Source organism: Panthera leo, chromosome F2 (genome assembly GCF_018350215.1).
Source record: "Panthera leo isolate Ple1 chromosome F2, P.leo_Ple1_pat1.1, whole genome shotgun sequence".
Lineage (NCBI taxonomy): Eukaryota > Metazoa > Chordata > Mammalia > Carnivora > Felidae > Panthera > Panthera leo.
This window is the reverse complement of record NC_056695.1, coordinates 30,059,064-30,201,296: the sequence shown is the minus strand read 5'-3', so window position 1 is coordinate 30,201,296 and position 142,233 is coordinate 30,059,064. Positions and strand designations below refer to the sequence as shown.

The 142,233-nt window shown below is 38.4% G+C and overlaps 4 protein-coding genes across 9 annotated transcripts; all 4 read left to right on the top strand.

Moving 5' to 3' along the window:
* The first annotated feature begins 66,728 nt into the window (after positions 1–66,728).
* On the top strand, positions 66,729–73,432 carry FABP12 (fatty acid binding protein 12). Of its 6 annotated transcripts, none has more exons than XM_042923711.1 (6): positions 66,729–66,829; positions 68,208–68,361; positions 69,093–69,176; positions 70,565–70,737; positions 71,580–71,681; positions 73,288–73,432. In XM_042923711.1, exons 3-6 carry the CDS (start codon positions 69,104–69,106, stop codon positions 73,360–73,362), a joined length of 423 nt encoding a protein of 140 aa, XP_042779645.1. In that variant the 5' UTR covers positions 66,729–66,829; positions 68,208–68,361; positions 69,093–69,103; the 3' UTR covers positions 73,363–73,432. The 6 variants fall into 6 exon arrangements, with proteins under 6 accessions (XP_042779645.1, XP_042779641.1, XP_042779644.1 ...); XM_042923707.1 differs by having other exon boundaries at positions 68,208–68,372; XM_042923710.1 differs by having other exon boundaries at positions 68,208–68,374; positions 69,103–69,176.
* A 22,300-nt stretch (positions 73,433–95,732) lies between these two features.
* LOC122211224 (10 kDa heat shock protein, mitochondrial) lies at positions 95,733–96,041 on the top strand. The gene has a single exon (XM_042924365.1). The coding sequence runs from the start codon at positions 95,733–95,735 to the stop codon at positions 96,039–96,041; it is 309 nt and encodes a 102-aa protein (XP_042780299.1).
* Positions 96,042–117,145: 21,104 nt separating this feature from the next.
* FABP4 (fatty acid binding protein 4) lies at positions 117,146–121,466 on the top strand. The gene is made up of 4 exons (XM_042923668.1): positions 117,146–117,271; positions 119,725–119,897; positions 120,682–120,783; positions 121,239–121,466. The coding sequence occupies exons 1-4, from the start codon at positions 117,199–117,201 to the stop codon at positions 121,287–121,289; spliced, it is 399 nt and encodes a 132-aa protein (XP_042779602.1). The 5' UTR covers positions 117,146–117,198; the 3' UTR covers positions 121,290–121,466.
* Positions 121,467–133,878: 12,412 nt separating this feature from the next.
* Positions 133,879–137,130, top strand: LOC122211088 (fatty acid-binding protein 9-like). The gene is made up of 4 exons (XM_042924173.1): positions 133,879–133,951; positions 136,173–136,345; positions 136,817–136,918; positions 137,080–137,130. The coding sequence occupies exons 1-4, from the start codon at positions 133,879–133,881 to the stop codon at positions 137,128–137,130; spliced, it is 399 nt and encodes a 132-aa protein (XP_042780107.1).
* Positions 137,131–142,233: the final 5,103 nt, after the last annotated feature.

The following is a 142,233-nucleotide window of genomic DNA, read 5'->3' as shown; positions in this document are numbered from 1 at the left end:
AAATCTAAGAGGAAATCAAAAGATACATGGAGACAAATAAAAATAAAAACAGTCCAGGGGTGCCTGGGTGGGTCAGTAGGTTAAGCGTCCAACTTCGGCTCAGGTCATGATCTGTGCATGGTTCATGAGTTCAAACTCTACCTCAGAGCCTGGAGCCTGCTTCCGATTCTGTGTCTCCCTCTCTCTCTGCCCCTCCCTTGTTTGTGCATTCTCTCTCTCAAAGAAATAAATAAGCATTTTAAAAAAGTAATTAATTAATTAATTTAAAAACTTACAAAAAGTCCAAAGTATTTGGGAGACAGAGAAACAGTTGTAAAAGGGAAACTTATAGTGATACAGGCCTACCTCATGAAACAAGAAAAATCTCAAATAAACAAACCAAGGAGAGAAATAATAAGGATCAGAGCAGAAATAAATGAAATAAAGAATAAAAAACTAGGTCAATGAAACCAAGAGTTGGTTCTTTGGAAAGACAAACAAAATTGATAAATCTTTAGCCAGACCAAGAAAAAAAGGGATAGGACACAAATAAGTAAAATCAGAAATGAGAGGAGAAGTAACAACCAACACAACAAAATACAAAGGATTATGAGACTGATGTATAATTTTATGTTAACAAGTTGGGCAACCTAGAAAATAGAAACATGCAATCTTCCAAAACTGGGAAAAAACAGAAAATCTGAACAAGCCAATTACTAGTAATGAAATCAAATCAGTAATCAAAAAACTGCAAACAAACAAAAGTCCAAGACCAATTGGGAGGGAAGAGTGGAGCAGGAGGACCCTAAGCTCACCCTGTTCCAGAGAGCAATCCAAAGACTGGAAGAACAAACTTCACAAATAAATGTAGAGAAGGAACCACATTGGAGAGGTGGTGACTGGGAGCTGCCTGCAGGAGGGAGGGAGCTGTGGGCATGGAGAGGGGAAAGCACCAGGGAGCCCATACAGGGAAAACAAATCTCCAAGATGTCTGGCCTTGAAACCAGAGGGGCTGAATTCTGGGAGTTTGTGTAATCAGCAGGACTTAGAGCCTGGAGCTTTAAAAGTCAGCTGACTTGATAGTGGGAGAGCCAAGAGGGCAAGTGATAACTGGGTCACCACTCTTAAAGAGACAATAGCCCACAGAGAGGTAACATAGAATCAACAGTTTGCACAATGCCTGGGACAAATGGGAGGGATATCTGTTTATAAGGATTTTGGAACATGTTGAGGGACTTCTTCAGGAACAAAGAAGCTGGTAAGTGCCATTTTATTCCCCCACACCCCCAGCATAAACACAGAACCACCTGCAGGAGGCAACCCTCTACAGACACTTGCTACTTAATCTGTTAGCAGTGTATCCCACCCATGAGTTCTCCCAAGGACTTGCCCACTCTAAACCGGCTGGCCTTGACCCTAGGCTCAGTGCAAAAAAAATTTTTTTAACACCAAGCACATCTCACATAGCCACTCCCTCCATGCTCCATGCTCCTGGTGGCCATTGCAATCTGGAGCATCTGGCCTAGGACTAGCAGCTCAGCACAAATTTTGCTAACATGGCCAGCCCACCCCTGAGCCCTTCTGCAGTCTCCTGCCTCAGAACCAGCCTGCTTGGGTCTTACTAACATCGGAAAGAGCAAGCATGGCCCACAACAGGCAGAGAGTCAGTGCAGAAGTCTACACTGAATAGAAAAGAGACTCCTACACCAAGATGCAGGCAACACACATAGGAGATTCCCCTGAAGTGTCAGGTTCTGGTGAACAGGGGACCCTGCATTGTAGGACTCTACAGAACCTCTTCTCCATAAAGCCACTACTCTCAAGAGCAGAAGATATAGCCTGACTTTCCTAACACAAAGAAACAGACACAAAAAGGAATACAAAATGAGAGAGAGAAATATATCCTAAATGAAAGAACATGACAAAAATCAAAAATCAGATCTAAGCAAAACAGAAATAAGTAGAATGCTTAATAGAGAATTTAAAGTTATGATCATAAAGATTCTCACTGGACGTCAGAGGAGAGTGGACATCAATGAGGCCCTTGACAAAGAGATAAAAAAAAAAGAGAGAGAGATAGAGATGAAGAACTCAATAATTGAAACTAAAAGTACAATAGATGAAATAAACAGTAGGCTACAGAAAGCAGAGGAACATTATCAGTGACCTGACCTGGAGGATAGAGTAATGGAGAACACTCAAGCTGAACAGATGAGAGACAAATAAATACTGAATAATGAGAAAAGACTTAGAGAACTCAGTGACTCCATCAGGCATAACATTCACATTATAGGGATCCCAGAAGAAGAGAGAAAGAGGGGCAGAAAATATATTTGAAGAAATAATAGCTGAAAATGTCCTAAATCTGGGGAGGGAAACAGAGATCAAGATTCAGATGGCACAGAGATCGCTAAACAAATTCAACTAACAGAAGTCCACACCAAGATACATGGTAATTAAAATGGCAATAATAATAATAATAATGATGATGATGATAATGATGATGATAAGGAAGAATTTTAAAGGTTGCCAGAGACAAAAAGACAGTTACATACTAAGGAAATCCCAAAGGCTATCAGCTGATTTTTTCAGCAGAAACTTTGCAGGTCAGAAGGGAGTGACAATATATTCATAGTGCTAAAAAGGTAAAATCTGCAGCCAAGAATACTCTATTCAACAAAGCTATCATCCAGAATAGAAGGGGAGATAGAGTTTCTCAGACAAACAAAAACTAAAAGGAATTCATGACCACTAAACCAGCCCTACAAGAATTAGAGGAGTCTTTGTGTGGAAAGACCATAGGTGAGATTATAAAAAGTAAAAGGCACAAAAGCATATAAAAACATTTCTGTAAAGATCAGTCAAGGGATTCATAAAATAAAAGGATATAAAACAGGATACCAAATATCTGAAACATTGAGGGGAGAGGAGTTAAAGAAGAAGTTCAAAAGTAAACAACCATGAGCTTAATATAGACTGCTATTCACAGAAGATGTTAATAAGCCCAATGGTAACCATGAGTCCAGAAACTGTAATAATATAAAAAATAAACAAATAAATAAAAAGAGTAAGGAATCCAAGGGTATGACTAAAGAAAACCAACAAACTATGAAGGAGAAAGAGAGGAAAGGATCAGAAAGAAACTACAAAAACAACCACAAAAGGGGTTAAACTGGGTAACTCAGTCAGTTAAGCATCCAATTTTGGCTCAGGTCATGAACTCACCACTAGTGGGTTCAAGCCCTGTGTTGGGTTCTGTGCTGACAGCTCAGAAACTGAGCCTGCTTCAGATTCTGTGTCTCCCTCTCCCTCTGTATCTCCCCTGCTCACTTACTCTCTCTCAAAAATAAATAAAAATATTTTTAAAAACCCACAAAAGAAGTAAAAAAACAAGGCAAATGCATATCTATCAATAATTACTTTGAATGTAAATGGACTAAATTCTCCAATCAAAAGACATAGCATGACAGAATTGATGGCTGCCTTCAAGAGACTCATTTCAGATCTAAAGATAACTTGCAGATTGTAAGTGAGGGAATGAGAAGTATTTATCATGCAAATGGATGTGAAAAGAAAGCAGGAGTAGCAATACTTACACTGGACAAAATAGACTTTAAAACAAAGTCTGTAAAAAAAGACAAAGACACTATATAATAATAGAGGGAACAGACTGACAAGAATATAAAACAATTGTAAATATTTATGCATCCAACATGGAAGCACCCAAACACATAAAACAGTTAATAACAAACATAAAGAAACTAATCACTAGTAATAGAATAATAGTAGGGAAATTTAACCGCTCCCCCTCCCAATTACATCAACGGACAGATCATCCAAACAGAAAATCAGCAGTAAGGAAAGAGTGGCTTTGAATGGCACACTGGACCAGATAGAGTTAACAGATAAATTCAGAACATTCGATCCTAAAACAGCAGAATACACATTCTTTTCAAGTGTACATAAAACATTCTCCAGAATAAATCACTTATTAGGCCACATAACAAGCCTCAATAAATTAAAAAAGATAGAAGCCATACCATGCATCTTTTCTGACCACAATGCTATGAAACTACAAATCAACCACAGAAAACAAAAACAAAGACAAAAAAACAAAAAAAAAAATCTGGAAGAAGCACAAATCTATGGAGATTAAGTAATAGGCTACTAAACACTAAGTGGGTCAACCAAGAAATCAAAGAAGAAATTAAAAGTACATGGGAACAAACAAAAATGAAAACACAATAGTCCAAAACCTTTGGCATGTAGCAAAAGCTGTTCTATGAGGGAAGTTTATAGCAATAGAGTCCTACATCAAGAAGCAAGAAAAATCTCAAACAACCTAAGCTTAGACCTAAAGGAGCTAGAAAAACAACAAACAAAACCCCAAACAAGCAGAAGGAAAGAAATAATAAATATTAGAACAGAAATAAATTATATAGAAACAAAGAAACAAACAAAAACCAACCCAATAGATCAATGAAACCAGGAAATGGTTCTTTGAAAGGTCACAAAATTGATGCACATTTAGCCAGACTCAGAGAGAGAGAGAGAGAGAGAGAGAGAGAAAGGACCCTTTCAAGATCAAATCAAATCACAAATCACAAATGAAAAGGGATAAATAACAACCAACACCACAGAAATACAAGTAATTGTAAAAGAATATTATGAAAAACTATGTGCCAAAAAATTGGGCAATATAGAAGAAATGGATAAATTCCTAGAAACATATAACCTACCAAAACTGATGCAGGAAGAAATAGGAAATAAGAGCAAACTGATTACCAGCAAGGAGACTGAATCAGCAATCAACAGACTCCCAAGAAACAAAAGTCCAGGACCAGACAACTTCATAGGCAGAAGCTACCAAACATTTAAAAACGAGTTAATACCTATTCTTCTCAAAATATTCCAAAAAACAGAAGAGGAACAAAGACTTCTGAATTCATTCTGTGAGGCCGGTATCACCCTGATACCAAAACCAGATAAAGACACTACAAAAAAAGATCTACAGGCAAATATTTCTGATAATCATAGATGCAAAAATCCTCAACAAACTACTAAGAAATTGAATTCAGCTATACATTAAAAAAAATTGTTCTCCATGATCAAGTGGGATTTATTTCCAGGATGCAAGTGTGGTCAATATTCACAAATCAATCAATGTGATACATAACATCAATAAGAGAAAAAATAAAAACCATATCACCACTTTGCTTTTGTCAAAGTATAGCATCAAAATAAAAGCCCTCAACAAAGTAGGTGTAGGGGGAACATACCTCAACACGATAAAAGTCATATTATGTAAAATTCACAGTTCATACTCCATTAGAAAAACAGATCTTTCCCCCTAAGGTCAGGAACAAGACCAAGATGTTCACTCTCGCCACTTTTAACCAACATAGTACTAGAAATCCTAGCCACAGCAATCAGACCACAACAACAACAGATCCAAATTGCTAAGAAAGAAGTAAGACTTTCACTATTTGCAGATAACATGATACCATATATAGAAAGCCCTAATTACTCCACCAAAAAAAAAAAAAAATACTATAACTGATAAATGAACTCAGTAAAGTCACAGGATACAAAATCAATATGCAGAAATCTGTTGTATTTCTATACACCAATAATGAAGCAGCAGAAAGAGAAATTGAGAAAACAATCCCATTTACAACTACACCAAAAATACTAAGATACCTAGGAATAAACTTAACCCAAGAGGTGAAAGACCTGTACTCTGAAAACTATAAAATATTGATAAAAGAAATTGAAGATGACACACACAAATGGAAAGACTTTCCATTCTGATGGATTGGAAGCATATTGTTAAAATGTTTATACTATGTAAAGCAATCTACACATTTAACACAATTTATAAAAATATCAATAGCTTTTTTTTTGCAGAACTAGAACAAACAATCCTGAAATTTGTATGTAACCACAAAAGACCCCAATAAGCCAAAAACAATTTTGAAAAAGCAAAGCAAAGCTGGAAGTATCACAATTCCAGACTTCAAGTTATATTACAAAGCTGTAGTAATCAAAACAGTATGGTACTAGCATAAGGAAGACCTATAAATCAATGGAACAGAACAAAAACTCAGAAATAAACCCACAATTATATGGTCAATTAAACTCTGACAAAGCAAGAAAGAATATTCAATGGGAAAAAGACAAAATGGTGCTGGGAAAACTGGTCAGCTACATGCAAAAGAATGAATCTGGACCACTTTCTTACACCATACACAAAAATAAATGCAAAATGGATTAAAGACCTAAATGTGAGACCTGAACCATAAAAATCCTAGAAATGAGCATGGGCAACAATATCTCTGATATTGACAGTAGCGACATTTTTCTAGATACATCTCTTGAGGCAAGGGGTATAAAAGTAAAAATTAACCATTGGGACTACACCAAAATAAAAAGCTTCTGCTCAGCAAAGGAAACAAATCAACAAAAATAAAACACAACTACAATTGGAAGAAGATATTTGTAAATGACATATGCAATAAAGGATTAGTATCCAAAATATATAAAGAACTGATGTAACTCCACACCCCAAAACCAGTTAAGAAATGGGCAGAAGACACAAAGAGACATTTCTCCAAAGACAACATACAGATGGCCAGCAGGAACATGAAAAGATGCTCAATATCATTAGAGAACTGCAAATAAAAACTATAATGAAGTATCACCTCACACCTGTCAGAAAGATTAAAGTAAAAAACACAAGAAACAACAAATATTGGTGAGGATATGGAGAAAAAAGAACCCTTAACACTGTAGGTGGGAATGCAAACCAATGTAGCCACTGTGGAAAACAGTATGGAAGTTCCTCAAAAGGTTAAAAATAGAACTACCCTGTGATCCAGTAATCACACTACTGGGTATCTAACCAAAATATACAAAAACAATAATTCAAAGTGATATATGTACTCCTATGTTTATAGAAGCATTATTTACATTAGCCAAATTATGGCAACAGCCCACAGGTCCATTGACAGACAAAAGGATAAAGAAGATTTGGGGTGTGTGTGTGTGTGTGTGTGTGTGTGTGTGTGTGTACAGACATATACACACACACAAGAGAATATTATTCAGTCATAAAAAATAAAATCTTACCAATTGCAACAATGTGGATGAAGCTAGAGGGTATGATGCTAAGTGAAATAAATCAGAGAGACAAGTACCATATGATTTCACTCATATGTGGAATTTAAGAAACAAAACAAATGAGCAAAGGAAAAAAAGAAAGGAGGGGAGATAGAAATGAAGAAACAGAATCCTAACTATAGAGAACACATTGATGGTTAACAGAGGGGAGGTTGGTGGGAAGATTGGTACAGTAGGTGATGGGAATTAAGGAGGCCACTTGTAATGAGCACTGAGTGATGTATGGAATTGTTGAATTTCTATATTGTACACTTGAAACTAATATAACACTGTATGTTAACTATACAGGAATTTAAAACAACAATAACAAAATTCCAACAAAAAGAGTGTAGGACCAGATGGAGTCATAGGTGAATTGTACCAAACATTTAAAGAAGAGTTAATACCAGTTACCTATTATTCTCAATCTAGTCCAAAAAAATTGAAGGAAAGCTTCCAGATTCATTTTTATGAAGCTAGCATTATCCTGATACCAAAATCAGACAAAGATTAGAAAAAAAGAAAACTACAGGTCAGTATCTCTGATGAACATAGATGTAAAAATCCTCAACAAAATATTAGCAAGCTGCATTCAACAGCACATTAAAAGGATCATTCACCATGATCAGTTGGGATTTATTCCAGGGATGCAAGGATGGTGTAATATTTGCAAATCAATCAACATGACATACCACATCAACAAAATGAAGAATAAAAATTAAATGATCGTTCCAAGAGATGCAGAAAAAGCATGTGACAAATTTCAACTCAGTGAACCCACTCAGTGAAGTGGGTTTACAGGGAATATACCTCAACATAATAAAGGCCACATATGAAAAACCCACAGCTAACATCATACTCAATGGTAAAATACTAGAGATTTTCCTCTAAGAGCAGGAACAAGACAAGAATGCCCACTCTCACAACTTTGCTTCAACATACTACTAAGAATCCTAGCTGCAACAATCATACAAGATAAAGGAATAAAAGGCATCAAAATTGGTAAAGAGGAAGTAAAACTGTCACTGCTTTCAGATGCCATGATACTATACATAGAACACTGTAAAGACTGCACCAAAAATACTATTAGAATGGGCAAATGAATTCAGTAAACTCACAGGATACAAAATTAATACACAGAAATCTGTTTCATTTTTTTTAAAGTTTATGTATTTATTTTGAGAGAGAAAGCATGCAAGTAGAGGAGGGGCAGAGAGAGAGAGGGAGAGAAAGAATCTCAAGCAGGCTCAGTGATTTCAGTGCAGAGCCCAACCCAGGACTCAATCCCACAAATTGTGAGATCATGATCTGAGCTGAAATCAGGAGTCAGATGCTTAACCAACTGAGCTACCCAGCTGCCCCAGAAGTCTATTTCATGTTGGTACACTAATAATTAGCAGAAAGAGAAATTAAGAAAAGAATTCCACTTACAGTTGTGCCAAAAAGAATACAATACCTAGGAATAAACTTAATCAAAGAGGTGAAAAAAGATCTCGGGAAACTGTAAAACACTGATGAAAGAGATTCAAGACAACAAAAACAAAATGGGAAGATATTCCATGCTCATGGATTGGAATAATTAATATTATTCAAATGTCCGTACTACCCAAGACAATCTACAGATTCAATGCAATCCCTATCAAAACACCAACAGCCTTTTCCATGGAACTAGAACAAATAATTGTAAAATTTGTATGGAACCAAAAAAGAGCCCACATAACCCAAGTATTCTTGAGAAAGAAGAACAAATCTGGAGATATCACAATCCCAGATTTCAACATATATCACAAAGTTGTAATCAAAACAGTATGGCACTGGCACAAAAATAAACACATAGATCAATGGAAAAGAACAGAGAACCCATAAAGAAACCCATACTTATATGGGCAATTAATCTACAACAACTCAGGCAAGAATATACAATAGGGAAAAAGACAGTATCTTCAATAAACAGTGTTGGGAAAATTGGATAGCTACATTAAAAACAATGAAACTGGACCACTTTCTTATACCATATGCAAGAATAAACTCAAAATAGATTAAAGATCTAAATGTGACACATGAAGCCATAAAATTCCTAGAGGAAAACATAGGCGATAATTTCTTAAACATTGTCCCTAGCAACATTTTTCTAGATATGTATCGTAAGGCAAGGCAAACAAAAGCAAAAATAAACTACTGGCACTATATCAAAATAAGCGTTTTTGTACATCAAAGGAAACCATCAATGAAGTGAAAAGGCAACCTATTGAATGGGAGAAGATATTCACAAATGATATCACTGATAAGGGGTTAATACCTAAAATATGTAAAGAATATATAAAACTCCACACCAAACAAACAAAAAAACAACAACAAATAATCTGATTAAATATGGACAGAGGACCTGAATAGACATTTTTCCCAAGAAGACATATAGGTGTTCAAGCAACACATGAAAAGATACTTGACATCACTAATAATCAGGAAAATACAAATCAAAACCACAATGAGATATCAGCTTATAGAATCAAAAAGACAAGAAATAACAAGTGTTGGTGAGGATGTGAAGAAAAAGGAACCTTCATGCACTGTTGATGGGAATGTAAATTAATGCAACCACCGATGAAAACAGTATGAAGTTTCCTCAAAAAATTAAAAATAGAATTACCATGTGATCCAGTAATTCCACTACTGGCTAATTACCTAAAGAAAACAAAAACACAAATTTGAAATGATATATACACCCCCATGTTTATTGTGACATTACTTACAATAGCCAAGATATGAAAGCAACCTAAGTATCTATTGATAGATGAATGGATAAAGAAGATATGGTACATATAGAAATGGAATATCACACAGACATAAAAAGGATGAGATCCTGCCATTTGTAACAACACGGATGGACCTAGTTTGTATTATGCCAAGTGAAATAAGTCAGACAAAGAAAGACAAATTCTATATGATTTCACTTGTACGTGGAATGTAAAAAACAAAATGAATGAATGAATAAAACGTTGACACATACTCATAAACGTGGAGAACTGATTGTTGCAGGGGTGAGGAGTGGGGGAATGGGTAAAATAGGCAGACAGAGGTGGGAAATACAGGTTTGCAGTTACGAATGAATAAGTCATGGGAATAAAATGTACAGCATAGGGAATATAGTAAATGGTATTTTAACAGTGTTACATGGTGACATATGGTGGCTACTCTTGTGGTGAGCATAGCATAATGTGTAGACTTGTTGAATCACTATGTTGTATACCTGAAACTAAGGTAATGTTGTGTATCAACTATACTTCAATGAAAAAGGAAAAATATAATTGCAGAATAGACAAATAATTTGAACACAGACTCCACAGGAGTATATATGCAAAATATAAGCCCATGTAAAAATGCTCAATATCGCATTATCCAAGAAATTCAAATTAAAATAATAATATACCACTACACACACAAGAATGACTAGAACAAAACAAAACCCAGCGACATCCAAAAGAAACCAAATAAACCCTCAGTGATACCGAGAGTTGATAAGGATGTGAAGCAATTGGCCGCCAATATCATTCCAATAGTTTTGCCCTTAAAATTTTTTTTTAATGTTTGTTCATTTTTTTGAGAGACATAGAGCACAAACAGGGGAGGGGCAGAAAGAGAGGGAGACACAGAATCCGAAGCAGACTCCAGGATCTGAGTTTTCAGCACGAAGCCCAATGCAGGGCTCGAATTCACGATCCGTGAGATCATGACCTGAGCTGAAGTTGGACGCCCAACCCACTGAGCCTTCCAGGCGCCCCTTTGCCTTTTTGCAGTTGGCAGTGATGTCCTAATTTACAGAAGCTGAATCTTTCCTGCCTTTAACTTGACTTCTCTGCAATTCTTTCCCCTTGCTTGTTGCGTGTTTTTAAAATCACACTTAAAATTCTCTCCGCTGTGCACTTCTCGGCACTTTGCTGACTTCTCTGCCTGTGGCAATGATGCTGCTCTATAGCGTGTCATCCGTGGTCCGCTCTCCTGTCAAGTCACTGAGGAAACACATGCATGCTCAGGACTTCAACTCTCACACCTATTCTACTGGTTCCCCGATCTTGATCCAAGGCCCACAGTTCCCTTCTGAGTACTCACCCTGATTCTCTGGTTACTTACTGGACATTTCCTTCTGAATGTCTTCTCCTTTTACCAGCTCAACATGCGTCTAACCAAACAAATTAATTTCTGCTCAGAATTTTCTCCTACTCTCCTGTAATGTATGCATTTCCTCCCCACTCCCACCTCCTTTCACTTTCAAGTTAGAACCTGTTACATTTGATGTTTCCTTTACCCTAGCCCCTAATACCCAATTTATCCTAGCCAAAGTTTTTCATAACGTGGTCCCACCTAATATTCCCATCCAATACCAAGCCAAATAAACTATTGCTCTTTACTGGAATCCTCTGAGTCTTTTCAGATATTTCTTCTTCCCCAAGTCATCTATACTAATAATAGATCTTTTTTTTTTTCTGATTGTAAAGATAACTCTAAGTCACAGTGATTTCCTATTCTTTACAAACTACTGCCAGTGCCTAGCACTTCACTACTGTCACAACATCTGTAGAGATGTGGTTCTGCTCCTGATTAAGTTAGGAAATGATATCTGACCCAAGCAAGACAAATGAAACGGGTTAGGGAAATGACCATTTTGAACCCAATGACAGAGACTGGGAATGACTGAGAATAATTTACTATGCTATAAAGCACTTTACATTTTCTTTTTGAGAGAGAGAGAACACAGAGTGTGAGCAGGGGAGGGGCAGAGAGTGAGGGAGACAGAGAATCCGAAGCAGGTTCCAGGCTCTGAGCTGTCAGCACAGAGCCTGATGGGGCTCGAACTCATGAACCGGGAGATCATGACCTGAGCTGAAGTTGGACGCTTAACTGACTGAGCCACCCAGGTGCCCCATATGCCCTACAGCACTTTAGATAAGCACCAAAGAAGTCATGTGCTCCTCGGGGTATGGCTGAGCTGGGCATCAGCATTCAATCCCACAAGTCTTCCAGTTTAAGAGGAATAGAAATGTGCCGTATATAATATGTTCTAATTTCTAATATGCCATATGTTATATGTTCATATCCCTTAGGTTGTTTATTCCCTTAAATAACTCACAAACTATTTTCCTTTACAGTAATACATAATAATAAAATTACTATTAATATGTAACATTTGTTTTGAATACTCTGTACTAGGCAGTATGCTAAACACTTGACATTTATGATATTTAATCCTCACAATAACCCAAGGACGGTTGTTACCCTCATTTTACTGAGGCACATAGATGTTACTTCATTAGCCTAATTTCCCTGCTCAAGGTTACATAATAACTAAGCACTGACACTCATGTAGTGATGGAGCTGGAATCACAGTCTTTTTTTTTTTTTGAGAGAGAGGGCACAAGTGAGTGAGGGCAGACTGAGAGAGAGGAGAGAGAGAATCCCATGAGGGGCTCAGAGAGAGAGAGAAGGAAGGAGAGGGGGAGAGAGAGACAGAAGGTGGGGGGGGGGGGGGAGAGAGAGAGAGAGAGAGAGAGAGAGAGAGAGAGAGAAAGTGGGGCTCACCTGCATTTAATCAAAGCAGGGTTCTAGCTCACGAATCATGAGATCATGACCTGAGCCGAAGTCAGATGCTCAATGACTGAGCCACCCAGGTGTCCTGGAGCCCATAGTTTTAACCCATTACCTGGTCGTCCTTACCCTGGCTGCATACTAGAATAATGTGGGAGTTTTTAAATATGCCATTGCTGGGTCCCACTTGAGTGAATCTGATTTTCTAGGTCTGCAGTGTGGCTTACCCACCTGTACTTTTTAAAAGTTTCCCAGGTGATGACATTGGGTAGACAGAACTGAGAACCGTTAGTTACACACTACTGTTTCCCACAAGTAACTGCTATCTTACCAGTTGCCTATTCTTGCATTCACCCAGCCACTCCCTCACCTCCACAAACCTCAGAGGGTCTCATGGTATAATTTGATGTCTTAACATGGTGAGCCTGACTTGAAAATTACTGTACCAGCTTTTTTATTTCCATAAATCAACACTAGATGGCAGACTATACATAGGAAATCATGTTAAGCATTGTCATTTCAGAAACATTTTATTTTTCCTTTGAATAACCTCATTAGCCAATATTCCAGTTTAACAATATAGTATTAAAGCCAGGGTAATTTTTCCATAAATTGACTTAGTCTGTATTATGGGTCAACTCGTATTACTTTTTTTTTAAATGTTTATTTCTGAGAGAAATAAACAGGGGAGGGGCGGAGAGAATGGAGGAACAGAGGATCTGAAGCAGGCTCCATGCTGACAGCGGAGAGCCTGATGTGGGCTTGAACCCACGAATCGTGAGATCATGACCTGAGCTGAAGTCAGATGCTCAACCCACTGAGCCACCCAGTTGCCCCTCAACTCATATTACTTTAAGCAGAGCCATGAATACCCTGTATATACTACGGCCTGGACTTGGTCCTCTTCCAACTCTAGCTGTAAAAGGGGTTTATTAATCATAAACATATAGAAAGTGATATATTTTTCCTTTGTTGTTTTACTTGAGAACACTTTTCCACTAATAGATTTCAATGTCCCTGTCAAATAATTGTCCCATTGATAGAAACATTTACAAATATCCTGCTTACCTTTCTTAGGGATCTTGTTACATCTCCAACCTGCAAGGCAGGGGGCACTTAGTTCTATATGCCCATTTTCCCTTCTCCTTAGAGACTCTGTTTGCTTGGATATTGGAACTACAGATGTGGGGTCTGTGAGGCACAATATAAGAGGAGCATATTAACATGATCATTTATTTAGGATCTCACAACCAGCAAAGTATCTTCACCTTCCTGACCTCAAAGGTGTCCAGCCACCTCCAAGTTAGCATACCCGGGGCAGCCAAGATAGGGCACACCTGTGTTGGACTCTTTCAAGGTACAATGGGATTCTCCATTCTAAATTTTTTTCACTACCTTAGATTTCAAGTGTGAAACAATTCATATCCTTCCTCTGACCCTATGCATGATGAAAGATAGGACTGGAGAGATTTAGTTTAAGCAATCTTTCTAAATGCAAACAAATGATCACCAGCTCAATGGCTCTCCAGTTCTCCTGGGATACAGTCTAGATTCCTTAATATGGATTATAAGGTTATTTAAGATCTGCACCTCCCCCCTCCTTATCTCCCAGGTTTTTTACTCCCAATCGTACATACACTATGTGCAGCTTCAGCAACATACTTTCTTCTGTTTCATGAATGTTCACAATGAGCTGGGAGGTTTTTGGATGAACATCCTCTCCCATCTTCCATTTTGAACTCCATCCCAACCCATGCTTAACCTACCTTTACATGTTTAATTTCTACCTACACATTAGGTCTCAGCTTACATGTAATTTCCTCCACCAAGCCTTCCCTGACCACCGAGGTATAGTTTTGTTTCCTCTCTTTTCTGCATTTCCTCCTTCAGACTATTTGCCACACTATGTTATAATCACCTCTTTTCACTTCTGTAAAGATAAGACTGCAAACATCATGGAGGCAGTCTTGGCTACTCTTGTATTCTTACCATCTAGCTCAGTGCTTGGCAAGTACCAAGCTCTCTATAGGTATTTAATGAACAAATGAGTGAGGTCTCAATATCTAATAGCAGCCTTCTTCAGTCATTTTGTACCCAAGGCTTGACAGCAGTAATTTTATGCACACCTGCAAGTAATGAATTGTCTAAAACCAGCCCAAACTGTCCCTTTCCTAGAAAACCAAAAGGGCATCTCAACCAATTCTTGATTTGTTTAAAAAAAGAGAACGTCTATGAAATGCCACAAGGTCTTGCAGATTCACTTCAGATTCAAGGCGGCAAGATGGGAGACAGGAAAAACAGTACAATTTAAGTCTCTTTTGCAACACAATTGAAATGAAGGAACCTTTACAAGATCATGAAAAGTTCGTGTGTATCAAGAACGTCACCACCATGAGAACTTTCAGTGATTTCGGGTCACTAAAAACAAACTTCGGTCTGCCCATAATAAGGATGAGCTCACTTCTTTCCATCCCCACCCCCTCCCTACCCCTGCCTTTTGCCTCCCCCCCTCTACTACAATTTAAGCTGGGAACAATACAATTCCCCAAGAATAAATTTAAGAGAAGAGTAGCTAGACTACATCTCTTCAAACTCATATTCTAGGTTGTAGATAAATCTCCGTGCTTGCTTGCATACTTTGCTTGCATACTTTGCTGACAGATTTCCTAAGAACTTGTTCGTTTTTGGCTTGCATACTTTGCTGACAGATTTCCTAAGAACTTGTTCATTTTTAGCTCCTTGTAAAGATAATGGGATTGAGTAGATTTAAAATCCTTTTAGTTCCTATCGTGGGTCAAGCCAAACTAACAAAAATCAAGTTCCTGGAGAACATCATTATGCTTCTTGTTCCCTCTTTATCAACTCTCAACATAATTACTTTCACATAACTGTGGATGACAAAACCTATTTTGAAGGTTATTATAAGCATCAACCTGAGGGCCTCTGAAACTCATCTTGAATCTCTGTAAGAATGTTCCTTGGATTTCACAAGGTCTCCTTTGTCACTCCCTAGAAGAAAGTCCTGGAGATCTTAATATCAAGAATAATTGTTCTTGTCCTGAGAAGTTGGTTTCCTTTTATCCGAGAGAGCAAAAGAACACATTAAAATTATAACTCTCAGGATCTCACCCCAGATCTACAGAATTTGAAATTCTATTGGTGGGGCCCAGGTGATTATAGTTTTATAAGCTCATTAGGTGATTCAGATGCACATACACATTTGGGAATCTCATAGATGAGAATTATGTAATTGACTAGGTTTCTCCTCAAATTAGGCCACTGGAATGCTTAGAATGCAAATTTATGGCTGACAGGTAGCAGCAGGTATATGGATCATTTTTTTATACTTTTTAATTATTTTCCTGTCTCCCTATGCTTGCATCTTTGGTTTAATTTCTTCTTTCACCTCACTTCCAATTTAAATTCTTGTTATAGTACATAACCACATAAGCCATCTTAAATTCCTTTTGGAACATGTCAAGAAATAGGCAGAGAGCCAGACAAATATGTAAATAATTATGACACTCAGCTTCTGTAGAGAAAAAAATATTCTTGGCAATTGGTACAGAATAAGCACCCTTGGCTGACCTGAAGAAAGCCTCGTGTGTGTGTGTGTGTGTGTGTGTGTGTGTGCGTGTGTGTGAGCACACACACATGCTCACTCATGTTCCAGGAAAGGGGAGAGGCGGCCATACATGTGAATTAGAGAACCATTGTCTTTCTGCTTATCAGTGAATGATTTTTACATTCCTCTTTCAAAAAGCAATTGTACTTCTTTGATGCTCTTCATTAAACTTGTGGTACATGTACCAGCTAGAGAATTCATGTCTGAAACAGTACTGTGGATGGATGTTAAATGAGACTACCCTTCTGTCTGTTGTGCCCTTTTTTGCTTAGCCCCCAATTTTTTCCATCTTAATCCCTGTCTTATCTTCCTTTACTTCTAACTAATCCCCAACAAAGGCATAAATTTATAGGAGCTTTAGAGAGCGATTCCCAGAATTACTGGAAGGGAAAGGGACCCATAGGTCGTTTTGATATGTTTCAATGAGGGGAAATCACTCTCTGCCCTTCTTTCTAAAACCACCAGCCTTTGAGAATCACTGCAAGTGGGGCTAAGCCTGGGAATTCTATCACATGGCTAACAGTCTGCTTTATTTATCTGAATGACTGATCATGTGTCTGTGGCTGGGAGAACCAGATATTCATCTCCCGTTTTAGTCTCCTCAGTCATTCCCAGGAGGAAGCTCTGGGACAACCAGCTAAATGACCTCGGGGAGCCTTTGGGTTAATGTAGACTGACGCCAGTTCTCTGGCTTGAGGCTGTTAGACTTCAATGCATTTGCTGGGTTTTTACTTTTTGGATATCTACTTATCATACAGCTCCAACTGTTCTGAAACATTAAGTGATGGTTAGGCTTCACCATACCAAGATGAGCTTTATAATAATTGGGTAAGAATTGGGTCACTTTGGTCCTGCCAAAAACCCCAGAATCTGATAAATCTGATTGGGAGTTGTTCATCGGTGCTCTGTAGGTCAACACAATGCTTGTCAAACTGCTACTAAATTTTGAGATAAGTATTAAACAAAAGGATCCACCTAAAGGCAAGATCCTTCAATACAACCAGCATTCTGAGAACCTATTTTGTATAATGTATGGGCTAGACATTGCAGGGATCTGCAGACAAGAAGGCTGATAGAATTAATAACAAGAGCCAGCATTTAGTGAGCATCTGGCAGTTAATACACTCACGTTAATTTAATTAGAAAAGTTGACCATTACTCACTTATTACCGCAAGAGAACTAAGTCCAGAATGGATAAGAAACTTGCCCAAAGCCACTTATATAGGGTGTTAGAGTTAGGATCCAAAGCTGCTGCTTTTCCCTAACTAGGGCACCACCTGCAGCATGGAAGTGTGTGTGTGGGTGTTGGTGTGGTGGGGGTGTTGGTGTGGTGGGGGTGTTGATGTGGTGGGGGTGTGTATGGGTGTGTGGATGTATGGGGTGTGTGGGTTGTGGAGGTGGGCATAGGAATGAGGGTGGGTGTGGGGGGTGGGTATAGGTGTGAGGGTGAGTGTGGGAGTGTGTGTTGGGGTGTGTGTGGGTGTGGAGGTGGGTGTGGGGGTGTGTAATAAGATATGTAAATCAATAACCACAATACCAGGAAGAAGAAAATAAGGGAAGTATGATGGGAGAAACACCAACAATGTGCTAAAAAGAGATGGAGGGAAAGATCTTCAGGAGGAATTGGAAACTGGCTTTGGAATTGAGTTGAAGGCCTTAAGAAATGGATGGAGTTGGGGAAGAAGGAACTGAGACTGGCATACCATGAGGAAGAAACAGTGTAAGGAAACTCCTGGAGATGAGAGGACCAGTCGCTTTAGGAGAGGGGGAGATCCCCAGTTTGGTGGGCATTCAGGGTAGGTCCAAGGGCCCATGGTGGAGAGCTCTGGTGGTGCAGCTGGGCCGGGGAGCGTCTCTCTAATTCGTTAATGGGCTACTCATGGTTGTTGGGCGGCAGATTGACCGCAGTTGTGCCTAAAACGAATGGGCAGGATGCCTACAGGAATGGTATTTGAAAAGCATGGAGGCCAACTAAAAGAACTTCAAAGAAGTCCTAAGAAGAGTGAGAGCAACTTGACTGTGGGCAGCAGGAATTCATGGAGGGGGGGCAGATCCAAAACCCATACTCAGGGCTTCAGCAATGATTAGAAAAAGCAGGAGCAGATCTGGGGATAAGTTCAGTTTGGGATATGTTGAGCTTCAAGCAAGAGCAGGAAATTCAGGTAGAGATGCCCAGAGGGCAGCTGGAATCACCACCTACAGTTAGGAAAGGGAGGTTTAGTAAAATGTGAGAGAATTTTGCATAGAGGTTTATAGGAGGAGTTTTGTACTAAAGGAGAAGACAGGACCGCAGAAAGGCAGAAGGAAGAGATTGGAGATAATAGGTGGTGGTTATTAACTGTAAACACAATGTGACTGGGGAGAAAAAAATATGGGTGCAACAAAGGAAGAGCTGTGATGAATTAACTGGCAAACTTGCCTTTACAGAACTAACTCCCCATACACAAAAGACTTAAGGAGGGAAGAACCATCCCTACGATCTTAATAAAAGTTGGATGACAGGCAAGGCCTCCTAGTTTGTGATATTCAGGATTCCCTTGGGTTGTTTTTTGTTGTTGTTTAAGATCGGCCAGCCTGAAATAACTTTTCAGTTTTCTCCTTTTGGTTTGTTTCATTTCCTATGTCTTGGGTAATAGGAACAGATACCAGCAATTCCTCTTTAAAGTAGAAACCTAAAAGGTAGGCTGAGAGAGATCTACCCCACAAGCTATTCCCGCATCTACTAATTTTTCCTGCTCGCCCTAGCGCGCTGGAAGGTGATCCCTGCTTCATTACCAAGGAATTACCTGGGCATTGCTGCAACTGAGCAAACATTTATTCAAGCCAGAAGCACTTCAAATGGCAAGATTACTCTTTCAATATTCACCATCCTGCCCTAGGCAACGCAGGCCAGAAGGCTGCTAATTACTTTCAAACTCAGAAAGAAAGGTTAATAGATTTTAATGATCGCTATCGTGCTCTTAAGTCACTTGGCAAGTGGCGAATAATGGTGTAGGGCATACCACGACTGAGGGAATAACTACTATAAAATAAATAACTAATACCATGCAAATTGATCTGTTCATACATGCATAGGTTGTACTCACCGCAGTAGGAGTAGCTCCTGAAAGGGCGGCACCAGCACCTCTCTCCACGCTCTGGTCTTTACCGCAAAGCATCAATGGCTCTTAAATGGGGAATCCACCTGGCCCAGAGTTGATTTGGCTTCTTGCTGTCTCCTCTGGCTGTAAAATTTAGGAGAAGAGGCAAATGAAGATCTGTTTGAAGATTTTAAATCTTCTAAAGAATCAGATCCGGTTCATTTTAGACTCCGTTATCTTCACCTCCTCTTTAAAAAACCTGGCGGTGACATCTAACTCCAAAATAATTCAAATGAGCCAACCAGTAAGGGGTTGCTGTCTGCATTTTGGATACGCATGGAAGTTAGAGTTTCTCGATTAGAGAAAGGGCTTTGGAGTCAATTAGTCCTGAGTTCAGTTTTCAACTCAATGATTACCATTAAGCCACTTAACCAAATTACTCTGGAAAAGAGCTGTGGCAGGCTTTAGGCTCTGGGTTACGGTGATGAACAAGCAGACACAGTCCCTGCTCTTATGGAGCATACCTGTTAGTTGGAGGAGATAGGCAATTAAAAAAAAATGCTGTAATGAACATCAAAACAGGGCCACGAGGTTCAGAGTTCCTGTGGGGTCTTGTCGGGGAAGGTGTTGGAAGTGTTGCTTACTTTTCTCTCTCTATGTGTGATCTTGGGCAAATTTCTTTGCCTCTCAGCTTCCTCGTAGGGCTGTTGGGATGATTCGGTTAAATAATAATTACAAATCCCTAAGTACTAATCTGGCATGTGGGAAACACACAATGAACACTATCTGATACTATTTTAAGCTCCCAGTGCCAGTATTTTGAATCATTTTCTTCACTCACTGCTGCATCCCCAGTGCCTAGAGTTGTGCCTGACACATGGCAGACATTTAATAAATGTCTGTTGGCTGAATAACTTTAATGAGGAAGATAATCATGATGGGGAAAAAAAAAAGACAACAGTGGAGATAAGAGTAAACAACAAAAAGTTTCTTAGACTACTTGATGGAGCCCTGGTAACTTGGGTGCAACAAAGTAGAGCTTTTAAGGGAGAAACTAAGCCCCAAAACAGAGTGCTCAAAAATTGAAACGGTAATTAACCCTCAAATGAAGGAATCAAATACTGTCTTCTCTCTCTTTATCCACTAGGGGGAGTATACTCCTTACCGCAAGTCAGCCTTTCTCAAGCTTTGTAAAATAAGGAGTTAATGGGACAATAACTAGAACCTGAGGCTGCAGCTTGTAGGTTTAAATTTAAGCAGATAGTTGAAAGAAAGAAAGAAAGAAAGGAAAGAGAGAAAGGGAAAAGAAAGAAAGAAAGGAAGAAAGAAAGAAAAAAGGGTCTCAGATAAAATCAAGTGGTAGGCAAAACTATTGATTAACATGTGATTCGGCTACTCTTTCAATCTTTGTAAGAGAAGAATAAGAATTAAAGAAAACCATTATTTCATTAACTGTAAAAGAACAAGCCCTATTATGAAGGGTGCATATCTGCTCATTTCTTAATCTTTGGGTACTCAAAGCAAGATGTTCTAAAAATTATGGAAATATCATTACTTGATTATCTTAGAAATCTAAGTTTGCCAATATTGATTTTTTGAACATTTCTAAAATATTTTATTTTTGAGTGATCCGTATACCCAAAACGCACAATCCCAAGATCAAGAGTTGCACGTGTAACCGAATGAGCCAGTCAGGCAAGCCTTCACATATTTTCTTGCATGCTTGATCCAGATCATTTGTGAATTACAATATTTTGCTTTTCATTAAAGCTGCTATCTCTTATTCATGGATGGAGCTTATAAACCACTATAAAACCTGTGTTGAACATATGTTGAAATGATGAGGCAAGAAGCATAAATAGAGCGGTAATCTCTAACAGAGCCTGGTAATCCTCTAAGCTCGAGCGGCTGTCGGCAAATGTGGCCTCTGCACACCGCACAGGTAAATCCAAGGTTCCTTCCACGATGACAATGATGTGACTTCCTGGAACTCTCAGGTATGACACACTACTACTTAAATGAAAATCATTTTTATCATAATAAGAACAATTTTAGAAATGCCTTTATTTTATTATGTATGTATAAATAACAATGTTGCGTGTTTTTCATGTCAGTTACAATTTCAGTGACTTAAAGCTATGAACGAAAGTCATTCTATGCTTCAAATTTCAAACTCAAGGAGGCACCTGTGTTAGAGCCAGCTCCCTCCCCTAAGGTTAACTAGAGAGACACCTGTCAGGACTGACTCTCTCACCAAGGCGTATGATGCTGCTCAGAGGGGAGAAGGCAGCCTGTCTTAGGAAGTGCAGTTTGCAGAGAGTCAGATGCTTTGCTCCCCAAAACCCAGAGAAGCACAGATGCCAAGAGCATCCTCATAAGGCTTGGCCTCGCCTGAAAGAAAATGGACACTTTTCTCCTTAATTAGATGTCTGCTTTGTCAGGGACTTGTTGATCTGTCTCATTCTCTTGAAGCAGTGGGAAAGTTAACTGGAGTGAACCTGGCGTCACAGGGATTGCCAGGTAAGGAGGGGAGTCAGGGCTATTTGGGGTTTCTGGGAGGTAAGGACGATGGATCCCACTGGTCCTGCCTGGAGATGGCTGCAGAGGGAAGATGAGATTCAGACCTATAGAGTTGCCTGGAAACAAAGCAAGAGTAGCTAAGAGGTGTAGGCAAAGGAAAGCCACATGAATGTGCTAGCAAGGGGTCAGCAGTGGAGGTGGCCAAACTTAAGGAGCAATGCCCAGGAAAGCTTCAAAGGCTTGAGCCTGGCTGGAGCAGGGCAGGTTGGAGCTATCGTCCACCCTTAATGGCAATAATCGTGGTGAGCAACTACGGTCAACCAGGGAGACACCTGTAACCTCACCCAGTTAAGTAAGATGTTTATTCTTGTCATAACACTGAGGACCTAGCAGCTAAAAGAGAGAAAAGTGAAAGTTTTGTAGAGAGCAAACCATGCTCCCTCCCCCAAAGGAAACCACAGGAACCATATAGTTGGATCTAGTCAAGTCTGGGGCCATTGGAGAAAGCTTTGAACTAAATATGCAGTTTAATTTTAAAAAATGAACAGAAAAGAGTCTTTAAAAGATGAAACAAGACTTCTGTGATAACCAAAATTTATTGGAAGTTATCACCTGTGGTCAGTAATCATGAAGGGACTCAATATCCATTAAGAAAGGGAAGTTCCAACCCCGTACTCATGGAGACAGCTACTAGAAGAAATTAAAACCACTTATGTTCAAACCCTCAAATTTTTTTCTTAAAACTATCTACTTTAAACAAATTTTAGGGGGAAAAAGGGAAGATGGTATTCACTCCAGTTCAGTCAGGAATCGAGTATTGGCGTTCTAAGGCACATACCTGGTTTCTTGTGTACCCGACCTTAGTGCCTCCCATTATTACTCTGTCAATTGCACTTTGTTGGGTTCTTGTGAGTCATGGTGGCTTAGAGGTCTGAGTGAATCTCCCTTCACATTCTAGTCCATCCACTGATAAGATAAATGTGCTCTTCTCAAATCCTTCTTTTCCAATCTAAGTCAGCTGACCTATCTAAAATCCAGATCTTAGCCACTTGCTGTAACACCTGGGTGAATGATGTAACCTCGTTTTCTCATTGACAAAAGCCAGGGGTGACTCTATGAGCCTTCTGACCCTTCTCCTTAGTAAGGAAGAGACTTCTAGGATGCATTATCCCGAGACATAGAGCAAGGTGGAATTGAAAAAAAAGTTTAAAAGGTGTTTAAGTGGACTCATGGCTAACAGATGAGACTATAAAGAGTAATGTAGACAGAAAGAGATGAGAAGCATAGGCGAGAATCTGGTTTTGGGAGTGAGCATGTTTCAGGACACTTTGAGGAGAGACAGATTGTAATTAAGTTAAAGGGAGGAAGGCAATTAGGTAATGAGGGCTAAGGGCTTTACAATGTGAGATTTTATAACTATATTTGAAAAAATTCCCCTGGGCTCTGAGAAAAGAAAGCATATAGGGAGGCTCAGGAGAGAGAGAAATAGTTTATGAGCTTGGGAACTAAGGAACAAAATGAGGATGATAGTTTAGGAGTGACACAGGAAGAGCATTCACATAGTTTGATAAAATTAGCATCCAAACTGGCGGGTGAAGAGAGGATCTCCCGAAAACAGCCGGAAACACAATAACCTCAACAACTGCTATAGCAATTTAAGGGTTACAAACCATTCTAATATGGTCCTCAAACTGACCTCAACAGGGCAACCACAGAGGGAGTCAGAGGCCAGGGTTAGGGGCAGGTCTCTGAAACTTGGTTCATATGTCCAATGAAGAGGATGTTAAAACTGATAGGCTGAGCTTGCAAAAGTCAATTTTCCTTCCGTCTCCTAAAACCCTTCGTAATCTTAACTACAATACATATAGGATAAGGAAAAAGAATTAAAAACATAAAACTCACCCCCAAACTCAAGTGCTGTGTTAGGGTTAAGCACTAAGTGTTTCAAGGTTATTAATAGGAAACAACCAACAGAGATTTCCAGGGGGGTGGTGGTGTGGATAATAAGCTAAAAGCAAACACAGATATCTTTATGCATATTGAGAAGGCTATATTGGTAGAATATACATGACACAACTCATTGCCATTCTTTTGCAACATTCATCTTTATATCAAACCATGAGGAGCATGTTTTTTGGGTGCTCTTAGGGAACGTACTCAGTCATCTTTGTCAGTGTTATTCTAGTCCCAGCTGTGATTCACTGGTTTGTTTATATCTGAATCCTGACTATGTGTGTGGGGCTTTGTAGGTGTAGACAAATTTGTATTAGATAATAATATGTATCCCTTTCCTGTGGCTGCTATAGCAAATTCCCACAAACTGGGTGATTTAGAGCGATAGGAATTTGTTTTCTCAGTTCTGGAAGCCAGAGTCTGAAATCAATGTCACTGGACAAACATTACAATGTCAGCACCGTATGTTCCTTCTGGCAGGTCTGGGGGAGAACCCCTTCCTTGCCCCTTCCAGCTTCTGTTGGAATTCTGGTGGCTTCTGCTGTGCTCATCCACTTGTGGCCCCGTGACTCTAATTTTTATTTTCACAGCACCTTCCTCTGTATGTGTATGTGAACATCTCCTGTTTCCTCTCTCTTACAAGGACCCTTGTGACAGCATGTAGCACTCCCTCTGTTAATCCAGGGTATTCTCCTGTCTCAATATCCTGAATCACATCTGTAAAGTGTGTGTGCGCGTGTGTGTGTGCATGTATGTGCATGTGTGTGCACGTGTGTGCACATGTGGGTGGAGATAAATATCTTTTGCTATTCAGTTAGTGTTCAGCTGAGTCTCCTTAACGGTCTAGATGTCCTTCTCAGAAGTGGAGAAGTATGGCCATCAGGTGTTATACTATTATTTGATGACCACTGTCCATCCATGTGCCTTAGTCCAGCACCTCAGGCATGTTTCTCTTGTCTCCTGTCCTGTGGTGCCGTTACCTATGTGGTGACTGTGAAGTCACAGCTCACTACCTACTCTCAAATCAGGAAACTTCTCTAATTTGCAGTTGCTTGAACCCCAAAGTACACAGCAACACAGAGCCCAGACCCAAGGGTCCTTTAATGTTGTGAGTGGCTTTCTCTGAGTGCTGGACCCTTGACTTCTGAAGTTCTCTGGTGCCAGAAAGTCTGTAGTGACAGGATTTCAGGGGCCTCCGCCCTAGGAGTTGATCACGTGCCTCTGGTAAACAAGCATTCTTATCTTAGAAACTGGGAATGGCTGCTTATCAGGCAGGACTTTCACTGACCCATCAGAGGCACAGCTGCTCATCTGCCAGGCCCTAGGAAAATTACTGAACTGTATGAAGACTGCAAAATCAGTGGCCAAGGGCTCTGCAGCTTGTCTTTGGAACTGTTATTGTGACTCCAGACTCAGCCCCCATTGAAGACAATTGTGGACTGAGTTCAATCATAAACATGCTGGGCTTGCCATCAGAAAAGGCAAGCTCACACTAACAGGTTTCTCTTTGGTGAGCTGGGACACGCCCCAAATGAGAGTTGATCCGACTGAAACATACACTTGGAGATTGACTTCCGTGGGCTTCCGGACGGAAGGTCTTCATTTTTTTCATTACCTTCCTTGCTTGCTCACATTCTAGGAATGTACCTCTATCATTGTACAGATGATGAAACATAATGGCATAACATACTGTTGTGACAAAGATGAAGAAATGTACATTTTAGAATGAGAAAGCCTACAAAGTGGCTACTGTGGGTGTGAATAATCTTCACATGACACATTTCTTAGGGAGGATTTCTGAGACAGTATGCTGATTTCCTGTGTTGACCTGTTTGCATAGTTCCTAGTTTATTCCATTAGCTCTGCCAAACCTCATTTACTTTGCCACTTAGTGTGGTAGGTCGCTTGAGCCCTAGACTGGGAGTGAGGTCGTTTTTTTTTTAAGGTTCTTTATTTATTTTGAGAGGCGAGGGGAGGGGCAGAAAGAGGAAGAGAAAATCCCAAGCAGGCTTCTCACTGCTAGCATGGGGCCTGACACCGGACTCGAACCCACAAACCGTGAGATCATGACCTGAGCCAAAATCGAGAGTCAGGTGCGTAACCCACTGAGCTACCTGGGAGTTCCAAGGTCATGTGCTCTATTCGAATCTCCTTTAGAGAGTAATCTATACCTCTAGAAAAGTCACAGACTCTTTTTTTGTTTACTCCTTCTCTCCATTAAATACACATTATAGCACGTTATTGATAAGGGTCTCCTCAAAATGGAAAAGATCAGGGCATCATGTAGGTCTCAGATTTTTTGAGAGAAAAGAGCAATATAAACGCAAGAAATGACTGCTATTCTACATACACGTTATATTAGTTGTAGACATAAAGGTTGACTACTGAGATTGTGTTATTCTAAATAAAACATAGGAAAGGGGACGGGTGAAATAGGTGATGGGGATTAAGGGCACTGCGTGTTGTATGGAAGGGTTGAATCACTAAATTGGACACCTAAAACTCATATCACCTGTTTTGTTAACTAACTGGAATCTAAATAAAAACTAAAAAAAAGAAGCATATTGGAAAAAAAATAAAACATGGTAAAAAGAACATTATACTTTCAATGTAGGGATAAGGAAAATGTGTATCTATGGGGGAAAATATGTGAAAAAGTATGATTTCCAAAGCAATTAAATGGCAAATTTCTTTTCTTCAATGGACTCTTAAATATAATAACCTTTTGGCTTATATAGACAGTATAAATAAGCAAAAAGAATGTATTTGGTTTTGAAAATGAAATTAATACAGAGCTTGCCCATTTTGCCTCTTCTCCTAATAAGTACAAGGATCAAGAAGTCTTTATTGGTTCCTAATTTCTCCCCTACAAACAACTTAACATTTTTCTACCCCATTCTACTATCACACATTACTTGCATTTCACAGCTGGCGTTTAACAGCTTGAGCTGTGGGGTCAATATCTCTGGGTTCAAATTCCAGATCTACTCTTAGTTATATGACCTTGGGCAAGTTTCTTAATCTTTTTGGACTTAAGTTCTGTCATCTGTACAGTGGGGATAATAATAGTACATCCCTTAGAATGTTGTAGTGCATATTAGTGCTTGGTTCCTAGAAAGCTCTCAATGAATCTTAGTTACTAATATTACTTTCTTTTAATAGATGACCTATTCTTTCTTGTATGAGACTGATTTATGTTTGTTTCCATCTCTCCCACTAAGTTATTGCGAAGAAAGAGATGGGACTGTGTCTTCTTCACCTTGTATCTCTCCCATGTGTTTAGTATAATGCATTGCACATGGCAGATACCTAGTAAAGATTTGTAGAACTGAATTATCTCAAGCATTTGGAAAATGTATGCACATGTAGTCGCATGAAGTTTCAAATTAAGGATCAGAAATCCAGTATATTGCAAAAGCCTATTTTAACAGGAACAATATCACCTTAAAGACTGCAGTTGAATCCTTCCTCCCTCTTGCTGCCCTCAGACTCAAACTGAAACCAGGTGTCACTCATCTGCCATTTGCACTTTGGTCTCTAGACATTGTCGGTTAGCCCATCCAGTACCACAGATAGCTCCGCAGCTGATTCTCCCCAGGAGGCTCACACCAAATCACATCCTCCTGCAGAATGTGTGCTGTTCCACAGCGGTCCTCCAGTTTGGTTCTTAGAACCTAACAAGTATGGCCTCCCAACTCTCTTAGGACCCAGTTTCTATCTAATGTGGCCTGGGATTTGCAAGGTTTAACACTCATGAGTCCCATTCTACGTGATCACAGAAATACATATTCAATTGTATGATTCTGTTAAACAAGTTTGAAAGCTCTTCCAGCTACACATTTGAAGCTGTAGTCTTTGCTAAGAGATGTTTTTTTTTCTTCTAATATTCTCTGGAGGCATCTGGTTGAAACCCCTAAGCAACTGGAGCGGGTGAGGCATTGCCGTGACAAGGGATTTGCTGCATAATGCTTGGGTCTAAGAAATGTCACATTCCCTTGTTTGTTCAAAATCAAATTAAATCTGGTTGTGAGCTTGATTTCTCCAATCCCAGTCAGGTTTGGAATTCCTTCCCCTTCCTCGGGGTTAAGCAGGAGGATATTTTCACAGTTAAGGACGTTTGGGAATAGGTATTTTTAAAAATTAATTTATTTATGTTGAGAGAAAAAGAGAAAGAAAGACAGTGTGCATGCATGTGGAGGAGGGGCAGAGAGAGTGGGAGAGAAAATCCCCAGCAGGCTCCTCACTGCCCCCGTGGAGCCTGATGTGGGACTCGAACCCACGAACCCGTGAGATCATGACATGAGGTGAAATGAAGCATCGGATGCTTAACCGACTGAGCTACTCAGGCGCCCCAGGGAGTAGGTATTTTTGATCACAGTTAATGCTCTCCCCTTCATCCAGATTCTGCAGGTGGGCAGCTCCAGCCCCCCTAGGCTGAGTAGTGGCATTGGAGCCCTTCTGAGCTGCCTCCTCCCTCATTCCCAGTATCCAACTCAGACTTTATCTGTTCTTGTTGGCTCCCCCATTAGAGTTCAGCATTTCTATTCAGCAAGAGACTCTGGGCCTGTACCACTCTTGAAACAAACCCCTTTTCAAATCTGTCCCCTCCCATCAATCTTCTCTTGCTCTGGTCCTAGAGGTTTGCTGTAGGGTATCTCCCAGGCCAAGCTGTCAAAAAAAAAAAAAAAAAAAAAAAAAAAAAAGTCCTACTATTTCTCCCTTGTGAACAACAGAAGCCTTCAGGATGAAAGCTTGGATAAAAAGCATAAGGAAGAGAGAAAAAAAAATTGTGCTCTGTCCTGAGTCTTACACAACAGGAAAAATAAGAATATAGTATCTCTATAAATTATTCTGCTGTGTATTTTATTAAAGTCCCTTGCCTTACTACATATTCTCTTTCAAGCCAAAATCAGAAATATGGACACAAAAGCCCATTGCAAGGAAACAATGGGGCAGGGTGAGCATAGGCAGGACTTGTACCCAGTATGCATGTGGGAGCTGTTGACAAAACCTTGTTTTTCTTGGACAATAGAAACCTCCAAAGGACTAGATTGTGAACAGTATCTGGATTCTCGATGGGGAAGTATGAACTTCTTCATTGGGGTGAGTCAAAACAACCAAAGGAGACTAAATTCTGGTCTTTCTCATCTTTCTTGTGATGTCTATATTTTAGCCAACATTAAATGTCTTCTCATATAGGGCACAACAAAGCAGTTCTGAATAGACCACTGCCTTTGGAATCAAAGAAATGGTTTTATTTAATGGGCTCATTTCGCTGATAATATATTCAGAACAAAGATTTTAAGTTGTATTTTTAATTAATCTATTTTTTAAAATGTTTATGTATTTTGAGAGAGAGAGAGAGAGACAGAGAGCAAGCAGGGGAGGGGCAGAGAGAGAGGGAGACAGAGAATCCTAAGCAGGCTCCAGGCTCTGAGCTGTCAGCACAGAGCCTGATGAGGGACTCAAACTAACAAACCGTGAGATCATGACCTGAGCCGAAGTTGGACACTCAACCGACTGAGCCACCCAGGTGCCCGTATTTTATTTTTTAAACCTTACTTATTTTGAGAGAGAGGGAGAGGGAGAGAGAGAATGCGTGCTAGTGGGAGGGTGGGGGGCAGAGAGAGGGGGAGACAGAGAATCCCAAGCAGGCTGTGCACTGTCAGTTCTCAGCCCAATGGGGGCTCCATCTTGCAAACTGTGAGATAATGATCTGAGCTGGAATCAAGAGTCAGACGCTTAACTGACTGAGCCCCCCAGGCCCCAAAGATTGTAAGGTTTTTTTTTTTATTATTTTTTTAATGTTTTATTTATTTTTGAGAGAGACGGAGACAGAGTGTGAGCGGGGGAGGGGCAGAGAGAGAGGGAGTCACAGAATCGGAAGCAGGTTCCAGGCTCCAGACTCTAAGCTGTCAGCACAGAGCCCGATGTGGGGCTCAAACTCACGAACCATGAGATCATGACCTGAGCCAAAGTCGGTCGCTTAACCGACGGAGCCACCCAGGCGCCCCCAAAGATTGTAAGTTTTAAAGTCAATTTTCACAATTTTGGCTAATCCTTAGGAATCGCTATGAATTAAAAAAAGTAAACTGGAAATTACCTAAAAATACATAATTGTGTTAGTTTCAATTGAAGCATTAATATATTGAACTAATAAAGCAGCACCAAATTAAAAAATTAAAATTTTTCTTTTAAAAATTAAACATACTTGTAATCAGAACCTGAGAATTTGCAAATAGATTAATTCTAAGATTTAGGACCTAACTTGAGTATAATTTGGGAATTTGGGTCAATCAAGTTATCCTATGCTTATTCTTTACTTTTTCAGGGTATGGAAAATGTTTTTTATGTTTTTTTTTTTTTTTTTTAAATTGAGGTATAATTAACATATAATACTTTGTAAGTTTAAGATGTACAATGTGTTGATTTGATACATTTATATATTGCAGTATGCTTCCCACCATAGCATTGTCCAACACCTCCATCACATCACGTAATTAGCATTTCTTTTTTGTGGTGAGAAAGTTTAACATCTAGTCTCTTAGCAAATTTGAAGTATATCGTACAGCATTGCTGGCTATTATCACATGCTGTGTGTTAGATCTTCAGAACTTATTTATCTCCCAACTGTAAGTTTGTACCCTGTGACCAACATCTCCTTAATTCCTCTACCCCCTAGCCTCTGGCAACCACCATTTTACTCTCTGTTTCTGTAAGTTTGGCTTTTTTAGGCTCCACATATAAGTGATAGCATGTGATATTTGTGTGTCTCAGTCTGACTTATTTCACATAGCAAAATGCCCTCAAAGTCCATCCATGTTGTCCCAAATGGCAAGATTTTCTTCTTTCCCCAGACCATACAAGACAACCTCCAAAACAGAGAATTATCCTGTCCACATGTCAATAGCTCCGCTGCTGAGAACCCCTGGTGTTTACCAATACCAGGGGTTGACCCAGACCAGACAAAGTTGTCTCCTTGACTTTAAGACAGCAGTTGTCACAACGGAGCAGTTGTGTGGCTACAGCAAATCCAGCGAGAGTGATGTCAGCACGTGCCAGGAGAAGCCCCTCTATGGCCAGAACACTGACTTCAGTGCCATGATTTGAGGACAGGGGGAGGGACTGAGGGTAGAGCAATGGAAATGTAAGATGATCGTAGCCTTTTGAGAACACCTGTGGAGAAGGCAGGTGGTGTTGGGGGGAGAGATTTCTGATGAAATGATAGTCTGGGGCCTGCAATCTTCTTCTTAAAATAAACTTTTGGGGCACCTGGGTGGCTCAGTCGGTTGGGCATCCGACTTCGGCTCAGGTCATGATCTCACGGTCAGTGAGTTCCAGCCCCGCGTCGGACTCTGTGCTGACAGCTCAGAGCCTGGAGCCTGTTTCAGATTCTGTGTCTCCCTCTCTCTCTGAACCTCCCCTGTTCATGCTCTCTCTTGCTGTCTCAAAAATCAATAAAGGTTAAAAAAATTTAAAAAAAAAAAACTTTAGCTTTAGTTTCCCTTTTGTTTTTTATTTCTTCTGACAGAGAGAGAGAGATAGAGAGAGCACAAGTGGGAGAGAAACACAGACTGAGAAAGAGAGGATCCCAAGCAGGCTCTGTACTGTCAGCATGCAGCCCGACATGGCGCTTAATCTCAAGAACCATGAGATCATTACCTGAGCTGAAATCAAGAGTCAGAGGCTTAACCAACCAACTGAGCCACCCAGGTGCCCCTTTAATACATTTTAAATCAGTACGTTTCTATCTCAGCCTTATCTCAGAAGAGCACTCAACATCTTTTTGTGAAATAGCTTCTAGGAAACAACTGTTACTCCAGGTTTTTTCAGCATATTAAACAAAAAAAAAATAAAAATAATAGGCATTTCTTTAAGGATAGAAGCCCAGCTTCAGATTATTGTTGAAGAACATATATTCAAAGCTTTGACTTCATATTATCAAAGAAATTTCTCAAGAAATTCCACTTCCAAGCATTCATTTGTCAGTCATCTTGTTTTTATCCTAATTCAAGATAATTCAATCAAAATGTATTTACAACATGGTCATTAATAATACTAAAGTGTTTAAAGATGAATGGTAACATTCCAGTAAGAATATAATATTTCATCTGAAAAATGCTTAACAGGTGCCAGACAAATGATAATCAAGAATTAATTGCATAAAAAATGACGTTTGCTTTCAAGGAGATTTTTTATTTGATGATTTTCTCAGGGAATATTTGTCAATCTAAATATTTTGTGTCTTGGCTGAGGAAATTAGAAAACAAATTAAAAACATGTTTTTAATTTGAAAAATTTTCTTAGAGATTGTTTCTTTTTCCCCGTTTTAGAAATAAGTCTTCAGTTAGGGGCGCCAGAGTGGCTCATTCAGTTCAACATCCAACTCTTGATTTTGGCCCAGGTCATGATCCCAGGCTCATGGGACTGAGTCCTGTGTTGAGCTCTGTGCTGAGCACAGAGCCTGCTAAAATTCTCTCCCTTTCCCCCTCCGCCACTCCCTCCACTCGTGCACGTGCTCTCTATCTAAAAAAAGAGAGAGAGAGAGAAAAAGAAAGAAGTCTTCAGTTACTTAAACTCTAGCATATATATCCACAATATATAGAGAACTCTTTAAACAACAGAAAGAAGGCAGTCAATCCAAGCACAGATTAGACCAAAGACATTGCCAAAGAGGATATACGTATGGCAAATATGAAAAGATGCTCTAGATCATTAGGCAGTAGGGAAATGCAAATTCAAGTACTAACTACCTATTAGAATGATTAAAATAAAAAATGCTGATAATACTAAGTGCTGACAGGGATGCAGAGCAAGTGAGTCTCTCACATACCGCTTGTGAGAATATAAAAGGGTACAGCCACTCTGAAAAAGTTTGGCAGCTTCTTAAAAATTTAAACACAGATAGGGGCGCCTGGGTGGCGCAGTCGGTTAAGCGTCCGACTTCAGCCAGGTCGCGATCTTGCGGTCCGTGAGTTCGAGCCCCGCGTCGGGCTCTGGGCTGATGGCTCGGAGCCTGGAGCCTGTTTCCGATTCTGTGTCTCCCTCTCTCTCTGCCCCTCCCCCGTTCATGCTCTGTCTCTCTCTGTCCCAAAAATAAATAAAAAACGTTGAAAAAAAAATTAAAAAAAAAAATTTAAACACGGAGTTACCATCTGACTATACAGTCACATCCCTGGGTATTTATCCTACAGGAATGAAAATTTATGTTCACAGAAAACCTGTAGATAAATGTTCATAGCATCTTTATTTGCAATAGCCTAAAACTGGAAACCACCTAAGTGTACTTTAGTGGGTGGCTAGAGAAGCATACTGTGGTAATCCATACAATAGAACACTATTTAGCAATAAAAAAGAACAAAGTATTAATAAACAAATAACTAGATGAGTCTCAGGCATTGTAATGGGTTAAAAAAGCCAATCTTACAAAGTTACATTTTCTATGATTCCATTTATATAACATCCTGGAAGTGACAAAGTTATAGTGGTGAAGAAGAAAGCAGTGGTTGCTAAGGATTAGGGCTGCGGGTGGGATGGGAAGGTGAGTATAAACGGGTCGCATGAAGGAGTTTCTTAGTGGTGATGGAACAGTTCTGTATCCTGTTTGTTTTGATGGGTACACTAATCTATACATATCATAAAATTTCATAGGACATTGCAGCCTAAAAAAGAATGAAATATTGTTAAAATCTGACTAAATCTATGTTATCAATAGTATTGTACCAATATCAGTTTCTTGGAATTTATTTATTTATTTATTTATTTATTTATTTATTTATATGTTTTTTTTTTTTTTGAGAGAGAGAGAAAAAATGAGAGTGGGGGAGGGGCAGAGAGAGAGAGAGGAGGACAGAGGATCCAAAGTGGGCTCTGTGCTGACAGCAGAGAGCCCAATGTGGGGCTCAAACTCATGAACCATGAGATAATGACCTGAGCTGAAGTCGGACTTAACACCCAGTCACCTCAGTTTCTTTGCATTTATGATGTGATGTAAGATGTTATCACTGGGGGGATATGGATGGGGTGTACATGGGAATTATCTACATTATTTTTGAATTTCTTATAAATCTATAAGTGTTTCAAAATGAAACGTTGAAAAAAATTCAGGGGTTAATTAAAAATCTGGTTACAAAACGACATTGTCATTGGCTTCCACACTCTTTCTTTTTTTAAGTTTATTTATTTTGAGAGTGTGTGTGCACATGTGCATGAGTGGGGGAGAGGGGGAGAGGGAGGGAGGGAAGGAGGGAGGGAGGGAGGGAGAGAGAGAGAGAGAGAGAGAGAGAGAGAGAGAGAGAGAGAGTGAGTCCCAAGCAGGCTCCACACCATCTGTGCAGAGCCCGATTCTCTCACAACCGTTAGATCATGACCTGAGCTGAAACCAAGAATTGGACACTTAACTAACTGAGCCACCCAGGCCTCCCGGCTCTGACACTCTTCTTCTATATACCTTTTTCTGACCTTAGAATTCTTCTCTAGGAAAGAATTAAGGAACTGTCTGGGGTGAATCAAGGCTCCTACAGTAGATATTACCAAGCTCTCTCCAATTTGGGAGTGTTCTGCCAATTCAGTCTAACATGGAGCCTTTCCTAGTGGGAAAGCAAAATATATACACAGCAGAGAAGAAAACCTACACCAGTTACCTTGAAATAGTAAACATAAAATATAAATACGAAAGAAGAACCAAACATCACTATATATATGAAGAAAATGCACGGTTTTAAAGACGAAGAAAAAGAAATGGAAACTAACTGGTAATTTAGAGAACAAAAGAAAATTTAAACTCCATGAACTCTACTTCTTGTCCTTAAAGAGAACTGTGAAGATGTGGTGTTCACAAAATAAGAATTGGGCAATCAGAAAACAAAAAAAGAGCTCTTAGAAATAGCTCTATGATTGTTCCCTTCCCCTACATTTTTAGAAGGGCTTGAATTATGGTTACAAAATGTTTTCAAGCAGAGTAAAATGGGGGGAAAAAAGGAGCAAAATCTAGAAAGGAAAATTAAAACAGAAGATCAAGTCAAAATATCAACAAGTTAAAGAGTAAGAATTCCAGAAAGAGAACAATTGAAACAAAATTAAAAGGGTGTGGAGGGGGAGAAAATCAAGGGAAAAGAAATAATAAAAGAACTGAGATAGTCTCTCAGAGCTAAAGAAACTTCCTTTAGAAGCAATCCACCAAATGAGGAACAGATTGAATAAAAATGACCTCCATCAAGTTATAACTCCATGAAAATTCAGTATCTTTTTCTTTTTAAAGTTTATTTATTTTGAGAGAGAGAAAGAGAGAGTGCACTTGTGTTCACAATCAGGAGAGGGGCAGAGAGAGAGAGGGAGAGAGAGAATCCCAAGCAGGCTCTGTGCTGTTGGCAAAACTGAGCCACCCAGGTGCCTCCAAAATTCAAGATCTTAAAGATAAGGCATAAAGTAGAAACTTCTTCTGAGATAAAAAAATAAAAAATACAGATCGCCTGCATAGAAGAAGAAATCAGACCAGTGTATTAGACTTTTCAAAAGTAAAATGTTCATAGAAAAATAATATTAACCTAGAATTCTATACTCTAGTCAATTTAATCAAGTCTAGGAAGAGCATAAAGACCATATTCAATATGGAAGGATTCAGAAACTTCAGTGCCAGGCATCATTTCCAAAAGTTACTTGAGGACATAATCCAGCAAGATAATTCTAGAAAACAAGAAAAAGAAATTGGATAAAAAGAATTGGAAACTAGCCTAATAGTTAGTGAGGCAAAGAAAAGAAATCTTTGCATGATAATTGGATAGCAAGCCAGAAAGTCAATTAAGTAGACTCTAGGAAGACTGTCTTAAGAATAAAGAAATAAAGAATAAAGAAATGGTTTCTAAGAATTAGATAATGTGACTATACATTGTGAGATGGTAGTAACAACATGGTGAAGAAAAACACAAAAAAAAACTGTGTAGAAAAATATGTGTGATTATGAAGCAAAATAAAATATGTCAAGATTTTGAGAAATTGAGGAAATACAAGAAATAGCATAATAATAGGAAGTTGAGAAAGGAGAGAGGCAGTATGACCGTTAGAGAATCTTATATTGGAAAACTGAAAGTAATAATTTAAGTCAGATATTTAAAGTTAGAAAAACAAATACTAAAGAATTAAAATCAGAGATAGTTAAAAAGCTTACTTTGGGTATGGGGGAGAAAACTATTTATTTATTTGCTGAGGAAAGATTTATTTTGTTTTTAAATTTTTATCTAAATTCCAGTTAGGTGACACACAGTGTAATATTAGTTTCATGTGTACAATATAGTCATTCAACTTTTCCATACAACACACGGTGCTCATCACAAGTGTATTCCTTAATCCCCGTCAACTATTTCATCCATCTGCCCACTATCCCCCTACCCCCACCACCACTTCCCCTCTGGTAAGCATCAGTTTGTTCTCTATAGACTCCGAAAAACAGTTAACTTTAAAAAGTAGGATTGAAAAGATGTTTGTATGGAAACTATTGCTATTGTTCACTATGAGGCCCTTGGTATAGCTTTTCCACACATATGTGTACATATTACTTTGTTGTAAAAAATTAGCAAAGGAAAAAGGAAACACTCCAGTGTTCATGGTATTTTTAAAACAGCTATATTGAAGTATCACTGACAATCAAAAACAGCGTAAATATTTAAAGTATACAATTTGAAGAGTTGACATATACACCTTCATGCAACCATCACTACAATCAAGATAATGAACATATCAATCATCTCCAAAAGTTTCCTCCTGCCCCTTTGCTATCTCTCCCTTCTCCTTCCATCCCTACCAACTATGTCCAGGCAGCTACTGATCTACTTTCTGTCATGAAACATTAGTTTTCCTTTCCTAGAATGTTATATAAATGGAATCATGTGGTATATATACTTTCTTTGTCTGGCTTATTTTGTAAGGTTAATGACATTGTGATTCATCCATGTCATAGTGTATACTAATATTATAATTCTTTTTTTATTGCTGAATAGTAGTCCATTGTATGGATATACCACAGTTTTATCCACCTAGTTGATGGCCATTCGGATTGTTTGCAGTTTTTGACACTTGAGATTACTAGATAGTAACGTACAAGTTTTTATATGGACATGCACTTTCAGTTTTCTTAGAAACACTTAGGAATGGAATGGCTAGATTCCATAATAAGTGTATTTTGGGGGGAGGGTGTATGTGTTTTGCTTTTCAAAGAAATTTCCCAAGTGTTTCCCAAAGTGGCTGCACCACTTTATGTCCCCACCAGCATGCTCAAGAGGTTCAATCACTTTATTCTATATTTTGCCTATACTCTGAATGGTTGGTTGTTTTAATTTTAGCCATTCTAACAGGTATGTAGTGGTATCTCACTGTGGTCATAACTTGTATTTACCTGTTGGCTGAACAGCTTTTTATGTGCTTATTCATGCTTCTTGGTGAAATGTCCATATTTTTGGCCTATTTTATAATTGGCTTGCTTATTTTCTTATTCTGGATATGTAATTTGTTTTACTCTATGTTCTTTTTTATTGGTATTTGCCTCCTTTATTCCCCTCCTGCACATTCCAGTAGAGTACAGATATGGACATTAGGATATTATTTAAAAATACAGTTAAATTGAACCCATTTTTGGTTGACCAATTTGAACACCTAATTCCTAGCCACTCAAGCAGATACCTACCTACAGGGGGGAAGCATTCATTTAGAAAACAGAGTGTGGCCCTCTTGTTTTAGGGTAGAATGTCTTATACCCAGGACTCATCAGGTCTCTCAATGAAGAAATCCACAGGAGTGTTGAAAAGTCTTCTCTAGCAGATCCGGGGTTTGATTGGGGCCAGATAACAAAGTCTGTGGTTGTCTGTCCTGGGGAGATGCTGGAAGGGCAGGGTGAGGTCTGAACTTGCATTCAGGCTGTTCAGGAGACAGTAATTGCAATGGCCCCAGAGGCCTGACATGGCAGGAATTTCATGTTCTTGATTCTCTCTCTGCTCGCTAATATCAGACAGCTCTCAGTTGAATCAGCTCTTTTTGGGCTACGTGCAGATTTGTGGTTCAAGGCATAGTTGGGCAGTTTGTCCATAATTCCTCATCAAACATTCCCTGCTCCTTTTCCTGTTTGTCTGATATGGGAACTTTGGAATATTTCTTACTTCTTCTCAGAAGTAAGCACCTAGAGTAGATGATTCTAAGATGTAATTAGGGTCACCTAATGTTTTACAAATACCGTCTTAGGCATATTCAAGTGTAAAACATGGTACAATTTTAATTATTAACCCCCAAATTCAGCACATCTGAGATTAAGGGCTTCCCAAGGACATTTCAGAGCCCTCTTCCAGACACCTGAGCTAACCAGAACAGACCTCAACCCAAAATCCTTTGCCTCCCACATCCCTCCCAACCTGTTCTCAACCAAACATGGCCCTGTTAAAAAACCTTATGTTCTGAGTCAAGAGACAGCACATATACAGGGAAGTTAGTTCCAGCATTTAAAAGACAACGTTAGAGTCATATGGAATTTTTTACAAAACAATAATAGAAATGTTTTGGACGTGTACTGTGACAAGTTCAATAACTGTTGGAGAACAACAGGAAATAAACTTTCAAATTGGTATTATCCTGTGAAATCTGCAATAAATGGTTTATGAAAACTAACCATGTTGCCTTGGGTTTGTTAGTTGTTTCACTGATTTCAAAGCCGTGACTTTAAATGACCCCAGCATTTCACTGATGAAATCTAAAAGGGCTAGAGCATAGAAAAACACTTAAGGTCATTTGAAAAAGAAGGTTTGTGTTCACGTGTGATCTCTACCAGTTACTATCTATGTGGCTTAGTCTCTCTGAAATTTAGTTTTTTCATCTATAAAAAGGGAATAATCCTTCCTCAGGTAAGATAGGAAATTTTAAAGACTTTGTAACAGTAAAGAAAATTCTGGTTATCACCCAGATAGACATTTTCTGTGACTAGCAAAGGGCTTATTGTTGTTTGTTTGTTGTTTTAATTAAGAGTTAAAGGAACATATTTCATTCTAAAAACTCCTTGGGATAAATTGGACTTTGACTGAGCTGCGATAGCTTGCAACTCCTTACTCGGTCTTGAAGTTAGCACTTCCCTGTGTTTAATCTCTTTACTCTGATGGAAGAACAGATTAAAGGAGGCAGAGGTCCAGCTTTTGCTCTCTTTTAGTGCTAGGTCCACACCAAGGAGGAAATGAAGACAGAATTGCTGAGTCACCTGTTCCCTTCAGAACACTGTAGAATCAAACTATTTCTTATTCTAAGTGTCTGCTCTTGCAGCCCCAGGGTTTAATGCTGTGCATCTCCATTTGGCCTCATCATAGTTTACTCTGGTTATGCTCAAGAACCACATAATAAGCCACAAATGGCCAAAACCCACTTGATAACTATCTTGGTTTCTACCCAAACCTGCCTTTTTTTGTTAAGTCAGCATTTTAAACACCACTGTGTTTTAGAATGATAGCTACAATACTAGCAAAGGAACAAAATTAGTTTGTGCAGTTTCTTTTCTTTCCTTTCCTTTTCTTTCTTTCTTTCTTTCTTTCTTTCTTTCTTTCTTTCTTTCTCTCTTTTCTTTCTTTCTTTCTTTCTTTCTTTCTTTCTTTCTTTCTTTCTTTCTTTCTTTCTTTCTTTCTTTCTTTCTTTCTTTCTCTTTCTGCCAGCGGGTATGTGCTAGCACATTGATCCAACTTTTGTTATCTAAACTTGAGCCAGAATATCACGTAGAATATTTTCCCATTTATGAAGTACGTTCATACACACTATTATCATTTGATTCTTTCAGGAAGAGTGGGAGATGATTGCTCTATTTCAGAAATTTGGAAATTTCTAAATTATGACTCCCCTAAGATTTTACCTCCACTAAAGTAGAGTGGGCTAGAAAGAAAAAATTCTGCTGATTTTCCAACAAACTTCATTGCTTCCAGGGGCTGGGGAAGGATAATGAAAGGTCCTCAGAAAAGGCACATGATCCACTCATGGATGGGAAGACTTATACTGGGAAAGGTGCAGGACCCCCCATGACCCTTGGCTCTTCCAGGTCACAGAGACATCCTGAAGACATAGCAGCTGAGTGTCACTTCATCAAGGAGAATTACCATTGCTTCCCCCACTTACTGCTGAGGAGCAGCACAACATAAGATTCAGAGCATGGGCTTTGATGTCACAGCATCTCTGTCCTAGCTCTACCACCTGTGGCCTGTGTGCTCTGGGGGAAGTCACCTAATCCTTCAAAGTGTGTGTTTCTGTAAAATGCCAAGGAGATTAAATAAGATAATGATCTTAATAAAAGCTGGCGCTGGGTCTGTGGCAGAGTTCTTAAGGAACACAGAAGATGGGATGGAAGAAATCTGCAACATCCTGCATTACAGCTGATGGTCTGGCTTTGCAAAATTGGATCTGTCTGGCCAAAGACAATCCACAGATGTGTTTTGTTTGGCCCACCTAGTACCTAGGATGTCAAACAACTTTTTTAAGGCAAAGAAAATAAGGCCAGGAATGCCTTGACCATAATCAAAAGGTGATGTGTATTTGATTTTTTTCTTTCAATGTAGTTAGTTGGTGCTTTGTTCCAGCATCTTCTGCTAAGTTTAGAGGTATGGCAGACATCTCCTAATCCTGTTACCTTAGCACAAGTAAAGTATGAGGAAGATAGAGAGTAAGAGTGACTGCCTGCTAGAGGGGAAGACAGTGGGGCTTTTATGCCAAATTAGTTATTTCTTCATTTCTTTCAGTTGGCATTCTTTCTTTATTTCATTTTATTGGAAGACCATTACTGCAGCTCTATATAAACATGGCTGAGAGTGACAAAAGACTTTGTTGTGCGAATATTTTTCATGATTTTGTTTTTCAGAATGAATTAAAAAAACAAAGGATGGTGGTTTGGCTGGGGATGAGAATGGAAGGAGAGAAAGAACAAATATATAAACAGCATATCATTTTTATATGTAATGATAGCTGAACCTTGCATTCCTACAAAGAATCGTTTGCACCATTCAGGAGTCCTTTCCATTCGTGAATTGTGGTTCAATAGCTCAGAAATTAAATTGCTTCCTCTTGGACCAGACTATAGAGGTTGATCGCCTCATGCTGCAGACAAGTTACAATCTTTCAGAGTTTCTCTCCCCAGCGTAGGTGGCAGTGGTATTGAAATGCTCACCCAGGCTTCTCTTGAATTCCCAGGAACAGAGCATCAGATGCTGAACTTTCAATACAGTCTATACTACCATGCAAGACATTTCTTTCTGGGGGTCAACAATCCCCTCACCCTACCTTTTTTTTTTTTAAATAATTTCAGAAAACAAGGCACAGGGCAAAGAGAGATGGTACCTGGCAAGGTAGATGTGGAAAGAGGTCCTTTTCACCACATTACTATTGACTCCATTTGAACCAGACCTCTTATCATCTTGGCTGAGAAAAAAGAAGCGGGTCCTAGACCCATGAATGAAGAGAAGACAAGGTCTACTCTTTGCTGATCCCAATTGGGATCAGTAGGCCAGCAAGGGCACTTCCCAGGATACCACTCTATAAGGGGCATAAAACATCACTGGGACTGTTACAGGATGGAGAAAATCTCATACTAGAATTCCTTTCAGAGAGAAAATTGTTAAGTGTTGTGAGAAATACTTTGAGAAGCTGCTTGGAATGGGGGGTGGGTTGAGGTAAGATTCCAAAGGGAAATGCCCAAGGAACAAAACATGGTTGCTATACTGCCTTCTTAAAAAAAAAAAAATTTTTTTAATGTTCATTTATTTTTGAGAGAGAAAGAGAGAGAGAGAGAGAGAGAGAGAGCAAGCAGGGGAGGGGCAGAGAGAGAGGGAGACAGAATCTGAATCAGGTTCCAGGCTCGAAGCTGTGAGCACAGAGACCAACACGGGACTCAGACTCACAAACTGTGAGATTATGACCTGAGCTGCAGTCAGATGCTTAACTGACTGAGCCACCCAGGAGCCCCTGCTAAGCTGCCTTCTAAGAGGAACGGTTCTGCTGAAGCCAAGAGTGTGTTTTGCAGAGTGGAGCATGTGAGTTTGGAACCAGTGCAGAATCGTGAGGACATTACAGAGACTCCCTGTGCCACCAGGGGTCCTCCTGCTCTGTACTTTCCCTTGGAAGGACTCACCCAGCCTCTAGCCCCTTCTATGCCCAAAGTACCTTGGCCATGTGACCCCCTGGGGGCAGATGAGTCTTGGTTGGCCAAAGCAGCCTTCGTCTGGAGCAGGTCTTGGCATTTGGCAGCCTGGAAGGGAATACGGGCAGGCAGGCCCTGGATCTGTGTTGTAGAAAAAAGGAAAGGAAGAGGGTTTAGGGGAATGTGGACTGGGTTTGCCCAACTTCCTCTGTTACCCTTCTTAGAGTTGCAAAGAGCTCGATTCAAGCTACTGAAGGATGAATTGCCAGAATTCCTACTCTAATCACTATGCACCCTCTTAGGTCTCCACAGGAGAGATCGCCCTCTGACACATAGCTCATCCATTCACTGTGTGTGAGAAGAGCTCAGAAGGCTGTGTCCTTACATGCCTTTGTGGACATTTCTTGTCTTCCTCCCATCTGGGAAAGAATTCTAGAATTCTCCCTCCTTTCAGAGCATAGGGTAGAGTAGCAAGGGGCATGTCATAGGTACTGGTTCTCTATTTGCCAATAGTGCTTTCATGCAATCCTCAGGTCCACTTGGCCTAGAGGGAAACTTGGGCAATCGTGTTGTGCTGTGTGCCATGGCTTCTTACCTACCTGGCTTCTTGGACTTCCCTCACTGAGTGCCCCATGCTTCCTGCCCATGGAGAGTCTAAGCCATGAGTACCAGGGTATCACTTTCAGGTCTCAAGCCTGAGTACAGAGAACAATACGTATTTATCTGATTAGGCCTGTATGAGATTTTAAAACCAAATTTAAATGATTATAGAATAAGCCCTCTTTCTTATAACCAATGTCTTATTTTTATCCTTTGGCTAATTAAAAGACTTGGTGTAGAAAACAGAAGAAAAATATAATCTTTTTTTTTTTAATGGACATGTGTAACCCAGATGTCAGCTCAGACCTACTTGTAGTTTGAGAAAACACTTAAAGATTTTAATTGATTTCAGACTGAACTAAAATAATTGCCACTTACATAGCTTTCTTTCTGACAGCTAATCCAATTTTACAATAATGTGGTATAGTGGTCAGATTAGCTTCCATCTGGAGATATGATTAATTCAGGGCATCACATTACATGAAACTCTGAAGATTTGAGGTACATACAGAAGAGAATGATAAGAATGATTTGAGGGATAGGAAACCATATTATATAAAGAAGGTTCAGGCATTAGTTACCTTCTTCTGGGAAAAAGTAACACATTCTTAAAAGGGAATTGTTAGCTATCTTAAAATATTTGGAAGACAACTGGGTTTATTTTGTCCATATCAGGAAAGCATGATTATATCTAATAAATAGGGAGTTACAGACAAATGAGTTTGACTCAATATAAGGAAGACAGTTTCAGCAATTGGTATCCCCCAGAAATGCAGTGTCAAAGAAAGAAGTGAGCTACCCTACCCTAAAATCATTCAATCAACAAATATTTTTTGTGACTAAGTTCTAGGCACCATTTTAACACTGAGATGTAGTCGTGAATAAACTCCAGAAAGGGCTTGTTAGCCACGTGTCTGGTATGCGATAGATCTTAACTGAAGAGAAAAGCTGAATTATGATATTTCTATGGGATTTCTTCCTACTTCAAAATTTGATGCTCTCATTCATTTGAAGAAAACAATAACAACAAATCTATTTATCACTTAGCATTAAAATTAGTCCTTTCCAGACAATGATTATTGCCTATTATTTTCCATCAGTGCAATGAATTGGCTTATTGTATAAAAATAGGCATTCAGTTAGATCTGGATTGTGGCTTTAGCAAACCCAGGAGGAAGGCAGCAATGGTAATGAGTGTTCTATCATGATAGCTCAACAGTCTTCTCTTCCCACTATTCCAGTCAATCAAGATGTTTTTAATCTAACCGTTCTTTTCAAACACATTAACTTTCACCCTAAACCTCATACTTTGGTATGTTTAATAAAATGTGCCTTCCATATCTTCATTCAAATTCCTGGTAGAATTGTCGGAGAGAAAAGGAGTAGAGTATTCCTGTCAGCTTTCCATTACCTGCTGATCAATGTTTCTGTGCAACTGGGAATCCAACTTGCTAACTGTAGTATTACATATGCAATTAAAAACAATCTTATTAACACAGATACTGTGAAAGATTTTGAGAAATGAGTTGTAAATACCAAGGCACTGTGTTTTAGGATGTTTCATTCTGCTCATTACAAAAGTACAATTTGTTACCAAAATGCTTTAATCTTTTGGAAGTCACCATTTCATTTCCTGCATGCTCACAAGTTATTTAAGAATTTACTGTAGTAATTTTCCACAATTCAAATGTACTTTTTTTTTTTTTTTAATTAGAACATCTAGAGTCTTTGGTCACCCATGCATGCTAGCTCTCTCCTCCAGGGTCTCTAGGTGTGAAATTATTTTCCCGAATACTTTTTTTCCCGAATATTTTTTATTTTGTTCATGTCCTTTTATTAAAACTTTCTATTAAGAATATTTGAAAGTTTATTCCAAGCGGAATTGAATAGAATAGTTGTATTTTAACTATGGTATAAGATGTTGCTTGAATTGAATTGATACTAGGAAATAAAGAGAACTGTTATAGAAATAAAAAGTAAAATTGTGATAACTCTCCTAAACATATTAAAGACCTTACAAAACCATTAATAGATGGGGAACTACCCAATGCTACTGCCTTCTTTCCATCATTCCCACAGAAGTTTTATCAGTTACTGAATAAATTTTCACTTTAAAACCAGGTTTCCACTTCCAAATATTATATTGTTAATTAAAAAAAGAGACGAGAAAAAAATGGGGACCATTTATCTGGTATTAGCAGTTTGGATTTTAAAAACTTCCGAAAATTATTAAAATTTGTTTTTCTAAATTCTAGGAGTATCGTCTAACTTTTATGTTTATTGTCTCTTTATCCCCACGCATTAGAACATCAGCTTTCTGAGGGATGGCACACACTTTGTCTTGTCCTGTGCACCCAGGCTCTAGAACAATAACTGATACAGAATAGAGGACGATATCTGATACAGAATAGGAGACGATAAATACATTTTGACTAACTGATTCATGGTTATATTCTCTGGTTATTTAAAAAATCAAGACCATGCAGTTGTTGTTTCCCATGGAACATATGACACCTTCTTTAGCCTATAATTTTCTCTTCCTGGTCAGAATTAAGCCTCAAGTGCCAGTTTTTCTTGTTACTTTTTAAATATTTTTAGAGAAGAGTATTTATCCAGGCAATTCATAGAAAGAAAACATGAAAGTGTTTGCCCTGACCTCATTCCACCTCAAACTCTGTAGGAGAAACAGGCTGTGGGACAGGACCACTATACATGAGATTTTGTCTCAGACTGGTTCTTCCCCTCAGCCCTGGGGACTTGGTGAGGCTTAGTGCCCGCAGATGGCAAATCAGGAGGGAGGCAAGGCAAGCTGACTAGTTTGCCAGCCCTTGGACAAGTAGAAAGTGCCCCCTTAGAAAAAATGATGTTCCAGCCTATTATTGAGAGAGGAGTATAAGGTTGGATTTCAACAGATCAGAAGGGGAAGAGGATGGGGCTTTGGGATCAGACAGGCCTGAGTTCAAATCTTCCCTCTACCATTTATGGACTGTGTACCCCAAATCTCTGATTCTTGGTTTCTCTTCTTTACGTTTTTCATGAGGACCAAATAAGACTGTGTATGCAAGGCACCCAGTACAGCAGTTGGCACACAAAAGCTTTCAAAATGAATTCCATTGTTGTAATAACCAGTCAGAGAATATAGTCAGTGCTGTCTAGCTAACCCAGCATTCCCTGCTCATTATCTTTACTGTCCTCAAGAAGCTTAGAGGATGCATTTGGGATATATCAGTGAACAAAACAGACAAAAAAGAATATCACCGTCTCCTAGGGAACCTAAATGAGGCATCGATCCCCAGAATTCTTAAATTTTTCACAAATCACAGTTTTTTTGTTTTTTAACCTCACTATGGTTTCCTTAGTTCCAAGCATTATCTCCTTTAAATTCCTTCAACAAGCCTTCTAAACTCGTCTCCTTTCATCCTGCCTCCAGCTCCACCCCACGGTAGAAGCCAGAGTGAATTCATTAAAATCCTAATCTGACCAAATCATTGCTCAATTTAAATCCCTTCAACAGCTTCCAAGTGCCCCGGGGTTACCATCTAATTTCCTTCAAACCCCACCTTCTTCCTCGACCCCTTCTTCTTGCCTGATCTGCAAGAGCTGCACTACCTATTCCTTCATTCTGAACTTCTTCCAGCTCTGCTCAGGGCCTTGCTCTCTTCCTCACACCAGAGCACTTGTGCTTGTCATTCTCTGTGCCTGGAGTCCGCCTCCTTGCTTTCTTTTATTCTTGCTATTCTGGATGTTCATCCTTCAGGTACTGCTTAAATGTCGTTTTCTCAGGGGAGCCTTTTCTGAATAATCCCATGGATTGGTCAAGTGCCTCTGTGTTGAGCTTCCCTAGCACTTCAGACCTCTCCTCGCGTTTACCTCGGATTACTGCTGATGTCTGGTTGTTTGCCTGTGTCCCATAGTGCCTTATAAGAGCTGTATCACAGGACTTTTGATCGCCTTGTTCTCTATTGTATTCTAGGACCTAGCACCCGAGGGGTCCAGAGTAGACACTCACATATTGATGTTACATGAATCAATGAATAAAAACATAAATAAGTGAATGAAATGGATTTTTGGAGGGCCAGCAACCCATATGGAATAGGGAAGGTAGAAAACTTCATGGACATAGACAGAAATGATTTGGTGAGCTGGGAAATGCTTTTTTGCCCTCTCTTACCCAAAACATGTAGAATGATCATAGGGAGATAAAAAAGAATAATTTAGTTGCATAACGCATTTTCCATTTCTATTTTGTATCATTCATAAAATTTAAATGATAGATTGATTTCATCTGCTTTGTGGAAGAGGCGAGATATTCCCTTGACTTTCAGCATACCTCTCAGAAATACCTAACTTCTGATTCCTAAATATTAGGTATCTCCAAAAGAATTCTGGTTAGAGAACATGCTGCCTATTATGGACTAAATTCTGGTCCCTCCACCCCAACATTTATATGCTGAAGTCCATGCCTCCGGTAAACCTCAGAATGGGACTCCATTTAGAGATACGGCCTTCAAAGAGGTGATTATAATTAAATGAAGTCATATGGATGGGCCCTGATTGAACAGACTGATGTCCTTATAAGAGGAAGCATCGCCAAAGATACTTACACACAGAGAGGTCACATGGAGACACAGCGGAAAGACTACAGTCGGCAAGCCTGCCAACATCTTTATCTTGGACTTCCAGCTTCCAGAACTGTGACAAACTAAATTTATGTTGTTTAAGCCACTCATTCTGATATTTTGTTAGGGAAGCCCTAGCAAATGAATACTGTACCATCTTAATGTATAGGTTTTAGGGAAAATCTGCTCCATAATTTGGAATTCTCCACATTGACTATGGGTAGGGCATCAAACCATTCTTGTTATGAGATAATCTGGCCTGGCAAAAATATTTTCAGTGTTAGTTCTAAGAAAGTGTAGAAAAACTCACTCTGAGATGGATGAAATACACCAAGGGTGTGTTTATCCTTCTGCAGAGACAACTGCCAGAATTGGTTATTCTGTTCCTGTTATAACAGCCCAAAGATCCCAGCATCTACAAAACTTCCCAGGGATTTGAAAAATCCTTCAGGCTTAAAACCTCAGAATAATTTTGACTCATTTTTTTTTTTTTTTTGCCACCTACATATAGTCAATGACCAATTATTGTTGATTCTTATTCCAAACTACCTCTTTCATACATCCCATTGTTTTTCTTTGCACAGTCATCAGGAAAACCCAAACTCTCTTGACCTTACGGGTAAGTCATTGCCAAACCATCCTATCTGATCTTTTTCTCTAATCTTCCCCTCCCACTCTGCACCTGCCAACAAGTTGATATTCATAAAATGCCATCTTATGCCTGCTGAAGAACTTCAGGGTCCTCATTGTTAGAAATTAAAGTATAAATGCTTATACCTGGAATTAAAAGAGCTCCCCAGGCTGGTACCATTGGACTAATGCATTTTTTTCCCAGGATTTTTTTTTTAATGTTTATTTATTTTTTTGACAGAGACAGAGCAAGAGTGGAAGAAGGGCAGAGAGAGAGGGAGACACAGAATCCACAGAATCAGAAGCAGGCTCCAGGCTATGGGCTGTAAGCACAAAGCCCAGCTTGGGGCTTGAACTCATGAACCATGAGATCATGGCCTGAGCCAAAGTTGGACACTCAACCAACTGAGCCACTGAGGCGCCCCATCTTTCCCAGGTTTCTATAACATCACACCTACACTTCAGCTGGCCAGTTGTCTCACTGTTTCTTGAAACTGATGCTTATTTCCAACTTCACACCATTATTCCATGCTCTTACCTCTTTATGTAATATTTCCCACACTCCCTGCCTCCTCTCCTCTCTACCAGACAAAACCCTGTTTACCAGTGAAGGCCTATCTGATCTGCATCTTCAGGAAGCTTTCCTGATCATATTGCATTCCTGTCTCTCTCAGATCAATTCCCATGGATTATAGAATTTGAACTGCTCATTTGAGTTCTTGACACCTTTTGTTTTATTTAATTTTAAGTCTTTATTTCAATTTTCGTTGACATACAGTGTAATATTAGTTTTAAGTGAACAATACAGTGTTTCAATACTTCCATACAACACCCGGGGCTCATCACAAGGGCACTCCTTAATCCCCATCACCTACTTAACTCATCACCCCCTCACCATCTCTCCTCTGGTAATTTCCTGGCATTTTAGCCAGAAATTTATAGTCATCATAGTTGCAAATTTTTATTTTGCTTTGAGTGTCTGAGCAAAATAAGCTTCAATATACATCCCCAATAGACTTGCTATCACAAGGCCTAGTCTTTAGATAATTTCCAGACCCAAACACAGTATTTCACAGTGTACCCCAAATGTTCTCTGCCTCAAGACCTTTCCTACTTTCCTAAAACAAGTTTTTAGTCTCTGAACGGTTTTAAGCAACCGTGACCACTAACATTTGATTGACTTAGAAGGCTTCTTGAATTCTGGGAATGCTGGAACTCTCTTCTATGAGTCAAATACATGGAGAGTGCAAAACTTTGAGAATACAGGCAAGACCATTTCAGACATCAGAAAATGTAGGCTATTTTTATAATAACAGTCATTTGCAGACAGAGATCATAGTTGCCTGGTGGTTCTTAATCATAGATTCATGATAGAATCAATTGGAGAGCTTTGTAAAACCCAGTTATATTGGACCAATATGAATCTCTGGGGGATGGTACTCAGGCAGCAGTATTTGAGGTGCCTAGATGATTCCAATGAGAACCATTGTTGTAGTCCATAAGATAAACATGTGGAATGGATAGACAGCGACAACTTGGATTCTGCACCCAGAAGGGAGATATTTAATGTTATTATAGCCGAGAACATCTTGGTTGTCTCTATTTTTGCTTAATGGGGGATCCACTATCAACTCAGGCACTATTTACCTACTCAAGGGGAAGATTTCCATCCTCACAATCTGGTAATAGAGTTGTGTGGTCACAAAAATAAAAAAAGCACCTGTTTGGGGGTATTTAATACAGCATTTTAGAGAAAGGAATCATTTCCAACACTGACTGAGACTAAGTGAAGACTACTCTTGAGCAACTGCATGAATAGAACTTGATGGTTTTCCATAAATAAGAATAGAGCCTTCTCTCATTCTCTAGCTAAGTAAGGTCCCCTGCCATTTCTCTCTTTCTTTCTTTCTTTCTTTCTTTCTTTCTTTCTTTCTTTCTTTCTTTCTTTCTTTCTTTCTTTCTTTCCTTCTCTTTCTTTCTTTCTCTTTCTCTTTCTCTCTTTCTTTCTTCCTTTCTTTCTTTCTTTCAAGTGTTTATTTATTTTGAGAGAGAGAATGAGTAGGGGAGGGCAGAGAGAGAGAGAGAGAGAGAGAGAATCCCAAGCAGGCTCTGTCTGAACTGTCAGCACAGAGTGCGATGCAGAGCCCGATCTCATGAACCACAAGATCATGACCTGAGCTGAAATTAAGAGTTGGATGCTCAACCCGACTAAGCCACCCAGGTGCCCCTCCCCTGTCATTTCTATGTGCCTTTCATTCATTGCACTTATTGTTAGAGTTTGCATTCATCTGTATGACTTTTTTTTATTCCTGCCTTACTCCCTACTATATTGTAAGCTCTAAGGTGGCAAAGACAGTTTTCACTCACCATATCCTTGCCCAACCTTGTCCATAGTATAGATCCAAACATACTTGTTAAATGAGAGAGAGGAGAAGGTGGGAGTGAGGAAGGAGGAAACCTTTAAATTCTTTCCCATTGCATGTCTCCTGGAAAAGAATTTTATGTCTATTGGAATCTCCACTCATGAAAATTCTGCTCCCTGAAATTTCTAGAAATTGAGCATGCACAAGGGAAACCCCCAACCCATTTGCAAGCCAATGCAATCCCATCAGATGTTTGGGTCAGTATCCTTTGGAACATTTCTCCTTATTTTTTGCCTTTTAAGATATAGTTTTATAAGCTACCAAAGATTATAATAAGATTATATCTTTTGTCTTGTTGAACACTATATTTGAAATACCTATCACTGTGTGGAGCTTAGGGTAGGTACTCAATACATATTTATTTAATAAATGTTGAATAGAATGAAAGAATATATGAAAGAGCGTGGTGGCCTCTCAGTACAGATGTAATAAAACTGGAGATGGACCAATTTTAGACAAATTAAAAAGAATGTCTAGACTGGTCTAGAACTGAGAAAACTACATAGCTACAACAAGGGTACGACAAGCACAGATGATTTCAACAGCATTTTAAAAACAAATAATGTAGCATTTATCCCATCCTTCCAACAGCAATAGAGACACAAGATGCACGTCAGCAGAAGTCTTTGAAAGCCAAGTTAGAACGGTAGGATATAAAATTCCTAGTGGTTCTCATTTGAATCCTTGAAGTCTAACTTGATTTGTTTTATTCTGGGATATTTTTCATGGTTACTACATCACAAGAGAACAGATTCAAGAAATCTCAGCAGATGACACCAGAACATGGGGTTGTTACCTACATCAAAAATTTAAAGCCCACGGCCTCATTTATCATCACCCTGTTGCATCTTTCTTCCACTTTATCCCTGTAATATATTGGCGATTCCTTGTCACAACCACAAAGAATCAGTTTGGCAGCCTTTTAAATATTGCTCTAACAAGTTTCATGTTTCTGAATTGCTGCTCCCCTTTCTGTGGCATCAAAGAGAAAAGGACTATGGATTAACCCATTCTCTATACTGTTGTTTGTTCTTTTGGTAGGTGCCAAAGGCAAAACCTGTGCTCTGAAACCTCACCTGGTTTATCTGAAAATGTCTATAGTCACAATCAGATAATGACCAAACTCTAGCTTGCTCATCAAGGCCTTCCCTTCAGGTCTGTCACCTTACTCTTGTATTAGTCAGGGTTCTCCAGAAAAACAGAACCAACAAGATGCGAGTATAAGTGTATGCATGTATGTGTGTATATTTCTATATCTATCTATCTATCTATCTATCTATCTATCTATCTATCTATCTATCATCTATGTATCTATATCTATCTATCTATCTATCTATCTATCTATCTATCTATCTATCTATCTATCATCTGTCATCTCAAAGGCCACCTGCTAGCAGAATTCCTTTTTGTTTGGAGACATCCAACTGTTCTACTCAGGTCTTCAACCAATTGGGTGAGGCCACTGACATTATTTATTTTCCTCAAAGTTTACCAATTTAAATGTCAACCTCATGTGAAACAATACCTTCAGACACATCCAGGATAATGTTTGACCATTTATCTGGGCACCATGTCCTAGCTATGTTGACACATAAAATTAACCACCAGGCTTTCTGTTCTAATTATGCAGATTTCCTTAATATCATCACTCCCATCTGTATGTATCACACTCATTTTAGCCTCTATTTGTCCCTAGTAACAACCACTTATTCACCTGCCAGTGATGTCCTCCATTATCTGATCTAATGGTTCTCACACTGTAGTGTGTATCAGAATCACCAGAAGCAAAGAATCACGTGGGCCAAACTTGTGAAAGTAGCATAGGACGTGGGTACCTGCATTTTACCAAATTCTGTAAATGATTCTGATACACACCAAAGTTTGAGAAGCATGACTCTGGTCAAAAGTATGCAAAAGTATAGTGGTTTCCCCATATTTTCTTTACTGTGATACTAGACTTCTATGAACCCATCTGTATCAGTTTACTAGGGCTGCCATAAAAAACTCTATGGGCTGGGTGGCTTAAACAACAGAAATTCATTTTCTCGTAGTTCTGGAGACCAGAAGCCCAAGATCAACCCTGTCAGCAGGGTTGGTTTCTCCTGACGCCTCCCTTCTTTTGGTTTCTAGGTGGCTGCCATCTTGCTGTGTGCTCACGTGATCGCTTCTCTATGTTTGTGCACCCCTGGTGTTGCTTTGTGTGCCCAAGTTTCCTCTTTTCACAAGGACACCAGTCAGGTAGGCTCAGGGTTCACTCTAAGGCTTCATCTTAATTTCATTATCTTATTAAAGGCGCCCCTCCATCTATAGTTACATTTTGAGATACAACGGTTAGAGTTTCAACAATGAATTTTGAGTTTCAGTGAATTTTGGGGGGACACAGTTAAGCCCATGACACCATTCCAATTCCAAAAGTAAATTGCTGTTAGCACAGAGCCCAGTGAATGGCTCGATCTCATGAAACCACGAGATCATGACCTGAGCCGAAAACCAAAAGTCGGATGCTTAACCAACTGAGCCATCCAGGCTACTCCCCAGTAATTTAAATATATACCACACAATTTCAAATTTCCTTATGCATGATCTTAAAATTGTTTTCCAAGTATATTATATTTGTATGAATTTTTCTCTAACTTCTATACAGGGTAAGTTTTTTGAGGGTGGTAACCTTGTATATAGCATAATCTAATAAATGGAAAAGGTTCTCAATCCTGGATGTACTTTAGAATCACTTGGTTGAGGGGCGCCTGGGTGGCTCAGTTGGTTGAGTGTCCGACTTCGGCTCAGGTCACGATCTCACGGTTCGTGGGTTCGAGCCCCATGTCGGGCTCTGTGCTGCAGCTCGGCTCTATGCTGACAGTTCGGAGCCTGAAGCCTGCTTCATGTTCTGTGTCTCCTTCTCTCTCTGTCCCTCCCCTGGTAGCGCTCTGCCTCTCTCTCTCGAAAACAAATAAACGTCGGAAAATTTTTTTTTTTTAAAAAAGAATCACTTGGTTGAGCTTTCAAAAAAAAATCCTTAAGCTCAGGCTTCATTTCCAGAGATTCTGACTTACTTACCAGGAGTGAACATTGGCACCAGTATGTTACAGAAGCTCTCCAGGTGATTCTAGTGGAATCACCAGGGTTGAGGACCACAGTTACAGTGGAAAGAGATGAGAGGGAAGGACCTTTGTCTGCTTTGTAGCACTGTATATCTCAGGGCAGTGTCAGACACATGGCAAGTGGTCTGTAAATATTTGATAGGATGAATCTTGTTTTTACCGTTTTTGAACTATACGAGCTCTGTGAAAGTTCTTTCCCTTCTCTCACTCTGTTTCCCATGTTTATAAAATTGGGATAATAGTATTGATGGGGGTAGTTTGGGAGAATAAATTAGATAAAATAAGGTATTTGGCACATAGTAGGTGCTCATCAAATATTAACTCCCTTCCCTTCAGAAGTTTGTGTCCTCACCCTATTTCTGACACTGGCAGGGATGCTGTGAGCACAATAACAAAGTGCATATGAGATATGTATTGAGTGAACTAACGAGATATAAAAAATTAAGTGATGCATACATTACTGAGTAGTTTAAACTAGGCCTAAAAGGTGACACTGTCTTATTTTAATTGTTGGCTTTGTGGATTGCACTGCCCTACTCTGGGGCAGAGATAAGACGGTTAATGTTAATCACAGGATATGTTGCAATTATGTATTCAGGATATTTCTGCCAGTACGTGCAGAATGAAAAAGAAGAGGAGTTTTAATTCATGTGCATTCTCTCCCATTAAAATGAATGCATAGCAATTAAGAAACTGGAATATGATCAAATGAACTCATCTGGTCCCAAACCTTACTTACATGTTTGATTTGCATTGAATCCCAGAGACCTCACAGACCATTGTGTAGTGCTAAGACTAATGGGGGAGGGAAGAAATGCCAGCGGGATGGAAGGAACAACACCTCAGTGGTTCCTTCAGTCATCTGAGGTATGTGTGCACACGTACACGTGCTCTGATACCATGTTCTTCCACACCTGATGAAATTAAACCTGGGCCAGGTGTCGGGAATATTTGTGAGCTGGCAAAGGACGATTTCTATTTCTAAATTCTTGGCAATTTCTCAACTTCCACCATTGTCCTCTCTGGATACGAAGCATGGCAATTCTGATTTCTTTTTCTCCCTTCTCATTCACATTACTCAGAAAATAAATGTGAAGGGAACAAGTGAGTTTTTGCAAATAACTCTTGTAAGTGTGTCTGAACAAGTAAAATGGCCAGAGGAAAAATGCTGTACTCCAAGGGCCTGCCTTCAAAAGAATACTCAGAGATGCCAGGAGGACGTGTGAAGACAGGCGGTTACCCATGTCAGCAGGCTGGTTCCATTCAAGAATAGCTAGGCGGAAACATAAAGCACAGATAATAAAGTACATAGAGCTTCTCTGTTGACATTCTCTCAGAGAGGTCTGCTTAGACGAAAAATATATCAGAAAATCTGTACACGGTGCTAGTACATATATTAGATCTCAAATTTTGGCCTTACTGTGGAATTTGTTCCAACATGTTACAGTTAACTAAGAATGCTCCTCTGTGAGGAGAATTTTTTTCCAGCTTTTTCTGGCATTTAATTTAAAATTCACACTATGTGGAAATGGTTCGAGTTCACTGGGTAATATTTTCCCCCACACGCCTGTATTCATTCGTGTATACTCGCTCTTCACAGGACTTTTCATTTTGAACACCTCAAATGCAAATTCAGACTGGTTTCATTATCGGTGTAAAATTAGTTATCTAAAACCCTTAGGCCCTAAAAAAATATCTGGTGTTAGACATTTATCAGGTCTGGGAAAGGTAACACAAGGCCTGTGCCATATGTCATGGGGACAACACCCCATAATCAAATACAGTATTTCTTTAGCAAACTGTGCGTATCGACTCTAAGGAAGATATGTAAGGGTTACAAACAGCCTTATGTTAATTCAGGTCAGGCTTACCACCGGGTGAGCTCCACCAGACTTATTTACTAAATGTTAGATTTTCAGAGCTGTTTAGATTTGAAATCTTGGGAAGCTTTTGCACCCTTCCGCTCTTCACCACCTCCTCTCGGATTTTCTGCAACAGCCTTCCTTCTGAGGGTGCGCCTTATTTCTAGTGCCCCCTGCCATCTAGGCCACACTGTTCTTTCAGACATCTTTTGAAAGCCTGTGCTCACAGCGAATCAGTCTCAACTCATAGAGCCCCAACTGATTCCCAGAAGCTCTGTGGTAACTAGCGGTCTTCTTTCTTTCCCCACACCGGCAACTCCCTTCAATTTTCCAGATCTTGATTAGAATGGGACACGAAGGTAAAGATAAAGATTTTCTGTCCACAGTTCCGGCTGCTACATAACTTCTTATTCGTTTTTGCCCTAGACCTTACCCTCTGGGGTTACCCAACTTTTCACTCTTCCCTGATAATCCATAAACACTTCCTGGCCTGTAAACCATTGCTCATGAAATCCCTTCCCAGAATAACCACCACCACCACCACTTTTGTATGTGTGGGTGCCAGTTTCCACTTAGTAAGATCTTCTTTGATCCTGCAGAAAATTACTTTTACCTCTCACTGGGCTTCTAAAATACTTTGAACATTTTTCTATTGTGGCACTTAAACAACGCATTACAATTATTTTGATTATATGCTTTTCTCCCCCCACTGGACTTCATGGGGGCTGGGATTGGATCTTACTCATCTTCACATCATACTAGGAGAAGAGAGTGCCAAATGAATTTGGGGAGAGGTATGGTACACAAACTTAAGTGTTTTTTTTTTTCCCAGTGTAGGTCTTCTCATTGCCTGACACATATAGAGATCCTATGTGGATCACATATATGAATCTCTCACTATATGGATCTTATATGGGCACAGTTCTTACAATTTTCAGACCTTTTCCCTAGAGTGGGTTGAATGGTCCCCCCGCCCCACCTGCCCACAGATACATCCACATCCTAATCCCTGGGTCCTGAAAATGTGGTATTATTGGAAAAGGATTTTGCAGAGGTAGTTAAAGATTTTGAGCCAAGATCATCCTAGATTATCCAGGTGATCTCTAGATACAATGACAAATTTCCTTATAAGAGAAGAGGAAAAGACGTGCATGCAGGGGAAAAGGCCATGGGATGATGGAGGCAGAGAGAGGAATGATGTGGCCACAAAGCTAGGAAGAGGCTAGGCCTTTCCTTCTAGAAAAGCCTAGAGCCACCAGAAACTTAAAGAGGCAAGGAAGGATTCCCTGCTAGAGCCTGTGGAGGGAGCACGTTCTCGCCACACCTTGATTTCAGACCTCTTGCCTCCGGAACTCTGAGGGAATAAGTTTGTGGCAGCCTTGGGAAACTCAGACACTCCCCCTTTCTCACCCCACTGGTTGTGTTTATATGTTAGTTTTTCATGTATCTCTGCACCTATTCCTTTTACTTCGCACTCTAATCTTGAGTGGCCTCTTCCACGTCAGCCAAAGGGTGCATTCGGGGGTACCTGGTGGCTCAGTCAGTTAAGTGTCCGACTCTTGATTTCTGTTCAGGTCATGATTTCACAGTTTGTGAGTTCAAGGGCCTGCTTGGGATTCTCTCTCTCCCTCTCTCTCTGCCCCTCCCCTGCTCACACATGCTCTTAATCTCTCCCCCTCAAGAATAAATTCATAAAACATTAAAAAACCCACACTGGCTATCCTACAAACACTGGCTCCTTAAGTTGAACTCACATCTCTGTTTTCCCTTCCTGTGTACCCTATATTTTGCATGGCCTGCATCAGACTAATTTCTGACTTCCATGCCATTTCTTGTCGGTCTCCCATGTCGTTGATGAAAAGTATTTTGTTTTTAAACTGTTATCTTTTTATTATTGTTATTTTACACAGAGTATGGTGTTATTTACACATACCGAAGCTTATCATCTTAACCATTCTTAAGTGTACAGTTCGGCCGTGTTCAGGGTACTCACGGAACGTTGTCATCTTGCAAATCTGCAACTCTATACCCACCTCCCCCAACACGGAAACTCTCCATCATCCCCCAGCCCTCTGCAACTGCCTATTTGTTTTCGTGATTTTTACCACTTTAGATACTTCATATGAGTAGAATCACATAGTATTTGCCCTTCTGTGGCTTATTTTTTATTTTCATTTTTATTTATTTTTAATTTTTTTGATGTTTATTTATTCTTGAGAGAGAGAGAGAGACAGAGAGAGAGAGAGGAGAGAGAACACAAGCAGGACAGGAGCAGAGAGGGAGGAGACATAGAATCCAAAGCAGGTTCCAGGCTCTGAGCTGTCAGCACAGAGCCCAACTCGGGGTTCAAACTCATGAACTGTGAGATCACAACCTGAGCCAAAGTTGGATCCTTAACCACCTGAGCCACCCAGGCACCCCTGTGGTTTATTTTTTTAAACGGAGTTTATTCTTTTAATTATAGAACAATTCCAGACAAGTTGAAATTGTTGAAAAGTAGGAAGAAAGAAAAAAGGAACTTGCCCATAGTTCTATCATCTCAGACACTCACTATTAACTTAGTGCATTTAATTCTAGTCATTTTGTAACGCAGTTTTTAAATATTTTTGATCAGAGTGTAATTTTATGCATCCATAAATAAATGAATGAGCAAATCTCATTGCTTTTCAAAATTGTTGGTGCTTGTTTCCAGACAGCCCTGAAACATAATTTCTCATCTGTTGCCAATAATCCCTTAAATTAATTTCAAAATAGTATTTGCTTTTCATTTTCACTTTGACTTGAACCAGGGCCCAGGCACTAAACTCCCATATTCTCCCTTAAGTTCCTTTTTCAGGAGAGCCATCATCATCATTAAAATACTGTGAGATGATGTTTTCCCTTATGAGAGCTACTCTACATTGCCCAAACCTGCTAAAGAATTATCACATGTAATTGTTCCTGGAATGTCATCACTCACTTTAGATTTCACAGTTGATGTTAATGTGAGGAGAATAAATTACTCACATAACGCCTCGCCTAGAGCTAATTAATTTCATAACATATATTTATGACCACAAAGCCAAAGATGTAAACGTTCTGCCTTCTATGACAATATGTATTTTTATATTACTGAATATTTCATTGTAATTTTTAGACTCTAAAGTGTCAAAATATCTTTATTTAAAAAAATTTTTAATGTTTATTTTTTAGAGAGAGAGAGAGAGAGAGAGAGAGAGACAGGGCATGAGCAGGGGAGGGGCAGAGAGAGAGAGGAAGACAGAATCTGAAGTGGGCTCCAGGTTCTGAGCTGTCAGCACAGAGCCTGATGTGGGGCTTGAACTCACAAACTGTGAGACCATGACCTGAGCTAAAGTCGGATGTTTACCCAACTGAGCCACCCAGGCACCCTAAAGTTGAATACCTTAATTGGAGATGATATTAGATTATTCTGTAGATTATTTTGTTGGAGTAGATTTTCTTCCTACAGTTGATACTGAAGTCAACCCTGTGCACCTTGGGGTGCAGTTGGCTTTCTCCACTGCAGCAAGGAGTCAATGCTCTCAGGTAACCCTGCTCCCTCCCTCCCTTGGTTGTGCAACTGCTTGAGTCACTGATGTTGTAAAAGACCATAATCTCCTGTCTGTCCTGATCACAACGTGGGAAAATCTCTTCTTACTTCATCAGCAACAAAATTAGAGTTTTTCAAAAGTGAAGATTAAAAGAAATAAGACACACAAAAACATTAGAAATGGGTGCATTTGTGGAGTACGGTGTGTTGGCTCAAATGCAGATTTCCAGGTTATTGCAACTTGGGCACAGTCAGCATGCCCAGAGAATTGCATATTAGTAATCCATGACTTACCTGCCACCTGTAGACTTGTGGGAGCATCTAGCCCCATCCAGAGCTCTTTTACAGCTCAGTGAGGAGGCATGGAATCCCATAAACTTCTCCCCACACCCCACTCACCAGGTTGGTTCTAACTTTCAGGTCATTACAGGCTTGTCTCAGCTGCTCTCAAATGATTTGGGTGCTGACGTACCTCTTTCCTGAAAAAATCCACGTGCCACGGTCCAATTCAGACGATGTTTCCTGAGGATGACACTTGCCACGATGCATCAAGGTGAGTGCCTTGTGTTTCCCTCCAAAACAGCAAGAAGCTCTGGTTTCCCTTATGGCAGACTGGGCCAGTCACATTTTCAAGGAGTAATTTCTCCTGACTTTTAGCCTTTAGCAATTCACTTTAATCTTTTTCCTCAAGACAAGAAGATCAATGTCAACATGTCTGGGGAACTGTCCATTTTCACCATTCTAACTGGATTTTGTTAATAATACCCCATCAAGAAACTGTCTTTATACAATCGGTAGATTCTTGTTTCTGATACTTCAATGACACAAAAGTAAAAAGCCTGGCACAGAGGAAATTGTTTACCATCCTAGTTTTATTCCTAGGCCTCTAGTGTCTCCTACCTATCACCTCTGATCACAGATCCTGTTGAACTTTTTTCTTTTTTTTTTTTTTTTTTTTAACATTAGGGTCTCTGGAAGTCCTGTCCTTTTTGTTGAGCTGTTAGAAAAGCAAGTTCTCCACATGCCATTCTATCTCTAGATATTTCCAGGCATGGTTGAATGTGGCAAATGCGTACAGCATTTGAGTTTATAGTGACAACAGGTACAAATCCCAGCACTAGTCACCATGGGAGGTGCATGGAAAGATGTCACAGGAGGCTTGTAGGAGGCAGTACTTAAAATGCCAGACAAGTTGACTTTCAGCAAGAGAGAAGTCTGTGGAAGGTGGCAGGGGCCCAGGCATAGAGTTAGGGATCAAAGGCAAGACTCCTGTCTTTTAAGGAAGAAAATGTCTCACAAACACAAGATAGGGTGCTTACTTTTTTGAAGGTGTTACTATGTTAGGACTGAGCCCTAAAGAGGGACACAGAAGCTGAGCTATCTGAATTTAGTTGACAACTTAGCTTGGGGTCTTAAGAATAAGTTTTGCTTAATCAAAACTGGTGTATGTCTCAAGCCTGGACAAGATTGACCTGATGCTAAATCTCAGGCTTGTTGTAAAGATCAAGCTTGTGGTAAAATTTTCAAATTTTATTGGACATTAAACAATTCACCTAAGGATCTCTTGAAAAAATGCAGGTTCTGATTCAGCAGATTTGGTGTGGGTTCTGATAATCTGCATTACTAACAAACTTTCAGGTGATTCAGGTGTGTTGATATGTGGCCAGTACTTTATTTTTGTTTTTTAAAATTTATTTTTACATTAAAATTTTTTTGGAATAATTTTAGATTTACAGAGAAGTTGCAGATATAGTACAGAGAGTTCCTATATACCATTCATCCAACTCCCCCTAATATTAACATCTTATATTATGGTATACCTTTGTCAAAATTAAGAAATGAAAGTTGTTATGATACGGCCACTAAACCGTAGACTGTTCAGACTTCTCCAGTTCTTCCACTGATGTCTTTTTTTCTGTTCTAGGATCCAAGTCGGGATCTCATTGCATTGAGCCATCTTGTCTCCTTAGTTTCCTCCAATCTGCAACGGTTTCAGTTTTTCCTTGTTATTCAAACCTTGTGATTTTGAAGAATGTCCCTCAATCTTGTCTTCACATGTCTCTTGCTTTCTCATGATTAGATTTGGGTTATGGGTGTTTAGAAAGAAACCCACAGAGATGAAGTGTCTTCTCACTGGGTCATGTCAGGGGGCACATGACGTCAGTATGACTTAACTTGGTTAAGATATCAAGTATGATCTTAAAACTTGGTGTCCACCAAACTTCTAAAATCACTCTTTCTTCTGTTCCATACTCTATTCTTTGGAAGTAAGTGTAAGTGTGGGCCATGGTTCTCACACTCAAGCACACACGAGAATCACCTGTAAGGCTTATTAAAACACAGGTTACTAGGCTCTTTTCCCAGAGTATCTGATTCAGCAAGCCTTGCATGGAAGGAGTACAAGAATTTGCATTTCTAACCAGTTTCCAAATGATGGTGATATTGCTGGTTCAGGAATCATACTTTGAGAACTACTGGTCTAGTACCTTTGCCCATCCTTACTGAGCCTTAGAAGTAGAATCACCTGGAAGACATTCTAAAAATCCATATTGCTAGGTCTGGTCCTTGGCAATTCTGATTGAGAAATCTAGGGTGCCGACACGAGTTGGCAGTTTTACAAATGCAAGTCAAGCTTGGCAACCACTGGAGTTAATGCTACTTTATAAGAATGTGGTGAATGTGTAACTGTGGTGGCCTCAGGACAATGCTAAGGCAGCAGGTGGTGTTCAAACAGCTGTAACTGTGGGAAAAGAAGGGCAGGAGAGCCTGGGAACCCAGCAGGATCTGAATCACAAGCCCTCAGCCTGCCTGGCTTTGACCTTGCCGTCTTACTCATCCCTCTAGGAAATCTTTGTTATTTTGATTGGTCTGAAGCACATGATTGCTCAGAAGCAGACAGCACTCAACCCTAAGACCAGCCTAAAGTTAGCAATCTGCTGAAATTCTGAAACAGAATAAAGCATAACAGGGTGCTATTTACCAGCATCAAATAATTTATTTTATCATCAAAATCTTAAATCCTTCAGTATTCACCTAAAAGAAATTGTATGATTCTAAAGAAAAATGGTAGGGGAAGAGGAGAGGATATCAAGCTAGAGGAACAAAGGAAGTGTTTTTCTCACATGAACTTCTGAAAAAAAATTAATTTACATAATTTTATTATATAATTATACTATTATTTATCCATTATAATTCAGCCTTTTATTATATTATCATAATTATTACTGTTATTATTATGTATAAAAGTTACCTCTATCCTTGGTAAATATGATAACTTTTAAGTGACCAAGAAAAAGAATCCAGTGAAATAAAGACAATTCTTAATAAGTTGAAATGTTATTTTACATAATGAAATAAACTCCTTCTTTTAAACATAGAAAGGCCTAAGATTTTTTAAAATGAGTTTCTTCATTTAGTAGTTTTGTAGAGCTGCCATAACAAATGATCACAACTTGGTAGCTTAAAATGACAGAAATTTATGATTTATTTTTATTAGTATCTTATAGTGTTGAAGGCCAGAGGTATGAAATGAAGGTGTTGGCAGCCTTCTGGAGGCTCTGAAGAAGAATCCATTCCATGCTTTTCTCTTAAGTGGCCGCTGGCTGAACTTGGTATTTATTCCTTGGCTTCCTGCTGCCCTCCAGTTTCTGTCTTGGTCAGTCTGCTCATGGCCTTTTCCTCTGTCTCTGTGTTTCAAATCTCTCTCTCCTTCCCTATGTGTCATTGGATTCAGGGCACACCCTAAATCCATTAGGGCACACCCTAAATCCAAAATGATCTCATTTTGAGATCCTTAATTCAATTACATCTGCAAAGACCCTATTTTCAAACAAGGCCATGTTCATAAGTGCCAGGGGTTAGAACTTGGACATATCTTTGGGGGGGGGACACCATTCAACCCACTATGCTTCCTAGTGGAAAATATTAAAGAAGTGCATGAAGAACATCAGTATGGAGCACATGCCACGAGATTGCTTGCGGGTGTCCATGTGCCTCAGTCAGTCATGCAGTCCCAGCTTGCTGTTTGCTGCTCACCTCCGGCTGCTCGTGTGAACAGTGGAGGTAATGCAGAAATGTGCTGAGCCTCACAGATGGCCAAGTTGCCAGCCTTTCCCCATTGTCCTTGACTCGCACACACGGAGCAGGTGGCCAAGGAGAGCTGTGCTCTTCCCAAGTGCATGAACACCCTACAAAGTCCAACCAATATAAGAAGAGAAGCAACTCTTTAGATCACTGTTTTCTGTTTATCACTACACCTAAAGTTTTGTAGTGGATTTCCCCTATTTCCAATACATTTTCCTTTAAAAAGTCATTACAGATATTTTTCTTACAGCATGGTTTTAATCTAAGTGCATTAGAACTGCATGCAAACCCTGAAAGCTTAACATTACCAAGGCCACTAAAAGGGTGGGAGAGTCACGGCTGCTTGTGAAGAAAGCTTTGGAGTTTAACAGGACCATTAGGGGTGCCTGGGTGGCTCAGGCAGTTGAGTGTCCTACTTCAGTCAGGTCGTGATCTCACGGTTCCTGGGTTCAAGCCCCATATTGGGGCTTTGTGCTGACAGTGCACAGCCTGCTTCAGATTCTCTGTCTCCCTCTCTCTCTCCCTCCCCCATGCGTTCTCTCTCTCTCTCTCTCTCTCTAAAATAAATAAACATTTTAACAAAAAGTGAAAACAGGACCATTAGACAACTGGAGGTTAGACTCAGGAAAAGGCAGACAGCAGGACAGCTCTTTTACCCTGTTTCTTTCCTAGTCAATTTAATGCTTGTGTCTTTCTGCCTTGCAGCACTCGCAGCAACTTTCAAAATATTTCATCTATATTTGACTGATAACAATCTCTCTCTCATATGACTTTTATGAAATGCCAGAGCTTACTTAGCTTCTTAAATTACATTTTCTGTTGGCCTTATCCATGACATAATTATAAAAATGTCTCTTCTTGATGAGAAAGCTATGGACAAAAAATGTTATCTGCCACTTTTGTGTCCCAAGCAAAGGAGGCCTACCGACAACAGTTGTTATGATCTTGAGTTTTAAATAATCAAACTTGAGACTCTAAAATGGGGGCTGGCAAACATTGTTCTGTAAAGGGCCAGAGAATAAACATTTTAGGCTTTGTGGGCCATGTGGTATCTGTCTCAACTACTCAGCTCTGCTACTGCAGCACGAAAACAGCCTTAGATAATATTCGAAGGAATAAGTGCGATTGTGTCCCAATAATACTTTATCTACAGGTAGTGGCTGGAATTAGTACACAGATCAGGCTTTGCTGACCTCTGGTCTAAAATACCAACTAGTTCTCTATGTTTCTACTATACAGATATATATCCATATGGAAATACTGGGGAATTTAGCACAATTTCAGATTCTCTCTCATAATGTTGGAAACATTTTGGAAGTCTCTTTCATTCCCCATTATATACCAGAGCCTAGCATGGGGGTCTTGTGTTTAGTAGGCACCCAAATGTTTATTCAATGAATAGCAAATGAGGAAGGCCTGGGTTTTCCTAGCATGTCAATCTCTGCGTAGTGCCCACTAGGACTTGTCCAGCTCTATCACACTTCAAATTGTTTAGCTGAAGTAATGAAAGTTCAATATGTCAAAACACTGGAGACTCTTGTATGGTAAGGCTCTCCTCTTTTTCTGTAGGAAAGTTACAAGATCTGTACTTCTGTTACGGATCAATATAGCCACATTACCTTTCTACAGAAAGAGAACAGAGATCTATATCTATCATCTATCAACTCTCTCTCTCTCTCTGTGTCTCTCCCTCTCTCTCTCTTCTATTTCTATCAGTTGGTTCATTGATAGCAATGGCAATGATGAGACTCTGAAGCAACAAGGGGCAGGTGACAGCACTTTATTGCCAGAAGCCAGGGGGTTTCTATTATCATAGCAATAGGCAGAATTGAAGGGCAGCCAAGGGGGCTTGACCTGGAGGGAGATGTGGAGATGATTAATGGAACCTTGTGTCTCTAAAGGCAAAATAGATGAATAGCCAATTAGGGTGCTGCTTAATACATCAACAAAAAGAAGGCATATGAATAACAGATGGAGGGTGGTTGCCTCAATAGAAAGTCTTTATCTTTTTGCCCAGATCCTCGAATTTAGCAAGTTTGTAGACCCTGAAACCAATAGCTAAAGAGGTGGCCAAGTCCACAGGAGGAAGACTTTGAAATGCCACGGCAGAAACATACAGTGTTAGTTTCCCCCATTTTCCTCAAAAGAGACCTAAGATATTTACTTGAGAAAATTCACACTGTGGAAAGAGGACTATCCAAATATTCTGAGGGTATTCTGTCTGAATTAACATTGATTTATAGGGTTTCGAAATATCATGGTACAGTGGAGGCATTGAGGGGTCAGGATCTGAAATAAACAGAATCCTGCCTAAGTCTGGCTCTCAAAGGCTCAGGAGGTTTGTAGACCCATCCAGGGGTCAAGTCTCTGGTCCCCAAATATATGATTGGAATTGACACATTTGGCTGTTGAAGGAAACCCACCTTGAATTCATTCAAACCAAATGAGACCTATCATAGTGGAGAAGGTGAAGTGGAAGCTTCTGAAACTGTACCTCTACAGTCCCATTCCCTCTATCTCCCATTCCCTTGCCAGTCCTAGATAAGATGGTGAATCAAACACCACTGTATTTGGTGGTGATGATGGGGGGGTGTGTGGCAGAAATTAATGCTACTCTAAATGATCTTAAGAATGAAGCGGGAGGTGGTCCATATCATAGCTCCATTTAATTCACCAGTCTGACCTTTGCAGAAACCAAATGAATCTCGGAGAATGACTGTAGGCTACTGCAAACTCAAATAATAGCCCCAATTATGGCTACTATGCTAGATGTGTTATCTTCGCTGGTGCAGATTAATATGGCCTCGGGTATACTGTATGACATTCTTTTTGATCCCAATCAGGAAAGATCAGAGAAAGGAACAGAAACTGTTTGTATTTACATGGAACAATATACATTTACAGGTTTGTTTGGGGCCTACGTTAACTTCTGTTGTTATAATATGATCAGATGAGATCTGAGCCGTCTGGACGTCCTACACATCCTGTTGATAAGGTGAATGAGCAAGAATGGCTAGCACTCGGAGACATTGGTAAGACATATGTGTTACAGTGTATAGGAGTTTAATTTGATGGCAACTGAGTGAACTTCCACCGTTGTAAAGTATTTAGGGATCCAGCTGGGTCAGGCCAAGTGAGGATAACTCTTCCAAAAGACAAATTGCTGCATCTTGCCTTTGTACCAGAAAGAAGGAAACAAAATTCCTTTGGCTTCTGGTGCAACATATTCCACATCTAGGAATGTGCTCCAGCTCATATATTGAGTGACAGGAATAGCTCCCTGCTTTGAATGAGAACTGGAGCAGAAAGTCAGAATTGCAGTACAAGCAGCCCTGCTCCTTGGATCGTATGATCTGGCAAACCCTAGGCCAGCAGAGGATTAGTGACGAGAAAATATGCAGTGTGGCATCACAAAACAAACCTCTGGGGTTTTGGAGCAAGACAATGCCGTCTGCAACAGAAACTTATATGCTTTATTTTTTTCTTTTGGGGGGGTGGTGCAAAAGCCGGGGAGGGGCAGAGTGAGAGAGAGAATCTCAAGCAGGCTCTATACTTAGTGCGGAGCCCCACGTGGACTTGATCTCATGACCGTGAGATCATGACCTGATCTGAAATCAAGAGTCGGATGCTTAACCAACTGAGCCACCCAGCTGCTCTGAAACTTACAAGCTTTTTGAAAAGAGTCCCTGTGTGTCATGTGTATCACCTGTGTTCCGGTGTGTCACCGGAGCCTAGCAGAGGCAGAATTCTTGATTGTAAGAAACCAAGTAACCATGTGTCTGGAACTGTCCATTATGAGCTAGGTTCTGTCAGACCCACAGAGTCATAGACTCAGGCAGGCCCAGCAACATTCCAAAACAAGATTGAAATTGTGGGATCAAGGCTAAGCAAGACCAGAAGATATGAGTTAACTGCATGAGCAGGTGACTCAGATCCTCATATCACCCACCACGGGTGTACCAGCACCCGTCCCTCAGATCATTCCTACACTATGTGGGGGCTCATCTAACCAGCTTATGGAATAGGAAGAGCTTGAACATGTTTTATGGGCAGGTTGGCTTACTGTGTGGATGAAAACCAAAACGGGCAGTGGTTTAATTACACTCAGAGTGGGAGGGGACTTGAAAATAGTGGTGAGGAAAAATGGTCCCAATGGACAAAGCTCAGAGTGGTGTGCCTGTTACTCATTCTGTGTGGATGGAGCAGTGGCCTGAGGTGAGAATGAAGACATACTCATGAGTAGAGGGAATAGTTTAATGGGTTGGTTGCAGGTCTGGAAGGACAGGACTGAAAAATTGAAGCATCAAGGAATGTGGATGTATTTAAGGGAACGGGCATAAGGTGTGAAGATTTTTGACTCACATATTAATGGACACCAGAAAGCATCTCTCACAGAATAGGCAGCGAACAACCAAGTAGACACATGACCAGGCTAATGCACCTTAGCTGTCTTTGAATTGGCATGATGAGCACATGAACAGAGAACCACAGGGGCAGAGACAGAGGCCATGCATGGACTCTATTTACTGACACTTCTGAAAGTCTAACCTGCCAGCAATAGAGACCTATACTGAGCTCCCAATATGAGCTCCCAATCATCAAGGAGATGATTTCCAATAGGTGATTTTCCTTGTGTTAGAGGATCAGTGTGCATCAAACTCATGAAACAACATATTTGACATTTTCTTTAAAAAAATCCTAGGAATTTTAATAACTTCAGTGCTTAATTTTAGTATCTTTAGTACCTTCAATGGTAAGTCATTTCCTGGCCTTGGTCTCATGCTATTCAACTGAGTGGGGATAAATATAAATTGTACACATTAACGTAAAAAAAATTATAATAGTAAACTCCTTAACACAAGAAAGGAAAACAAACTATGGTATCTTTTTCAACCATCGTTGGGACATTAAATCAATGGTGTATGCAAAATTGTTTAGCTCATATTAGGTATATAATACTGGGTGCTCATAAATGTTAGTTGAATAATTATCAGTAAGACCATTGACCTGGGAAAGTGCTTTAACAGATATTTATAGATATTGGATATTTAATATTTTAATTGGAATTGTTATAAAATGCTATTCTCCTTTTCTGTCTTAAAAATTTTTTATAATTTCACTTTTTCTTACTAATTCTGTGTTAGCATGTGGACATCAAGCATTGCCTAGAATTAATAACGGTGTTCTCAGGGCTGATGGCATGTGTAAGGCTGTGCTTGTCTTTTAACCTTTGGAGTCTCCTCTTCTCTAGTTGGTGTATTTGCTATTATATCCCTTATCCTCTGTTCTGATTCCTTACAGATATCAGAGGACATCAGAGTGTTTCAGTCAAGACTGAAAGGAGTAAAACCTAGCCTAAATTAAGGGGGATTTACTAAGAAGATATTTGTGTTCTCATGGCAATGATGACTCTCTAAGCTCATGGAAAATTGAACTGGCATCTGGAAAAGCATCAGTAACAAGGCTGTGTGTGTGTGTGTGTGTGTGAACACAATCTCTTTCTTTCCTTTTTTTCTATGTCCCATTCTCTTGCTCAATATGTTCATGGCTTAAAATGATTGTTCTAGCCCTCACTAAATTTAACTTTTTAGTTCAAATGTCAAATACCATCTATGAAGTCTTTCTGGTTTTTAGTTCAAAATATCAAAGAATGAGAATGTGATAAGATCTCTAAACGGCTGCAAAATGGGCTTGTTCTATTTTTTAAATATAATTTATTGACAAATTGGTTTCCATACAGCACCCAGTGCTCATCCCAACAAGTGAAATGGGCTTATTCTAGATCACCCTTTGCCAGAGAAAGAGAGACAAAGACCTGCAGTAGAGGGATTCTATGGCATAAACATAGCTGCCTAGTTCCACCCCTTACGCACTGGTATATGTGTGTTTGTGGCAGTTCCTAGGGAAGGAACTAGAATTTGTAAACCTATTTTTAATCCTAAATTAGAGATGGAAAATTATATCTGGTCCTGCCAAAAATTGTTTTCATTTTCATCTTGACCAGTTTACATTTGAGAGAGCTTTCCTGCTTTGTATTGTATTCAGGAAAGATAACAAGGACTAGAGTTCCTAATATTTTCCCCTGACTTTTCTGTGCTATCCACCAAAATTGTATGAAAAACAAGTTCTAACACTATTTCAGGGAAAAACAACACACTCATCCTAATGATGTTATTTTTCCTTAAGATCAACTTAGAATGGTTGATCAGCTCCAAGGAACATGGAAATCCATTTCTTGCGAAAATTTTGAAGAATATATGAAAGAGCTGGGTGAGCCGTTTTTACTTTTGTATTGTAGCCAGGAAAAATGGGAGACTTGATAACACAGACACTCACTTTGTATGATATCAGATTAATCTTGGGCCCCTCCCTCCAATAGAAATATAAAAGCAATCACATAGAAACAATCGGCATTGGTTCAGAACCTAGATGCAGTTCTATGCAACATTAGTTTATAATCGGCAGAATCCTGTCCTCACGTAATTTACCGTGGATTTACACAGATAAAACATACACGTGCCATATGCTAAATGGCAAATTATTTGCATAAATAATTTAAAGCAAACGGTCATAATTATTTTTAAAAATGATCATTTCGCAAGCATTTGCTCCAAATCTTTACAGGATCTTCAGAATAGATCTTGTTTTCTAGTTTCAGGTGGCTGCTGGCCCTCCTTAGTGTCTGGCCACCATTGTCACATTGTCTTCTTCTCTTCTAGAGTCTAACATCTCTTTTCCTTTTCTTATAAGGAAAGTTTCTTACGATGAAATTGTGATTATCTTTAGGCTCCACATGGATGATCCAAGATAAACTCCTGATTTTGAGATCCTTGAGTTAACCATATCCACAAAGTCCCCTTTAGCACATAAAGTGATGCACAGGTTCCAGGGATTAGGGTGTGAATATCTTCGGGAATAATTATCTAATATATCACAACTTGTTGTGTTTCACATTGTGGGTTCATGAGGCATATTACGGTGTTTCTATAAAGTATTATGTATTATGTAACAATAACAAAAATTTATACCTATATGGACTGACACAGAAAATCTCCAGGATATAGAGATAGGGGAAAAAGTAAGTGGAATAATAATTGTTAGACTAGAGGATTTATATTTTAAAAAATCCTATATATAGTGGTGGTGGTTGTATAACATTTACTTAATGCCACTTAACTGTACACTTTAAAATGGTGAAAATGGTAAATTTTATATGTATTTTAGCATAATACAAAATATGTAATGGAAGAAAACAGACTCTATATATGTGTACATATAAGAATGTAAGTGAAGAGATAAAGATGTTGAATAATTCATGCCAAAAGATTTTGTCTGTATAAATGAGTACATTTTAAAATAGGGAGATGGTTCATAGCTTTAATCAAATTTTCGAAGAGGTTCTTCATGAACCAACAAGACCAGTAACTACAGGACTAAAGAAAAATGACGACCACCAGCCAAAACTAGAGACTAATTTTATTCTGCAAAATATAATCTATTTTAACTTATAACGGTGCTACTTGCTTCAGATACTTGAATTCATGCTGCATTTAATCTGTTTAACTCACAAACCTAGTTAGTAAAGAATTATACAGCTAACATGAGTTTCCAAAGCCAGTGACGGATTTAACCATAGTGTCCTTTTATCTGATTCCTAGGAATAGGAAGAGCCAGAAGGAAACTTGGCTGTCTGGCAAAACCCACGGTGACCATCAGCACACAGGAAGGTCTGATCACTATAAAAACCAGAAGCATCTTTAAAAATAATGAGATCTCCTTTAAACTGGGAGAAGAGTTTGAGGAAAATACACCAGGTGGCCATAAAACCAAGGTGAGGCCTTCAACACTCTTTTAGATAAATTTCATAAGAATGCTAATTCAAAATCATTCTAAGTAAATCATGAATTATAGCAAACACATCTAAAGTCTGTATTAGATCAACCTGGGCTAAAATCTAGGTCTAAGGATCTTAAATTTTAATATGCATACAAATCTCCTGTGATGCTTATGAGAAATGCCTCTTTGTAGGTCCCATCCTCACAGGCTCTGATATCTGGTGTAGGCACCTGAAAACTGTATTTCTAACAACAATTCTGATGCAGATGCTTAGCTGACCTATTTTGAGAATTATTTCCTTAGATTCTTCTCTCAGAAACAAAGTTCTGCCTTTCTACTTTGTAGCAGTTTCCTACCAAGCATAAAGTCACAATGAATAAAATGTGTATTAGCCAGTATAGGTGAGGTTATGCCACAGTGACAGATTAACCACATGCCCTCATGACTTATCACAATGGGAATTGCTTTCTAATTTATAGTACATATTCACCATTGTTGTGGGGTTGAAGAATCTTCTGTGTGTGTGTGGTGGTGAGGGGACAGGAAACAGGGTATCTACCCCTCTTATTTCTCAGGGAGAAGAAAGTTTTAATTATTATTCAAGACAATATTATATTTTTACTCTTATAAAGCCTCCTCCCCCCCGCCCCCCCGCCCCGAGAAGAATCAGCCAACAAATTTAGTGTTGGCAAAGTCTTAAAATATACATGAAACTATAAACACCACTCTAAAACTACCTGAGAGCATCACAAAAGCTGAAAAGAATTTGGTACTTCACAGAATTTTAGTGTTCACATGGGACGATCTGAGCTGAATTTGGTTTTGTCTGTTTTCCAGAGTGTGGTAAACTTAGATAATGACTCTCTGATTCAAGTTCAGGACTGGAATGGCAAAGAGACCACCATAAAGAGAAAGGTGGCGGATGGGAAAATGGTGGTGGTGAGTGAGCTGTTTGTCATTATTTTTTTCACCATCTGTAACACCTCTATATAAAATCACTCAGATGTCTTGTTCTAAAATGATGGAAGTAAATGTGATTTTTCTTTTTCTCTTGCTTTGTAAGAATGCGGGAAAACATTGGCAGATAAATGTATGATCATAAATCGTATAAAATGTGCATGGATTGAGGAACTAAAAAAACGAAAGAACATAAAAAAAGGTGTTGCCTACTTCTTTGACTTGTCATAAACCAAAACAAGCATGCATTTGTGCTATAAAGATTTCAGCAGGGATTTCGAGTTGTTGTTAATCCTTCACTCCATACTAGGATTAATTTCTCACTGTTTTCCAGTTTAACACCAAACACGTGGAAAGGAAATTTAAACTAATGCAAAGCTTAAGTGGTATCTACTTGGTGTATGGATGAGTTGACACAATTAAAAACTAACATTTCTGTGGTTGTTGTGTCTGCATGTTTTCATATATTATTTATCCACTCCTCACAATAATCCTGTGAGGTAAGACTTGTTAGTCCATTTACCAGGTGAGAAAACTGAGATTCAGCCACTGACTTCACCTAAGGATATTCAGCTAGAAAAACATGGTGGTGCTGGGATTAAAACCCAGGTTGGCTTCATTCCCAAGTATACTTTTTTAAGTCCACCCTTCTCTCTCTGAGGATGGCTTCTCAGTTCATCTTTCTCCCTACACAGTGGAGGGACATATGCCAATGATTCTTCTTCCCAAACTGCCAATTCCACAAAAATGAATAAAAAAGCCATTTTGGACATAATATGAAATAGTTCTAAGGGAATATGCAAGAATTGTGTGGAGGTAAAAAACAAACAAACAAACAAACAAACAAACAAACAAACAAACCTATCTTCATTTCTTCACATAAGGATATTTTTTCTTTCCACAATGAAGAGTACATTTTCCTTACAAAGTAGTAAGTAGAGGACTAAGGATACTTGATTTTATTGCCCCTTATAATGGCATAATCACCAAACAGATGGGTTTTTAGTTCATTAGGAAGAATATTAGATTCAGAATCTAAAATGTACATTTCCATCTCTGCCATTCAGTACTTACATGACTTTGGATGAGTCATTTATCTTTTCCAAATGCAGTTCACTTGTCTTAAAAAAATGTAGAAATGTCTTCATGGTTTCTTTGAGAGAATTAAATGCCATTATGTATACATTAGTGCTCTAAAAACCATAAAATACTACATCAATGTAACAATGTCATTATTTGAAAATGTAGGGTTATGTGAAATCGCAAAAACGCTTCAATGTAGGCATTTAAAATGTTTGAATAAAGACTGAAGTTTCTATAGTATATGTATTGTTTATATATATACACATACATTACATATTTACAATATATATGTATATACCGCACATACCCTATTTAATATGTGATTTGTCATCCCCCCCCCCCACACACATACACACACACATGTGGCAAAATCAGCTAACAGTTGGTATCTATTGTTCTCTATGTAGATCTCTTTTCAAAACTCCTATGGATAGTACTTAGTTTGCATGGTTCTAAAAGTCAGTTTCACCAACAATACTGATATATCTCATCGTTTGTCTTCTAGGAAAGTGCCGTGAACAATGTTATCTGCACTCGGACATATGAGAGAGTACAAACAAACTCAGCCTCCAACTCTTAAGCACTCCCAAATTGTGATACAGACTGCTGAGGCTGTTTAAATAAAACTCCAAAGTAAAATGTTATGACTGCTAATACGAGAGAGCCTATGCACAAATGTTGGCAATTTTGGTTTCCCAGCTTTGTATACCTGTATTCTATGGTACTTTGGTATTGGCAGCTATAGGAAACCAGAGTGATATTCAGGGTTCCTATAATATAATCAAAGTCACCTCATATTGATTTTTTTTTCTCATTTGACATACTATGTTAACCCTTTATATTCAACATGACCTGCCCTAATAGGGAAAATAATATTAATTTACTAAAAAAACCCTTTTTATAGGGCCTGGAGATACATCAGAAAACAAAACACAAAAATCTATGCCTTGTTAGAGTTTACAATCAAGTTGCATTGGAGGCTCTTTGGGATGATTCAGATTTCAGATTTAACTTATTATAGTATATAATGATTTGTATTTAGAAAGAATTTTGTCCTAAATGCTCAGGATTTTTTCTTTCATAATTGAGTGTTTGTTGGTTGATCAGTACAGACATTTCAATTTGTACACAATTCTTAACATATGTACCGATAATCTAAAAAATCATGTAGTTGTGATTCTTTTCTAAAAGTTATTCTATGATGTCCAGTTTAAAATTTGGAGGCAAATTTTCTTTAACAGTATATCAAGTACCCATATCTTCAAGGCTGATGCGCTGTTACATTGTTAAATGCCATCAATTAACAATTTAATAGTATATACACTACATACTCACATTTTCAATCTTGCACAGCACATTAACAAAGTTACTAGGAAAACTGGATTACCACAACCAAGATGTTACAAGGTATACAAAATTCTCACAGGGAGAACCAAGATCAAGGAGTGGTCTTTTTTAGGAAACAATTCTACCAAAAACAACATCGGAATAGAAGTACTTTAAAATGTTCAACACATGTCATTTGCCAAGAGTGGAAGTTTGACTTCTTCTTTGCCAATTTTTATGCCTTTTATTTCTCTTTATTTTCTGATTTCTGAGGCTAGGACTTCTAGTACTATGTTGAACAACCATGGTGAGAGTGGGCATCTCTGTTGTATTCCTGACCTTAGAGGGAAAGCTCTTAGTGTTTCCTCATTGGGGATGGTATTAGCTGTGGGCCTTTCACATATGGCCTTTATGTTGTTGACGTATGTTCCTTCTATTCCCTACTTTCTTGAGGGTTTTTGCCAAGAAAGGATGCTGTATTTTGTCAAATGCTTTTTCTGCATCTATTGAGAGGATCGTATGGTTCTTATCCTTTCTTTTATTAATGTTGTGTATCACATTCATTGGTTTCATTCTTGGCAGATGATAGGATACTGTATGTGTAAAACCTGAAAGACTCCACCAAAAAACTGCTGGAACTGACAGGTGAATTCAGCAAAGTTGCAGGATATAAAAGCAATGTACAGAAATCGGTTGCATATCACGATAATGGAGCAACAGAGAGAGAAACCAAGGAATTGATCTCATTTACAATTACACCCAAACCCCTAAGATACCTAGTAATAAACCTAACCAAAGAGGTAAAGGATCTGTATGCTGAAAAATATAGAAACTTATGAAAGAAATTGAAGAAGACACAAAGAAATGGAAAAACATTCCATGCTCATGGATTAGAAGAACAAATATTGCTAAAGCTATCTGCACATTCAATGCAACACCTATCAAAATAACACCAGCATTCTTCACAGAGCTAGAACAGACAATTTTAAAATTAATATGGAAGAAGAAAAGACCCCAAATCTCCAAGGTAATGTTGGAAAAGAAAACCAAAGATTGAGGAATCACAATTCCAGACTTCAAGCTGTATTACAAAACTATAATCATCAAGACAGTATGGTGCTTGTACAAAAACAGATACATTGATCAATCCAACAGAATAGAGAACCCAGAAATGGAGCCACAAATGTAGGGCCAACTAATTTTTGACAAAGCAGAAAAGAGTATCTAATGGAAAAAAAAGGTAGTCTTTTCAGCAAACGGTGCTGGGAAAACTGGACAGCTACATGCAGAAGAATGAAACTGGACCACTTTCTTAACCATACACAAAAATAAATTCAAAATGGATGAAAGACGTAAATGTGAGACAAAAAACCCATCAAAATCCTAGAGGAGAAAATAGGCAGCAACCTCTTTGATCAAGGCCAAGCAACTTATTAGACACGTCTCCAGAGGCAAAGGAAATAAAAGCAAAATGAACTATTGAGACCTCATCAAGATAAAAAGCTTCTGCACTGCAAAGGAAACAGTCAACAAAACTAAAAGGCAGTTTGACAGAATGAGAGAAGATACTTGCAAATGACATACTGGATAAAGTGTTAGTACCCAAAATGTATAAAAAGTTATCAAACTCAACACCCCCCAAAACCAATAATCCAGTAAAGAAATGGGGAGAAGCCATGAATAGACACTTCTCCAAAGAAGACATCCAGATGGCTAATAGACACATGAAAAGGTGTCCAACATCATTCATCATCAGAGAAAGACAAATCCAAACCATAGTGAGATACCACCTCATACCTGTCAGAATGGTTAAAATTAACAACTCAGGAAACAACAGATATTGGGGAGGATGTGGAGAAAGGGGAACTCTTTTACACTGTTGGTGGGAATGCAAACTGGTGCAGCTGCTCTGGAAAACAGAGTGGAGGTTCCTCAAAAAATTAAAAATAGAACTACCTATGACCCAGCAATTGCACTACTAGGTATTTATTTAAAGGATATAAAAATGTTGATTTAAAGGGGCACATGTCCCCCAATGCTTATAGCAGCACTATCAACAATAGCCAAACTATGGAAAAAGCCCAAATGTCCATTGGTTGATGAGTGGATAAAGAAGATGTGATATGTATATATATACACAATGGAATATTACTTGATCAAAAAAGAATGAAATTTTGCCATGTGCAACAACATGGATGGAACTAGAATGTATTATGCTAAGCAAAATAAGTCAGTCAGAGAAACACAAATATCATATAATTTCACTCACATGTGGAACTTAAGAAACACAACAGATAAACATAGGGGGAGGGAAAGAAAAATAAGATAAAAACAGAGAGGGAGGCAAAACATAAGAGACTTTTAAATACAGAGGACAAACTGAGGGTTGCTGGAGGGGAGGTGGGTGGGGGTTAAATGGGTGGTTAAAGGGCTAAATAGGTGATGGGCATTAAGGAAGGCACTTGTTGGGATGAGCACTGGGTGTTGTATGTAAGTGATGAATCACTGGGTTCTACTCCTGAAACTAATACTACACTGTATATTAACTTACTTGAATTTAAGTAAATAAATTTAAAAAAATGTTCAAGACATGTTAAATGAACAACTGACTCCAAATTGCCATTAAGTATGCTTGGTGTTATAGGATATCAGAATTACCCACCTACAGAATGTTAGGTTGACACCCAAGATATTCAAAGCCTCCCATATTCAATTTCCTACCAGTTTCTGGTTGTACCGAAAAATAAACAACCAGCAAATGATTTCACCTCTTTCAAAAAAGCATTTACACTTAAAAAATGGGATGAGGTGGGATTACCTCTTCCTTAAAAATGTTTCTAAACATTTTAAGGAGCTACTAAAAAACTTGCATTTACAAAACAGTTGATAACAATATTCCTCTGGATTGCACAAGAAAGGAGACAGGGACCACTGATAAGACATGGGATATGACACTAATCAGTCTTGATCCTTTCTCTCCTGCTTCATCAGAGGCTGGACTCCTCATTTTTAGCTTCTCCATTTTCTGCAGGTACGTCTTCTTTAGTTTCTTGGTTAGCCACTTCAGCCTGTTTCCCTTTGCTCTCCCTTTCCCTTATGTTTGCACTTTTCTCCCTGAAGATTTATCCTTTCCTGGTGCCTTTCTTGGCTTCATTTCCACTTTTGTAGGAGTAGGTTCAGCCAACAACCTCGCCCACCTCCTCTTGGGCTCCTCCTTTGCCACCTCTCAGGCATTGTGTTGGCAGGGCGGGCACATGCAGGGTTCCTGCCACCCACAGTGCCCCGAAGATGGGCTGCCTCCTAAATGTCCAGAATTTGTGATTTAATGTCTAGATTATTACACCACCCACTTATATGAACAGAACTCTGTAAAGAGGGGCGCCTGGGGGGCTCTGTTGGTTAAGTGTCCAACTCTTGGTTTCAGCACAGGTTATGATCTCATGGTTTCTGAGTTTGAGCCCCGTGTTGGGGTCTGTTCTATCAGCATGGAGCCTGCTTGGGATTTTCTCTCCCTCTCTTTCTGTCCCTCCTCCACTCATGCCATCCCTGCCTCTCTCAAATCAATAAACTTAAAAAAAAAAGAACTCTGTAAAGAAAAATTTTGTTATAAACTTCTATGCTAATGTCACTGAGCATTTTCTAACACAACCATTTATTTTGTCAGCCTTTCAGGGTTTTTCAGTTTCGTGCACACCAGAGCAATTGTCTAAAATCAGTAGTGTTCAGCAATTTCAAATCAGTTGCACGAGGACTATTGGAAGTACTAAAGTATTTTCCCACCTTACAAGAATTGGTATGTAAGGAACTATTTTCTATCTTGGTTATTTAAAAAATTTAAAAAAAAATTTTTTTTTTTGAGAGAAAGAGAGACAGAGTACAAGCAGGGGAGGGGTGGAGAGAGAGGGAGACACAGAATCAGAAACAGGCTCCACGCTCTGAGCTGTCAGCACAGAACCTGGCACTGGGCTTGAACTCAGGCTCTGCAAGATCATGACCTGAGCCGAAGTCAGAGGCTTAACTGACTGAGCCACCCAGGCGCCCCTCTATCTTGGTTACTAATAAAAATTTATACTTAGATCAAACTTATAATTAACAAAATTTCATTGGATTATAGTTAGTTTGCAGTTCCTTTCTTTTTCTTTTTACCTTTCAGCCCCCTTCATCCACTGGGAGAAATGGGTGAAGAAGGTCAAAAGATAAAAAATTCAGTTTTTAATAAACTAGTTGGGACATAGTGTGTCTCACAAGTTATACCTCAGCCGTATATGAAAGAATCATACACAGGCTTGGAAGTAGAGCAGCACCTGACAATCTAATATATTAGCAAACTATTTTTACTGGGAACACTAGTAGGTGCCACCATCACACTACAAGCCAACATGAAGAAGAATATTCAGTTTTTTTTAAACTTTTTAAAAATGTTTTTATTTATTTTTGAGAGAGAGAGAGAGTGAGAGCAGGGGAGGGACAGAGAGAGAGAGGGAGGGACAGAGAGAGAGAGGGAGGCACAGAATCCGAAGCAGGCTCCAGGCTCCGAGACATCAGCACAGAGCTCGATGCGGGGCTGGAAATCATGAACCGTGAGATCATGGCCTGAGTCGAAGTTGGAAGCTTAACCAACTGAGCCACCCAGGTGCCCCAAGAATATTCAGTTTTATTAGCACCAAACCTCATGTAGTTAGGCCAGGGAGGGATTTTAGAAACTGTGGACCGATCACTGTGTGGATGGGGAAACAGACACTTCCACATTATCCTGATGGTTTCAGGAAGAACTGGAACCAGAAGCCATGTTTCCTGAATATTCACCTCACAACTATAACAAAAGCAGAAAGAGGTTCTCAGTGTACAATTATGAATCAAGTATAGCACTACATCAAACAAATGAATAAACAAGTTTCCCTTTATCTTAAAACGGTGGCAGGATGCCATAGTTTGGTCCAGGGAATGACACAGAGTTTGTGACCTGTCACGGCTTAATTTGCCTGAATTGATACACAGGGGATCTTGGAGCCCTGGTAGAAGTGAGAGAGTGCTTGTTTATTGTTTGGTGTACTGAAATTCTGACGAAAACAATGGAAAGCATAGAAAAACAATCCTCTGGGCTGCTTTGACTGGACAGACAGGATCACCAGTAGAGGCCAAGGGAGCTCTTTTCCTGCTGCCCCGTGTATGGCTTGGGGATAGGAGCAGCTTGCTATAGTGACCCAGGGGACAGCTTGCTGCACAGAGATGGAAAAGAAGCATTCCCTCCACTGAGATGGACCCCAGCACTGCTGTCATACCTGAAGGGTGGGTGGCTATAGGAGCTTCACAAACAGTGCTCTTGGCTTTGATATTAGGTTCTTGTGTAACAGTACTCTTGTAGGCAGTACAACCCAGCGCAGGAGGCCTTGTGGTGAAGGATTAGCCATCAGATACCAGAAGAACACAGGATATCAATGATGACGCCCTGGAACACCTGGGGCTGGGGGCAGGTGTGGGCTGTGTAAGGGGTGGAATTCTCCACAAGCAAGTGCAAGCATAACATTGGGATATTGGTGTTAATATTATATTATCTGTCAACAATTTGATGAAGTCTAGAGACTTTGGGTGCTCAAACCAACCAACAAAACCCATGAAAATGCAACAGCAGCAGGCAAAGATTTTCAGGGAAGATAAGTAAGCCACATGCCTACCTCTTCCTATCTCCTTTACCTGGTTGAGAACTATTCAAATAAAACATCACTCGCTATGACCGTTGGACATGGAGTGTGCCTCAGGTATGGTTTGGCAATCAACATACAACCAACTTGGACAAGACACAGCACTGCGCTGAAGTGATGTTGTAATTCAGGGTTTACTGCACATTCACCAGGTACCAGATACTGTGTGAGAACTGGTGATCGAAGGAGAGCTAAGTCGTATTCCCTGCCCTTGACCAACTCAAGAGAGAAGAGATATGTGAAAAAAGTATCACACTGGCACATTAATATCAGGAATTTATAAACAGTGTAAAAACCAAATGCTTTCTTTTGGACAGAAAGAGCTAATACCACTTTCTTGGTGAATAATTGCCTTGCCCAGGAGAGAAGAAAACTAGCAACGAGGGTGACAGAAGAAGCAAGAGTGAAGACTGGAGCCTGGCCCAGGAGGCATGCCTGGGCTCTCCTGCACCCCTTATCAGGACGTCTGTCCTAGGGAGTGTGCACCTCCCTGCTGCAGCCTCCATGCACTTTGCACTCCTTCAGTTCGAGTCAGTAGTCACTATTCAGCGAGTGTGGACTTACTCCTAGAGAGGTACAATCTGTTCATCCTAGAATGGGAGAAGTTTGGGTCTTTAAATATCACATTCTTTCATGTAGATTTGGCAAAAGTATTAGAATAGAAATCAGAAAAATGCTCACTACAGAAAGGGGATATTTTAGTTTTATGTAAACAGCAGAGTTAACAATGTTGAATTTTTTCTAAGTGGACAGATTTGGAAAAATAATGTTCCATTTGAATAATTCAAGCTGACAATAATCTGAGATGAAAAATAAGGTAACAACAATGATAATACACTAGTTTTTTAGTCACTATTGAGAACCAGATACTGTCTAGCACTTTTGATCCATGCTTCATTTTCTGTGAAGTATTTATAAAAGTATACACTAAGACTCAGGGAGGCTGAATTTCCTCAGCTGATCAATACCAGGGTCTGAGTTCAAAACTGGATCTTTGTGACCCCAAGTCCATGATCTTTAACCGTCGAGCCAGAATGCCTCTCGAGAAATCAAGATGAAGTTATGAAAGTTTCTTTTAGAGTCTTTCTATGTTATAATAAACACGATAAATAATGCATAGTTAATGCCACTAATCTGAACCCTACCTAAACTCTCATGCCCTAAATGATTATAAATTATATCTTTTGGAGCTCAAAATTTATGAAGTAGAAAAGAGCCAAACCATGACTTATCTATCACCTGTATGAGACAGGTTTATCAGGATTCTTTTTATTTTTCTTTTTTTTTTTTTTATGCCTCCAAAGGCCATTCCAGAATGTACATTTCTTCAGTTTCATGAACAGAGAAGGGTGCAAAGAATCTCAGGGTGACCCAGATGGGTAGGCTCAGCTTGGATGAGGAACTCATCTGTAGACCAGCCACTGTGGCCAGGAAGATGGAATAAGAGAAGGAGAGGACATTTCCTATCCAAACCACAGGTTTATGCGGGAGGTGAAGGGAAAGAGAGGGTAATAGGAGGGTCGGGGAGGTTTTTCAGAAGAGATGGGCTGCTGGGCAGACAAGTCAATGGATACCTATATCTCAGGTGTCATGCTCAATAATTCCCCCACTCCCCAAGGTGTATAAAGAGTCATGTCTCTTTTCTTATTTTTTCATATGGTTCCATATTTTACATTAAAATTTTTAATACATTTGGAATTGATTTTGATGTAAGTATAAAGTACACATCTAATGTCTTATGCTTTCCAAATTGATATCTAAATGCCCCAATGAACAATCATACCATAAGTTATAGAAATAAGACCTGTAGGAATTATACATATTTTCTTCCTTATTTGTATTGTATTTTATATTTGTATGTATATTTACATATTTCTGTATATTCACTAGTTCCTTTTTCCTCTCTCTGTTTCCCTCATTTTTTCTTTTCAAATTAAACTTAAGTAATTATTAAAAGACAAATATTTTTAATAGTACAGGTGATACTATTTTTTGTTTTAAACAAACTTGTTTCTGTGTGTAGAACTTGAATCTTAGATGATGTGATGGCTGGAGCTGCTGCAACCCCTTTGCCACTAAAAGGGGAGAGCCTGGAACTGCTAGACACCATGACCAGACACCAAATTTGCCGGTGCTTTGATCTTGGACTTCCTAGCCTTCAGAACTATGAGTGATAAATTTCTCTTGTTTATAAGTCACTCAGTCTATGGTAGTTTACTATAGCAGTCAGAATGGACTAAGACACCAGGTAGGTTTCTTTTTTGTTGTTGTTTAAACTTTGACTCCCCTTCACCCATTTATCCTACTCTCTGCCCCCACCTCTGGCAACTGCCAGTCCATCCTCCAGATCTATGAGCTTGTTCAGTTTTTGTTACGATTACTTATTTATTTCAAGAGAGAGAGAGAGAGAGAGAGAGCGAGCGAGCAGGGAGGGGCAGAGAGAAAGACAAGGTAAGAATTCCAAACAGGTTCTACACTGTCAGCGTAGAGCCCAATGTAGGGCATGAACCTACGAACCGTGAAATCATGACCTGAGTTGAAGTCAGAAGTTTAACCCACTGAGCTACCCAGGCACCCTGGGTTTTTATTTTTATGGTTTATCTGTTTTGTTTTGTTTTTAGATTTCACATATAAGAGAGATTTATAGAAATCAAGGAAATTCTTGCTCAATGCACTAAACAAAAGGAATAAAATCTAAGAATCTGAGACCTGAGAAGTTGGACTAAGAAAAATAGAAGGTCTAATAAGTTTTAGGTTAGCACTGATAGATGAGAACTATGTTTCAGAATTAAAGTTGAGAATACCATCATGCATTATGAATTTGGGAAAATTTTCTATTTACACAGTGCAGAGATGTCATGGAAATATGGTTTTGGCACTAGGCAGGGCTCTGAGAATCATAAAATAGAATTTCTCATTTAAGAGACTAGAGAACGGAGGATGAGGAACGTGAAAAGGTCTTGTTTTGTAGTCTTCCCAAGTTCTGATTGAGCACTGGTGTGTTTTATAGATTTAGTCTTCATGGACCATTCAGAATCCTACAGACAAAATCAAAGGACGACTGAAGTCACAATCCTACAACTACTTTGACAAGAATTGTTGACGGGATAGGACATTGAATTCAGTGACTATACTTAATCCAGTCCAGCACCAGATGAGAACATGACTCTTGCTGACAGAAAGACTCATTTGAGCCTTATGGCAAAGAGGTATACCTTCCTTATTTTGTGATATGAGCACTTTGCCAAGTTCTGCAACAACGTATTGACTTAATTTTGGTTACCAGCAATTTCTAAACTTTTTTTTTTTAATCAGTGGACCTTTTGCCAAATAAATTGTGTGTAGATGTGTGCAACAGATCAAGGCAGAGCTCTTTTATTTGTGCAGGAAGTCCCAGAACCCCACACATGATTTCATCTACCTTTCTATACTCTCGAGGACACTTTTTTTTTTAAATTTTTTTTTTCACGTTTTATTTATTTTTGAGACAGAGAGAGACAGAGCATGAACGGGGGAGGGGCAGAGAGAGGGAGACACAGAATCGGAAGCAGGCTCCAGGCTCTGAGCCATCAGCCCAGAGCCGGACGTGGGGCTTGAACTCACCGACCGCGAGATTGTGACCTGCGTTGAAGTCAGACGCTTAACCGACTGAGCCACCCAGGCGCCCTCGAGGACACTTTTAATTCACTCCCTATCTACTGAGATCTACCTTTATGAGAGACCCTGTGGAGTTGGGACCAGACCACTGGGAAGGAGGCTTCAGATGGATGCCGGTTTCTCTGATGTGGTACCATGAGGTTGGTTCTGAGAGGGTTGGAAAACTGGAAATTGAAATCAACATCAGCCACTGGAACCTACTGCTGTTGGCAGCCTGAAGAAATATTGCTGGGGCCATGCTGATAGAGACAAAAAATATGACATTTGAGTAAATATACGAAAGCAGCTAGGGAATGAGACAGGCATATAAGTAGATCAATTAGGATTCCAGGCCTGTGGTGATGGTGGCTTGCCCTGGGATGGCATTGGGGATGGCAAGAAGCAGGAGATGGCAAGTAGTAGTAGAATATATTTCTAAGTTAGGGTTAACAGGATTTCCTGATTGAATTAAAAGGAGATAGTTAAGGATGATTTAAAACTTTTCGGTATTAGATATTAGAAAGATGCATGTCATTAAGTGACATTACATCCAAACTATGCCAAAACAATTGTTCGATTTTATAAGTTTACTAAAAAAACTTAACAGAGTGAGACAGAACTAACCTAAAGTGATCTAAAAAAAGTGGCTAATTTACTTATTTAGAAAACATTAGAGACTTCCCTTTCTGGACATGATGGCGCAGCAGGGGCCAGATTTACCTCTCACTGAAATAACAACAAAAAAAAGGGACTAATTACATGAAGCAATGGTCTTCAAGACACAGGACTTGAAGGAAAAGAACAGTGATCCGTGGGAGAAAGGAAACACAGAAGGTGAACTTGGCCATTGCCCAGTCATACTCAGAGGGGTACCAATACCAGCACAGTCACATGCCCTCTCCTCAGAAGCCTGAGTCCCAGCTTCCCAGAAGACTTTCACTAAGTTTTTTTTTTTTTTTTAATGTTTATTTAGTTTTGAGAGAGAGAGAGAGAGAGAGAACCAGTGTGGGAGGGGCAGAGAGAGAGGGGGATACAGGATCTGAAGTGGGCTCTGCCCTGACAGCAGTGAGCCCAATGTGGGGGCTAGAACTCACAAACAGTGAGATTGTGACCTGAGCAGAAGTCAAACAGTTAACTGACTGAGCCACCCAGGCACCCTTGACCAAGTTTTAATGCTAAAGCCCCATCCCTTTCTCTTTGCTCCTGCAGGCACAGGGATAGTAGCTGAGTCCTGCAATTTGCTATCAATCTGATACTTCCGTACAACTCTTTCAGTTCTCCAATACCAGCTTCAACAATTCCTTACGCTAAAACCTCTCTGTTGTGTGGCTGACTGGTACAGAATTGTTCTTGTTCTGACTGGTATAGAATTCCTACTATGTGTCAAGCTGCATACCCCGTCATTTACATTTAAGCCTTAGAGAAGTTAGTTAATTTCCCTTGAGGTTATGGAAATGCTAATGGTACATCCAGGATCCAACTGTACCTCATTATAAAGGCTTTGTTTGCTCTCAGTCACTAAGTAACACTATAGTTGGATAAAGGGTTTTGAAAGAAAAGTAAGGCTTTCATCATTACTCCTGGGATTATGGCTAAAGCCAGGATTATTTCTATTTATGTGTTACTTTTTGCTTCAAAAGATACTGAAGACTAGAAGGCTACAGAAGGGATGGGAGAGTAATTTGATCTCAGGAAGTCTAGAAAAATTATTTCAATGCCTATAAGAAAGTATTGAAACTTCCCATGTTTTTTTGTTTGCTTGTTTGTTTTTGTTCTTTTGTTTTTTGGTGGGGGTGCTTGTGGTGACCCTTGAATACCAAACACAAGTTTAGCAAATGTGGACCATAGGAACTGTTACATGCAAGTTGTAACATCTTGGATTTGGCAATCTTTAGTTTGTCCATTCCCTTGAGGGAGGTCTAAAATGTGTTTCAAAATAGTAAAGTCTTGGTAGGTCCTGACTTGCAAACATTTGGCTGACTTAGAATAGCTCAGGTAGGCATAATTTTGAATTTCGGTTCCAGTTTCTTTCTTCCCTTGCAATAGTACCTTCCATTTGTTTGTTTAGTTTTTTTGTTTGTTTCCTAAAGAGTTACTATTTCCTATATACATATAGAAGTATAGAGAGTTATCATTTTGTGATACTGACTGGGATCAACATCTCTTCTCAATTCTCCATTTCCAGAACCTACCTCCGTTCCCACTCATTCCCACTTCTTAAGGACTGAAGGGGAAAAGCTATGCCCTCTCCAACACTAGAACCTCACATACATGTTCTTAAAGAGCAATGTTACAAAAACTAGAGGGTATGCATCATTGAAATGAGCTTGAATCCATGCCATGTTATATGTGCAGATGAGATAATAAGGGATTTGGGGACTTTGCTTCTAGCATGGTATAGTGACAAGAATTGTACTTACTCTTGAAAGATAAATGACTAAAAAACTGGACAAAGTATATGAAGCAGCTATTTCCAAGAACTGGAATACAGGAAATATATAATGCCATAATGCCTTAGAGAAGGGAAACACTTGAGGTGACCTCCCACCATTTTTTCAGTTTTCTGCCTACGGACACTTCCCTCATTGACGCGCAGAGAGAGAGATCACAAGAAAGGCACACTGGCCTCACTGAATTGAGGTGAAAGAGATTAGGAGGTAGGGAGTTTGAGATAGTTGGAAGATGTGGGGTAGGGTTCTGGATGGGATCACTCTACAGAAAAAAAAGGAGCTTTAGAAATCTGTACTAAGGGTCCCTTTTATTCTTGGCAATATCCTTAGCTGCACATGAGTGGAGTGACACTTAAGAGGCCAGGAAAAGAATAGCCAGGGGGCCGTAGTCCGAACAATTCAGAATTCATACATGGCAGAGAGTTGTTTAAGCTCTCACCAGCCAGAGTGGAGATTCTTGATACTCAACTAGAGCATTGAGAAGACACCCCAGAAGGGCTCTATCTTGGAACATGGGCTATACTATCCCTAGAGTAGTGTATACTATCCCCAGTGAGGTTAGATGCACCCTAACAAAGCTCAAAAACAGACTTTGGGAGATCAAGCTGCTCGGCCAGTAACTTAAATTTCTTTTAAGTACTTTTTAAAGGAAGACAAAATGTAGTAAGCACTCAACTGAATTACATTCATAATCTCCATGCAGCCAATTAAGAATTATTGAATATTACAAGAAACAGGAAATGGAATGTATAACCAAGGGGGAAAAAAAAACCCTCGATAAACAGCGAGACATGGCAGAAATTAGTAAACATGGACCTTAAGATTATTTAAAACATATAAATATGCTGAAATGCTTAAGGATGTAATGAAACTCTGAGCATAATGAGGAGATAAATGGGAGATAAAACTTCTAGAAATGAAAAATATAGTATCTGAAATAAATATCTGCTGGATAGGATTAAGAACAGATTAGAAACTGCAGAAGAAAAGATGAGTTAACTTGAAGACATAACAATAGACTCTATCTAGACTGAAGCACAGACAGAAACAAAGACTGGAAACTGCTTTTGGCTAGAGAACTCCCTTGTCCATGTTTAAACACCTCCCAGGAGGAAGGAGTAGCCACAACCCAATGACTGTTTGATGTGGGGTACAGTCATCCCAGGATGGGGTCATAGCTGTGAGCGTTTAGAAGCCTATAATCCTGGCAGCTAGGGAAGGGGGATATAGACCTTAGTCTTGAAAAAGGGATAAGAAACTATACTTCAGCCTCAACTATACTGTTTTTTTTTTAAATAATTTTAGAATTGACTATGAAGTGTTACAAAAACAAAACAAAACCCCGATTTATACAAACCTCTTCTGTAAAAACTCATTTGAAAAGAAAACAAACACAATGGTCTTTTATGTTTACTTTGGACACATAGACTTCCTCTAAATTCTTACTATAATTTTAAAAGTTTATAAAATGAGTCTACATATAACTATAAATTATTTGAAAACAAAGCTGCTTTTTTTTTTTGATTGATAAATAAGCTCTAAGAGGGTAGGGATTTTGTTGTTGTTTGTTCCTTTTTGTATCCCAAGTATCTAGAATAGTGTTGTGTATACCTAAGTAAATGAACAATCAATGAATGGATTGGGCTTTATTACACATGAAATAGTATTTCCTATTGTTTCCCTCAAGGTGGTGCTGTGTACAGTATAAAGGGTCTCTTAAACAATGTCTTTTTTTTTTTCTAATATAGCCTTGATAGCTGATACATTTCCTTTTACTATACGTCTTTTTTTTGTTTGTTTGTTTGTTTAGCCTTCCATCTTTCTGACCTACTGATCTTTTAGATTTATTTTCTATACTGGAAGAGACTCACAAGATTTTCAGGGTTGTTTGCTTTCTTATCTTTTCTTCCCACCATTTATCTCTACCTAATTGTACAGGAAAACCTTCCTTTGAATTCTTCTTGAAAGATATTACATATTTGCTTCATTTCCACCTACTGTGTCTATCATTTATTGTAGCAGGATTTATCTGACAGACTTTGATACATCTAGTGTCAGATTTTCCATTTTTCTGTTTCTTATTTTTTTCTAGATGTTTGTTTAGTATTTTTGAAAGTTTAGATTTTAAACTGACTGGTCTTTTTTTCTTTAATAATTGCTTTATGGAGATATACTGGCATAGAATAAACTAATGTTTAAATTATATAATTTAATGTTTGACATATGCATTTACCTTTGAAACCATCACTACAATCAAGATAATGATCGTATCATTACTTCCAAAAGTTTCCACATTTCCCTTGGTAATTCCTTCCCACTCCATCCCTCCCTTTCCCTACCTTACCTTCTGAAGGCAATCACTGATACACTTTCCATAACTATAGATTACTTTTTATTTTTTAGAGTTTTATGTAAATGCAGTCATATACTATTTACTCTTTTCCTTCTGGCTTCTTTCACTCATCAGAATTATGTGCACCCATCATTCATTTCTCTTTATTACAATCAGTCATTTCTAGTGTTTCTTGCATGAATATACCACAATTTGCTTATCCACTCATTTATATACTCTGGGGGTTCTCCTGAGTTTTTGGCTCTTACAAATAAAGTTGCTATGAACATTTGTGCATAGACTTTTGCATGGATGCTTTTGTTTCTCTCGGGTAAACATGTAGGAGTGGGATAGCTGAATCTTATGGTAAATACATGCTTAAGTTTTAAAGAAACTGTCAAACTATTTTCCCAAGTGGATGTACTATTTAACATTCCCACCGACAGTGTATGAGGGTTTCTGTTTCTTCACATCCTTGCCTTCCTTGGCATAGAAGATCTTTTTAATGTGGCTATTCTAATATGTGTAAAGTGGTGATTTGTCTCTTCTTGTTATTAATTTCTTATGTTTAGATACATTCAGCTTCTCATGAATTCCATAAAGTCTTATATACACTGACCTTAATTATTAGATATAAAGGAGAAAAATGTATGAATAGAGAAAATTGTGTTTTTAAGAAATGCAAGCAGTTAGTTATTCTTAAAATGATTGACACTAGATACAGTAAGATCCATATATTACATTTAGGCCTTGAATATAGGAGGGCCTAGGATAGATTTGGGAGAAATTATGTGAGAGGTATCATGAAACCCTTTCCTCATTCCCCTACTACCTTGTGCTGTCTCCTAACAGGAGTGCTCAAATGACAACATTTCCCCCTCTTTGGCTTTTCAAAGTTTTCCTGACTTCAGGAGCCCCCTTTTAAAACCAAGTGGTGCTTGGAAAATGACTACTTTAACCCTAGCTATCTCCTAGCACTAGAGGAGTTCAAGTCTTGCAAGGTCTCGTGGGGATGGAATGCATTGGTCACACAGGGAGCAGGCTTGTCTGGGGCTGCCGCTACTGAGCTAACTCCCACACTCACAGGAGTCTCTATCCTCTTTGCCTACCCCCCCCCCCCCGCCCCCCAACTGTAAAGACTTCAGGTTTCTCATATGTGCAAATACTGGCTGAGCTCCGAGGAGCACAGAAGTGCACTATGCCCATTCCACCCCTTAGAATATACTGACTTAGCATAGTTACTGTGCCTTCTTTCACAGTTATGCAAGACATGCATTCCAAACACAAATTCATGCAAATAGAAAACATTTCAATTGATCGTAACAAATGTAAGCCAATGTTTGAAAACTACATGAGCACATAAAATACATTCTAATTTATCTTTTCTATCCCCCCTTCCTCACATCTTCCTCTTTCTCAGTGCCTGGCATGTAGTGTTGGTGGGGGGGGGGGGGGGCGGTGGTGGTTTACATCCAAAGCCAGTCATGTAAAGTGCACTACACTGTAGTTTCAAGTTAGCAAGGTGGGAATCAGGAATTTGAGAGAATTTAGCAAGGGGTGCCATGTCACCTTGATGAGTCACCATGATCAAGTTACCAAAATTTTCTATGCCTTAATCTCTTCAACTGCAAAGATAGGATAATGATTGTGCCCAAACCCTAGGATTGTTGTGAGGATTAAGTTCATTTATTCTATATAAAGCTCTTAGGACATTGCTTGATAGATAAATAGGGGGCACAATGTAAGTACTGGCTGTAATTTTTATTAAGGAGCTGGAATTCCAAAAATACTGTCTCTCAACACTAAAAAAAACCCCACAAGACAAAAGAATAAATAGCTGGATGTTCCAGACACAAGCCATTTGATGAAATTAAAATCTTTGCTATTTCAAAATGAACGTTAACCACTATTAATGGTTAATTTTGAGACAGGAAAGATTTTAATAATTTTTCAGAAATGTTCCTATTTTTTACTCTATTGACCTGTAATTGCCATTAGCATTTACATCCTGTTTCCTAAGAATGGTCTTCTGCCCATGTAATGTGACTTTAGTGTTGAACTTATTCATTCCCTTAGCCCTTTGCAATGTCACTATAGTTAGTACCTTGCTTTCCTCCTGACATCTTAATGAGATTAATTTTTTCAACATAGATCTTTGTTAATTAGGACATAGGCTAAAACTCTGGCAAAATGGAAACTTATAATTCTATTATCTAGACTAGTATTTCTCAACGCAGGTGCCTATTAAACACCAGAACATCTACCAAGAAAAAAAATAAAAGTAAAAGCATCTGAAGTGGGTAGGGGCAGGGATCAAGGCCTCGGAACCTGCATTTTTAAGAGTTTGCAATTTAGGTACACATAAATAAGCACAGTATTGAAATAAGTGCTTTTATTGATTAGAGATTATAAAATTTTTGTTGCTTTCACAGAACTTTAGCATTAGAAAAGGTGTGGGGAAATCTCTAGTTCTTCTCAATTTCTAAAATGCAGAGAAGGCATCTCAATTTCCCAAAATCTCTGTAAAGGGCAGAAGTAGGGCTAAAACTTTTTTTTTTCTTAGCTTTTTTTTTTTTTTTAAGTTTTTTCATTTTGAGAGAAGAAGAGAATACAAGCAGGGAGGGGAAGAGAGCGAGAGTGAGAGAGAGCGAGAGAGAGAGAGAGAGAGAGAGAGAGAGAGAATCCTAAGCAGACTCTGCACTGTCAAGTGTTGAGCCCAATGTGGGGCTGAAACTCAAGAATGATGAGATCATGACCTGAGCTGAAATCAAGAGTTGGAGGCTTAACTGACTGAGCCACCCAGGTGCCTCAGGGCTAAAACTTCTTGACTCCCTGTGCTCTCTCTCTCTTTTTTTCTCCTGTGCCCTTTATAATACATTGTATTCTTCTTACAATTTCAATTAAAAATTTTTTACTGTTTAGTTATTTTTGAGAGAGAGAGTGTGAGCTGGGGAGGGGCAGAGAGAGGGAGACACAGACTTTGAAGCAGGCTCCAGGCTCTGAGCTGCCAGCACAGAGTCTGACATAGGGCTTGAACTCATGAACTGTAAGACCATAACCTGAGGCAAAGTCGGACTCAACTTACTGAGCCACCAAGGCACCCCTCAATTTAATTCTGAAGTTAATTTCTTTATTGTTAGATCACTGTATTTGGAAAAAAAAATTTTTATTTTATGACTTTTCACTCTTTTGGGGATAGGAAAAACACTATTAAGTGACAAGCAGAGCCAGTTAAGTATATTAACTCTGGGGAAGAAACTAAACTAAAATTCACATAGTTGTAGTTCTTTCTTGAATAAACAAGCATATATAAGAAAACATCATTTTCTTAGACAATAATTTCAGTTATCATGACCATCATCATCATCACCAATTCTTAGTTCAGTCACTAAATTCAATTAATTGATATCAGTCATTGAAAGTTTTAGCAGGTCTCTAAGACCTGTGAGAAATATAATTATTGGTCAAATATCCTAAGAATGTATGCAAGTTAGTTGAGTCAGAGGATATTGGAAAATAGCTTCAGTCCAGTGCCATAAATACACTTTCCCAGTTCAGGTTAGTATATAAAAGTTAGACTGGATTTGAGACTTCCTACTAGTTAGAAGGACTAACCCTATAAGCAGGTGTACAGAGAAGATATTATTTCAGACTTCTCTTGACTAGAGCTATACCACTAAGTACCTATCATGGCGAGGGTTTTAGTACCAGGTAAAATCTGACAAATGAAAGTTCAGAGTGGAAAGGACCTATTTCACTTCAAACCAATTATTGCCTTTATTGATTCAGGGCTAACTTATCAGGCACAATAGCACAGAGTATGTGCCCACAATATTTTTAGAGATCCGTGAAAATATTTTAATTTCTTTTAAATTATAAGAAACAGAACTTCTTTTTTTTAAAGAAGAATTTTTAGGGTTAGACACATGTTTTATTTGTTTTTCATATTACAGAAAAAAGCCCATTTTTAGGGCCCATAAAGATCTATTGAATTTTGCCTAAAACAGAAAAACTTAAATATTGAAATATTTAAAATTGTATAAAATATTTTTTTAGAAAGAGTGGGGGAGGGATGGAGAGAGAGGGAGAGAGAGGGAGAGAGAGGGAGAGAGAGAGAGAGAGATTGAGAGAGAGAGAGAGAGAGAGAGAGAGAATCTTAAGCAGGCTCCATGGCCAGCACAGAATCCAATGCAGGGCTTGATCTCACAACTGTGAGATCATGACCTGAGTGGAAATAGATTAGACACTTAACCAACTGAATCACCCAGGTGTCTCTATATAAAATAATATTACTATTAATATTGTTATGATGGGAGGGACTTATGAAAGCAAAAAGTGGTCCATGAAGGTCATTATGCTTCCCTGCATTGATCCATAGATTTTCGATATATTTGCTATTGCTTGATGGATTCATCCATCACTAAACTTTGGTTCCAGTACTTTTTTATGATGATGAATTCTAGCAAACTCCCTAAAGAACAATGCTGCTAGATGTAACCTTTTGATTGTTTTCTAGTTATTTGATAAATTATGACCAATGGAATATTTCTAATGTCACTTGCTTTCTCAGCTCCCTATTTGTTCCCCAATCTCCACCCTTTCCAAGTTTCCTTTCCTACAGAACATACTCTAGAACACTCAAACAATATCACATAGATGGTCAAGGAAACCTATCATGGGATCAAATAATAATTTGCAATTGCAAATTTCATTAATATTTAGTTATTAAACAATTATAGAAAAGGGTAAAGTTAAGTTAATGGTGGGCCATTGGAAAGCAGTGATCTTTTAGGGAGATTTATGAGATTCCTTTCTGCCTGCCACACTTGTGTACCTTGAATGAGAAGTACAGCAACATGTAGAGAACTGTTGGAGAGACACTGGGGCTCATTCTGAAAATGCGAGCACACAAGTCTGGGCTCCCCCTTGGCATCACCAGTCTCCAGTGAATTTCTCTATGCAATTGCCTATTTAATTCAGGAGATTAGTTTTCTCTTTCTAATTTCAAATTTTAATGCCACAAAGTTGAAAAGTTTAAAAAAGAGAAGAGCACATTAAAAATAAACAAGGACTTATAAGCTGGCAATTAGATAATATTTAAGCATTATCTTGTATCAATTTTAAGACTAGGGACTAGTTATTTATTGCAATTCTGAATTAAGAGGATTTTTGAAAAGGGGCTTTGGATATAATTTAACGATAGCCCTGATTTAAACAGAAGGTGGTGTTTTATGATGAAGTTGAATACTACATGCTTCAATGTCAAAACATAACTTACTGCATTCATATCCATCCCTGGGCACCTTGGCAAGAGCTGATTACATCCATCTTTTCATGGTCTACATTATCTTTCCAGCATGTTTATTTCCCTTGTAAGCCAGAGATTGGTTATTTCAACATGGTTTTTTTAAAAAAATTCTTTTGCAGTTTAATTAAAATCTTGTTTTTAGAAAATGCTTTATACTCTTCCTGAATTGAAAAGTCTAAAGATGTAGACATGGGAGGAGAGTTAACTGCATTTAGGTAACGAAAGCCAAATTCCTGATTTCATATCTATTAGAGACTGAACTTGAAATCTGTGCATAGCAGATTTTTCAGAAGACCTATTTCATGATTATTGAACATGCATACTAAAGAAATTATAAAACTGTTTTAAAATAATAGTTTACATAGTGTTGGTCAACATAACTGTCATCAACAAAGACAGTCCATACTCAGCTGGGAGTCCTAACACAGAAAGGTTGTCACCACAAAGCAATGGCTTCCTTGGTGAGGTGAGTGCTGGGATCACAAATGCTTCAAGGGTTCAGAGAAGAGAAGTGAGTAAACTCAGGGTGGGAGCAGTTGGGAACAGTTTCAAGGAGGTGATGGATCATAAATGAGAGAAGGGCTTGGAGAAGGGGACTGGGAGGAGGCAATGGTGTAACCATAGGGAGGCAGCAATGAGTCATCAGTATGATTGATGAGAAACATAAATAGTTGAATTGCAAATTTTACAAACATAAAGGACAGGAAGAACTAATCAGATCTAGCCTCCTAGCTTTAGGGAAGTAAGGTCTTATTATCCCATCTTGCAGATAAAACATCTGAGGCCAAAATATCTGGAGAGGTCAAAGGAGGTGACTAAGTCCTTAGTCCAGTGATTTTTTTTTCCAAACTTCCAGAGGTATTTTTAAGCATGTAGATTTTGGGACTCAAATTCCAGGGAGTCTGACTCAGTTGGGGGGGGGGGTGAGCCCTGGAGTGTCCATTTTTTGTAATACCTTCAGAGGGTCCCCAGATTTGGGAACCTCACTTGGGCGGTGGTGGTGCTTTGATATAATAGGTACTCAGGGAACACCCTATGCCATATTCCTATTTTAAGACTAATCCTAATAAGTTTTCATCAACTCTGGATAGATGAACAACAAGGGTTTATCCCATCACTGGCATTCTTTTACCCATTTTCCTAGTTCTCAAAAAAATGCTTTCGCAACCAGAAAATGGAGACCTGCCATCACTGCTTGGGAATTTGAAAAAATTGACATATATGTGGGTCCAGGATCCTTAATACAACTGTCACGATAAGGGTCCTGCAGAAGACCTGAGAATGTAGAAGAAGTAGAATACCAAGTTAAAACCCTGGGTCTGAGTCCTGGCTATCCATTTACTGCCTATTGGTGCTTGTATAAACATTTTAACCCATATTTTAGAATTATCAGCTAAATGATGGGGCCAATAAGACTTCTACTGATTATGTTCCATGATTATGGAAAAGACAAAAGGAAACTATGTGGAAATTCTCTTAAACTATAAAGACCAACACAGATTTTTGAAAAATTATAAAAAGGATCACTTTATTTAATTACTATTGTATATCTACTATAAGTAAGCCATTGCAGCAGTTAGAGAAAAAGAGTCCTCAGCCCTGCTCTCAAGAAGGCAAAAGTCCTATGGCAAAAGACTTATACCTTTCCAGTTTCTTCATTCCTATCATTTTATGGTCCCTGACATTGATCAGAGAGTGTAGCCACCAAAAAGCAAAGCCTTGACTGTCCCCTTCTCCAAGATTAAGATATGGAACAGTTAACAGGAGGTTGAAAAGAATCAGGAATGTTTTATTACTTTTGCTACCTCAATTTTTCCTCTTCCTCTGTAGGGACTTGTGTGCCCCAACTTGTTTGGGGACTTGTGTGTCTTCTTGGGAAATACAACACGTTGGGAAACTTTTAAAAAGGCCATGGTAGAGGCCCGGGAAAGGAAATACAGAGTTGCTGGTATATCTTCTTTAATATCAGGTTGTTTGGGGGAAGTAACGGGTCTTTTTGAAGTTTCTGCATTTTGTGGTTTATCTCAGGGTGGAAGTCATGATAGGGTGGATAAGGAGAATGTATGTTTGGCTTCACATAATGTACTTTTTGGGACCTTAAGCATAGTGATAGGCAGCTACATTCAAAGCTAGGTTTGAAGCAGTGAAGGAATCCTATGTAAAAGAAGTTTACAAAAAATTACAGTGTCTGAAGTCATGACAGGACAGGCGTTTAGAAAGTTTACTTCCCTCTTTGACCGATTTTTAGTTGAAAAGAGTGCAGCTGAAACTGTTACCAAAGGAGGCATTATGCTTCCAGAAAAATCTCAAGGAAAAGTATTGCAAGCAACAGTAGTAACTGTTGAACCAGGCTCTAAAAGAAAGGGTGGAGAGATTCAGCCAGTTAGCGTGAAAGTTGGAGATAAAGTTCTTTTGCCAGAATATGGAGGCACCAAAGTAGTTCTAGATGACAAGGGCTATTTCTTACTTAGAGATGGTGACATTCTCGGAAAGTATATAGATTGAAATAAATCATTATTGAATGGCATCACATGAAGCTGCCCATTCCACTGAGGCTGTGAAATCTTTCATCATGTAAATAATTTTCATGCCTCCTTTATAATAAATGAATGGTATCCAAACTAAGCAAAAAAAAAAAAACAAACAAAAACCAGGTTTACAAATAGTGAAAATCAGGGTGTGATTAGTGCAATGGTATTCTAGAGAAGGGAGGCTGCTATTAGCCATGTGGGAACAGAACATAACAGGACACTTATTTTTGCAAAAAGCAAATGACAATAAACAATGACACAGTAGTAAAGACAGTGGGGTATGGAAAAACATAGGACTACAGATCAAGAAATCCTCTCCATGTGATCCTGGCCAAATCGCTTTCACTTCTGGGGGCTCTTTATCCCCATTTTTTTTTTTTTTAGACAGAGACAGCACAAGTGGGGAAGGGGCAGAGAGAGGGAGGGAGAGAATCCCGACCGAGCAGGCTCCACACTGTCAGCACAGAACCCGATGCAGGACTTGAACCCACGAAGCCATGAGAACATCACCTGAGTCAAAACCATGCGTTGGATGCTCAACCAACTGTGCCACCCAGGTGCACCTCCCTTTATCCCCTTCTTAATTCACCCTGTCCTTCATTCTTCTTTAATTAGTATTAACTGCATTCACCTTCTAATGGTCTAGTTACAATTGCTAGCCACTCCTTAAACCAGGCCACTCTGCAACTTGAATTACCTCATTGAAACTTGAATCTGATTTCACAACTTCATGACTTTCCTTTTGCTGACAAACGCCTTCACATGATCTATAGCTCCACATCCACCCTCTCAGATGACCACCCCTGCCAACACCAATGCCTTATGCATTCACCTCCACCTCCTCCCTTGACTTTTGGCACTAAAACGTATACTTTTTGCTTTGTTATTTTTAAGATCACCACATGTAAGGGTGCCTGGTGGCTCAGTTGGTTGAGCCTCGGGCTCTGTGCTGACAGTGTGGAGCCTGCTTAGGATTGTCTCTCTCTCTCTTTCTCTCTCTCTCAAAATAAATAAATAAACATTAAAAAAATAAAGCGTTACAATCACCACATATACTTGCCTATTAACACTCCTTAGAATGCTTTTTCTTCCCTTCTTCCTGTATCTGGCAGACCTGTGTTAGCCTGCAATACTCAGCTCGAGACACATGTTCTCAGTGAAATCTTTCTTGACTGAATGAACTGGTCCTTCTCTAACAGTAATGGACTAACTACTTCTAGATGGCAGCAGGGTTTTTCTTTTTGAAGACTTTTCTGGAATTTCCAGGCCAAGTGGGTGGGCAGCCCTATTATTGGCAGCCCTATTATGCTTCCAAATAAATTCTCCTCTTTACCTTCCTGGAGGTAGAAAGGATAGTTCTTGGGTGTTCTTGGGCTAGTCTCTTTACATGAATGCTTAAACAATAGGGATTACAAAGAGGCTCACATTTTACAGCAGGCAAAAGGCTCACCCTCTTTTGTACTTGCAAGCTCTTAAAAGATCTCTTGCTGGAAGACTGCCCACTTGTTCAATCATTGTAAATTAAAGCAAAAATTTTCAGAGGTTACCATTACTCCTTTGAAAAATTTTCTGAGAGCACCTTTTCATCATTTGGAGACCAGTAAAATTTCCCTCCAACGTTCAACAGAGTTCCTGACAGAGCAGCGAGCTTTAACAGGCAATCCCAGGGGCATTCATTAAACCAAGAAAAAGTAAGTAGTGAGGCCAGACCCACTTCTAGTGATAACTAATGGCACAATGTTCTGTTTCTGTAGTACTTTCTCTCTCCTTTAACTCTTTAAATCTCATTTTAAGTCACAGAAACTATCTCTACTATAGTCATTAGACCTGGGTTCTGATACAGTAGACAAGATACACGATCCATTTTTTCACTTTGATCTTTAAATTTATAATTATTATTTATTATTTAATTATTCCAAAGTTCTTCCTTCCCCCCCCCCCCGTTTTCTTCCCATCCCAAACAAGTCCATTATTGAATTTGGTCTTTTTCATGCCGGAGAAACTTCACACCTCCTGGCTGATGAGCAAGTGAAAACATGATGATCCTTGCTTTCTCAACTGGAAGCGCAAGTATTACGTGGTTAAAGGGAGTTCCCTAAATTTCGGAGGCAAATGAGATAGGAGCTAGAAAAGGCTCTGATGCAAGTGATTAGATCCAAGGTAACTCTTTGTCCCGAATCAGGCAGCTTTCTGCATAGTTCGCACTTTGTAATGCATCAAGTTCAGAAATGCCATGGTCACAGGTAGCGCTCCCTTCTCAAGGCCATCTCCTATTAGCAGTAAATTGTGAGAGCGACCTTTCCTCTTTCATCTTAGTCTCTTTGTTTTGAAAAAGAGTAATTCAACTCAATAAAATGGCGAGTCAGCTATCCCTTTGTAATTATACCAGGAAGGCCTTGTGACTAATTATTTCATTTATCCTAGCAGCAGAAGTTTAAGTACCCAGGAAGGTGATATAGGCAATGTTTCCCAAATAGGATTAGTGTCCAACCCTTGGGAAGGCTTTTGCTGTGTCAGGACTTCCTACTCAATCCTAGACCTTCAGATTTCTGGAGGGATGGTGACTCAGACCATTTTTTAAAAAGTTTTCCAAGCCTAGGGCATCAGTTGGTTAAGTGTTGGACTCTTGATTTCAGCTGAGGCCATGATTTCACAGTTTGTGGGATCGAGCCCCATGTTGGGCTCTCTGCTGACAGTGTAGAGCCTTCTTGTTATTCTCTGTCTTCCTCTCTCTGCCTCTCCCCTGCTTGTGCTCTCTCTCTCTCTCTCTCAAATTAAAAATAAACTTTGAAAAACAAAAGTTCCTCAAGCCAGTCAGATGATTAGTCAAGTTTAAGAATTACTTGCCTAGTGGTCTCTTGCAGGGGTTCTCAAAGTCAGTATCCCCTGGGGATATTGCAAATAGTGCAGATTTGATGTTCAACTGCAAGGGATTCTGATTGCTGGGATGGGTCTCGAAACAGGAATTTTTTTTTAACTTTATTTTTTATTTTTAAAAATTTACATCCAAATTAGTTAGTATATAGTGAAGCAATGATTTCAGTAGATTCCTTAATGCCTCTTACCCATTTAACCCATCCCGCTTCCACAACCCCTCAGCAACTCTCAGTTTGTTCTCCATATTTATGAGTCTCTTTTGTTTTGTCCCCCTCCCTGTTTTTATATTATTTTTGTTTCCTTCCCTTATGTTCATCTGTTTTGTCTCTTAAAGTCCTCATATGAGTGAAGTCATATGATTTTTGTCTTTCTCTGACTGACTCATTTCACTTAGCATAATACCCTCCAGTTCCATCCGCATAGTTGCAAATGGCAAGATTTCATTCGAAACAGGAATTTTTAACAAGCCTCCAGGGTGCTTCTGAAACAGATGACCAGTGTACCTCATGTGAGGAAACACTGCCCTGTTCTGGGTTTAGCAAAAAGGGAGAAGGGCATAGATTGTGACACACTTGAGAGGCTCAGAGGCTGGCTGCACAGGGTCAGTTCCCCAGGTCTTGCAAATGTTAGGTCAATCTGCCTCTGGACAACACCAGAGAAAGAGTGAGGGTGGAGAGGATGGCTGCCAGAGACAGCGCTGGGATTCCTGGAGAATCTTGCTTAGGATTGGGCTGGGAGAATCCCAGTTTAAAAACACAGAACCACACAGATGCTCATTTCTTCCCTTCAGATCTATTTTAACAGCTCCTCACTGGCCTTCTTGCCTTTGGGGGTCTCCCTGGCTTGCCTGCCTCCCTTTCCCTTTCTGGCTCCAGCTTCCATAGTGTTGCTAAAATGATTTTTTTTTTTTTTGTAAAAGGTAAATTGTTTTGGGGCACCCGGGTGGCTCAGTCGGTTAAACATACAAATTCTGCTCAGGTCACCATCTCGTCGTGGTCCATGAGTTCTCAAGCCCTGCCTCGGGCTCTATGCTGCCAGCTAAGAGGCTGGAGCTTGCTTTGGATTCTGTGTCTCCCTCTGCCCCTCCCTTGCCCCTGCCCTGCTCTCACTGTGTCTCTGTCTCTCAAAAATAAATAAACATTAAAAAAATTTTTAAAAAAAGGTAAATTGTTTCTCCGTGGCTTAAAAGTCTTCCCAATAATAAGAGGCTTTGCAGAGGAATCTGGATTTTGTATGGGTAAATTATTGACCTCACAGTACCGGGCTCCACAGTGTCGGTGTCTCGATTCTGGTAATCATGCTACTTTGTAGACTAGTTCCAGTGGGCAAATTGCTGTCCTACCCCAATGGCTGGGTTTAGTTAGTGCTGATCAACCTCCTGGTCAAGTCTCAAGTAGTAGCCTACCCTTGGGACCCTGCTACCTGCCTCGGAGCCCCAGCTGACAGTGCCCACTCACCTGGATCTCTGAATGTGGCTGTTTGCAGCACTAACAATACCACAGTTGGCATATCAACTCGGTTTAATATGGTCATCTGGTTAAGGTGATGCTAGTCCATAGTAATTGGCCACGATCCATCTAGTTTTTGCAGGGACTAGACAGGTACGTAAACTGAATAGGGATATGATAGGGAACTCAACCTCTGCATTCTTAAAAGTCTTTGATGCTGACACTAACATCTACAATCCTTCTAGAAATGCAGTGTTATTTATGACTTACTGTCTTCTTGCTGTGAAGACTGGGGCAGAGGAGCCAAGAGACTGTACCATCAAGAAAATCAAAGGAGATGTGTCCAATACAGATGGTGATTATTGTAACTTGGTATTCATTGGACTATAATTTAGGGAACATGGAATAACACTGGGAAAATATAATTTCAATATGGAAAAGAGCATTCATATAAAACAAAGTGAACTCCATTTTGATGCTAGTTGGGTTGTATCTAGGTAACTTTGTACAAACTATATTGGGGACCTATTTCCTCCCATAAAATAAAAAGAATGCATCAGAGGTCAGTGACAACAGCATAATTATATGACTTTTCTAATTATTTTTTCGATGTTATTTTAAAATTATAGTGATTGAAGGAATAGAGAAGGACAATTAACAATAGCACTTTTTTTTTACATTTTTAAAAAATGTTTTTATTTTTGTTTGAGAGAGAGAGAGAGAGAGAGAGCAGGAGAGAGGCACAGAGAGAGAGGGAGACACAGAATCTGAAGCAGGCTCCAGCCTCAAAGCTGTCAGCATGGAGCCCAAAGCGGGGCTCAAACTCATGGATTGTGAGATTATGACCAGAGCTGATGTTGGATGCTCAACCGACTGAGCCATCCAGGCACCCCAAAAAGAGCACATTTTTAAGGACCGGTGTATCTTATATCCCATGAGGGGAAAAAATTTTGGTGCAAAATTAATTTTAAACATCAAAAAGTAGCACCTCTATATTACATGTGAAATTATCATATGCCTTCTTTTACATACTTATATTTTTTTCACTTGCATTTCCAAATCATGTCATTAGGCAAGTACCCAACAATGAAAAGGATTACCATACTTTTAAGAAGATCTGTTTACCAAGGTTTTATGTTCCAGATATTTCTGCAGCAATGAAATGGTTGGGTTGCACTCTAGACTACTATTTTGTGATTTTTGAATAGAGTGTTATTTTTGAATAAAGGCAATACATATATCAGAATAAGAAAACCACAGATATAGGAACTGAGAATGTGTCACTGACTTGACTTAAAATAGTCTGTTCTGTAGTCCCGAGGAACTCAGAAGTATGTCAAAGGACAAGGGGAAAAAATTCATGTAGAAAAAAGTGAGGACAATGTCCCTGGGTGTGATTTTGGAGGAAGCAAGAATGACATTTGCAAAATTTGGCGAGATAACTAGGGGAAAGAGCACGAGTTAGAATAACTGCTTCCAAGGGTTGGGGCAATCAGGAATCAAAACCCTGGAGAAACTCAGAGGGAAATTCCACTCTGACATCCCTGGGAATGTGTAAGCTCATAGTCTTGCCTGCTGATATTATTGAAAGGATGCTGAATTTTTTTTCCCCTGGCTAAACCAAAAGAGAGAAAGAAACACATTTTGTAAAACTGAGACACATTATGGCAAAGCAAAAAAGACAATAAAATGTATTTCACATTTGATGTTTGCCTGAAACCAGAACTCTTTTCTTTGAGGATTTAAGAAATAAACAATTTAGAAAATTCTGAGGACCATGAGTGTATTCTTGGGAATTTCTTGGAACAACAACACATATATTAAAAACATAAACTTCAATGATTGCTTGAAAAAGCCCAGCGTTCAGTGCATAAATGAATTTACAACATCTGCAAAAATTTTTACCAAAATGATTTCTCCGGGGGGGGGGGGGGAAGAGATAAAAAGAAATCCTTAAAAAGAAAGGACCAGTGTCAAAGTAATTCATGATTCTTCACACACATAATAATGATTAATCTGCTCAGAACTAATCTGACTTTGTCTTAGATGAAACTGACACTACCTGAAGTTTTTCATTTACCAATATCTGCCACTAGCAGCAATTTTTAATAGAGATGTTCAAAGGAGTTTTTCAGGATTTATATTCATTGAAATGCCTTAGAAGAATGACTTATGTCTTTAAGAAGGCAAAACAATTATTCTTGGTGGAATCCTTGCTCTGTGCAATACTAATGATCAGGAGGCAGCTTCACAGTGTATGCAACCATGGGAGGGTCATGAAAAGGGCAGTCGATCCCAATGGGCACCCTTAGGCACGGAAATCATAATGTTAGGAAACAACCCACAGTTTCCTAAATTTTAAATCAGATTTTATGCTAGCTTTTCTCCAGCTCTATTTCCACATTAGAGGAACTCCTGTGCTATTTAAATACAGTGTTGATATTATCATATATTTATTGCAGATTTGCACTTAATTTGATTTGGCTACCCAGTTCCCTGACTGATAAACCCATTCATGCAACAGTCTTTAATATGTGTAATACACTTCCTAATGTTTATACACTAAAGACAATAAGCATTCTAAGAGAATTAGAATCACAGAAACTCTATCTCAAAAAAATACAACACTTCAAACCTGTTTTCTATACTTACAAATAAAGAAAATCACTTCCATTGGGAACTGTAAGTGCAAATTCTCAAGCACCCAAAAGGCACAAAAGGGGAAAAGCATATTTTATAAGTTCTTGATTGGTCTTGAGAGAGTAGTTATAACCAAAGCATAGTCACTATAATTCTCCTGCCTCACTGTTTGGAAAGCATATGAAAACATGTGATTAAAAAATGTATACGCCACTTCTCTCTGATTGGAATTTGGAAAGTTTCAACCATCTTCCCTAAGCCTTGTCAAGTGAAGTTGCTTCAAACTGTTCACTCATACATTTTTATTTTTTAGCAGAAGACTGTGAACACTAATGTTTGTATATAATGTTACTTTTTCTTCATTCCATCTACTCGTCTTTCTTAAACCAGGCCCTTAATGATCTTGGTTAGACAGACAGGCTCAGTCTGTCACCAAATACATGTTGAATGACTACTCACCACCATAAATCAGGCCCTGGGTAGCATTCTGGCTCTGGGTTCTAGTAGTCAAGTTTGCGTTCTATTATCTATTTACTTCGTGCCCATGTTGACAATTTCAAATGATAAGCCTGACTGAAAGCAAGGAAAGCAAGCAAGCAAGCAAGCAAGCAAGCAAGCAAGCAAAGGAAATAGGTGATCTCATTCACTACTGGTGGGAGTTTAAAAAAGCTTATGCTCTTTACGGGGTAATTCAATAATGTGTGTCAGCATTTAGAATGTGTATACCCACCGGCCCTTCAACTCTACCTCTGGGCATTTACTCTACAGAAATATCAACACAAATAGACAAAGATTAATACGTACAAGAATGTTTACTAAAAAATTTTTAACAAAGAAAATGTTAATGAAATGTTAAACTAATGAAGTCATTAGTTAAAATATAGCACACATACAAATGGAATACTTGGCAGCAATTTAAAAAAATGAGATGTATTTTTATTCACTGACATGAAAAGATGACTGTGATAGATTACGAAGTGGAGATGAAAGTTATGGAAGAGTATGTATACACAACCTTGGCATATTATCCAATGTCTTTCGTAAAAATTCATATTCATATTCCATATGTTTGCTTACATGTACCTAGAAAAAATACTGAATGGATACTCATGAAATCATTAAAAGTGATGATCCAGACAGGACAATTATTTTCTCCTTTATATCCATATTATTTGTATTTTTGTATCAAGCATAAGTTCATTTAAAACAAATGTTTATTTATTTTGAGAGAGAGCACACAAGTGGGGAAGGGGCAGAGAGAGAGGGAGAGAGAGAATCCCAAGCAAGCTCCACACTCAGCATGGAGCCCGACGTGGGGCTTGATCTCACAACCGCGAGATCATGACCTGAGCCAACATTGAGAGTCAGATGCTTAATCGGCTGAGCCATCCAGGCATTCCAACCATACATTCATTTTTTTTAATGTTTATTTATTTTTGAGAGAGAAAGAGAGAGAGACAGAGAGAGAATGAGAGCAGGGGAGGGGCAGAGAGAGAGGAAGACACAGAACTGGAAGCAGGCTACAGACTCTGAGCTATCAGCACAGAGTTCAATGTGGGGCTTGAACTCGTGAACCATGAGATCATGACCTAAGCTGAAGTCAGACACTTAACTGACTACCCAGGTGCCCCAAGCATACATTCATTTTTAAAGAACATTAAAAATATTTCCACTTGTGGAAGAAAATTTCCACCGTGAGAGGAAGAGCATTCACATAGTATCATCTCTTGAGAAAAACATTCTTGTTCTGAATCACGAATATCGAGAAAACTTATTTTGAATTTCATGAATTTCTACGGTCTCAAGACTAAACTTGCATTTCAAAATCGTTGCTGGAGAAAGCGTGACCTTTTGAGAGTTCTAAAATCGAAGATAACTGTGAATAAGGCTATTCTGCATTAGAGAAAATTTACCAGTTCTTTCCAGCCCAGACTCACTATCCCCAAGTGTGTATCCCCCAAGTATCCGGGATACTATATCACTACTGCTACTAATATCACACCCACCACCACCATTACTCGCTGCCACATATTGAGTGAGGTACATGTTAGGCAACATATTCAAAGAAATGCTAGGCAACATGGAAAACACTTGACGTCAAGACTGCAAATTGAAACAATACCATAAAATATAGCTTTCCAATTTTACACGTGAGAAAGCTGAGTGCTACAGAAATTAATTAGATTGCCAAAGTCCACAAGCCAGTGAACAGTGGAAACAGAATTTTAGTGTGTCTTAAATTCAGAACCTGTGGACATTTTCATTATATAATACCGCTTATGTGGCAGCCATGAAGATGTCATAGGTATATTGGTGTTCACCGAATAAACATTTAAAAATAGTGACAGAATTATAAGGAATGATAGTATCTTTAAAGCATAAAATCGTTATCAAGAATCCTGTAGCAGGGGTAATAATCTCTAGATTTGGAGAATCTTGGCAAGCCACTGAACGAGTGCAGGAATGCACATTTCACCCAGTGAGAGAGGATTTTCGTCAAGAGGGAAGTTCACACCCAGATGGCAAATATAGTTCACAGATGCCTGACATTTGTACTTTCTCACTCGATCAGAGTTCACTGGGGAGAAGTCCCACAGCAAAAGTGCCTCCCAGAAAGAATACTCAGTGGCTCCTGTAATCAAACTTGTTTCTGGCTGAGCTGCTCCTGTTCTGTCTCTCTGGTAGCATCAAGTCACAGTTCATGCCTAGTGTGGTGTCTGCCAGGGCCTGGTGTTTTCATTCTACCCCATGGTTTTCGTTTTGTCTACAACGCTGGGGGGCCCAAGTGTTCATCCTGAGCATCCTGTTTCTCTTTTCTTTTTTCCCTCTTCCATACTCTCTCTTTGCTTTATTCTTTTTCTCCTCCCTCCTTCTCCCTGACCTCTCCCTTCTCTCTTTTAAACATTATTTCTTAAGTGCTTACTAAAGCAGCAACTGTGCCTACTGTCCGCCAGAGCCACTCTGACTGCACGGTCTCTCTTCTCCAAAAAGTTCCCGGTTCTCATGTGTCTGCCCTGCTTGTCTTACTCATTTTTATACCACGGCATCCACCACAGTGGCTGGCGCTTATTAGACATGTAACGAACATGTAGCTGAATATCTTCTTTGCGTTGAATTCAATTAATGTAATTGAAGTCACACAATACGTGTGCAGTTTTTAAAAGCATATAAAATGTAAGTGGGGTGAGACTGGTAAAAGTAAGGTCATGAACAGAAGTTTGGAAGAGACAGGATGTGCTCAGTCCTTGTGGGTTGAAAAGAGTTCTTATAAGCACAGTAGCACTTTATATACTAATACAACTTGAGGAGGACAGATGGGTTCTTTTGTTCTACTGTATATTTCCTACATCTGAAGATTTACCCTTGACTCGGTCAAAAATAATTTCAAGGGGTTAATCAAGATCTATTTTTTAACAAATGCAAATACTTCTAGTAATATTACAATATTATCTGTTATTTAAATGGATCTGAATGATTGCCTCTCAATTCAACAATACAGTACAATACAGAACTTCCACAACATACAGAATGGTAATCCTCAGGTATCCAAGGACAGATGATATATCACCCGTAAGTAGCTTATAGCCAGGAATTAAAAGGGGAATAACTTAATGTTAAGTGAACGTGAAGAAGAGAACAAGCTTGGTGTATGTGTATGTGTGTGTGCGTGTCTGTGTGCACGCACATGTGTGCAAGTGTTTCTGTCTGTCCTCCTGGACATTTTCTTAGTGATATCTTTTTTTATTTTTATTTAAAAAGTTTCTTTAATGTTTATTTAGTTTTTTAGAGAGAGAGAGACAGACAGAGTGTGAGAGGAGGAGGGGCAGAGAGAGAGAGGGAGACACAGAATCTGAATCAGGCTCCAGGCTCCGAGCTGTCAGCACAGAGCCCGACGTGGGGCTTGAACACACAAGCTGTGAGATCATGACCTGAGCCAAAGTCGGATGCTTAACCGACTGAGCCACCCAGGCACCCCTTCTTTTATTTTTAAAGTGTATTTACTTATTTTGAGAGAGGGAGTAAGGGGGAGAGAGAGAGAGAGAGAGAGAGAGAGAGAGAGAGAGAGAGAGAGAATGTGTGTGAGCAGAGGAGGGGCAGAGATAGAGGGAGAGAGAGAATTCCAAGCAGGACCCATGCTGTCAGCACAGAGCCCAGCGAGGGGCTTGAACTCATGAACTGTGAGATCATGACCTGAGCCAAAATCCAGATTCTGTGGCTCAACTGAGCCACTCGGGCGCCTTAGGGATATCTTCTAATATCACAACTGGTTCATTTGTACATACTTTTCTGGTTTTCTAGGTTCACTTTTTCACTTGCCTATAGTCAGTCCTTCATAATGATGCTTGCTTTATTAAATAAAGACAAAGTAGGACACATTTTTCATTCAGAAAGTGCTTTGCCAGCTCTTTAGTTGGTTCTGACTTGTACCTACTATTCTATGAACGAATAGCCCCTTTCATGAATAAGAGGGCAAATGAAGAAGTTACACAACACTCGTGAAGCCACAACACAAGTCTATAATTAGCCACCACCTTTTTAACTGATGCACATAGTCTACTGGCTTACTCACAGTTTCTAAAACCAACACTATTTGAAGTCAAAGTGTCAATGATCAGTCACTGTGAATATATACTCAATGGATGATACACAAACTAAATAGGGTAGGTAACCTTTACTTGGTCTATTAAAGCTAGGATAGGAAATATAAAGCAATTCTCATATTAAATTTCCCAATAATCTGTGGGGGAGAGAACCAAATAATATATGCCTTAATATCCTGCCAAAATTTTATATTTAAACTCTTAACAAAATCCCCAAACATTGGTATTAATATTACATTAATATAGGAACTTTGCTTTAATAAAAGGAGAAGCTTGGCATGAACCCTTTCCTAACCTATCACACACATTCTGTGAAAACACTCCCCCTCCTGATGACTTTGGTCTCTATGCCTTATTATCCTGAGATTGGCTACATTTCCTCTTCAACTTAAAAATTGTCAGAAAAAATACCTTCATTTCCTCCAAAAGAAATAAACAAAGGCAAAGTTCAGAGGGAAGCATTCCATGGAAGCTGTCCATAGTAGAGCAAAGTGCAAAGCAATCAGCCTGAACCAGAGAGGGCCTGTCCCCAGTCAACCCTGAGGGTCTGGGGCCATATTCCTAGTCTCCACATTTCCAAAGCAAAGCAAGGTTTTAGTCACTGAAGACCCCTTTTCCATGGTTCTGGGGAAAGAGTATGATCTGGTACGTGCATTTTCGTGGTGTTATTTGAATATTTGTGAATAAAAGCATAGTCATTCCTGTGGAAATTCCTTTTATAATCAAAGGTACATTTTCTGCCATGTACCTTGTTTACGGGGACCAGGCTCCTCCTCCAGATGGAGTTTCCTATATCTTTCCTATGTCATTTCTCCCTTTCTTCCACTGCTTTTCCATCATCTCTCTGCTGTTACCCTTGCTCAGCTCCCTATCATCCCATAACTCGCGCCTTGTGAGGGGAAATTACATCTGCTTACTTTATCCTTTATAATATACCCTTCCTAGTACCACTACATATTTGTAAAGCACAGATTTGAGCCTATGGTTTTGTTCATTTAAAACTCATACACAACCATTAAGCATGACTACATAGCCTAAACCCAAACTTCATTCCTTTTGTTATTAATGCATTAATTCAGCAAATATTTGGTGAACGAGTGAAGTACAAGGAACTTTAAGTCATGGATGGAATAAAGTTCAGGATGGTGGAGGGAGATCAGGAATGAGGAGAGACTGGGGATGGGATGAAGATACCACTTTTCTTGTTTACATTATACGCTAGTGAAAGATGCTAAAACTGAAAAAAAACTTGGGAGAGCAACAGATGCCTCTTGTACAAAAAAAAAAGCTACATTAAGATGATTGTCAAAATAAACATCTAAAAATGCTTTGTATTTTACTTTGGCCTCAGTTTGGCAACTAGAATATGGAGTTAGATCATTAAGGAGAAGCAGAAATCACATCTTCTTTATTATTATATTCCCTCACCACACCTACCACAGTGCCGCGGACATAGTAGGTTTGCCAAAGAAAGCTTTTGTGAAAAACTTTTGCCAGTGTGATCGTTTAACAATGAAACAATATATGAAAATGTAAGTCGTATAATTTCTACTACTTTTCAAGAAAGAATGACCACTAAATTTTTTGTTAATCAGAATTTTCTTCATTACACAGGGAAGACATTCTTCAAAGAATGTTGAACCCCAAGTCTTACAATGTTGAATTGCTTTTTAGTGTTAGTCCCCTTATTTTATACAATCTATTCATATAGCGATCTATTGACACTGTGGTGAAAGATACCGGTTATTTGATGAGGGAACATTCCATCGTCTTATTCAGGCAGCAAGATTAAGTCTTAGGAACTAAGATGAAGGTAATTTATGGAAGAACTAGGCAGTTACTTATATTCTAAGTTACACTGCAGAGTAGATGCATAAAATATGAGGTATGGGTCTTTGGATTAAATGTCTGGACAGCGTATGGTTCTTTGAAAAGATCAAAAAAGGGGCATCTACATGGCTTTGTCGGTTAAGTGTCCAATTCCTGATTTCGGCTCAGGTCATGATCTCACAGTTGGTGGGATTGAGCCCTGCATCAGGCTCTGTGTTGACTGCATGGAGCCTGCTTGGGATTCTCTTTCTCCTTCTCTCTCTGCCCCTCCCCTGCTAGTGCATGCTCTCTTTCACTATAAATAAACTTTAAAAAAATCAAGTAAAATGACAAAACTTTAGCCAGACTCATAAAAAAAAAGAGATGTTGCAAACAAAATCAGAAATGAAAGAGGATAAGTAACAACCAATACTACAGAAATAAAAAGGATTATAAGAGATTATGAAAAATCATAAGCCAACAAATTGGACAACCTACAAAAAATGGATAAATTCCTAGAAACATAAAACCTCCCAAAATTGAATCAGGAAGAAATAGAAAATTTGAACAGTCTGATTACCAGCAATGAAATTGAATTAATAATCAAAAACTTCTAACAAAAGCAAGTCCAGGACCAGATGGCTTCACAGGTGAATTCTACCAAAACATTTAAAGAAAGCTAATACCTATTCTTCTCAAACTATTCCAAAACATAGAAGAGGAAGGAAAACTTCCAAATTCATTCAATGAAGGCTGCATGATGCTGATACCAAAGTAGATAAAGATAATAGAAAAACAAGAGGATTACAGGTCAATATCTTTGATGAACATAGATGTAAAAATTGTCAACAAAACATTAGCAAACCAAATCCAACAATACATTAAAAAAATCATTCACCACAATCGAGTGGAATTTATTCCAGGGATGCATGGGTGGTCCAATATTTGAAAATCAATTAATGTTATACATCACATCAATAAAAGAGGATAAAAACCATATGATAATTTCAACTGATGAAGAAAAAGCATTTGACAAAGTACAACATCCATTTATGATTAAAAAGCCTCAAGAAACTATATTTGGAAGGAATATACCTCAACATAATGAAGATCATCTATGAAAAACCCACAGCTAATGTTATATTCAATGTGGAAAAACTGAGAGCTTTCCTCCTACAGGATAAGGATGTCTACTCTCACTACTTTTATTCAACAAATTACTAGAAATCCTAGCCACAGTAATCAGACAAAAAAAGAAAGGAAAGGCATCCAAATTGCTAAGGAAGAAATAAGACGTCCACTATTTGCAGATTACAGGATACCATATATAAAAAACCCAAAGACCCTACCAACAGACTACTAGAACTGATAAATAAATTCAGTAAAATTTCAGGATACAAAATCAGTGTACATAAATCAGCTGCATTTCTATACACCAATAGTGAAGCAATAGAAAGAGAAATTAAGAACACAATCCTATTTATAATTGCACCAAAAGTAATAAAATACCTAGGAATAAAGTTAGTCAAAGAGGTGAAAGACTTGTACTCTGTAAAGTATAAAACACTGATGAAAGAAATTGAAGATGAAACAAACAAATGGAAATCTATAGATTTAATGCAATCCCTATCAAAATACCAACAGCATTTTCCAGAGAACTAGAATAACCCTAAAATTTGTACAGAACCACAAAAGACCCAGATTAGCAAAACAATCTTGAAAAAGGAAAAGCTGAAGGTACCACAATTCCAGATTTCAAGTTATACTACAAAGCTATAATAATCAAAACAGTATGATACTGACACAGAATTAGACACATAGATCAATAGAACAGGATAGAAAGCCCAGAAATAAACCCACTCTTACATGGTCAAGTAATCTTTGACAAAATAAGCAAGAATATGCAATGGGATAAAACAGTCTCTTCAACAAATGCTGTTGGGAAAACTGGATAGCTACATGCAAAAAGATGAAACTGTACCACTTTCTTAAACTATACACAAAAATAAACTCAAAATGGATTAAAGGCCTAAATGTGAAACCTGATACCATAAAAATTCTAGATGAGAGCACAGGCAGCAATGTCTCTGACATTGGCTGTAGCAACATTTTTCTAGGTATGTCTCTGGAGACAAGGAAAATAAAAGCAAAAATAAACTATTGGAACTACATCAAAATAAAAAGCTTCTGCACAGCAAAGGAGACAAGAAAACAAAAGACAACCTACTGAATGGGAGAAGATATTTGCTAATGATATATTTGAAAAGGGGTTAACATCCAAAATACAGAAAGAACTGACACAATTCCACACCCAAAAAACAAATAAGGCAATTAAAAAAGGGCAGAAGACATGAACAGACATTTCTCCAAAGAAGACCTCCAGATGGCCAACAGACACATGAAAAGATGCTCAACACCACTCATCATCAGGGAAATGCAAACCAACACTATAATGAGATATCACCACACACCTGTTAGAATAGCTAAAATCAAAAACACAAGAAAGAAGTGGTGAGAATGTGAAGATAAAGGAACTCTGGCACGCTGTTGATGGGAATGCAAACTGGTGCAGCCACTGTGGAAAACAGTATGGAGGTTGCTCAAAAAATGAAAAAATAGAATTATGCTATGAATCAGTAAATCACAACTCTGGGTATTTACCAAAAAATTACAAAAACACTAATTTGAAAAGATATATGCAACCCTTTGTTTATTGCAGCATTATTTACAATAGCCAAATTATGGAAGCAGTCCAAGTGTCCATCGATAGAAGATTGGATAAAGAAGTAGTAATATATACAATGGACTATTTATTACTCAGCCATAACAAAGAATGAAATCTTGCAGTTTGCAACAACGTGGATGGAGCTTAATGCTAAGCGAAATAAGTCAGTCAGAGCAAGACAAATATTACATGATTTCACTCTTTTGTGGAGTTTATGAAACAAAACAAATGAACAAAGGGAAAAAAAGAGTAAGAGAGACAGACGAAGAAACTGACTCTTAATTATAGAGAACAACCTGATGGTTACCAGAAGGGAGGTGGGTGGAGGTGGATGGGTGAAACAGGTGATGGGGGTTAAAGATTATACTTCTCGTGGTGAGCACTGAGTAATGTATAGAATTGTTGAATCTCTATATTGTACACCTGAAACTAATACAACACGGTATGTTAACTATACTGGAATTAAAATAAAAATCTTAGAAATAATTTCTGGAGAGCTTCCTGTTTGAAGGACATCTGTGTCTTATATGATACATAACTTAGTGGACTTGTTCATAGAATATTATTCCACAGGATGATATTCCATCATTCCACAGGATGATCCATGTGGTTGGAACATAAACTAAGCTGCATGTATGCATTTATTTATTTATTTGTTTATTCATTCATTCATTCATTCATTTATTCATTTATTTAAAACTGAGCTGCTTTTAAAGACAACATCCCTTCATGTAACTCTGGCAAACTTATTTTGTTACTCTACACAACTGAGAGCATGAAATTTTTTCATGTAGACCCAACAATCTTCTTATATGTTAATTTTTTCATGGCTCTTTAAGTTACCAAGTTCCTTTACTATAGACTACTATTTTTGTTTATATGAAATCAGTAAAGGAGTCTGTTTTTGTTTCTAGAAAATTTCAACTATGCCATTTCTCCAGTAATGATCAGACTGTAAACATGTTAACATAGGAACATGAGACTACTGGCCCATAGAAATATTCCTGAGGTAATTTTACAGGAGTGTTGCTCTACTCTCACTAACTTACTTAAGTGGGATTTCCTTCAAGCATTTTGTTGAATACTTGATTATTTGATATGTGCCAGTAAATAATCACGATAAAAGTTTCTGCCTTAACGGAGCTTAGACTCTGCTCATCAGGACCATATATCTATACTTTTGTCTTGGTTTATAGGAACATATATCTATATGTTTGTCACAGTTTAGTGTTTGGTGGTCATATTTAGGTGAAATTGTCATTAGCGAGAATGGAGCCAGAAAACTCCTGCTATTTCCTGCGTCTGGAACATCTATCGTCACATTTTTCCATGGCTGCTTTCTTCTCATCCTTTAGGCATCAGCTCGATGGTCCACTTCCTTTGGCTGACCTCCCTGAACTGCCCCACCTAGTGTTGCCAACCCACATAGCGGTCATTGCGTCAGATTACTTTGTTCTGTTTCCTCTGAAACAGCACTACCTGATGTTGGTTTATTGATTTCCTTGGATATTATCTTCCTCAGTACTAGAATGTAAGCTCTATCTGAGCAAGCAGTTGCCTGGTAAGGCTGTCCATACTGAATCCCCAGTAGCTAGCTAAGTGCCTGAAACACGTGCTGAATAAAAATAGTGCTACTCAATAGAAACAGAATGTGAGCCACATATGTAATCTAAAATTTTCTAGTAGCCAGGTTAAGAAAGTAAAAAAGAAACATTAAATTAACTAAATTTAGTAATATATTATATTTAACTCAATATATCTAAAATGCCATAATTTCAACATTTCATAGTTTACACAATCAGTGTAAAAGTTTTTAATGAGATATTGGTACCTCTCAATTCAGATTCTAAATTTTCTTTTGAAATGCTTGATTGACACTTAGATTTCATAAAATGTAGACATTTCTATAATTGAAAAAGTAGATTCACATACTCAGTTCCTTCCACACATATTTAAAAGTTTCCCCATAACTGTATGAGGATCATTTCTTAAATTTTAATTAAAGTTAAGTAAAATTAAAAATTCAGTTTCTGAATCATAGTGAACACATTTCAAGTATTCAAGAACTGTGTGTGACTAAAGACTCTAGTATTGGGCAGTCCATCTCTAAAAAAATGTTTAAATTGCAGTGTTAAAGTACACAAGATATATATTCAAATGTAATAATCATTTCAAAATCTGTCTAAAGCAATTTGTTACTAAAAGTAAAGCATTAACACATATTTTGAAAAGTAAACCATTATTCAAAGACTGGAGAAAAGATTTGCAAAAGATATGTCTGATAAAGGACTATTATCCAAAATATACAAAGAACCCTTAAAACTCAACAATAAGAGAGCAAACAACGCAACTAAAAAAATGAGCCAAACACCTTAACAGACAGCTCACCAAATAAGAAATTCAGATGGCAAATAAGCATGTGAAAAGAAGCTCCACATCATACATCATCAGGAGAATGCAAACTAAAACAGCAATGAGATGCCACTCCACACCTAATTAGAACGGCTAAAATCTAGACTCACTGACATCACCAAATACTAGTGAGCATATGGAACAACAGAATTCTCATTCATTGCTATTGGGAATGCAAAATGGGACAGCTACTTTGAAAATTTGGCAGTTCCTTATAAAACAAAACATACTCTTACTGTATCATGCTCCTTGGTGTTTACCTAAAGGAGTCTAAAGCGTAGGTCTCTACATGTGGATGTATGTGTAGGTCTCTACCTGCATGTGGATGTATATTGCAGCTTTATTCATAACTGCCAAACTTGGAAACAACCAAGGTGTCCTTTAGTAGGTGAGTCAATAAGTAAACTACAGTATGTCCAGACAATGGACTATTTTTCAGCATTAACAAGAAATGAGCTACTAAGCCATGAAAAGACATGGAGGAAAGTTAAATGCGTATTACCAAATAGAAGAAACCAATCTGCTAAGGCCACATACTGGAAAAGGCAGAACTGTGGAGACAGTAAAAATAACAGTGATTACACAGGTTGGGAACTAAGGGATGTGGGAAAGAGATGAATAGGCAGGGCACAGAGAATTTTTAGGGCTATGAAAATACTCTGTATGATATTATAATGATGGATACATGTCATTATACTTTGTTCAAACACACAGAATGTACAACATCAAAAGTGAATCCTAAAGTGAACTATAGACTTTGGGTGATTGTGGTGTGTCAATGTAGGTTCATCGTTGGTAAAAGTGTGAGTGATGTTGATCATAGCAGAGGCTATGAAAGTGTAGGGGCAGTGGGTACATGGGAAATCTCTGTACCTTTCTCTCAATTTTGTTGTATACCTAAGAAAATCTTTAAAAAGACAAGCCAAAGCCAAAACAAAACAAAAAAGCCAACTGTTATTAATTTAGAACATTGTCAAGTTATCACTGTATTAAGACTGATCGTTTTTATTTACTTATTCAGTGGGAAACAGACACATTTATAATAGGAAGTCTGCCCGGAATGGTACATCACCCACAGTCCCTGTATCTGTGCAATAGTCCAGAGTGGATGAACATTATTACTGTGCCATTAACACATGCAACAATTAAAAATTACTATTGTAACTTGGCTTTATCAGGCCTTCATAGCAACCTGCTTGCCTACAGAAAATCCTGTCCTTCATAGAATCCTCTCTCTCAGACATTTCTGGGAAGCCCTCAGGGTACTTACATGGGTTGTGAATCAATCATATGCTCTGTAGGGCACACAGAGTAGTGATTCATCCTGATGCAATATTTTATTTTTTTTCTTTTCTAAAATCTGGGTATGTTCATGGGTGTTTGTTGCACATACAAACATCTTTCACCATTCTGGTATAGGTTAAGAGGAGACTGAAAGACAGAATTACTCTAGAAAAGAAATCTCATGAATTACTATGTAAAAGAAGGAAATAAAATTTTGATAGTGTGACATCAACACCACTTCTGATCATTTTCAAGCAAAGCAACGCCATTTAGATCTGGATAAATTTAGAGCTTGTAATAACATCGTTCAGGAACTGGATGAATTTTCTCAGTATGGGGAGCATATTTTGGAATGGGGCCTATTTTTTAAGCCCCAATTCTATGGAAATAAACACTATGCTCTCATTTAGGGGATGGAAGGAGTGAGGTTAAATCATTACTAATTAAATCAACAGATTCTTGATGGATAATTTCTTTTTCATTCATGCAAGACAATTGAAACGAGAAATCTGACGTACTTTAAGATGCTATTACTTATTTTATTTTAATTGACAAGTAATTCCCGAGACAGTAGGGTCTCAAAGAGCCTTTGAAATTACTTAAGAATCTGTGAGGTCAGGGGCACCTGGGCGGTTCAGTTGGTTAAGCGTCCAACTTTGGCTCAGGTCTGATTTCACCATTCATGAGTTTGAGCCCCGTATCGGGCTCTGCGCTGACAGCTCAGAGCCTGGAGCCCGCTTCAGATTCTGTGTCTCCCTCTCTTTCTGGCCCTCCCCGACTCGCACTTTGTGTCTCTCTCAAAAGTAAAGAACATTAAAAAATTTTTTTAATTAAAAAAATAAAAAAGAATCTGTAAGGTCATTCTTACGTTCCTCAATTCAAAAGAACCACATATTTGTAATTTTAATAGAAACTCCAGACCAGGGGGTCAAAGTTCATCTCAAGATAATTAACCTGCTCTACACTAGGATAAGTATGTATGGAAATAATAGTGGCAAATTCAATGCAGTGAACATTAAGCTGTCAAAACAGGAAAGTTGCCTGTTGAAAATATTTTGTCAGTGCTTAAAAAAATTTGTACTCTAAGTCAAATGTCCATTTGCCAGGGAGAAGCAGAGTTGAGAAACTTTTATTTAAAACATGACTCAGAGGGAAAAAGGCAGAGGCTGGTAATAAAGGAAATGCTCTGATATCGATCCCCAATTGGTTATTCCTGAAATCACATGATCTGGGCATCTTTAAAAGGAATTTATCTGGACTCAAGAAGGTCATAGCACCTTCCTGACAGCTGCAGCTTTTTTCTCATCTTGAAGATAACCCTAGAAAGCTCATAAAATGTGTGATGCATTTGTGGGTACCTGGAAACTTAGCTCCAGTGAAAACTTTGATGATTACATGAAAGAAGTGGGTAAGAAAATACGTTGTAGGATGACTGGATTTATAACTTTTTCTCTGGGGAGATAGGGTTAATGCATGATTTTCACCCTGGGAGTATGGGTTAGATAGGAAATGCTGCTTTCTACATAGAGGCTATCCAAGTAGCAAGCCAGAATCATTTGTTTGTAGGAACATTCTAGACCAAAGTCACAGTGCATGCTTCCTAAAGGTGAACCAATATGACAAAGGGTCTAGCTGGAATTTTTACAGTCTATAGAAATGACAAGATTTTATTTGACTGCTGAACTGGGTTATCTTTGTGTTACTTGGCTCTTTGCCTGTTTTTCTGTCATTCTTTCTTGCATATGAAATAAATAAGACTATATTTATTTCCTAGCATTCAATAATTTTTATTTGAAACTGAAAACACTGTATTTCTCTATTTAATGTGATTTTTAAGCAAACATATGTTAACTAATTATTTTATTTTCTCACTGTCAATTTGTTAAATTGTGTTTTTGTTTTTATGAGAACCAAAATCTTAATTTCAGACAATATGTTCCTTTGAGGGGTTAAATATTTCTTTGATTAGGAATTACATGGGATACTATAGGATCATCAAGTAAGTCAAAAGGACAATGTTATATGTATAATGTACCCCTCCTTGATAATGGAGGCTTTTAAGCTTGTGGATTCTACTAATATTGCCAGTGTTGTGTGAATATTCCCTAGATGATTATGGTGGTGAAGCATTGGGGTACGGAGGCCAGTTCTCACTCAGACAGCTTCTACCTTGAGAGCCCCTCTCCTCATACCCCTGTGCATGATAAAGTCATATCCAGGTATAGCAATTTGAGGAGGGGTTTTTACAGGGGTTAAGATTTAATCTCTGTATCTTAAGACTTTATCTTTTTCCTAAATCATATGGTATATTTTTTGCTTGTCTATAACTACTACTATTTTCTTTGTTTAAAGACAGGAGGGAAATTAGGGACTTTAGCATAAGTGAGATCTAACTTTCTAGAATATCAACTAGTTGTGATTCAATAAACTAATCAGAATGCTGATTAGTGCTGATACAGAAATGTCAGGATTTGAGGCTATTTTGCTATTGAGTTTTAGAAACATTTTGCACTTTTAATACTTACATTTAAATTCTTATACCACTGTTTTAAAATTATAAAGTACTGATGATAATGAAAGACAATAGGGTAACTCCTGAAATTAATTGCTCTAACTGATGATCAGCAAGCAGGTATTACTTTCATCAGTCAAAGAAGGACTGAATAAAGCAAGTGGAGAATGTGATTTTTCCCAAGGTCAGCCATTCTGGAATTATACTTGATGTTGCATCCTTTCATTATACTGACTCACTCCATGTATTTAAAGGTATATTTTGTAACAGGGCCAGGACTTGATGAAGCAATATCTTTCCACCTGTGGCTACTTTTCAGACAGGGCACTAAATAAGAGCCTCAGCATCACTTGTTTTGGACAATATTTCTCTCCTTCTTACCCCCTCTTTCTAACCTTTCACATGTATAAGTAGCCTTTCATCAAAGCAGCAGCTTAGGCTTATGTACATGTGTTGAAAAATTCAACACATCCATGGCTGTCATAAATTCTGTGCAACATATGCAGTGACAGCAAGTTCCCACTGTCTACATGAAGTTGCAAATTGTTCATCCCTTACCTGACACAAGAAAAGAAGTTCCTTTTTTAAAAGAGGGGTTTGTATCTGAGGCGATTGAGAGTAAAAGTATTGATTTCTAAACTTAATAAAATAGTGATTTCTTAAATTTTGACATTTTCAAAATTGACTAGACCCTCTTTAACAGTTCCTACAATTTACTGGGAATAATATCACCATTCTTAGATGGTATAAATGTAGGAAACATTTTGTCTTTTGGATAAATTAACCAGAATCTTCATTTCATAGTAGAGTAATTTGGGAAAGCCAAGAAAATAGGACTTGGCAGCAAATGCTATGAAATGTTTGGGCGACTTTTGTACACCCAAACAGGTTATTATTATTTTCTTTGGAAAGAGAGAAGAGAGCAAGCACTAGTTGGGGAGAGGGGCAGAGGAAGAGAGAATATACGTGTGTGTGTGTGTGTGTGTGTGTGTGTGTGTACACACACACACACACATATATATGTATGTATGTGTGTATTCTAGAAGATTTGATCTTTTTGAAAATTAACAGTATGTCTCCTGTGGAGTCCGAAACTCAGAAGAAAGTAAAATAGACTTACACTTAATCATGACATGTGTTCCTTTAAATATTAGTCTGCTTTACTTATCTGCAGCAGCTATTTAAATGAGGTTTTTAAGAAATTCACTGGTGTTCTTTTTTTCCTTTTATGCACACCCACCCACCCACCTACACCCATACACACACACACACGCACACAGTACAGCTCTAACTTAAAGATGTGAAAGAAAATTGTAAACTTGACATTTTTTTTCTTTTCCCAACTGTAGGAGTGGGCTTTGCCACTAGGAAAGTGGCTGGCATGGCCAAACCCAACATGATCATCAGTGTGAACGGGGATGTGATCACCATTAAATCAGAAAGCACCTTTAAAAATACTGAGATTTCCTTCAGACTGGGTGAAGAATTTGATGAAGTTACTGCAGATGACAGAAAAGTCAAGGTGAGAAAGAAGGAATTGGAGCAGAATAAAAAGCCTGGTTTCTAAAAGACTGTTGCCAGGGTGCCTGGGTGGCTCAGTCAGTTAAGCATCCAGCTTCAGCTCAGGTCATGATCTCACGGTTCATGAGTTCAAGCCTTGCGTTGGGCTCTGTGCTGATAGCTCAGAGACTAGAGCCTGCTTCAGATTCTGTGTCTCCCTCTCTCCCTGCCTCTTGTGCTCTCTCAAACATAAATTAAAAAAATCAACAAATAAAAGACTGCTGCCAAGAAGAAGTCATTTTGTGTAAAAGGAGGGAAACTATTTTATCACAGGTCAAAGATCCCTGACTTCCTAGACCTAAGCCATGTTCTCTTAGATATGTATTTGGTGAATCTTCTCCTTTCTATAAAGTTGTATTTATTCTTCAAAAAAGTGATTAATAAATTTTATTTGTCATACAATATATAGAGTATTTGAAGTGAAATAAAAATAACATTTCAGAGAATGTTTATGAAAGAGTGGAAGAAGAAAGGAAAAGATCACCTATGAGTATCATCTCAACATAAATTTATTGCCTATATTTTCTCACAGTATTATTTCAAATATGTGTTTGTATAGTATTCTGATCATAATGTATCATTTATATGCTGTTGTTTTTACCACTCATTTTTTTCGTTTTAATATATTCTTACAATTTAGAATTACTAGTGACCTCAAAATATTCCTTCATTCAAAGGTGATGTCTTTTTTATTTTATTTTCCTCTACCTTATACAAATGGTAATCATTTTTTATTATGCTCACAGAGCATCATAACCTTAGATGGGGGTGCCCTGGTACAGGTGCAGAAGTGGGATGGAAAATCAACCACCATAAAGAGAAAACGAGTGGATGATAAACTGGTCGTGGTGAGTATCCTCTAGTTGCTTAATTCTAGGCTCTGCTGCTTGGTCATCTTATACTCACCATTCTACCTAATCATGCTGGCTTATGTAGAAAAAAAAGTGATTCCATTGGCATTATGGTTTCACTCTGGCAATTGTCCTTCATGCTTTTAAGCTCAGTCGAGGCATGCTGTCCCTCAAGAAGCATTCTCTGACTGCTCTCAGCACACACCATATTGTATTATGCATTTCTGCTTGTATTGCTCACACACTATATAGATTGTAAAGTTCCTTGAGGGGAAGACTTGTGTTTTCTTGGTCTTTTTATCTTCCTAACTTATTACATTACCAGGTATATATAGGAGCCCAGAACAAATGTTTTCAAATAAATACTGTTTCCTTCCCAATATTACAGGTAAAATAAATAAACCCATAGTTTAGTCCCATGATTGACCAAGAGTTTTTTTGTGTGTGTCTAGGAATGTATCATGAAAGGCGTCACCTCTACCAGAATTTATGAGAGAGCATAAACCAAGGGACATTGAGCTGAAGTTTGCATCGAACTCTATGACAGTCTGTTGGATATATTGTCCAAACATATATTGTTATTTTCTACTAATTAGCAAGCAACTAATTTCCCCCCAAACTGATTTTATTCAATGTGGGTATGTTCATTAAATAAAACTTCTTAGGTTTAGAAGGTGATGTAATGAGTTTTTCTTTGTGTGGGATAATTTTTTACTCATAACCCAATGAAGGAAAGAGAAAATTGTATTTTTGCTTTATTGCTGGTATAATATGATTTTTCATAATAATCCAAGGTAAAAAATATTCATGAATTTTCCATTTTCTTAGGTAGATGATAAATTTGCTATTATTGAATACGCAGTCCTTCTGTAGCATGCCTACAGTCAAGTAACTACCTCAGAAATATCTAAGGTAGTTTTGAATGTAGTGAAGTGGCCCACAGACAGCTGGGCCAAGTCCTGCCATTTCACACCTACCTATTCTGGAGCATTGAGAGGAAGACCAGCAATACATGTTGTAGACACTATTTCTAGAATATAATTTTTAATCTGAAAAATTATTGGTAAACCAAGCTATCTCTGGAATCTCTCAAAGATTAAGTGCAAATAATCCCATAATGTTCTTTCCTTAAAAGACATGACAACTTTGTAATGAGTAATGATGCAAATGTTCTTATAGTGGTTTCCAAATCTTTCTTTTTCCTCCTAGTGGAACTTTTTTATTAAATGAAGTATTGAATATGTTCTGGAACTTTTTATTCAGATAAAATCTCCATGGAATTCCCACTCCCCCCCCCCCCCAAATAGACAAAAATGATAATGAGGTTTCCTAGATAGAGGGGTGTGTGTGTGTGTGTGTGTGTGTGTGTGTGTGTGTGTGTGTATGTGTTGGGGAGAGAGAGGGAAGGAGAGAGAGAAAGAGGGAAGGAGGGAGGGAGGAGGTTTCTTCTGCCTTTTGTGGAAATTTTGCAGCTGTTCGAGATATTATTGGAGTTTCACGTAAATAGATTACAATTTCCATACTATATACTTATATCTTATAGTCAGCCGAAGTCTATTAATGTGCTGCAATTGATATAATTCTGTTTGTGATGTTTCCTTTAAGAATAACTCCATTATTTGTTGAGTACTTATTTTATGCACAACACTAAGATACGAAGGGGCCAGAAGAGGTAAAGTAAGTTCCTGATGATAAGAATTTACTTTCTTTGCAAAAACAGAGTCAGACTCTTACTTTGGGCTCACTGGAGGATTGAAGACCTCAAAAGGAGAAGACTTGTACAGACTGATTAGGAAAATTCTTGAGAAACCAATATTGATTAAGCACTTACTTTGGTGCCAGGCACTTTGCATGCTCAAAATAATCCTATAAGAAGATTTTAGTATTCCTGTTCATAGATGAGGAAACTTAGGTTTAGAGTGTAAGTCTACAAAGTTAAATAGGGAATAGACATAGTATCTGAAATTCAAGAGAGCAACCCAGGATGGGATATAGGTCTAGAAGCTATCAGTATCCTAGTGGTAACTTAATTCACAAATGGTGATGAGATAATCCAATAATAAGGGAGAACTGGAAAAAAAGAAAGACTTGAAGGTAGTCAAGTGGATGTCCCAGGCACTTCAAGTCAACATATTCTGTGCTAAATTTATCATTGTTGCCCCCTTCCACCCACTACCTACAACTTGTTCTTCATCCTATTTTCCAAAGCTCAGTGAGTATCAGCATGTTTTGTCTAATTACTTTTTCCATAAATCTTAAATCATCCTTGAATATGTCTTCTTCCTCCCTCCACAGTATCTATTTTACTTTTTGAAAATCATGTTAATTCTATTAACTTAAAATTTCTTTAATGTTTGCTTTTCTCATTCCCATTGCCAATACCTCCAAACATTTTTTTCTTTAATTGCTTCAGAGTTCTCCTAATAAATCTCCCTCTTTTACTGTCAATTCTCTCTTCTGTTTTCCAAGCCCTGTATATTTAAAAAATGGTATTTGCACAATGGAAACCTGACCTGGACACTCACTGATTAAAACATTTGCAAATGGCTCCCATTGCATCCAGAGAAGGTCCAATCTCCATAGCGTGGAATGTATATTTTGTCTGATGCTTGTCTTTTCTCATCTGTTTAGTTTTATCATTGCTCTCGTTGTCTTATACTTCTTGCTATTGCTTCAATCATCCCAAGCAATTTTCATACTCTGTTTTGCCTCTAGTTGTGTGTGTGTGTGTGTGTGTGTGTGTGTGTGTGTGTATCCTGCTTCTTTCTGTCTAGAACTTTCCCTTCCTTTGTCCTGAACATTCCTCATCCCTTAATGGTTCCTCTGTGCTAATTCTTTACAAAGTTGCATTACGTACCACTTCATTAGGTATGAGTATTTGTGGATCTAGTTATTTTCAAAATGTACTTTCAAGTTTAATTCTTATTTTTCAGACAGTATGGAAGCATAGAGTAAGAAGATCCAGTCTAATGTATATTTGCTAGATAAGCTGGTTTCTTCCTTCTATATTTTCATAAAACTAAGGCCACAATACAAAAGATATCTTTGAGTATCAGTTCTCCAATTTATCTTGCCTGGGACTTCTTTGAAGGTCACATAATTTTCCATTGTCTAACATTACTTCTACCAACACATATACAGAAACATAGAGAAGGTTCTACTCTTAGGGGTGCCTGGATGGCTCAGTCGGTTGGGTGTCTGACTTCAGCTCAGGTCATGATCTCGTGGTCCATGAGTTCGAGCCTTGCATTGGTCTCTGTGCTGACAGCTTGGAGCCTGGAGCCTGTTTCTGATTCTGTCTCCCTCTCTCTGACCCTCCCCCACTCACACTCTGTCTCACTCTCTCAAAAATAAATAAACATTTAAAAAAATAAAAAATAAATAAAAGAAGAAGGTTCTACTCTTAAAGGAAGAGAGATAGGGCCAAGCAGATACTTCTCAGAAAAACAGATGTATGGGTATAGAGTCCATCTATATCTTGAAGAAGATATGAATAGTTCAAAAAGCCATTCACTCAGTCTTTAGAAACTGTGAGAATCGGATGACACAATAGGCCAGCATATCCTTTCTTTTCTTTAATTCCTGTCACTGCTATCATTGAATTACAATTTCTGGCTTATAAATACTTCTTCCAAATCCCATAGCATTATTGGCTTAAATTTTTACTTTAAATTTTTGCTGACTTAAATTTTTAAAATTTTTTGCAAGTTATGCATCAATTTTGAGCGGGTGACCTAGCCTCTTGTTTAGAATAGTGATTTTCACCCAAGTTATTATTGTGACTTGACCACTGTGTGGTATGCCAAAGTATGTTACTACCAATAACAAAGTACAAAAATTTATGAATTATTTTATTTTTCACGTAAATTACTTGAATTTAATATTATCATATAAAATATGGTTTTTCACAAACTTGTTCTCTTATTTGCAGAAAAAGAGAAAGGGATTATCACTTGTATGTGAGACTTACTTGAGGGTTTCTGAGGGACTTGCAAAAATTCTTACAGGTGCATTGCTGCTAAGAAGAAAAATAGATTGTAAAGTCATTGAGTTGGAACATGTAAGCCTCCAAAATGGTTGTCAGGTGGTGATGTTTTTTTTTTTATCTTTAGGGTTCAGCTTTTAAGCAGTGTGTTTATAGCACTCCTAGCCAGGCTGTATGAGTACAGGAAATGGCTGGGTGAAGGAGTAAGGCACAGCCCTTGTATAGCTTATCGGTGAACATCTCTCTAGTTAGTGAAAAACACAATATTGACCTTACATCCAATTATGGATCCATCCATTAATTCACACACCAGCCCTATCCCAATGCAGAATACATTAAAAGGATTTACATGTAGTCAAACAAACAGAAAATGTTAGGCAACACACACACAAAAATCACTTATTGAGAGCATCTCAAAGGCAAGGATGATGTCAAATTTGTAGCTAGGTTCCCAGACCCTGGTACAGTGAACAGGAGAGTCAGAGCTTAATAAATGATTCTTGAATGAATAAGTATGCTGTCTTCTTTGTGCTAAATGTGGTGTATGGAGCACAGAAAGAATGACAACCTCATATTCATGTCCTTAATGTAGTAGAGAAATAGCATGAATACCATCACATTACCTGGGAAAACTGTCCTAATAGTTCCTTCTCTTTCCTTTACCCTTACCCCTCAAATCTAGAAAGGATTAAAACTTTCCTCCCCATGATCACAGAAAAATGTATGTGTTCCTACTATAACAAGATATTACCACACTCTCATTTCTCTTTCCCGTTCACTAGGTTGTCACTGCCTCTAGAGCAGGTCACTTACATGGATACCTAGAATCTAGCACAGTGCCTGAAACATGGTAATCCCTCAATACATTTTAACAGAATGAATAAAGACACAATATAGGGGAAGAAATTCATTATATACTAAATTATGTGGTATAGGCTACGGACTGAAGGGAGCCAATGGCAAGCAGGACCAACAGGTCCTGGAGTAGTCAAATTTTCAACAAAGAAGATGTATTTGAGTTAGGCCTTGGAAGATAATTGTAATTAATTGCTTATTAATTAGTTTTACAGTAGAACAACTTGGCAAATACCAAGCAGATTTTTGTATGTTTTTGAAGTTAAGCTTGCATAAATTCACATTAGAATTAGTTATAACATTAGGGTCTTGAATGTAATCCCCATGGTAACCAAAAAGAAAGTAGCTATAGAAAATATATATAAGGAAATGAGAAAGGAATTTTAATGTTTCATTACAAAAAATCAGCTAAACAAAAAAGAAAATAGTAAATCAGGAAATGTGGGACAAAAAAAGCTACAAAGCACATGAAAAATAAATAGCAAAATGACAGAAGTAAATCCCTCCTTATCACTAATAATTTTAAATATAAATTGATTAAATACTCTAGTCGAAAGAAAAATTGAATAAAGAGAAAGAATAAAAAAAAAACAAGTCTAACTATATGCTATCTACAAGAGACTAACTTTAGATCCAAATATACAAATAGGTTGAAAATCAAAGGATAGCAGAAGATATTCCATACAAATAGTAACCAAGAGAGCAGAGGTGGCTATACCAACAAAAGACAAAATAGACTTATTATATATTTAAATGAAAGTTTCAATACAGTAAGAACATATAATTATAAACATTTATATACCTAGTAAAAGACCATCAAAATACATAAGGCAAAAAATGACAGAATTTTTATATCTCAATAAAAAAATGTGACAGAATTAAAGAGAGAAATAGACAGTTCTACAATAATAGTTGGATAATTCAAAATCTCACTCTCAATAAAGGATGGAACAACCAGACAGAACATACGTAAGGAAATGGTAGACTTAGAAAACACAATAAATCAACTGGATGTAACAGACATGTATAGAACACTCAAAAACCACAGAATACATATTTTTCTCATGTGTACATGGAACTTTCTTCAGGATAGAAAGGATAAAATTAAGCCTCAGTAAATTTAAAAAGATATATGCAAAATACCTTATTCAAACATAATCGGATGAAGAAATCAATAACAGAAGGAAAACTGGAAAATTCACAAATTTTTGGCAATTAAACAACAACCAATGGATCAAAAAAGAAATAACAAGAGAAATTAGAAAACACTTAGTGATGAATGAAAGCTGGAACACAACATACCAAAACTTACAGGACACAGTGAAAGTAGTGCTAAGTGGGAAATTTATAGTTAAAAATGCTTATATTAAAAGAAGAAGAAGAGAGAAGTTCTCGAATCCACAATCTAACTTTACAACTCAAGAAACTTGAAAAACAAGAAAACACTGAACCCAAAGCTAGCAGAAGGAAATAATAAAGATGAGAGCAGAGATGAATGAAATAGAAAATAGAAAAATGAAAAAGAAAATGAACAAAATGAAAAGTTGGTTCTTCAAAAGATGAACAAAATTGACAAGCTTTAGGTAGACTCACTAAGAAAAAAAGAGAGAAAACTCAAATTACTAAAATCAGTAATGAAACTAGGACATTACTACTGACTCTACAGAAATAGAAAGGATTACAAGAGAATACTCTGAGCAGCTGTGCACCAACAAATAGGGTAACCTAGATGAAATGAACAAATTCCTGCTAAGACTGAAGCATGAAGAAATAGCAAATCTGAACAGACCTGTAACTAGTAAGGAGTAACCGGGAACCAAATATCTGATTAAAAAAAAAAAAAAGTCCTGGGCTTAATGGTTTCACTGGTGAACTCTACCAAATTGAAGAAGAACTAATGCCAATCCTTCTCAAACTCTTCCAAAAAAAATTAAAGAAAAAAGAAGACTCTCTAATTCATTTTATGCATATGATATCATTAATATCAAACTCAGACAAAGATAGTTGAAAAAAATTACAGAGCAATATCCCATATGAATCGTGATGTAAAATCCTCAACAAAATGCTAGCAAGCAGAATTCAGCAGCATATTAGAAGGATTATACATCATGACCAATTGGAATTTATTGGGGAATGCAAGGATGATTCAACATGCAAAAATTGGTCAATATAATCTACCATATTATCACAATGAACGGGGAAAAAACATATGGTCATCTCAATTGATACAGAGAAAGAATTTGAGAAAATTCAAAACTCCTTCATGTAAAAACATTCCACAAACTAGGAATAGTAGGAAACTACTTCAATGTAACAAAAACCCTGTGTGAAAACTCCATAGAGGACATAACACTTAATAGTGAAACCTGAAAGTTTTTCCTGTATAATCAGGAACAAGATAGAGATGTCAGCTTCTGCCATTTGTATTGAATATGTTACAGGAAGTACTAACCAGAGTAGTCAGTCAAGAAAACAAAAAAGCCATCCAAACTAACAAAGGAAGAAGAAAAATTATTTCTGGTCACAGATGGTATAATCTTATATGAAGAAAACCCTAAAGATTCCACTCACCTGAAAAAAAAAAAAAACCTATTAGAATAAATGAATTCAGCAAAGCGGCAGGATATATCATCAATTCACAAAAAGCAGTTGTGTTTCTATATACTAACGATGAACAACCTGAGAAGTAAATTAAGAAAACATTTCCATTTACAATAGCAGCAAAAAGAATAAAATACTTAGAAATTAACTTAATTAACTTAATTAAAGGAATCAGCTTTTGCTAAAAGTTTCATACATTTAAAATTGCAAACATTTCTAAAAGAAATTTTTAGTAGACATAAATAAATGGAAAGATATCCCATATTCACAGATTCGAAGACTTAATATAGTTAGGATGTCATACTACCCAGAGTTATCTACAGATTTGATGGACTCCCAATCAAAATCCCAATGACATTTTTTGGAGAAATAGAAAACCCATTCTGAAATTCATATGGAATCTAAAGGGACCACAAAAAGCCAAAACAATTCTGAAAAAGAAGAATAAAATTGGATTACTCATGCTTCCTGATTTCAAAATTCACTACAAAGCTATTATTATAATCAAACTTGCTAGTAGAGACAGACATATAAACCAATGGAACAGAATAGAGTCCAGAAATAAACCCTCACATAAATGGTCAAATAATTTTCAGTTAATGTACCAAGGTCATTCAATGGGTAAAGGACTGTCTTCAGAAAATGGTGCTGGAAAAATTAGGTATTATGGGCAAAAGGATAAAGTTGGACCCTTACCTAACACCATCTGCAAAAAGAACTCAAATGAATCCATGACCTAAATATGTCTTTTTAAAAAAAATTTTTTTTTTACATTTTAAAATTTATTTTTGAAAGAGAGAGAGAGAGGCAGAGCACAAGTGAGAGAGGGGCAGAGAGAGAGGGAGACACAGAATGCAAAGCAGGCTTCAGGCTCTGAGCTGTCAGCACCGAGCCTGACCGGGGCCCAAACTCACAAACTGGGAGATCATGACCTGAGCCGAATCAGACACTTAACCGACTGAGCCACCCAAGCTCCCCAGAAATATAAAATTCTTAGAAAAAAACATAGGGAAAAAGTTCCATGACATTGGATTTGACCATGATTTCTGAAACACGAAAACAATGGCACAGGAAACAAAAGAATAGAAAAATTGGACTTCATGAAAATTAAAAATCTGTGTGGGGGCACCTGGGTGGCTCAGGTCACGATCTCAGGGTTCACGGGTTGGAGTCCCACATCAAGCTCTGTGCTGACAGCTCGGAGCCTGGATGGAGCCTGCTTCAGATTCTGTGTCTCCCTCTCTCTCTGCCCCTCCCCCACTCACACTGTCTCCCTCTCTCTCAAAAATAAATGTTTTAAAAAAATCTGTGTGTATCTTTTGTGTTGATATATACTATCAATAGAGTGAAAAGACAACTTACTTTTGTGAGAAAATATTTGCAAATCATATATCTGATAAGAAATTAATATCTACAATATATAGAGAGCTCTTAAAACTCAATAACAAATAAAACAAACAACCTGATTCAAACAGGAGCAAAGGACTTGAAAAGACATTTTTCCAAAGAAGTATACAAATGTCCACTACATGAAAAGAAGTTTAACACTACTAATCATTAGTGATATGTAAATCAAAATTACAATGAGATTCCACATCACATCCATTAAGATGGCTACTATCAAAAAAACAAACCAAATAACATGTCTGTGAAAATGTCAAGAAATTGGAATGCTTCTGCACCATTGATAGGTATGTAAATGATACAGCTGCTGTAGAAAACAGGAAGACAGGTCCTCAAAAAATTAAAAATGTAATTATCATGGGATACAGCAATTCTGCTCCTAAGTATATACTCCACCTCCACCACCCCCACCCCCACCGCCACAAACTGAAAACAGGGTCTTAAAGAGATATTTGTGCACCCATATTCATAGCAGCATTAGTCACAATAATTAAAATGGAGAAGCAACTTAAGGTCCATTGGCATATAGATAAACAACATGTGGTATTTACATACAATGGAATATTATTAGGCATTAAAAAGGAAGGAAATTCTGACACATGGTACAACATGGAAGAAACTTAAGAAGTGCATGGTAAGTGAAATACACCAGTCACCATAAAAACAAATACTGTATGATTCTACTTATGTGAGTTATTTAGAGTAGTTGAAATGGTACAGACAGAAAGTAGAATAGTGGTTGCCAATGGCTAAGAGACTGGGAAAATCGGGTTCTTGTTTAGTAGGTATGGAGCTTCAGTTTTGCAAGATGAAAAGAGTTCTGGAAGTAGATGGTGGTGAGGTAGCGCAATAATATGTACTTAATGCCACTGAATTGTACACTTAAAATGGTCAAGATAGTTAATTTTATGACACATGTATTTTGCCACAATAAAAAATTAGAAAATAAATCTACTGTGGCTCCAGCTAAAGTATTATATATAAGTATATATATATATATATATATATATATATATATATAGTATATATAAAGTATTATATATAAGTATATATATATGTATATATATGTATATGTATATATATATATATATATATATATATACATATATATATATATATATATATATATATATATATGTATATATATATATATATATAGCAGTAAATTACCAGACATATTCCTGAATACTTTCATGGCTTCCAGTATATTTTTATTTTTACCACTGTTCCTCACCAATAGGGAATGTAGCATCTCAAAATTAAAATTTATTAAAGACTCCTTTACCTCTAAAATGTCACAAGAAAAAAGTTACTATGGAAAATGAGATATTGGAGAAACATACAGAAATGAGATAATGAAGAAATGAGCATTGAAGCTATCATGAAAACAAGATGTGTAAATGTTCGAAAACAAATTGCTCTATCCTGATTCCTTTACTAGAATTAACAATTATGAACAGCCTCACTTGAACATTTTTTTACTTGAGGGAATGGTGTCTTTTGGGGGTGGGGTTTGCTTTTAATTTTTTTTTTTTTTTTTTAACGTTTTTATTTTTGAGACAGAGAGAGACAAAGCATGAACGGGGGAGGGTCAGAGAGAGGGAGACACAGAATCCGAAACAGGCTCCAGGCTCTGAGCGGTCAGCACAGAGCCTGACGCGGGGCTCGAACTCACGGACCGCGAGATCATGACCCGAGCCGAAGTCGGCTGCCTAACCGACTGAGCCACCCGGGCGCCCCGGGGTTTGCTTTTAAAATCAAACACAAAAGCCAAAGGCAAGTGGTGGTGGCAGCAGAGCACATTCTCAGTTGAGAAGAGAGACTCACATGGTAATAATGAGACACGGAGCAAAGACCAAGGGAGTCTGGGAATCCCTCTATCATCTGATGACCGTAATGAAAGACCTGTCACATCGGCCGGTCTGGAGAGAACAATGTATATTACAAGCTTGCTTACAGTCACTGTTAGATTAAGATCAGTAATGAGGGGAATTGCCAGTTTAAAAGAAATAAACACTGCTTATTCCTTTTGTCATTCATTTATAAAACATTTATTGAGCACCTACGGTATACCAGCTACTGTCTTAGGGATATTGAGGTGAGTAAGAAATATTTTCTTTGCTTGAGGCGCTTATGAAATAACTCAGGGGACAGCTGGAAGATAACTAGTTGTAATACCATGAGAAATGTTTTCTAATATACTTCTGGTAAAGTACAGTTGTATTACGTAATAGGAATCAACTAGCTCTGAGCCAGTTTCACAGAGAAGGAGATGTTTGAATTGGACCTGAAAAGACGATAGTTGTTGTACACAAGGCCAACATCAGATGATACATGCAATTGGTTGTTTTGAGATTTGAAGCTAATCATTTAGGTAAAGCTATTTACTGAGGCATATCAATTACGAAGGCTTAAGTTGCGAGTAACAAAAACTCAGACACACGATTGTTCAAATAATGATGAAATTTATTAATTCACATATATAAAATTCCAGAAATTAAATGGCCTTCGTTCCTCCCCACTTTGCACTCTGTCATCTTCAGTTTTGGCTGCATCTCTGAGTTGGTAACACAATGGATGCAGCAGCCCCACATATACAAAAAAGCAAAATGTGCAGAGGAGAAGAGAAACCATCTCTCTGGCTCTTTCCCTTAGGGGTAAGGGAATTTTATGGAAGCCAAAAATTTTACTTTTCCTTTGGTCTCATGGGACAACTGAGTTCTATATGGGCCACAGGATTGATTCCTGAATCAATCAATGGTAGGGAAATTGGAACAAGAAAGATGACACTAATGTCACACTGCCCCATGGGCCAACATGCATCGCCATGTTATGTTACTATCTTTCAAGCAGAGAATGTAAGCACACATCTAGAACCAGTAAAGCAAGGTTTGATCACTTGTTCTTTATTTGAATATCATCTCCGAGTATATTTTCAACTGTTAAGGCACTTATTTTGGGGACAGGTCTTGGTTTCCTGAAAGTGAGTCTAGCGTTTTTGCTTCCCCTGTTTTGTCCTCCAAATATTTTAATGACTGTTATATCTATAAAAAGACTGCATTGTAAATTTCTTCTTTGTATGTTGTCATCAAAAGAAATTCTTTATTCCACTTAAATTATAACATTATGGTGCCAAAATGTCTACCTTCTTAAAAATTTGTTTTTTCCACAAACAGATGATTTAAATAAATATTTCTTTGAAGAATTATTTGACACAGGCAGATAATAGTATGAATATTCTTCTTCTGGTGCCTAATTTTCTGGTCTTGTTCAAAACAACTGGAATTAAAAGTCGTGATAGAAATCTAGAGCTTCTGAATCTAATCCTTTTTAGTAAAGGCAAAATTGCCAAGTCCATATTACTTAGGTTACAGAAATAACTGTACAGAGATTTAAATAATCTACTGCCTTTCTCTTTTAGAATGCAGATATCAAAATGCCATTTTTCTCTCTAAAACTTCTCTTCACAATTTCAAGTGGTATCTTTTATTTTTTTTTCCAAGTGGTATCTTTTAATATCAAGATTACTTGGTAAGCCTAAAAGATGAATTTTCCAAGCATTAGCTCCACCTCCTTTTTAGGGCTTAAGTCACAAAACACCATTCAATGGTAATTGTTACCTTTCTTTCAGTGGCAATCACTCTTGATGAACAATGATAATATTAATAATACTCTATGCCTCCCTCCGAGAAACTGAAGACATCTCAGTTACATTAACTGATATCAATTCATCAACCCTGCAAGGAAGGGAGGAGAGACTATTATTTTAATGAAGAGGGTACCCTGGAACCATGATGTGTCCAAACAAAAAAGAGCTGAGGTGGATCAAGCAAGGGTGTGCTTCTCCTCTCAGGTGGGGAAACCACCTTAGTCAGGTGTTTATTGGACATTTGTTGGGATATTCCTAAAGAGTTGACTCAGCATTCAAATTTCAAAGGGCTATTGAAAATTATCTCCATTCCAGAAATAATACTTATCAAGTGACTTGGGGGTGTAAGTCTCTTTCCTAGAAGCTATAATCATTGACTTAAATTCAGCTTTACATGTTGATTTTCCATTTCTTAATTTGGGGGTGAATAAAATGAGTCATGCTGGTGCCTAGAATGTTTGGTCTTGTTGCTGCTCATTGGTTATTTCAGAAGTCACGTGATGAAGATGCCTTTTAAATTAAGATACTGGCAGCACTGTATTCCCTGAGTTTCTTTCGCTTTTGGTTGTGAGTGCCTCTTCTCAACAAGCTTCCCATCATGATTGAGCCCTTCTTGGGAACCTGGAAGCTGATCTCCAGTGAAAACTTTGAGGAATACATGAAACAACTAGGTGAGAAATACCATTACAAGATTTAGAAACTGGCAACACATTTTGTTATATGGTCAGCTTTGCATTTCACAATAAATTTTCCTATAATTCTCTTTTTTGTGATCTTAGGAAATAGTCATGTAAGATTAACAAAGTTCATGTATCTACTTTTGATTTTAAAAAGTATATATATTTTGAGAGAGAAAGAATGAGCAGGACAGGGGCGGGGGGGGGGGGAGGGGGAGAGGGAATCTCAAGCAAGCTCTGTGCTTCTCATGAACTATGAGGTCATGACCTGGGCCACAGGTGGATGCTTAACCAACTGAGCCACCCAGGTGCCCTGTTTTTTTAAATAACTAGTAATAATTGTCTCATTTTGGAATACTAAGCTCACATATACTTCCTTGTCATTATCTTTATATTTAAGTCCATTTATCCTTTTTGAAAATATTCATCCTATCCCCTGGATAGAGTTTCTCCCCAGCTTCATCATTTCATTTAATAGCATTTCTTAGCTTCAAATTTACAGATAATAATTTCTATAATTAAATTTATCAGCTAAATTTGTTTCAAGCTTTGCTTTAAGTTATAACTTCAAAAGAACAAAAGCAACAAATGAAATTTCTACTTGGTTAATGTTTTAGAGTCTTCATATATATGAGAGATACTTAAAAACATTATTTTGAAGAATTTCAAATTTTTTATTGGAGAAACGGAACATTTTTACTCATTGAATGTCTCTCCATTGGCTATTTCTCAGAAGTCTATACCCTATCCATTCTTTAGCTCTATAGTCAAGTTCATAAACATCAATTATAACGGCTCAGGTCTATAGCAACTCAACTATTCTTCACTAATGCTAGAAGAACAGTAATTATTTAATAATTAATTTTTAATAGTTAATTAAGAGAAGTCTTCCTTGCAATAATAAACTGCATATAAAGCCAAAAATTTTTTAACCTTATTTTCTTCTTTAAATTTGGTTGAGGTGATCAATGCATAATAAGTCAGTGTGTTCATAATGTAACATTTGTCCCTTTTTCATGTGTAGTGTTAACTTTCTTAGGGAGATAGGAGAAACATACCTCTCTATTTCTTCATGGATTCATAGACCCACCTGTTTGGAGTTTAAATTTGGGGACAACTAAGAAACTTTGGGCTTATGGCAAGAGTAGCCCTTGATTGACTGAGAGTGGACTGAGGCAGAGGACAAGAGGGAATAACAGCTGAGCACCTACTATGTGCCACTGCCATGCTAAGTGCTTTCACTTAATCTCCTAGTACAGCTAGGAGGCAAGCACTATAGTTGTCCACGTTTTGCTACTGAGAAAGCCGAAGGTTAGAGAAGGGAAACAACATGCCCGAGCTCACAAGTGGTCAAGCCCAGGTTATAACCACCTCGCTCTTCTCTCTTGTGTCATCCACAGCTAACACTGCTTCTCCACAGTCAGGTGTGTCTTGTCAGTTTCACAGTCTGAATGCAAAATCGAGTTTGCTATTGGTACAGGGAGAGAAGATTCAGCTCTTCTGCCCACCTATTACAGGAATCAAGTTTGACCATGGACAATCCCCAACCTGAACAGGGCCAGGCTCTAAGCCAAACTCATTTGTCTACTTCTTCTTTTCTTGGCCAGATCTGAATGTAATCTGCAAATAAAAGAGGGGCTTGGGCTTCCTAAGTCATAATCTTTTCGAGGAGTTTAGATACTTTGAAAATTGTATTTCTTGTTTTGCTTTTTTTTTTCTAAGCGTGCTAAAATTCTCAGTTAGAAAACCTGTGTTTAAATCTCAGCTCTGCTACTTACCAGACACCTCACCTAGAATAAGCCTCTCTCCCTCTCTAGGATGCTGTGTACTCATCTTTAAAATGCAGACAGTAATACCCCCCTCACAGCTGTTGAAACACTCCACAAGGTAACGCATGAGTTCTGATTCACTAAAAGGCACCATGCAGCTATACATTTTAGAGGAAGCATGAGTCCCCAAGATTTTCGATGAGGCACAATGGCCTCAAAAAGTGAATTTAGCTTTTCAAAATGTCAAGTGTAATTACTGACACACTTTCTCAATGAGCTTGGTTGGCTCAACCTAGCTATTACAGTGAGCATTGGAGAAATTACAGCGCATTACCCAAAACCTGAACGGAGGAAGTATGTATTCTTTTTAAATTGCTTTCCAACATGGTTGTTAGCACTTCTTCCTAAATGTCTTAGGAAGGCATATTGCTTTCTCCACTTTACAGGAATGAGCGCAGCAGCCCGGAACCTGGTGGGGTTAGCAAAGCCGATAATCAGTATTAGTGCCAATGGGGATGAAGTGAACATCAAAATAGAAAATTCCCTCAAGAACACTGAGATCTCCTTCAAACTTGGGGAAGAATTTGATGAAATCACAGCAGACAGTCGGAAAGTGAAGGTAAGAACTAAATAAGTCTTTCTGGTGTTCCACAATCCAGAAAAAACTAGGAAGCACTTGAGCATAATTCATTCATATCTAATTTGATTAATTACCAAGTCACTTTGGGCTTGTTTTGTTAATTACTATTGCATATCTCTAAATTCAACCCTTTTGCAAGTTATTCTGATGGTTAACAGGCCAAAAAATTTGACGTGTTTTTATTTTTTTCTGATCTCTTTGTATAAAAGAGCATATAGAAGAGAACAATTATTCACAAAGAGTTTAGGTATCGTTCGGGGAAGGAGAGCATTAACTGAATACTCACTTGATACCTCTCTAGTTTGATGATAATAAATTATGACAAGAATTGAGGGGAGAATTTGGGTGAAAAAAATGTCAAAACAGAAATTAAAAAGTAGATGAAAAGTCTTCTGTAGGTGAAAATGTTGTGAATTGCTATTTCTAACTGATTCCTTTATGCATTTATAGAGCATCGTAACATTAAGCAATGGTTCAATGATTCATGTCCAAAAATGGCTTGGCAAGGAGACAACAATCAAAAGACAAATTGTAGATGGAAACATGGTAGTGGTGAGTTTTCTGTAAATTGAAATTTTCCGATACTCCTATTTGAGGCGTGCTTCTCAAGTTACTCAATTGTTTTACACTCTGATGTGAGAGTCTGGAGAAGGAGGGGTAGAGCAAATTTAACCTTCATGCACCAATTCTAATAGATCCCTCTTTGCTTTTAGGAGTATACCATGAATAAAACTGTCAGCACTCGCATTTATGAAAAGGTATGAAGGAAATTTCTACATCAGTGGAAACTTGTTCACTAACAAGAAACTGGGACTTGAAGAAGATATGCCTCAGGGCCATTGATTTAAAAAAATTGTTCAACATAAATTTGCTCAATAAAACCATCAAATTAAGTGCAGTTTTGGAGCTGTGTGATAGTGAGGGTTGGGGACAAGCTGATTAATTGGTGAGGTAAGAAGCGACTTGCTTATTATATGATTATAAGAGCACCAAAGTTCCCCTACCCTCTGTCTACCTGACTTCTATAGTCCTTAGGTTCCCTCCAGTGGACCCATTCCATTTAAGTTAAGGCATTCTGTCAAAGAGTGCTCTGTTGAAATTCCTGTGACCTCAAAGAGGGTATAATACACTGCAGATACAACCACTAGGAACTACTTTGGGCAGTACAGATGCTGGAAACCAACATGCTGACTTTCTGTTTTTGCAGAAGGCTGGCCCTGCTTATATAGATGGATAGAGCACAAAACACAGCCTGGACCACTGTGGTTGAATTATTGTAGAAGAACATTTGAAACAATTATTGTCTCACTCGTCCATAAGCCCATTTAAAATAATCAGGCCAGTACACCTGTCACCACTGTTTACAACTTAGTCTTTGCAGAATGACCTTATATTAAATGCCAGTACTGAATTTCTAAGTTCCTGGTAAGAATATAATATCTAGAGCTACACAAAGTCCCTTAATAATTTCATTAACTACTGTTACTAGGAAGTACTCTCAGGGTTTAGAGAAAAGAGGAAGAATTATGTAAATATCATGTGGTACCTTAAATTCCAAACTGATAGCAGTCAGTCGACAATAAGTCGTGAGAGTTAGGTTTAATATGGGCTAAAGTAAAATGTCCATGTAATTTGTTGTCTACAGTGGAAAGGGACTGTATCAATAATTACACTTGGACAACAGGCAAAAATGGGGTAGGCTGCCTACTAGGGGCAAACTGCGGGGTATGGCTGCCTTTGTAGGGATGAAATTGAAAGGTAATCTATAAAACGAATAAGCATGGGAACCAAATCAAGGAAAGTAATTAGGCCAAGGAAAGGATCTAGGATTGTCATATTAAACCCTGAAGACGTCTAAGCACACAGCTGTGCACCTGAAGTGATGGGCTTGGTGGTGGCCACACAGCTGCTGGATGTGGGCATTGACAGGCATTCCCACAGGACTTGGGCCTGTCCTACCTAAAGGACTCACGTGTGTACAAACTGTGACCACGCTTGCTCCCCAGAGGTCAAAGGGACTCTCAACCCCCAATGTGTCCTTGCACAAAGAGGGACATGGGCCAATCCTTCTTTTTTTTTTTTTTTTTTAATTTTTTTTTAACCTTTTATTTATTTTTGAGACAGAGAGAGACAGAGCATGAATGGGGGAGGGTCAGAGAGAGGGAGACACAGAATCTGAAACAGGCTCCAGGCTCCGAGCTGTCAGCACAGAGCCCGACGCGGGGCTTGAACTCACGGACCGCGAGATCATGACCTGAGCCGAAGTCGGCCGCTCAACCGACTGAACCACCCAGGCGCCCCATGGGCCAATCCTTCTTTAATCAGAACACAGTCTGATTGCAAGGGGCGTGCAAATGACAGGCCACTTTAGCAACACCTCAGAGCACAACCATTAGGGTTTCCCACAACCGTTAGGAAGAAGATACTACTCTAAAAAGCACTAGGCACTTACTCATTTACATCTGTGGATGTACGGAGGCATAGTTAAGAAAAGAATACTACAGGTCTCAATTTTCAAGACTCATTTCTCTCCTCTTTATGCCACAGCTCAAAGTACAAAGAACTTAAATGAAACAAAAGCCTCGTGTTGTGTCTTTAATAGGTAGAATAAAACATACTACTCCTGAGGAAATCATTGACTCAACAAATTCTCACTCTGACAACTGTTCAAAACCAAATTAGGTGTTGGAAAACAGCAACATGTTAGGCACAGAGCTCACAACTTTTGATGTTATAAATAGGTTGGCATCCTGAAACCCTACTGCTTTTACTTTTATTCTCAGTCAACGCACGTCAAAATTTCTGTAGAAAAAAAGTCACTGATGCTTATACTAAGAATCATTATTAGTCTTTCCTAAGGACTTTCACATGATCAGTCACTTGGTATATTTGACTTGCCTTCAAAAGTTATCATATATCTGTAAGTAAATGATAACGTATCTGTCAAGTTGTACAGGATTTATCATTATCTATCTGTAAGTAAATAATAGTGTGTCATATTTGTTAACTTGCGTTGGAAATAATGGAGCTTTTCATTACAGTGAGTTGAGCAATGAAAAGCCATTATTTGTTCACTTTCCAAAAGGGTTTGAAATGAAGGAAGTAATAGTAGTTTTTATAAGCCACAAAGGAAAATAACACTGACAAAATAATTTGTTTTGAACCTTCTTAGTGTTTTAATTTTCATAAATTTTTGCACAAAAATGCAATAAACATAAAAGTCCATGCTTTTCTTCACTGGCCTTAAAAATAACTATGCCAAAGATAGTAATCTAGATGGAAAAATTAGGATGAAATATCAGGAAATAACCTAATCCTGAAGTTACAGGTTAAGATTTCTAAATTGAACGTTTAGGGAAAATATAGTTTGCCTGTTTTTTAAAAAAAATTTTAACGTTTATTTATTTTTGACAGAGAGAGACAGAGTGTGAGTGGGGGATGGGCAGAGAGAGAGGGAGGGAGACTCAGAATCCAAAGCAGGCCCAGGCTCTGAGATGCCAGCATAGAGCCCAATGGGGGCCTCGAACCCATGAACTAGGAGATCATGACCCCAGCCAAAGTCAGACGCTTACCCAGCTGAGCCACCCAGGCACCCCTGGTTTGCCTATTTTAAAGTCTGATATCTAGATCCGGTGTAAGTTTTGGAGACGGACAAGGCTGGGAAGGAACCATCTAGACACCAGCCCCATGCTAGAATCAGACTTGTCTGTTACCCCAGAGATGCACTGCAGTGAAGTGAAATGAATGGGGTTGGAGAAGCAGTGAGAGCCAATTGAATCCTGCTTCTGTCGTGGACACCTATGTGAGCAAGCGTGAGCTGTTTAACCATTTTGGTTTTCTCCTTTGCAAAATGGAGTCTATTTGCTTTACAGAGTTGTGTAGTTGGAAAATTAGGGTGAAATATCAGGAAACAACCTAATCCCAAACCTACAGGTTCTTAAGATTTCTAAATTGAACATTTAGGGAAAATACAGTGTGTGTATGCATGTATGTCCACCTGTGTGTGTGTGTGTGTGTGTTTGTGTGTGTGTGTGTGTGTGTATGTAAATAATACTTTCTCTCAAGGCCTTTATACCATCTCAATTATTGAAAACATTTGTAAGACATAATTAAGGAAATAAAGTAGGAAAAAAGGTAGGCTATCTGTGTAATACATGATTAGAAAATCACCTTAACTGTTATGAGTTTATATTTGTTCCTTATGAAATAAAGCTAGACATGCTAACGCTTCTCACTATCCTTTGCAAGTGAATTATTTTTCAGGGATTCCTTTCTCCCATCAGCTGTAAGGGAGCAGATGGGCTAAGTCCTAAAAAGTATTTCCTATGGCTCTTTATGCTAATGCCTGAAAAGTACAGCCTACTTTAATGCTGTGAACGTCACTTTCTCACTAAGAGGAAAAAATGCAAATTGAATAAAAAACTGTGGCCAGCTTAGTATATGCTGTAATGACTAACAAAAGAAGCTGAGATGCAGAAATTATCTTCTATTTCCTCCCCAGTGAATAACTTTAATTCTCAGGTGTTCTATTAGGAATAATGATTTGAAATCTTAGACTAGATTTTGCAAGAGGCCATGTACGTTACAGTCTAGTAAAAACAAAGCTTAATGCATTGTTTGGAGGAATGAGAAACTACTTCCCTCTCTTTATTGCCATTCAACAAAAGACAAGCTATTAACCACCTTTGAGCAGTGTAAATGTCACAGCAACTGTCACCATAGCAACCAAAAGATAGAATATCCACTGGTGACTAAGGAGCTTACAAGAAGTGATTTGCATTAAGACAGCAACTATAATCTCAATATTGTTAAATGTAGAGAAAAACACTTATCTGAAACATGTAATAGGAAGATATCAAGCCTGAAGTGCCATTGTCACCTTCTGTCAAATAGCTGTCTCCGGTGGGGGCACCAGATGCCTTAGTGGCTGAGTTCTAAAGATAAATGAGATCATCAGTCTCAAGGCATCTGGTGTCTAAACAATTTCACAAGGGATCTTCCTACATAATAATGGTTCATTGGCTCTTTAGTGATATCCTCACTACCTCCATCTGCAAATGATAAAAAATAATAATTGGGAAAAAGGAAAATAATAATTGGATATTCTAATATGTCTCTGACCATTTGTTTAATGTCTCTCTTCCTAACTAGGATATAAGGCCCCTATGGGCAGGAACTGTTGCTGTTTCACTCACCACGTTCTCTCCAGTGCTACCTCAGTTCAATAAATTTGTGTCGAGTTATTGTCTACATGCATGCAGGTGAGAATACATCCAATGAGTCTTGGAATCAACTTATGTGCACTTTCCTAGTGGTGTGCTATGGTCTTGTCATCCTGGACACGGAAAAAAGCGCCACTAAAAGAGTGACCAGTGAGGGAATGAGTGCTGCCATTAAGTTTCACACTTAGACGTGCCCCACCGCCTTTGCTTTCTCCATGCTTCCAGTGTGTGTGAAAAAGGCAAGAAAAAAAAGGCAGGGGAGGGAGAGGAGAGAAGGAAGTTTAGCAGAACAATATTATTGATCATAAGCACCAATTTTAGATGCTTTCATGTTATTTATTATCTGATTTAATGCAAATAATAACCCCTATAAGTAGAAAATTTTGTATTTTCTTCATTCAGTCGGTCAACAAATATTTATTGAGTGTCATGTACTTGGGATACTACACGAGTGAAATCACATGTTTTCCCTGCTTGTATGGAATCAAGACTTCAGTGGGTGATATACATATTAATCAAATAACATCCAAAATTAATAAAAATTGCCATTGCAGTAACTGTTAAATGATGTTATACAAGAAGAAGTTAAGAAAGATGATTGAATTGAAATCTAAAGGATGTCAACCCAAGGGTAGGAAAATATGA

What these genes read in the sequence shown, in the direction of transcription:
- LOC122211088 (XM_042924173.1), top strand. Translation starts at nt 133,879, where the DNA reads ATGATTGAGCCCTTCTTGGGAACCTGGAAGCTGATCTCCAGTGAAAAC. An exon ending in GGAATACATGAAACAACTAG is followed by an intron (nt 133,952 to 136,172) that starts GTGAGAAATACC and finishes TCCACTTTACAG; the next exon opens with GAATGAGCGCAGCAGCCCGG. An exon ending in TAGATGGAAACATGGTAGTG is followed by an intron (nt 136,919 to 137,079) that starts GTGAGTTTTCTG and finishes CTTTGCTTTTAG; the next exon opens with GAGTATACCATGAATAAAAC.
- FABP4 (XM_042923668.1), top strand. Translation starts at nt 117,199, where the DNA reads ATGTGTGATGCATTTGTGGGTACCTGGAAACTTAGCTCCAGTGAAAAC. An exon ending in TGATTACATGAAAGAAGTGG is followed by an intron (nt 117,272 to 119,724) that starts GTAAGAAAATAC and finishes TCCCAACTGTAG; the next exon opens with GAGTGGGCTTTGCCACTAGG. An exon ending in TGGATGATAAACTGGTCGTG is followed by an intron (nt 120,784 to 121,238) that starts GTGAGTATCCTC and finishes GTGTGTGTCTAG; the next exon opens with GAATGTATCATGAAAGGCGT.
- FABP12 (XM_042923711.1), top strand. Translation starts at nt 69,104, where the DNA reads ATGGTTGATCAGCTCCAAGGAACATGGAAATCCATTTCTTGCGAAAAT. An exon ending in AGAATATATGAAAGAGCTGG is followed by an intron (nt 69,177 to 70,564) that starts GTGAGCCGTTTT and finishes TCTGATTCCTAG; the next exon opens with GAATAGGAAGAGCCAGAAGG. An exon ending in CAGGTGGCCATAAAACCAAG is followed by an intron (nt 70,738 to 71,579) that starts GTGAGGCCTTCA and finishes TCTGTTTTCCAG; the next exon opens with AGTGTGGTAAACTTAGATAA.
- LOC122211224 (XM_042924365.1), top strand. Translation starts at nt 95,733, where the DNA reads ATGACAGGACAGGCGTTTAGAAAGTTTACTTCCCTCTTTGACCGATTT.